This window comes from Heteronotia binoei, chromosome 21 (genome assembly GCF_032191835.1).
Source record: "Heteronotia binoei isolate CCM8104 ecotype False Entrance Well chromosome 21, APGP_CSIRO_Hbin_v1, whole genome shotgun sequence".
NCBI classification, from domain to species: Eukaryota; Metazoa; Chordata; class Lepidosauria; order Squamata; family Gekkonidae; genus Heteronotia; species Heteronotia binoei.
Genome location: NC_083243.1, coordinates 100,742,435 through 100,886,613, shown reverse-complemented (window position 1 = coordinate 100,886,613; position 144,179 = coordinate 100,742,435). Strand labels below are relative to the sequence as shown.

Below are 144,179 nucleotides of genomic sequence, written 5' to 3'. Positions count from 1 at the left end.
TGGGAGGCCTGCATAGCCTCCCAGATTTTCATTGTAGCCACCCACCTGCCAGGAGAACTCAATGTACAAGCGGACTCTCTGAGCAGGGGGGTGGTTTCCCATCACGAATGGGAGGTGAACTGGAGATACCTCGAACCCCTGTTCTGGGCTTGGGGTCATCCCAGGATAGATGTATTTGCCTCGGTGACTGATTGGAAATGCAAACAATTCTGCTCCAGAGGAGAGACGAACCCAAGGTTCCTAGGGGATGGTCTTCTACTCCAGTTTCTCTACCTGTTTCCACCCTTGCCTCTTCTCACCAGAGTGCTTCACAAATTGTTCCAGGAGCATCCTAATTGCTCCGTGGTGGCCGAGGCAGAACTGGTTTCCTATCCTCCTAGCCATGGCAGGAGGGTATCACCACAAGTTTCTGTTGGAACCGAATCTCCTTTTGGCTCAGGAGGCTGCTTGTTTCAGTTTCAGTTTATTTCAATTTATATCCCGCCCTTCCCGCCGAAGCGGCTCACAACATATAAAATCTAACATAAAATTTAGCTTTAAAATACTTCAATTTACAACAATGGCATTAAAAATTCATCAATTTAGACAATTTAAAACAGTGAAAAAATAAAACATATAGAACAAGCAATCTGCCAAAATGATACACTACAACCTTCCATAAAGTTTCCAATGTCAGTTGGTTATAGGCCAGCCAGAAGAGGGCTGTCTTGCAGGCCCTGCGGAACTGCCCAAGGTCCCGCAGGGCCCTCAACTCTTCCGGCAGCTGGTTCCACCAGCAAGGCGCCATTACCGAAAAGGCCTGTCCCTGGTAGATTTCAGACGGGCCTCCTTTGGCCCAGGAATTACAAGCAGGTTTTGAGAACCCGATCTCAGTACTCTCTGGGGAACATGTGGGGAGAGACGGTCCCTAAGGTGGGCAGCACCTTGTACCGAACTCGGTAATAACCAGCACCTTGTACCGAACTCGGTATATTATTGGCAGCCAGTGCAGTTTCACCACGACATCCCTCATCACAAACTGACAGCTTGGAGGGTCAGCTTCCAGAATTCTCTGACAGAGTGAGACATGTGATGTTGAACAGTAGAAAGCTGTCAACTTGCCACTCCTATGGGGGAAAATGGTCTAAATTCCTGACTTTTCTGGGGGACAGGAGAGTCAGTGCCTGTAAGGCTAATCTTGAAATTGTGTTTGAGTTCTTATAATAATAATAAAATTTTATTTGTATCCCGCCCTCCCCGCCTAGGCAGGCTCAGGGCGGCTAACAGCATTTCATAAACTTTAAATTTAACAAATATAAAACTTTAAGTTTAACATCATTTAAAAACCAGTCAATATAATTAAAAATTTATAGCTTAATCTGACAGTGACGATGGCATTTTCGACGCTAGTTCTGTCAGTTTACACAGTTTACACAATGACATAGGTCCTTAAATAGGACCGTGTTGGCGGATCCTTAATTAACAACCTTATTCAGCAGTCCGTATATGCTAGCTTGAAGAGGGTGGTCTTGCAGGCCCTGCGGAACTGATCAAGGTTCCGCAGGGCCCGCACCTCCTCAGGGAGCTGATTCCATAGGGCAGGGGCCACGATTGAAAAGGCCCGTGCTCGGGTGTTCTGAAGTTTGATCTCTTTCGGCCCAGGGATAGTCATTATATTTTTCCCAGCTGACCTCAGTGCTCTCTGGGGTTCATATGGGGAAAGACGGTCCCTCAGGTAGGCCGGTCCTTGGCCATATAAGGCTTTAAAGGTAATGACCAACACTTTGTACTGGACCCGGTATGTAATCTGCAGCCAGTGCAGTCCACGTAGCCCCGGCTGTATATGCTCCCACCTCGGGAGTCCCAACAACAGCCTGGCCACCGCGTTCTGCACTAGCTGCAGCCTCCGTGTCCGGCACAAAGGTAGCCCCAAGTAGAGGGCATTACAGTAGTCTAATCTTGAGGTGACCGTTGCGTGGATCACTGTTGCGAGGTCCCGACGTTCTAGGAAAGGGGCCAACTGCCTTGCCCGCCTCAGATGGAAGAATGCTGACTTGGTAGTGGCTGCTATCTGGGCCTCCATCGATAATGAAGGCTCCAATAAAACACCCAGGCTCTTTACCTGGCGCGCTGCTTTCAATGGCGCGCCATCGAAGGCCGGGAGAGCTATTTCCCTTCCCAGGGCGCTGCGACCCACACAAAGGACCTCTGTCTTCGATGGGTTCAGCTTCAGCCCACTCAGCCTAAGCCACGTCGCAACAGCCTGTAAAGCCCGGTCGAGATTCCCTGGGGCGGAGTCAGGCCGGCCGTCCATTAGTAGATAGAGCTGGGTGTCATCTGCATATTGATGGCAACCCAGCCCAAACCTCCGGGCAATCTGGGCAAGGGGGCGCATATAGATGTTAAACAACATCGGGGAGAGAACTGCTCCCTGAGGCACCCCACAATCCAGTGTGCGCCTCTGGGACCGCTCACCCCCAATAGCCACCCTTTGTCCCCGGCCTAAGAGGAAGGAGGAAAGCCATTGCAAGGCCGACCCCCCAACCCCAATGTTGGCGAGGCGGCGCGTCAGTAGCTGATTGTTGACTGTATCAAATGCCGCTGACAGGTCTAACAACATCAGCACCGCAACACCGCCTTGATCCAGTTGCCGCTGGAGGTCATCCACCAAGAAGTACTTTTCTCCCTTTCTCACAATACAAGAACTCGTGGGCATTTGATGAAATTGCTGAGCAGACAGGTTAAAACGGATAAAAGGAAGTACTTCTTCACCCAAAGGGTGATTAACATGTGGAATTCACTGCCACAGGAGGTGGTGGCGGCCACAAGTATAGCCACCTTCAAGAAGGGTTTAGATAAAAATATGGAGCACAGGTCCATCAGTGGCTATTAGCCACAGTGTATGTGTGTATATAAAATTTTTTGCCACTGTGTGACACAGAGTGTTGGACTTGATGGGCCGTTGGCCTGATCCAACATGGCTTCTCTTATGTTCTTATGTTAAGGCGACCAGCACCGTCTCCGTACCAAGGCCCGGCCGGAAACCAGACTGGCACGGGTCCAGCACGGAAGCGTCATCCAGAAACCTCTGTAGCTGTAACACCACTGCCCTCTCAATAATTTTACCTAGAAACGGTAAATTAGACACCGGACGGTAATTCGCCAATTCGGCCGGGTCTGCTGTACATTTTTTCAAGAGAGGGCGGACCAAAGCCTCTTTCAGAGGTGTTGGAAAATGCCCCTCTAAGAGGGATCTATTTATGATGTCCCATAAAGGACATCTGAGCTCCCTCTGGCAAGATTTAATCAGCCAAGAGGGGCAGGGGTCCAGATCACATGTTGTTGGGCGAGCAGCAGAGAGGATTCTATCGACTTCCTCCAGCATGAGTGGGTCGAAGTGGTCCAGCACTAAACCCGAAGACAGGCACGGAGCCTCAATTTCACTCACTGTATCCAATGTGGTAGGCAGGTCTTGGCGGAGCAACGAGATTTTATCTGCAAAATGTTTCGCAAATGCCTCACAGCCAATCTCTAATTCTCTAACATTTGGTTTGCCTTGTGGCAGTGTTATAAGGTCTCCAATTATTCTAAACAGTTGTGCTGGGTGCAAATTTGCAGATGCAATCTTGGTTGCAAAGTAATCTTTCTTTGCAGCCTTGACTACCATCTCATAAGACTTCAAAAACGTTCTATAGGATGTTCTCGTCGCTTCGTCCCGAGTATGCCTCCACTGCCTCTCTAGTCGTCTGAGCCCTTGTTTCAGCTGGCGCACCAAGGTGTACCATGGAGCCAGCCTCACACGAGGGCGCAGAGGGCGCCGAGGTGCAATTTCGTCGATAGCCCTGGATAGCTGGCCTTGCCAGATTTCCACCAGGTCATCGAGGGAGTTGCCAGTGGGCCAGGGATCCCTCAGGGCCGTTTGGAACCGTTCCGAGTCCATCGGGCCCCGAGGGCGAGCCAAAATAGGCTCTCCGCCCATACAGGGTTGGGGCGGCGTCCCCACACGGGCCTTAAGGGCTAGGTGATCCGACCATGGAACCGCTTCTACGGCAATATCGTTCACCAAAATCCCAGACACAAAGATCAGGTCTAATGTGTGCCCGGCCTGATGCGTGGGAGTCGTGACAAATTGAGAGAGTCCCAGTGTCGCCATGGAAGACACTAGGTCCATCGCCTGAGTGGAGGCCGTGTCGTCAGCATGGACGTTAAAGTCACCCAGGACCATAAGCCCCGGGTACTCCAACGCCCAGCCCGCCACTGCCTCCAATAGTGATGGTAAGGCGTTAGCTGGTGCGTTAGGCGGACGGTACACCAGCCAAACTGCCAACCCCTCTCCAACATCCCATGCCAGACCAGCGCATTCGATACCATCAATCTTTGGGTCCGGGAGAGCCCGAAAGGAGTAACCCTCCCATATGAGTAGTGCTACCCCTCCCCCCCGCCCGCTAATCCGTGATTGGTGAAAGACCGAGTACCCCGGGGGGGACATCTGGGAGAGAGCTACTGTCTCCCCGTCCCTCACCCAGGTCTCAGTCACGCAAGCCAGGTCCACGTCCTGCCGTAGCAGAAACTCCCTAAGGGTCATGGTCTTATTATTTATGGACCTGGCGTTGCATAACACCAATGACAGAGGCAAGCATTTCCTCTTGGCCCCACTACCTGCCACCGTTGGGATGGGAAGTAGACTGGAAGAGTCTTACTGACTCTTGTTGATTCCTTGATTCGAGTGTATCTGGCTGCAATCTCGGCTCATCACGATCCTGTAGATGGTGCATCGGTTTTCACGCACCAGCATACAAAACGTTTTTTGAAGGGTCTTATACAGCTCCACTTGCCTTCTAAGGTTCCTCCTCCTGCTTGGGATCTGCCGTTAGTCCTAGAATGGCTCTTGAGGCAGCCTTTTGAATCCTTGGCTACCTGCCCATTGCATCTTTTTGCCTGGAAGACTGCCTTCTTAGTGGCTGTCACTATGGCCAGGAGGGCAGGTGAGTTAGTGGCTCTGTGGTGTGATGCTCCATACATCTCATTTCAGGACGATGGAGTATCCTCGGCCCTGGACATCTTGTTCCTCCCTAAAGTGGTGTCTAGTTTCCACCTCAATTTGGAAGTGTTTTTGCCTACATTTTACCCTTCTCCTTCTTCTGTGAAAGAGAGGTGTCTGCATGCCCTGGACCTTAAGAAGGCATTGTTGTTTTTTGTGCATCGCACCAAGCCGTTTCAAAAGGATCCCAATCTATTTGTCTCCTATGTGGCCTCTTGGTTGGGTTTCAAGATCTCTGCACAGAGGCTTTCTAAGTGGATCACGGAAGCCATTAAACTCTGCTACCTGTTGGCTAAGTGTCCCTTGCCAGGGCCGCTCCGTGTGCATTCCACTAGGGCTATGGTTATGTCCATAGCGTTTCTGAAGGGTGCTTCCTTGGTGGACATCTGTTCGGCTGCAACCTGGGCATCTCCTCATGTCTTCATGAGACATTATGACTTGGATGTCCAGAGGCGTCACAAAGCACAGTTGGGTACCCTGGTCCTTCAAGCCGCTACTTCTGCATAACCGCCAGCTCCCTCCTCCAGGTAAGCCTAGCTTGCTAATCTCCCATGAGTGTGAAGCACAGAGACCATGAAGAAGATAAACAGGTTTCCTACCTGTAACTGATGATCTTTGAGTGGTCATCTGTGCATTCACACTACCTGCCCTCCTTCCCCTCTGCTGCCGGTCATGGTATCCTAGATAGGTGGCGGTGGGAAGGAACTGGCGGGATGTTCGCGCTCACTGGGTGAGCATGCGCATTGGGGCTGTCATGCATGCCCACTGGGGTCGGGCGGCGAAAAATCCTGGACTTTCGTATTACCGATCGGGGATCGGCGCTGGAGCTTCATCCCATGAGTGTGAATGCACAGATGACCACTCGAAGATCATCAGTTACAGGTAGGAAACCTGTTTTTCCTATCAGGCCCCTGAGCAACTGGCTGTCATCTGCTTCCTTCTCCCTCTCTCTTGCTTACTTCTGCATAACAGCTTGCTTTGTAAGGCTTGCTCAATTGCACAGGAGCTACAGAGCAAAACCTCTATTTTCTCCATAGTCTGAGGCTCCTCCCTTGGGGAGGAGAGGAGGAGGAATAGCTTGCTTTACCAGGCTCTCTCAATCGCACAACAGAGCTACTGAGTCAAGCCTCTCTTCCTTCTATTGGCTGAGGCTCCTCCTCCTCCTGGACCCCTGAGGAAGGAAAGAAAGAGCCAGTTCTTTGCCCAGTTCCCTGGATCACAAGAGAGAGATACAAAGAAAGCACCTTTAAGACCAATGAGTGCTAATGTTTTAAATATGTTTTAAGTTTTTTAAAATAAAATCTTGAATTGTGTTTGTCTGTTTCCTTTATAAATTTTATATCTCTGCTACCTAATCTTAAATAGGTATACACATGGCCTGACCTGACATGACCTGGCCTGACATCGCCCAGCCCGACAAGGTCTCATTTATGTCAGATCCGGCCCTTATAACAAATAAGTTTGACACCTCTGTTTGGAGCAGATGCCTATTCTATGCCTGTTAGTCTTAAAATGCGAAATACAGGAAGTGCCATTTCATCATTACCATCATGTTTAAATATTCCAAACTCTCTTTGGATTTAGGAGTGTGTAGCCTGTTCCCATTTTTTATATGTATATCTCATAACAGATTAGAATATGAGAGCTGGCATGGTGTAGAGTTGGACTGGAACCAGAGACAACTAAGTTTGAATGTATGCTCTACCACAGATATTCAGTGTTTTGCCATGACTCTCTCTCAGCCTGAACTACATGAAAAGCCTATTATTGGTTGGAGGAGGGGGGAACAATGTGACAAGCTGCTTTGGATTCTCATTAGAGAGAAAAGGGGGAAATATAAGTAAAAATAAATGGGCCTAGTACAAAAACATTAGCAGGATATTAATGATGATCAAATTTAGATATTGACATAATGACATAATGAAATTTCTTACTCAGCCAACAGCCTTCTTGATTGGTGAGCCAGAAACTGAGAAGAAACCTGAGATGGAGTGACACCCAGTGGATTTATGGTAGATTACAACTTGTAGTTTTATTTAAACATTTTACCAATTTTTGTCTCCTTAGACATGAACCTAATGAATATTAAAAACAACACAGGTTAAAGCATGCCTTTTGTAAAAACAGCAGTGATTTCTTTTAAAAGAAAATGTTATTACAAAGCATAAAAACTGACCTTAAGCATAAAGACAATCATCATTTCCATTTAATTATATTTGAAGAAGTGTGTGCACACACAAAAGCTCATACTTTGAACAAAACTTTGTTGGTCTTAAAGGTGCCACTGGACTCTAACTTTATTCTATTGTTTCAGACCAACATGATTACCCAGCTGGATCCAGCAATCATCATCAGCTTGACTGGCTCTAGAAACCTAGTTCGCTCCACTTTCAAAAAGTTAAAAGGGATGTTCAACATTGGAACGTCTTTGAGTCACTCTCCAAATAGGGAGCCACTATCAAAACACTAGATTTGCATATTTTTATTTTCAAACTTTCACATCAAGTTGAATACCCTTGAAAATTTCCAGATTTTATTTTTCAATTAAAAGGGATCAGAGGAAAAATACTGCTTCTGATAATATTCCTAGATGACAGGACCACAACCTTGTCTATTATTGCCCGTGGAATCTGGTGTCCTAGACCCCAAACATCTCTGGGCCTAATACAAATGTATGACATTAGCCCCTACCCATCACAGCCCCCATCTTTATGTAGGTCTTCTGAGAGAAGGGCCTAGGAGACAAAATTCTAGGGGCTCTATTGCACAAGTGATGCCAGACACTGAACACACAAAGCTGCCTTCTACTGTTTCAAACCATCAGTCTGTATTGTCTGTTCTGATGGGCAGCTACTTTCCAAAGTTTCAAGCTGAGGTGTTCACATCACCCACCAACTGATCCTATGAACTGGAGACTTCAGTGATTGAACCAGGGACCCTCTGCATGCAGAGTAGGTGCTCTGCTGAGCCATAAACTTTGCATCTTGTAAACACTTTGAGTTGTTGGGAGTCTCCTGAGAGGTGTAGGTGTCAGGGACTTTCTCCCTGCCTTTGCACCCCTGGGGTGCAAAAGCAGAGAGATCTCTCCCCCCCACACCTCTTGGAGTCTCCCAAGAGACACGGGCAGTGGGGGCTTTCTCCCTGCCTTTGCACTCCTGGGGTGCAAAAGTAGGGAGAGGATCTTCCCTCCGCCTCTCAGGAGTTTCCTGAGAGGCAGGGGCTTTCTCCTTGCCTTGCACCCCCCAGGATGCAAAAGCAGGGAGAGGATCTCCCCCCCCCCCCCACCTCTCAGGAGTTTCCTGAGAGGCACAGAGGCAGGGACTTTCTCCCTGCCTTTGCACCCAAAAGCAGGGACAAGATCTCTCCCCTCTGTGCCTCTCAGAGTCTCCCACCCTTCATTCTATCTTATAAGCCCACAGAATAGAATGGAGGGATCGTGCCACCTCTGCAGTGTGACACCAGAGAAGGGGTTTAAAGTTTAAATTCCTTTCTCTATCATCATGCTGCAGAGGTGGCACGAGTCCTCCATTCTACCCTATGAGCCTATAGGATAGAATGGAGGGATTGGGCTGCAGCTGCTGCGTGACTCTAGAGAAGGGGATTTAAACTTTAAATCCCTTCTCTGGTGTGGCGCTGTAGAGGGGTGCACAAAGTTAGTTTTGCCTAGGGAGCAAAATGCTCCAGGGCTAGCCCTGCCTGGACCATTTGATTTTTTAACTTAAAGTACTTCTCACAGTTTTAGGGAGGATAAAATAGAAGACGGGGGAAGGCTAAAATATAAATGTGAGGAATGGGATGGGAAAATATGCCTGTTGAGCCAGCATGATGTACTAGTTAAAAGTGGACTTTGATCTTGAGAACTGGGTTTGATTCCCCACTCTTCCACATGACACCTGGTGGGTGACCTTGGGTCAGTTACTCTTTCTCTCAGAACTCCCTCAGCCCCACCTATCTCACAAGGAAACTGTTGTGGAAAGAAGAGGTAATTGTAAGTCACTTTGAAGCTCTTTAAGGAAGAGAAAAGCAGGGTATAAAGACCTGCTGTTTCTCTTCCTCTTCTGTTTTCAGATTATGCTCAGCTTCGGTCTGAGAAGTGTGTAGCAGCACCCAGAGGAAATCTTTATCTGGGGGCCTCATGGGGGGGGGGGGTAGAATCTCTGAAATGAATGAATTGGGCCCTTGTAGGGCTATGAAGTTACAGTCTGAGCCACCCCACTGTGTCTCTAGATTTCAGGAACATGTACCCATCCCTACCAGCACCACATCCTCTGCCTGCCTAAACCTAACAGTTACTTTCTTGTTGCTCTGGCTGATAGCCAGACAGATTGGAACTGATATTGAAAACTTCATGCCCTACCAAAACGCTGGGCTTATTATGCTGGTACCAAAGTATTTCCCCAGTTCTGATTAACAAATTGAAAATGGATTTAATTGGCTTTCTATCCCAACTTCTTCCAAGACATCTATAGCCTTTTATGTGCCCACCTCCTTTTATGTTCCCAACAACCTGAGAAATAGCAACTAGCCCAAGGTCACCCATTGAGCTTCATGGCTGGGAGGAGATCTGAACATAGATCTGTCCAGCTATTGCACTATTGCAATTACTTTCATCCTGGATTTTCCTGTCTCAACAACAAAATCCACACAGTGAACAGCTCATGTGTGTAAGACTGTGAAACCCTCAATATGGATTGTGCTTTCTCTTTTAGTACAATATGGATTACTTGATTGAAGGAACATTGTAATGAACAGTTTATCCTAACTGTTCAGCAATATACTCAGTTATGTTAATAAGTCTGCAAGTTTAGATTGGACCAGTAGAGGGCAGATATTTACTTACTGGAAGGAATGCGGAAACCTACAGTCAGCTTTGTGCCTGGGTTGAAGAGGGTGTAGCATATAAAGGTAATAATAAACATGTTGTGGCTGCTTTAACCATGGTTCCACTTCATTGGGGCTGCACTAGTTTTGCTGGTATGGTATTCAGAAGTGGTGGAGTGGCTAAGAGAGCAAGCTGTGGCCCAGGAAGTGGCCTAACCAACCTTTTGTTCTTTAAGGCAGGGCTCCCATCTACAAGGCTTGCCAGCTCCAGGTTGCAAACTACCTGGAGATTTGGAGGTGGAGCCTGAAGAGGGCAGAGTTTGGGAAATGGAGGGGCTTCAATGGGATATAATGCCACATAGTCCATCTTCTGAAGCTGCCAGAATGGATGTCTGTTTCCTGAAGATCAGATGTAATAGCAGGAGATCCTGGAGGTTGGCAACTCTTACACATGCAGTATAGGGGTGTATTTCTGCATGGATTATTGAAGAAATGGCATGGATCCATCTTAGAGCTTCTGCACAGGAAAGAGAGGGGTGATTTTCACCAATTTACCTCTCCCACAACAGCCCCCCACAATTCTGGCATATTGGGAACTCCTAGGAATAGCTTGGGGGCAACTGGAGATTTCCCATGGAGTGTGAAATCAGTAAGAATCACCCCCTTGTGCCCACTGAAATTCCAGGTAGGATCTAAGTTAGTATATGTGAAGCAATTTGAGTGTTTGAAATGTTCTCTGTATGAACTCATACCCCAGAAGGTGGATACTACATTTTGATTTATTTAGTTGAAATATTTACAGTCTGCTTTTCTATCATATGCTTAATAATACAGAAAATGTAAAATCACAGAAGTCAATAAAAGCAATATAAACTAGGGGATGTAATCAGCCAGCAAGCAAGAGTGCTTAGTGAGAAATCCTCCTGGACTGATAAATAAGAAAGCTTTTATGAAAAGGACCCAGCCCTTAACTCCAGTGGGAAGTCATAGGTAACTGCTGCAAAGATCCTGCTTCCACCAGCAAAAAGTCATGTTGCTTCTTAACTGAAGCAGAGTCTGCTTTGCTAGATAGAGACTGCTGGAGGATTAGTATAAGGAAAGACAGCCTCTTAAAATATGGGGGTGCATTTCAAGAGTTTTAAAGGCTATAATCTGAGTTAGGCACAGAAGCAGGCTAGCAGCCAGGCCAGGTGATTAAATGACAGCTGCACATGCTCCCATCTCATGAGTCCTTATGTGGAACAGAAGAGGCTGCAGCAATTTGCATTAACTGAAGTTTCTGAGTTGACTTCACAACACTCACACCTGGAAGTCTTAGAAGTATGGTGTGGTCTTTGCAAGAAGTTGAGGTCTCCGAGAGGGAACATATCCTTCACAACAAATGCAATTTACAGAAGGCTGCTGAAGAGAAACCTGCTTATCACAAAACAAGGCAAGGTCTAGGAATGCATCAAGGCAGCAAACCTTTGTCAATGAGGTAGTTACCCATATCTCCCTGATTATTGGCACTATAAACACATCTCATACCAGCTTCATTTCTGATTTGGCTGGATCCAGTTTCAGCTACACATCTTTCAGTATGACCAGAGCTGCTGAATTTTGTTAAGAAACACCTCCCCCCCCCATACAAACACACACGGCAATTCCTGGGCTGTTTCCACAGCGAGATGATTCCCCTTTTGTCTTCTGTTGCTGCTCCTAATGCAGAGGCATTTACAGTGGCAACCGCATCCATACAGAGATTTTCCCTGCACTTTTCTTGTCCCAGCTGAGCCCTTCAAAAGGATTATATCAAATCAGAGAAAAACATGGAAACAGGATGAATAAAGCTGAATTAACAAGATACTCAGCTGTTCAAGATATTTAATGTTTTCATGTTCCCCATATTTAAAAATAAACCCTACAATTAAGAAAGCTAGCACACCAGACAGCTGTTGTCCTATATGTTTATAATTTTTGCACATATAGAGTTTTTAAATGACCACATATTCAGACATACTGTATATATACACCAGCATATACACATTTGCTGTCTGGACTATAGCACTCTAGCAGAGTCATGGCATATGTAGACTGGCCCCTGGTCTCTGTCTGCAGAAAGCATACATTTGATCTAACTTCTGCAAAGGCCACTTTCATTTGGGTATGTGTGGGCTGATCATCTGCAGCCACCATCAGTTCCAATCTTTTGTCATCTGATTTTGCAATCACTCCAGCAAGAAAGCAAATTCTTATTTTTAAAATACTGTGAAAACATACACAATTATTATAGTCTTTATGGAAAGACAAATCTGTGTTTGGGGCAGCATGATCCATCAAACAGAAAAGTATTTTTTTTTCTCGCCACCTCTCTTGTGGGGATCCCCCCACCCCTGATGCGATGTAATGACTGAATAAGAGCACTTTAAAGACGCCATCAGGGTTTGTAATCTTTTTAATGTAACTGATTTTTTATATATGTATTTTTAATGTTGTACATCACCCAGAGCCTGGCATTAGCTGGAATAGGGCAATTCATCAAATGCAAACAACAACAACACAACAACAACAACAACATAATAATAATATATCTGAGTTACAACCTTAAGTGGTGTCAGTGATCTGAAGTTGTACCAACTGCTGAAGTATGGCTTCAGGCTATTCTATTGTTGGAGTTATGGTCTTATTTTAATCTGTATGTATTATGTTTATGAGATCTTAAATTCATTGTGTTTAAATTGATATGTTTTATTTATTGTTATTGTAATATTTTAATGTTGTAAGCTGCCCTGAGCCTGCTTTGCGGGATCGGGTGGGGTATAAATCACAAATTAAAATAATAATAATACTCATCATTTGATATCCTGTGCCCACTTATGGAGCTAGTACAAGAGCCAGCTGCTTCTATCTCATGGGGTTCCCTCCAGCAGACATGTAGCACCTTCCTATAACTTGAAAGAGTTTTATGCCTGTAATTAAATCCCCTGCTCCTCTTTTTCCCAATCAATCTTTTAAAATGTACAAGGAATAAGGCCCGTTGTGAATTAAAATACAATGGGCTCTAAAAAGAGGCTTTGGGCTAGTGTCACCCACCCTTGCTGTCAACCCACCTACCAACCCAAGTGAAATTCCCCCAATGCTTGATGTCTTCCCACTTCCAACCACCTCTTCCTCTTAACTATCCCCCGCACCCTTGGCATGCCACTACTTCTCCACTCATGACATTCACTCACCCCCCTCCCCTTGCTATCTTCTTATCCACCAACCCTCAGCCTTCACTCAACCCCCAACCCCATACTTGCTGTCTTCTTACCCACCCCGAACCCTTGGCATCCACTCATCCCCCCATCCTGCTGTCTTCCCACCCACCCTGCAGCTGAAACAGATGCTGGCCGCCCCCACCACCTCGTGTGTGTGTGTCCCCATGTCTGTGGTGGCTCAAAGCCCTGAATGAAGCCCAGAATGGAGATAAGGAAGAATAATTATGGGGGCCATGGAGAGCATGACAACAGTTACACAGATGCTGAAGCTCAGCATTCCTTTTGTTGCTGCCTTTTCCTGTCATATTCAGCCTTACAGTGTTAATCATCAGTGTGAGCTTGTGGTGTGATCTGGGTTTTTTTTTGGCCTGGCACAGTTGTCTTATGGCATGTCATAGAGCAGGGGTGGCCAACGGTAGCTCTCCAAATTTTTTTTGCCTACAACCCAGCATGGCCAATGGCTGGGGCTGATGGGAGTTGTAGGCAAAAAACATCTGGGGATCTACCCTTGGCCACCCCTGTCATATAGCAAACCCTGAGAGCTTTCAGGCTCCTGTGCAACTGGCTGTCATCTGCTTCCTTCTTCTTCTCTCTTGTTTCCTTCTGCTTCATAGCTTGCTTTGCCAGGCTTGCTCAATCGCACAGGAGTTACAGAGCAAAACCTCTGTTTTTTCCATTGTCTGAGGCTCCCCCCTTGGGGAGGAAGGGGGGGGGAGGAGAGCTTGCTTTGCCAGGCTCTCTCAATCGCACAACAGAGCTACTGAACCAAGCCTCTCTTCCTTCTGTTTGCTGAGGCTCTTCTCCCTCCTGGTCCCCTGGGGAAGGAAGGAAAGAGCCAGAGCTTCCTTTGCCCAGTTCCCTGGATCACAAGGGAGAGATACAAAGAAAGCACCTTTAAGATCAATGAGCACTAATGTTTTAAGCCTGTTTTATTTTAAGGATTTTTTTTAAAAAAACCTTTAATTGTGTTTGTCTGTGTCCTTTATAAAGTTTATATCTCTGCTACCTGGCATTACCTTTTATGACACACATGGCCTGGCCCAACAAGGTCTCATTTATGTTAAGCCTTCATGGCCTTCATGAGTTTGACACCCCTGTCATAGAGTATACACCTCAAGGTGGCTGTTTTCTGTAGGGGAACTGATCTGACTTCAGCTTTCCATCTCCTCCCCACTTCCTGCAGCCTTTACCTGGGAAAAGTGTAGTCATTCTCCACAGTGGGGACCAAAGCAGGAGGGAAGTTACCTCAGTAGGGTATAATGTCCACCCTGCAAAGCAGCCATTTTCTGCAGGGGAGCTGATCTCTGCCATCTGAAGAGCAGTTGTAATTCTGAGTGATCTCCAGCTCTCACCTAGAGACTGGCAACAATTCCCAGGAGGAAATGGCTGGTTTGGAGGGTTGGCTTTATGGCATTGCACCTTTCTGAGGTCCCACCCCTCCACAAACTCCACTCTTCCACTTCTCAAATCTACAGGAATTTCCTAAGCTGGAGGTGGCAACCCAAACTCCTTCTCAGCCAGCCAGCAGCCTACCCTTATCTGCCCCTCTGACTCCATTTTCCATCTCCTCCCCCTCCCTGCAGCCTCTACCTAGGAAAAGTACAGTCTTTCCCTGCAGTGAGAACCAAAGCAGTTCACATCATTCTCCTCTGCCCCTTTTAATCTGCACAACAACCCTGTGAGGTAGGTTAGGCTGAAAGTCTGTTACTGGTCCAAAATCACCCAGTCAGATTCCACAGCAAGAACCTGGATCTGGCAGACCCTGCTCTGAAGTGTCCTATGCCACACTAGGGGGGCTGCTGCTGAACAGTAGCAAGCAGCCAGGCCTAGGTAGCCAACCTCTACGTGGAGCCTGAAGATCTCCTGGGATCACAACTGACAATAGATCTCTCTCCCCCTGCGGAAAATAACTGCTTTGAAGGGTGAACTCTAGGGCATTATATTCAGCTGAGGCCTCTCCCTTTACAGACAGAACCAAGCTTGGCTGCCTAGAAACAGCCACTGCCTAGCAGCTTCCCCAGTGGCCCAATTCTCATCTGTCCTGGGGTGAGGCTGAGGGGAGGAAGGCGGGTGTGAGTGACAGAAAAGAAGTGACTGCCATGCTGAGGAAATGCTGCCAGAGGGGCCAGGCCTTGCCGCCTAGTTGCATTACTACTCCGCCCCCCCCCCCCCAGTCTCTTCACTGTCTCACAGCCATTGCTGCCTACTTTCTCTTCCAAATGCCACAGTAAGTGGGTAGGTGTCAGCCAGTAGGAGAGAGGAGTGGATTCAACCAATGGAATGCAACAGAACTTGGTGGCAGTTGATGGTCCAATGGCTGATGGAGTGCACGCTACAGCCAATGGGAGAGCTGGAAAGTGCCAATTCACTTGGGTATATGTGTTTGTGTGTGTGTGATAATTTGGCACCAGCAGTGTCTTCCATTATTACAAAACCTGGAACATGCTTTCTTCCTCCAGTCATGAGTTATGCTGTATCAACACTCCCCATCCACCCTGATTCAACAGTTCTTTAATGGCCTTTAAGTCCTGTTCTGTTCTGAAAAGGAAGTTGGATTCAGTGCTCATGATGCCATTCTGAGCAGAGTGACACCCTTCTAAATCCACTGAAATCAATGTAATAGTGCCATCTTAAGCATGTATAATCAGAATCCTACTGAAGTCTAGTCACTGGGACTTACTTCCAGGAAAGTATTCTTGTTGGAATTGCACTGATAATACACTAACTCTTGTCAAATTCCAGGAACTCCCAAATGTTAAATGGAACCAGAACTGGAGCACCATTTTTTAAAATTTGATTTTTATCTCACCCTTCCTGCAAGCAGGCTCAGGGTGGGTTCCATCACAAAGTACTACATTAAAATCACATTTACAGATTAAAATGCATCTAAAAAGTTCAGAACAGCTAATCAATGCCTCAACAGATACAACTAGGCTTGCCAGTCCCCAGGTCCCAGCAGGAGATCCCCTGGTTTTGCACACTCCTCCTTACTCCAACAGCGATGATTTGCCTTTAAACCTCAGCAGGCTTAAAAGAACCTTACAAACTGCTTGTGTTTTGGACTGTGTGTGTGCCTTTAAATCTCAACAGGAAGAAAGCTGCATGAGTGGGATGAGCAAGCAGAGCCACATGGCTCTTCCTGGTGAGTGTGTGAACCATGTGAGAAAGGAAGAAAAGCCAGTGCAGTCCCTCTGTTTGTTTTGCACTGAATTTCAGAAGTTGTGTGCAATGTTCCTCTAAGCTGCAGATGTCACAGGCTGGGGCCAGGCCAGGCCAGGCGAAGTCCAGGGGCAGTCCAAGGTCTGTAGCTGGGTAGCAAGGAGGGTCCAAAGCGCCAAAACCAAATCACAGTCCAGGTATTGTAGGTCAGAGGTTCAGAAGCCGAAGTCAGGGGGTCCAGAAGTCAATGCCAGAGTCAGGGGGTCCAGAAGCCAAAGTCAGAAGCCAAAGTGGATGCTAGAACGTCAGGTAAGTGACTAGTTGCTTCCACAAAGCCTTCTCTCAAAGCCCATAGCTATATAGCCCTCTGCTGTCTGTTGCCCATTTGGGCTAATTGCTGACTCAGAGGGCAGCCAGGATCCTGCTGAGACTCAAGCACCCTCACTCCTAGAAGGGCCAGAATCCTTTCAAAACTCAGGGCTCAGGGAGCGTCTTGCTCGTGAGCGTGCCGCCCTCCTCCGATCCCTGAGGTCCTGACGAAGGCAGTCACGCACACGAGCCACCTGAGAGGGCGAGGCAGGGGGGCTTGGATCTTCTCCAGCAGGAGGTAGGGGCATTGGTGCAGGTGGCAGGGGCACAGTTTCTTCTGCAGGCTCGGCTTCTTCTGCAGGGCCCCCAGCACCCATGACAGCAGAGTCTTATGAACAAAAATTCTACTTTGTGAGTTATTGGTATTAAAATTGTGAGGTACTGCATAAGTCATATTGCTCTGGGGCCATTTTTCCTGAACAAAAATGTGTGAGCTGGAAGCTAAAAATCTGTGAGCTAGCTCATGGTAACACAGCTTAGAGGGAACATTGGTTGTGTGTATAGTAAAATGGAGTTAACTAGAACCTGATTGTGGAATGGAGGAAAACTGCACCCCCTAGACTGCTCTCCTTTCATTTTCCTGTTAGTCTGAAGAAGTTGGTTGAAATACTGCAGATGGTTACATTCAGCAATTCCCATGAGTAAATTGCCCCAGTGAGATCACAAAGTGTGCACTTGCAAACTGTTTGTTTTGGCTGCTTTGTGTGTGTGTGTGTGTTCACTTTCATTTAGTGGAAGTGCAGCTGCTGGGGGATGAGGAAATGAAGACTATTCAAGGGAACTGCACTGATGTATATTTTAGGGAATGGGAAAATCTCCCGCCCCCACCTCCAAAGTCCCCAGATATTTTCCGAGATGGCCCTGGCAACCCTAGATACAATCAGTTGGGACCCAGATGGTCATTTGGGTCTGAGGTCACTGGAGGGGAGACCTGAAAGAAAGGAAATGGCCACTTCCTCAGCTAAAGGCCTGGCAGAAAAGCTCCATTTTACAGGCTCTGATCTCTAATGGAAACTCATTCTACCAGGCAGGGACTAGGGCTGAAAAAGTCCTGGCCCTAGTCAAGGTAAGTCAGATGCCCCTGGGGCTGGGAACCATCATGAGATGTTGGTTAACAGACTGTAAAGTTCTGTGGGCCTTGTATGGGGAGATATGGTCCTGAAGATATGCTGGCCCCATATAGGGCTTTAAAGATAAGTATTAGCACCTTGAATAGGATCCGATACTCAATATGGAGCATCCAGTACTCAATATGGAATCCAGGTCTTCCAAATTTTGTTGTATTTATATTTAATCTTGACATTGATTATTCCTTGGCTTCCTCACCTGCTTACACTTTCTCATACAACTTCTGCTCTTCTCCATTATCACCCATTTCACTTCTTGGTTGATCTCATTTTCACTGCGCTTGTCACTCTTTGACATCTTTAACTTTATTTCCTCTCCCCACCCATATCTCTTATCTAACAGAACATCGCATGCGCCATCCATTCAGTATCTCTAAACTAAGCAGAAATTTTTACACTATTGTTGTTTGTTGTTCAGTTGCACAGTCAAGTCCAACTCTTTGCATCTCCATGGACAAAGTCATGCCAGGTCCTCCTGTCTTCCACCATCCTCCAAAGTCTGCTTAAATTCGTGTTTGTTACATCATTAACACTGTTCAGCCATCTCATCTTTTGCCGTCCCCTTCTTCTTTTGCCTTCCCAGCATCAGGATCTTCTCCAGTGAGTGCTCCCTTCTCATTTGGTGGCCAAAGTATTGGAGCTTCAGCTTCAGCATCTGATCTTCCAGTGAACAGTCTGGGTTGATTTCCCTTAGAACTGACTGATTTGATCTTCTTGCAGTCCAAGGAACTCTCAAGAGTCTTCTCCAGCACCACAGCTCAAAAGCATCTATTCTTCTGCGCTCGGCCTTCCTTTTGGTCCAGCTCTCACAGCCATACATTACTGCTATATATTACTACACTATAGTACATTACAAATCTCCTTTCTGAGTTCTGTTCTCTTTCTTTTCATATAACTACACTACTGCTCCACTTATTTCCTTTTATAACTTTATTCTCCAAATGTTCCTTCTTTCCGCTCTTCTTTTGATCACTGGCTAAGATCTTGCAAGCTTCAATAAGGTTTACAAAAGGCATTGTGAATGTCATACTTCCTATACTGCCTGGAGCTGGGAACACCAATGGATGTAATGCAAGATGTGTATAAAATCATTAGTAGTGGTTTGATAAGCCAAAGAAAACAACCAAATCCCTGTTTGCAGCCCTACCAAGTTATTTTGAGACATTAACTCATTGCAGTATGATTTTGATAGCTAGTGATAATTTATCATTTCACACTATGCAAGAAACAAAACGCTTAGCAGGTTCTGTGCATTTGACAGCTGTGAGGGGCACGGAGGTTGCAACTAGAAGAGGAAATGGGGAAGTTGCCTTTCTTTTACAAGACTGCATTCACAATTCTTGTGATCCAAAGTCTTACAGTTTATTTTTCCTGCAACATACTCTATAAATTCACATCATTCTGCTACTATATTGCAAGGAATCACAGTTAAACTCTTCATCTCAATCTGTAAGTGTTCAGTGCCCAAATATACTTCCTGCTCTGGTTTATACATTTCTTGGAATGTACCACATATACTCTCTGCTTCACTTGCAAAAGCTACATCAAGACTCTAAAATTCACAGGACTCGTTTAATATTTAAGAATGCGAAGTCTAAAAACTTGATGAATATGTGTGTGTGTTTTATTTTCCTTCTGGTTTAAAAACTTTTCTTGCAGCCATAAATCTTTAATCTATTGAAGCACAGCTTCATCATTTCAGGTACAAGAATATATTAATTTGTCATAATTCCATAGTTCTTCCTGGCACATTCTTTGATAAATATTTAGCTATGGGCTCACACTCATTTCAAACTATATTCACTTCATCTCTGCAAACATGTATCTAAATTTAATCATGTTCTGCACACCAGCACATTAACTTTCAGTCATGCATAACTAGTTATCTGAGAAATCAGAGATGCATACAGCCTGTGCCGCTTTAATTTGCATCACCAGAGTTCTAGTTCCTAAAGTCACTAAGAAATCCAAGCAGTGGCTGGAACTGTATGAGCACAAAGCAACTGCTCTTCAAGTTGCAATACAGTGCCAATCACTTCCAAATGTGCAAGAAGGGCAATTTTTGCTGATTTCTCCTCCCACAACTGACATCTGGTTCCCTCCTCATGCTGCACCCAAGGCTCCCCATAAAAGTAGTATTTGGGGGGCATGTTGGGCTGCAGCAGGGATGGGAAGATGAACTCATGTTCTGCTGATGGAAGTCCTTCTATCAACAGACATTTCGGGCAGCATCCAAACCAGTGTGAATAACCAATAAAGTGTCACAAAGGTAACAGCACAGAATGCTTACACTTCACTTGTGTAAAATCATCTGGCTTCCCAAGTTTTGTTAGGACCCAGCTGGAGATCACAGAGAGGTAAATCCATATGATTTTTGCCACTCCTTTATGAACATCTGTCTTCACTGCTTCAGCATGTCCTGCCTTAAGATATCTGCATTAATTCACAGCATACAATTCTAAGGGAGCTGTATTTTCAACCAGCTTCTTTTATTTATTTAAAACATTTTAAAGCTGCCTTTCCACCCAACTTCCAAGAGAGCAGGAGCCTCTAATACATATAATGTGACTTCCTTTGCTTCTGTGGAAGTATTAGTATCACAATGGATAGAAAATCTGTTCTTGCACATCCAATGTGGACTCCATGTGTGTGTTTGTGCTTAATGCAAATGATGTGGAAATCAGATATGAGAAAACACTGCAAGACATAAATACTTTCTGCAAATATTTGAGTTGCAAGCTCCAGCATGGAATAAATCCTACAACTCTATACATACCAAGCGACCACACACACACCAAAGCCAAGGATATTTATTTATAAGTAAAAAGTTTCCATCCCCTGAAGCTTGTTTAATATTAGAAACACAATTATTAGAAATCTTGACACAACCCATACTATCAGATGAGGTTCAGTTTTCACAAATGGCAGATGAGGAAGCAAACCTGTTTCCACATCACTTTCGACCACAAGAGGAGCCTGAATGGTCTGCCCTGTGAACAACCTCATTAATCTAGAAAAGGAGGTGACAAGAAGGGTGTTATCTTTGCCTTCTAACAGGGCATGCAGGATTTTTTTTCAGTGGTGAAACAATCAAGTATATGAGCTACCACACATTCTTAAGTTGTACAATCCAAAAACAGTTTTATCTCTTCTGTGGTTCAGGTTCAGATTAGTCTGTGATTGTTTACTGAAAAAGAAAAAAACATATTTTGTCTTTGGGTTAAAACAGGCAAGGCACTGAGAGGATTTGTTACTGGATCCTCCCAGCATTTTGAAAATGCCACTAAAAGTCACATGGATGGCTGATTCATTTGGGGGCCGTGCAGGGAGATGGGGTGTGTGTAACTCTCCCTATCATCTACCTATCTCCCTATCATTGTTATTAGCCCTTAAAAATGGACTGTCCATTTTCTGTCCTTGCAGAGCTGATAAAAATGCAATGTGTGTGTTCATGTTCAGTTTTGATTGACAGAACTGCATTAAGAGCAAGAAAATTATATACTCTCTTCTCCACACCTCCCTTCAGGGCCCCAATTTGAATTAAGCTCTTGCAAACCTTCTTCAAGCTTTTTTTTTTTTAAGTAGGAGGATCTGCTCATAGCTTTCCTACCATCTTCTCCAGTTGAACCCTTACTAGCACCTTAAATAGAAACTTTATTTTAAGAGCATGATTTTTCTCATATTATCCCCTTCATCATCAGCCATTTATGCTCTTAAAATCACCAAATGCCGGTGTGAACTGAAGAACAGCAAGCACAGAAGGGCAGCTATATACATGAGTGAGATAAGCATGTGAAGACAAGTGACTGCCCTTTTCATGTCTCATGAGGTCCTCAAACAGAATCCAGATGAGTTTGTGTAAACCAATGTTGTGCACTCTTGACTGGATATCTCAGATAGATAGACAGACAGACAGACAGACATAGGTAGATATATATAGATAGGAACATGCACTGTTGGATGTTGTAGATGACACTGCTAGTTCCAGAATAATGTAGTCTCTGTAAACTGAAAGGCAAAATTGACACTGGTTCATTGAAGGATTTTGTGCCTTCAACTTAAGGTTCTGTTTTCATCTGGTTGCCAGTGATTGTAATTAAAGTTGCTGTATGAATATTTAGTAATTGTATTAAAATGTTAGATTAAACTTTTAATGGTTCCAGAACTGCTCTGCAACAACTACATCATCTCAGTCCTGTCTAACTTCTGCATTCAGAGGCAGTATAAATTTAAATGTCAGACACTAGGGAAACAGCAAGAGAAGACAGCCTTTGTGTCCTGCTTGTAATATCCCCTGAAGTACCTGGCTACCAACTGTTGGGAACAGAATTCTGGACTGGATATGCCATTCCTCCAAGCAAGATTCTTTCTATCTTCATAATCCAACAGGCAATAGTTTAGCAGGCTCTCAGATACCAATCTCTCCTACTGGCACCTGGGAGGCTTTAAAAGGATATGCCAACAGCATCTTCACACATGCAAAACAGATGCTCTGCTACTGTGCCAGGATCCCATCTCTCAGGGGTCTACCAGGACATAAAAGGGTAAAGCACCCCCATCACACAAAACTTCAATCATCTTTAATTAATTAGTAGCATCATACAGATGACTGCACAGTCTATGTTCGACTTGCTGCATAAATATCTTGGTAAAGGTGACAGTTGCCAGCTATATTTCTGTCTGAACTCTTTTTTTCTTTTCATTGCTGCTGACAGGCAGAATTCCATCAAGAGAAGCCTTTCTGACACACAGATGGAGTGATGAGAAAAGCTGTTTAAAGTATCAGAGCCTTGCCAGAAAAGAAATTATTGGAATCCCAATAGGCACTTAAAGCAACATACCCAGCCAGGTAAGACTTTGGCCCTGACACATTATACCAGGTTTTTTTTTAATTTAGTTTTGCTCTGGGCACTTATATCTGGTGAAGAATCTATGCCATTTGGAAAATTGCAGAATTTCCAAACAATGGGTTAGTCAATCAATCAAAAATGATATATATTTTTTTGTAAAAGCTTCTCTTCTGATGCGATTCTATTAATCAAATGTAGCCAGACTCAGAAAGGATCCAGTTCTGCAGACAGAGCTCCAGCACCATACTGCTAATATGCAACTATATATGTGAAACGGGAGATTTATCTAGAGCACTTTCATTCAGTCTTTCTTTCAGGGAGTGGAGAGCTGCATAGAAGGTTCTGACTTTCCCATTTCATCCTCACAACAACCCTGAGAGGTAGGTTAGGTTGAAAGAGGATGTTCGGCTCAAGAGCACCCAGGAAACTCTATTTTCCCTCCCAAATGTATAGAGCGTCCAGGAAAACCACAGTTTTTTTCCCGAAAACTCCTAGAGCAGCAGGCACGCGCCGGCACGATGACGTCACTTCTATGTGATGTTATCGTGCCAACGATGTCGGGGGAGGTTCCCTCAGCCGGCCCAATGTGGTGTGGTGGGTTGGGAACCTCCCAGGTGGATGAACCCCCACCCAGACCTGGGGCTTACCAGTCCTACTCCCCCCCCCCCAATTGACAAGCACCCCTACCCCCCCATGACAAGCACCCTTCGCACTCACCTTCACTGTCATAACACACAGGAATTTGAAACAAGCAGAGGAGTGGCTTTTTACGCATCATAATACCTAAACCATATTTTGTAGTACTGGGAGCAATCCTGAGAACTTGTTTCAAAAGCCACTGCTCTGCTTGCTTCAAGGGCCAGTCCTCTGCTTCCCTTGCTTGTGTGGTGTGGCAAGGGTGCCTGGGGTTGCTTTGGGGATCCCCTGTTGGAATTCTGGGGGATGTCTGCCTTTCGGTCATTCAGAACATGCCTTTGGAAAATTGGGGGAACTGTGAGCATGGGGGGGGGGATGTTTGCCTTGCTTCCAGTGTCTGGCTGGGAAGGCTGTGCCCAGGTGAAGCTTTCCAGTGAGTTTGGTGTCACTGGCTTGTTCCTGAACCATTCAATAGACTCCTGGAACTGCAGCTGCCTGTTCCAGAGTGAGCACTGAGGACACCTTTTTATAACTGGTACCCCAAAAATTTAATCTGCCTGAAATTTGGAGAGATTGTAGAGAAGGTGGCAGGGTGAGGTTCCCTGCATGATAGGTGTGTGTAGTTTACAGGGGGTCCATTCTATATACTTTTGTACCCATGCCTGCAATTTCCCCCAAAAGCACTTTCCTGGGGCATCTTGTTTGTGGGAATTGTTAACTCAAATCTGTGCATAACTCAGAGGACATGTAGAGGAGAGCCAGCTGGAGACCTTTGACAAGTTTAAGGCCTCTAGCTTGCACAGGAGCCATTTTATGCACTTTTGAACCTCCTGAGCCTGACTGTCATTTCCCCAGAAAGCACTTTCCTTGGGGGTGCTTTGGTTGGGAGGCTGTGACTCAGACCCCCTAAGTCCAATCCTCACCAAACTTGGAGGGCAGGTAGAGGAGAGTCAGCCAAAGATCTCCTGTGAGGCTGGTGTCTCTAGCATTCCAGGGGAGCATTCTAATGCATCATGAACCTCTCAAATGTAACCAGTTCATCCAGTCCTTAAAAGTTCATGGTGGTCTGTGGCTTGCGAACAGGGCATGCCATGAACCACACTGAACTATGTTTTCCCGGTTCCTGCCCATATCTACTCACTCAGAATTCAAGGAAGTTTCTATGATGGATAAGTATCCTGAGTCTAAAGTGGTCAAAGCTTTGAAGATTAAAACCAGTGTTTTGAATTAACCACACACAAAAAGACAACCAATGAAGATGACAAAGTATTAGCATGAGATGAGCCACATAACTAGCTTTAGTAAAACAGCCTGGATGTGGCATTCTGGACCAGCTGTTATTTCTGAGCATTCTTCAAAGGCATGAAGGCCAAATTACAGTAGTCCAATCTGTGTGTAATTAAGGCATAAATTACTATGTTTATGTCATTCTTCTCCATGAAATGGTGGCAGCTGATGAACCAAGCAAAGCTTGTAAAATGGTCTCCTGGTCAGCTCTGCCACTTGTACATCCAGATGTAGTCTGAGGAGCATACCCAAGCGGCAAGCTCAAGTCTTCAGGAAGACAGAAACACCATCTTTCACCTGACACCTTCTCAATCAACTGTACTTGCACCCTCTGTTTATTTCTGTTGTGTTTTTGTTTGTTTACCCTAACCCAATCAATCACTGACACAAGATACTGATTTAACACTTCATTGCTTCCAAAGGATTAGATGGAAAGCAGTGATAGCATACTGATGAATCTGTACCTAAATCTTAGGGTAATCTTAGCCACTGGCAATGGCATATGGAACAAGACACCATCTAAACCAGAGGTTTCCAAACTTATTTGGCATAACGCCCCCTTTTCAGAAAAAAAATTACTCAGCACCCCCCTGGAAATCTACCTTCAAGAAGTAGACTTAAAGATGCTATGACATATTTGCACACAAGGTAAACAAAGATGTTGTAAAGAAGACACTTTGAAGCTTTAAATTCTAAAATTATTTTATAAAATCAACCATAGTAATCTTTGCATACACAGAGAATTTCTGAATTTTTTAAATAATTATAATCCCACCTTCCCTGCAAGTGGGCTCAGGGCAGGTAACAGCAGTTGAAATATAGTATACAATGCATCACTTCCATCATACAGAACAATGCAATAAAACCAATGAAGATAAAATATGCATGTACCAGTAAACAGGAAAAGCAACAGGCAGTCTGAGTTCAATTCGTTCTGGCTTGCAAAACGTTGTGGTCAGTTAAGTCCTTCTTCTCAGTCTTGCTCATCCACTTCTCTTTCAAATAAATTCAGTTCCAACAAACTGGGAGCCCTGCAGTCTCCAACTTGAAAAAATATACACACAGAAAATTGAGATAACAAAGGATAATATTAAAATAAAAATAGGGTATAATGGAGAATTGATCCATGGGTATCTGGGGCTCTGGGAGGGCTGTTTTTTGAGGTAGATGCACCAAATATTCAGCATAGCATCCAGTGCCACTACTCAAAACACCAAGTTTCAAAAGAGTCAGACCAGGGGGTCCATTTCTATGAGACCCCAAAGAAGGAGCCCCTATCCATTGTTTCAAATGGAAAGAAGCCATTTAAACAATGTGCAGTCACTTTAAATGTGATTGTCAGAACTCCCTTCAGAGTTCGATTGTGCTTGTCACAACCTTGCTCCTGGCTCCACCCCAAGGTATCCTGGCTCTACCCCCAAAATCTCCAGATATTTCTTGAGTCAGACTTGGGAACCCTACCCCCACATGAATAGTTGGGAAAAGACCACATTTGCAATTTCTTTAATTTTGAAATCATTACTTACTATCATCAGTGCAGAGATTAGAGTAGTATCTGAAGCAGCAGTTGTTTATCTCAGTTTATCTCAGTCAGCTTCATGAGAAGTAAGGTCAGAGTGTGGGAAACATGAAGTAATGAATGAAGCAGGCAGCTAGCGGTAGGCTCCTGGCTTCAGGCAATTCAGGAAACACTTAACTGCTTCTGGAATGACATGAAAGAATAAGGAGACTTTGAAGAGGCTTTACTATTATGGAGAGAGGGGGGGCTTCTTTGATGTAATACCAGTTGGACATTGCTTAGTTTTTTAATGACTGTGTCACAGCTACAGGATTGGGTTGGGAAGGCAGACTAGACTGCCATGGTGCCTCATCCACAAGTCACAGAAGCCTCCTGTCAAGAAATTGAGTGTTTCATCAACCATGTGTGCAAGTGTTTGTCTGCACCATTACCTGGAAAATGACAATACCCAAGTTCTAGGTGTTTGTGTGGGTTGTTATCAGCTTAAGTAAGCCTAGAGACCATGTTCTTAATGGTAAACACTTATAAAATAGTAAACACCTGTGAACTGTCAATTCCAACTGACAGGAGGCCATCTAGTTTGACAAGTATTTGACAGGATGGGCCCAGCTAAATTGGTTGTTTTATACCAATAATTGGTTGCACAATTCTAGCACTTTGACAGCCAGTCAAGGATATAAGTGGATTAGTAAAATATCAAAACTCAAGAAGAACAGCAGAAGATCAGTGCTGGCGCTAGGGGTTCCGCCGCCCTAGGAATGCCCCTCCCCGTACACTCCTAAGGGGGAGATATTTTTCACACTCCAGCGATGACATCATTGCACTAGCCAGCAGGCAAGCTGAGAGCCCCAGCGGCACACACAAATGCTGCTGACCGCCACTTTTCTTACAGGGCAAACGTTGTCTGTGCTTCTCAGAGGCTTCAAAGGAAGCCTCCAAAGAGTACCCCATTTTACTGCTGCCCACTGCTTTTGGGTTGAAAGCGGCTGGGGAGGCAGCACCTTCCCATTGCATTCATCAGTTTTGACTAGTGCAATGGGAAGGTGCTGCCACCCAGCCACTTCCAACCTGAAAGCAGCAGGCAGCAGAAAAATGGGGCTCTCTTTGGAGGCTTCCTTGGAAGCCTCCGACAAGCACAGGCTGTCACGGGCTGAGGCTGGGTCAGGCAAAGTCCAGGGGCAGTCCAAGGTCTGTAGCTGGTGAGCAAAGAGGGTCCAAGGCGCCAAAACCGAATCACAGTCCAGGTATCGCAGGTCAGAGGTTCAGAAGCCGAAGTCAGGGGGTCCAGAAGTCAAAGCCAAAGTCAGGGAGTCCAGAAGCCAAAGTCAAAAGCCGAAGTGGATGCTAGAATGTCAGGTAAGTGACTAGTTGCTTCCACAAAGCCTCCTCCCAAAGCCCACAGCTATATAGCCCTCTGCTGGCTGTTGCCCATTTGGGCTAATTGCTGGCTCAGAGAGCAGCCAAGATCCTGCTGAGACTCAAGCATCCTCACTCCAGAAGGGCCAGAATCCTTTCAAAACTCAGGGCTCAGGGAGCGTCTTGCTCGTGAGCGTGCCGCCCTCCTCCGATCCCTGAGGTCCTGACGAAGGCGGTCACGCACACGAGCCACCCGAGAGGGCGAGGCAGGGGGGCTTGGATCTTCTCCAGCAGGAGGCAAGGGCACTGGTGCAGGTGGCAGGGGCACAGTTTCTTCTGCAGGCTCAGCTTCTTCTGCAGGGTCCCCAGCACCCATGACACTATCCCCCCCCGCCAGGGCCCCCCTCCGTCGAGGGGCCTGGGAGGTCGGGATGGTTGTTGTGGAACTGTTGCACCAAGTCCAGGGCATGAAGATTGTCCACGGGCTCCCAAGACCAGTCTTCCGGGCCATATCCCTCCCAGTCCACAAGGTACTGGAGGCCTCCATGATGGTACCGGGAGTCCAGGATCTGGCGCACCTCATATTCTTCTTCATCATCCACCAGCAACGGTGGTGGCGGCAGTGGAGAAGGAGGCCGAGCTGGGTTGGGGGGTGCAGCCGGAACAAGGAGGGAGCGATGAAACACAGGGTGAATGCGGAGGTGGGGTGGCAACTGCAGCCTGAAGGCGACGGGGTTTATTTGTTCCATGACAGGGTAGGGTCCAATGAACCGCGCATCCAGCTTGTGAGACCGACCAGGCCGGCGCAGGTAGCGAGTTGAGAGCCACACATGATCCCCCGGCTACACTGGAGGGCCTTCTTGCCTCTTCCGGTCCGCAGCCCGTTTATATGCCTCCTTGGCCTGCTGTAGCTGCTCTCAGAGCAAGTCTTGGCTGGCGCAAAGGTGTTGCAGGTAGGCATCGACAGCGGGGACATTCGTGGGTGGCAGGTTTGCCGGGAAGAACCGAGGGTGGTACCCGTAGGTTGCAGCAAACGGGGTCATCTGGGTGGATGAATGGACCGCGTTGTTGTATGCAAACTCTGCTAGGGACAACAGAGTGGTCCAGTCATCCTGCTGGTAACAGGTGTAACAGCGGAGATATTGCTCTAGCGTGGCATTGGTGCGCTCTGTCTGATCATCTGTCTGTGGGTGGTAGGCTGAGGACAGGTGCACTCGAGTACCCAGGCTGAAATGGAGGGCTTGCCAGAACCAAGAGTAGAACTGGGGGCCCCGATCTGAGATCAGGTGGGCTGGGAGTCCGTGCAGATGAAAGATGTGTTGTAGGTAGAGCTGGACCGTCTCCTGAGCTGTGGGAAGTTTCAGGCACGGAATGAAGTGGGCTATCTTGGTAAATAGGTCGACGACCACCAAGATACAAGTCTGACCCTTGGGTCGCGGAAGTTCTGTGATGAAGTCCATCAAGATGGTATCCCAGGGTCCTGAGGATGTGGGCAAGGGCTGTAGCAACCCTGAAGGTTTGGCTGGGATGTCTTTGGCCCGTCGGCAGATGTCACAGGAGTTGACATAACGGACAACATCGGAGCGAACTCGTGGCCACCAGAATTCCCTTGTCAGCAAGTGGGTGGTCTTATGCTGTCCAAAGTGCCCGGCGGGTAACGAGTCGTGGGTCAGGCGTAGCACTTCTGCCCGCAAGGGTTCAGGCGGCACATAGAGGTGTTCGCGGTGTAGCAAGAGGCCACCTCGAGTCGTGAACTCGCCTGTTGAGTCATCTTGGAGTGCCTGGAGGTGTTGCTGGACCCAGGGATCATTGGCCTGGCTAGCCCGAATGTCCTCCACGAGTGCTGGTGAAGTGGAGGTGGCTGCAAACACTGAGGGCGGCAGGATGGGAGCAGCGGGCGTGGTCTCAGTTGAAGCAGGGGCGTATTCCGGTTTCCGGGAAAGTGCGTCTGCTTTCCGGTTCTGGGTATGGGGGATGTAGGAGACCTGGAAGTCGAAGCGGGAGAAGAATAGGGACCACCAGATCTGGTGCTGGTTGAGACGGCGGGTGGTCTGGAGGTGCTCCAAGTTCCGGTGGTCGGTGAGCACTTGAACAGGGTGGCGAGCCCCTTCGAGGTAATGTCTCCAAACCTCAAAAGCCGCCTTGATCGCGAGCAACTCCCTCTCCCAGATGGTATAGTTTCTCTCTGCAGCAGTGAGCTGGCGCGAGTAATAGGCACAGGGCTGGAGTGGCTGGGACGGCTCCTCGCGCTGGGACAGCACTGCTACCAGGGCCACGTTGGAGGCATCAGCTTCCACCGTAAAGGAAAGCTGGGGGTCGGGGTATCTCAGGAGTCTTCAGGGTGGAGAAGGCGTTATCAGCCTCTGGGGACCAGCGGAAGGGTTCTTTGGGGCGGAGTAGTTGAGTCATGGGTGTGGTCAGGGATGCATAGGCCGGGATGAATTGCCGATAGTAGTTGGCAAAACCAAGGAACCGCTGCAGGTCTTTGCGATTCTGAGAAGCCTGCCAGGTCAGGACCGCTTCCACTTTTTTCGGGTCCATGAGGATTCCCTGCGGTGACACAATGTGACCAAGGAACTCGATGGAGCGCAGGTCAAAGTCGCACTTCTCCAGCTTGGCGTAGAGGCCATGGGCTCGTAGGCGCTGCAGGACCTGGCGGACGTGCTCGGCGTGCTGGGCAGGATTGCGGGAGTAAATTAGGATATCATCCAGGTATATGATCGCAAAGCGGTCAAGCAGGTCCCAGAATATGTCATTCATGAACCTCTGGAAGACAGCGGGGGCGTTGGTCAATCCGAAGGGCATCACCAGGTGCTCGTACTGCCCGTATCGGGTCCCAAACGCGGTCTTCCATTCGTCTCCGGGCCGTATGCGCACCAAACTGTACGCTCCACGGAGGTCCAGCTTGGTGTAGATTTGGGCCCCCTTTAAGCGATCCAAGAGTTCAGGGATCAGTGGTAGAGGGTACCGGTCGCGGATGGTGATCTTGTTCAGGGCCCGGTAGTCATTGCACAGCCGGAGCTCCACACTTTTCTTCTTCACGAAGAGGACTGGAGCAGACAGGGGAGAGGTTGAGGGTCGGATGAATCCGCGTTTCAGGTTCTTGTCCAGGAAGTCTCGCAGAGCTGCCAACTCAGGCTCCGACATTGGGTACAGATGCCCCACCGGGAGTGGTGCCCCAGGTACCAAATCAATGGCACAGTCCTAGGGCCGGTGAGGGGGAAGCTGATCAGCTCCTGTCTCTTCAAAGACATTGGCGAAATCCGCATACTTCTGAGGGAGCTGAGGACCACCACTTGGGATGCCGGCTGCTAGAGTGGTGGGAGGAGTCAGATGGGGGCATGGGTCTCGGAAGCGTAGTTCCTGCTGGGCCCAGTCCACGATGGGGTTGTGCAGCTTCAGCCAGGAAAGGCCTAGAATCAGCGGGAAGCGAGGCATGCGGGCGACATCAAACTGCAGCTGTTCTTGGTGCTGCTGGACGTGGAAGGTGATGGGACAGGTCTCCTGGGTGATGGGGCCAGAATGGAGGAGGCGCCCGTCAATAGCCTCCACCAGCGTCGGAATCTCTTTTGTCTGCACTGGGATCTGGTGCTGCTTTACAAAGGCAGCATCTACAAAACAGTGGGCCGCTCCCGAGTCCAGCATGGCATACATGAACAGCCAGCGTCCATCGGGCAGACGGAGTTTGACTGGTAGCAGGAATGGGCCCTGGGTATCAGCCTGCTGTTCGGAGGACCCAGCTAGTCACCCCAGGCTGCAGGGTCCACATACGCCTGGGGCTGACCTTTTGGCGGCGGTGGCAACGAAGGTCTGGGTATCCGACGCTTAGCAGGGCAGCCAGAGGCATAGTGGCCTGCCGTGCCGCAGTAGAAGCACAGATTCTGCATGCGGCGTCTGGCCTTTTCTTCTGGAGTCAGGCGAGGTCGAGCAGCTCCAAGCTGCATAGGCTCACCCTCGTCTCTGGTACTAGCTGGGGATGGGAGAGAAGCCAAGTGGCACGGCGCAGGGAGCTGGCGCCCTCTGGTCTTGGCTTGGCGGCGACTTTCCAGGCGGCCATCGATGCGGAGGCAGTGGGTGGCTGCTCCACCCTGGCCAGTTCATCCAGGACTTCCCCTGCCAACCCCTCGGTAAACTGGTCCATCTGGGCAGCCTCATTCCACGCCAAGTCTTGGGCCAGGAGCTTGAATTCGGTGGCATACTGAGCCACCAAGGATTTGCCTTGTTTCAGCGCCCTGATTTTCCGGTTGGCTGTGGCTGCTTGGACTGAGTTTGAGAAGGCAGCAGACAGGTGGGCCTCAAACCCCTGGTAATCAGTCAGTAGGAGAGAGGACGCAACCAGCAAGGGTGTGGCCCATTTGGCCGCCTGCCCCTTTAACAGACTAATGATGAAACGCACCTTTGTTTTGTCATTGGGGAAGTCCCGTGCTCTTAATTCAAAGTACAGCCAACACTGCGCTAGGAAAGCAGGAAATTCTTCCACAGCACCCCCAAATCTGTCAGGTGGGGGAACTGGGCACTTGGCTGGAGCACTGGCCGCAGGTTGTTGCTGCAAGTGCACTACTGCCTGTGTCAGCTGCTGTACCTGGGCTTGGAGCACAGCCAGTAGTCCTGCGGTCCCACTTTCTTCAGCATCCATCTTGTGGAATGGGTGTTTGTGTTGGTGGAAGCAATCTGTCACGGGATGAGGCCGGGTCAGGCAAAGTCCAGGGGCAGTCCAAGGTCTGTAGCTGGTGAGCAAAGAGGGTCTAAGGCGCCAAAACCGAATCACAGTCCAGGTATCACAGGTCAGAGGTTCAGAAGCCGAAGTCAGGGGGTCCAGAAGTCAAAGCCAAGGTCAGGGAGTCCAGAAGCCAACGTCAAAAGCCGAAGTGGATGCTAGAACGTCAGGTAAGTGACTAGTTGCTTCCACAAAGCCTCCTCCCAAAGCCCACAGCTATATAGCCCTCTGCTGGCTGTTGTCCATTTGGGCTAATTGCTGGCTCAGAGGGCAGCCAGGATCCTGCTGAGACTCAAGCATCCTCACTCCAGAAGGGCCAGAATCCTTTCAAAACTCAGGGCTCAGGGAGCGTCTTGCTCGTGAGCGTGCCGCCCTCCTCCGATCCCTGAAGTCCTGATGAAGGCGGTCACACGCACGAGCCACCCGAGAGGGCGAGGCAGGGGGGCTTGGATCTTCTCCAGCAGGAGGCAGGGGCACTGGTGCAGGTGGCAGGGGCACAGTTTCTTCTGCAGCGTCCCCAGCACCCATGACACAGGCAACATTTGCCCAGTGAAGAAAAGTGGTGGTGCACCAGCACCATCTGGGGCTCTCAGCTTGCCTGCTGGCTGGTGAGATCATGCCATATGGGAAGGGGGCATAAGGGGGTGCCCAGAAGTGACCCTGGCAGGGTGGGCCCTAGGTGGTCACCTACCCTGCCTACTCCCATGTGTGCTGCCCCTGCAGAAGACACTCTTGTGTCTGGGGCATTGCAGTTGGCTAAAATCAACAGAAGCAACTACCTGGTAAACCAGAGGAATGTAAGAAGCTTGATGCTCTGCAGAAAACCTTGTGAGGAGAAAGCTGCTAGTTAGAACTCTTCAGAGAAGTTGTGCAATTGCCTCAGTGCTTCCACTGTCCTAACTTGAACTGTATTGCTGAGAGAGAAACGGTAAGCAACCTTGAGAGCCTGCTAGCTGTAGCAAGTATTGGCTAGGATAGCTAGTAAGGTTTTTTGTTTCTGTGTTTCTTGTTTGTCTGTACACCTCTATTTTTTATTCTGTCTTGTAAATAAACTGCATCCTTCTTATATTTTAAGTGGAAGGAGTTCTGGTTCTCTAAATAGCAGACAAAAGAGAACCCTGTATTTTTGTTAATGGGAATTTTTCTCTAAATTAGAAATTCTGGATACCTTCCAGAAACGTAATGTTTTGACACCTCCCACCCTCTTCTCTTTATGCTTCCACTGCCCCCTTTTTATTCACCCCCCCCCCAATTGCATCCAAGGCTACTGCCGCCCCCCCCGGATCATTCCAGCACCCCCCAGGGGACAATATCGCCCACTTTGGGAAACACTGCTCTAAACCAAAGTCACAAGGTATAGCACCGCCCTAGTATCACCAGTAGAAACCCATTTGCTAGCATGTATAAGAGCCATAGCATGTATAAGAGCATGTATAAGGCCCATCCCAGCATTACTCAAGAAACATACTTTGGCAGATAGTATAAAAATGCAGAAAAATCCAGGAGAACCAACAGGGACATATTTTTCGATCCAGATCCCAGCTCAGGCTGATTACGAAGGTGACCATGCCAGTCTCAGCTTTATAACTGGGCCAGAAGTAGGTTTGCCAGGACTGTTTTGGAAAATACCTGGAGTCTTAGGGAATGGATCTGGGAGAGGGTGGGATTTGAGGAGGGAAGGTCCTCAGCATGGTATAATGCCATTGAGTTCACTCTTCAAAGCAGCCATTTTCTCCAGGGGAGCTGATCTCTGCCAGCTGGAGATCAGTTGTAAAGGCAGGAGATCTCCAGGCCCCACCTGGAGGCTGGCAACCCTTCCCTTCCCTTTTCAGTATGACTTGAAAAGGCTATAGACAATGAGTTTCATACAAAACCCTTGGAGCTCAGTCACCACCAAAAACTCCAGCACCTTGTCCATGAATGGAATACTGAAGAATTGATAAACAATGTTCAAACTGGCTAGATCCAAGATACGCTTCTTTAAAAATGCCGCCCCCCCCCCCCAGCCTCTTCTGTCACCACTACGAATGCTCCTTCCTTCACGGAGGCATATAACACGTCAACATCTAAGGTTGCCAGATCCCTCTTCCTCACCAATGGGGGACTTTGGGAAGTGATCTGCCTTCCCTTCTTTGTGAGCCCCACCTCAGCGAAGCATGAAGATAAGGGGAGAAAGGACAATCGGGGAGGAAAGCCTACCTCTCTAATCAGCCTTCGCTTCCCTGCAAGCTCTGCCTCAGTGCAGCATGCAGGGAGGGCTAAATGGGAGGTGCTGAGGGTGACGCTTCCCCTACTGACCAGATAGCTGGAGGTGGGTTGGAGCCTCCAAAAGCAGAGGAAACCCACTGGAACCTGGGGGTTGGCAACCCTATCAACATCTCCCAAATCAGACTTCCGGGGGTTTGAGAATGGCGAGCTGAACTGCTTCTCTGTAGGGGAGCAGACTGGAACTTCTGTTTGGGATAGAAAAAGGCAATCCAATGCCTACTACCTACTTTTCTCGGTCAGAGATTAGTCCAAGAAATGCTCAGAAAATTCTGAGGAGATTTACTTTGGCTTAAAGGGAGCCCTAGGGGGGGGGGCTCCTTTGAGGCTTTGAAGGGTCTCCGGAGATGAGTTGCATTCCAGCGTCTACAGAAGTTTACAGAGTCATTTAATTGACTTAAGCTCATCAAGATCCAAACCTTTGATTCTACTGAACATCTAAATTTATGCAAGACCGGAGCTGTTTTGGATAACTACAGCAAAAGGTACAGATCGTTATCTTTCATTCTGGGATTAATAAGAACTGTAAAAATTAAAATTTAAAAGGTGGAAGATTGAATATAGAAGCTATTGATAAAGAAGGGGAGAAGGGGCAAAACTGCGACTGTAAAATACTAAAAGACAGTGTCAAAAAGAGAAAAGAAAATAATTGTTTTGAATTTATATCTGAGCTTAGGAGGCTCCAGGGACAGCAATTTTGGGCTTATTGAAAAAAGCAAAAATTATTCTTTAAAACCCGATAGTTGGATTTTAATTTGGTGAGGTCAACTTTTTCAGCATTTTTACATGTCAGACCATAAGCTACTACGTACTGGGGCTTCTTCACTGGAGAAGATGCAGGAGCAACTGGATGCAATGGAAGCAAGGATGATGAAAGGGATGAAAGAGCTAATAACTGCCTCCAAAAAGGAAATTAGAAAGGACATTGAAGATTTGAAAAAAGGTATAGAGGATCTCAGAAATGAAACTGCGGTAACATCTAGAAAAGTGCAAGAAGTGGAGGGAAGAGTGAAAGCACATGATTCCACCTTGAAAAAAATACAAGAAAAAGTGGTAATACACAACTACAAACTGATGGAAACTCAGATACGTCTGAGAGGAGTACCTGAAGACGAACAAACTGACTTAAAGGAATATATAATAAAAATTATTGCGGAATTCCTGGAGGAAGATCTAGAAGGTACTAGGAATATGTATGACAAAGTGTACATAGTTAACTCATTCTATGCCAAAAAGAATAATCTACCAAGAGATGTGGTTATAAAATTTATGACAAAAGAAATGGTGGGAAAGATCATAAATAAAAATTTTGGGAAAACACTGACAGTTGAAGGCAGCAGAGTAAGAATCATGAAGGAGCTGCCAAGACAAGTGTTAACTGACAGAAGGACATACAAGAAACTGACAGAAAAATTATGAGACAATGAAATAAGGTATAGGTGGATACTACCAGAAGATGTGAGTTTTGAACTTCAAGGGAAAAGGGTCACAATCACAAATACACAAGAACTGTGTAGGTTTTATGAAGAACATAAAGAATTTGAACCATGATGGATTACAAATTATTATCTTGGAATGTAAATGGACTAAATTCACCACAAAAAAAGGCAATGTTTCATTGGATTAAAAAGCAAAATTGTAATATAATTTGTTTGCAAGAAGTACACATTAAACAAAAGGATTATAATTTTTTATGGAATAAACAATTGGGGCTTGAATTTTTTTCACTGGCTGAGCAGAAGAAAAGAGGAGTGATTTTCTATATCAAACAAGAATTGGACCCAAAATTGATTTTTAAGGACAATGATGGGAGATATGTAGCGGTGGAAATAATAATAAATGGGGGAAAAACATTGCTATTGGGACTGTATGCACCAAATGGAGCAAAAGATATATTTTTAAAGACATTATACAACAATTGGATAATGTGACATATGAACAAATTATGATAATGGGGGACTTCAATGGAACAATTAAGAATGCATTGGATAGATCTGGGGAAAAAATAATAAAGAAGGGAAATTGCCAAAGCCCTTTTTTGAATTAGTTAAACAAGAAAATCTGGAAGATGTATGGAGGAAATTCAACCCTGAAGTGTGGGACTATACCTTTTTTTCAGCAAGACATAATACCTTTTCAAGAATTGACATGTTATGGGGTACAAAAGACTTAGGTCTTATTACAAAGAAAATAGAGCTCTTACCTAAAGTAGGAGCAGATCATAATCCATTATTGTGGTCAACTAAGTCGACCAAAACGGTGCGAAGATGGAGGCTAAATGAAGATTTACTACAAAATAAAGAAATAGTGGCATCTCTAGAGAAAGAAACTAAAGCTTTCTTCCAAATAAATGATAAGGAGGATATTGAATTTCAAACGGTTTGGGATATATATATAAAGCAGTAACGAGAGGGATATTGATTACACTGAATAATAAAGATAAAAGAATAAAGGAAAAACAATTGTTGGACATTCAGAATGAAATAAAGAAAAAAGATGGGGAGCTGAGGAAGAGACCTAGGAAGAAGAAAATTATGAGGGAAATTACAATACTTCAAACACAAATGAGACATTTGTTAAATAAAGAATTGGAATGGAATCTGAAAAGATTGCAGCAGAAATCTTTTGAAGGAGCAAATAAACCTGGAAAATATTTGGCTTGGCAAATGAAAAAAAAGAGAGAAAACAAAATTATTAACAAAATAGTAGTTGGTGGTAAAGAGATTGTGGATCAAGAAGGAATCAAAAGAGAATTTTTTAAATATTATGCCAAATTGTTTAAAGGCTTTAAGATAAACAAAGAGAAGATGGAAATATATTTGCAAAAAATTAAAATAGCTCCCTTAACAGAAAATATGGAAAAAGTTTTGAATGAACCAATTGAAAAAATAGAAATTGAAGTGGCAATTAATGCAATGAAAATGGGAAAAGCACCTGGTCCAGATGGATATACAGCAAAAAAATTTAAAACCCTTAAAGAGGAGTTAACACCAAAGCTTCAAAAACTGATGAATATTATAAGACTGCAGGGGAAAATATCAAATACATGGAAGGAAGCAGTAATTTTGCTGATTCCAAAAGAGGATAGAGATGTCATGAATGTAAAAAATTACAGACCAATCTCATTGTTAAATAATGACTATAAAATATATACAAGAATCTTAGCAGAATGATTTAAACAATATTTGATGAACTTTATTAAGGAGGAACAAGCAGGATTTCTTCCCAATAGACAAATTAGGGACAATTTAAGGGCTGTTGTAAATATTGTAGAATATTATGAAAGACATCCAGAAAAAAAAAGTTGCTTTATTTTTTGTGGACGCAAAGAAAGCTTTTGATAATTTAAACTGGGAGTTTATGTTTGAAGTGATGGAAAAAACGGAATTGGGGGAAAGCTTTATAAGAATGGTGAAAGCAATATATACTGAACAGTATGCAAAACTTTGCATAAATGCGGATCTTACAGAAGATATGAAAATGTGTAAGGGAACAGGGCAAGGTTGCCCTCTTTCTCCATTGTTGTTTATAATGACTCTTGAAGTTTTGTTGATGCAAATTCAAGAAGATAAAGAAATAGAAGCTTTGAAACGAAAAGGCTTTACTTATAGATACATAGCATTTGCAGATGATGTAATGTTTATAAATGAAAATCCTATACGCCATTATTACTAGGTAAGATACAAGAATATGGAGAAATGGCAGGATTTTACATCAATAAAGAAAAGTCAAAATTTTTATGCAAAAATATGCAAGGGAGTCAACAAAAAGAATTGCAGGAGCTGACGGGATGTGAAGTTACCTCTAAAGTAGTATATCTGGGTGTGGAGATTACAATGAAAAATATTGATTTATATAAAAACAACTATGAAAAGCTATGGCATAAAATGAATGAAGATATGGTAAAATGGAATAAACTTAACTTGTCATTGCATGGAAGAATAGCTGCAATAAAAATGAATATCTTACCAAGAATCATGTATTTGTTCCAAACTATTCCGATAGTAAAAAACAGTAAACAATTCAATAAATGGCAAAGAAAATTTTCAGAGTTTGTATGAGCAGGGAAGAAACCAAGAATTAAAATGAAAATTTTAACAGATGCAAAAGAAAGAGGAGGATTTCAACTACCAGATTTAAAGTTATATCACGAAGCAGTATGTCTAGTATGGATAAAAGAGTGGGTGATGTTGTTGAATAGAAAACTTTTAGTATTGGAAGGTCATGGAAATAAATTTGGTTGGCACGCTTATATGTACTATGGGAAGAAAAAGATGGATGTTTTTTTTTTTCTCATCACTATATAAGAAGTAATTTGTTGAATACGTGGACGAAATACAGAAAATATGGAGATGAAAGGAAACCATTGTGGATAGTGCCAGCAGAAGTAATTAAAATATCGGCAGAGACGGGTGAAGCAAGATGGTTGTCATATAATCAATTATTAAAAATACAAGGTGGCAAGATAGAGTTGAAAACAGCTGAAGAATTGAATAATAAGTATGACTGGTTCCAAATGCAACAAATACAGAGCTTGGTGGAAAATGATATAAAAAATGATGGAATAAGGAAAGTGCAAACTGAACTAGAAAATGTTCTGCTTGGAGATAATGAAAAGTTGATTTCAAAACTGAAATGGTCTACTGAAGATGAAGTAGTAAAATCTCAAATGATAAAATGGGCAATTACTGTTAATAAAGAAATACAGATGGAAACATGGGAATACTTGTGGAAGAACTCTTATGAAAATTTTGACATGTTATAATATCAAAGAAAACTGTTATAAAATGATGTACAGGTGGTATATGACTCGTAAAAATTTAGCAAAAATGAACAATAAGATGCCAGATAGATGTTGGAAATGTAAAAAGCATGAAGGTTCTTTCTACCATATGTGGTGGACCTGTGAAAGAGCGAAACAGTTTTAGCAAATGATTCAACAAAAAATCTCTAGAATCTTGGGATATGAACTTAAGAGAACTCCAGAGACTTTCCTATTGGGATTACAAATGGAGAAATTTCCAAAAGAAGACAGAACTTGCTTGCTTTCAGCTGCTAGGACATTATATGCGCCGTTATGAAAGCAAGATAAAATACCAGAAAAATGGGATTGGATTGTAAAAGTTATGTCATGGAGTGAAATGGATAAACTGACAAGTATCTTGAAAGACTATGATTTAGAGGGATTTAAAAGGGATTGGGATAAATTCAGAAGATATATAGAAAAAGAATGGAAAGTAAAAGGACATTGGGAGATCTTTGAGAATACCACTTAGGTTTTTAGGAGAAGAAAGAAGATGAACTATAATAACTGGGTGGGACTTTATAAAGTATAAGAAATGTGTTTGTTTATTTCTCTGCAAAATTTTATATATATATATATATATATATATATATATATATATATATATATATATATATATATATATATATATATATTTCCTTTTTTATTATTATTAAGATTCTTTTAAAGTTAAAGATACCTTTTGATATCAGAATTTTAGGTAATTGGCACCGGTGGAAGTCAGGATTTGGGGGGAGGGGAGGAGGGGAAAGTGTAATGTATGGGGAAGGTAATAAGTGTTTATTAATATTTTATTAATATTGGATATAATTACCATATATTACCAAATAAAATTGTTTAACCGATAACATCTCCCAAATAAAATCTCCCGTAATATCTGTTAGAAAGAATACTACTTCTGGGCCTCAATTCTCCAGGGATTTTGTTTGTACCCTTAGATTTCACACATTTAAAAGTGTCCAACAAAGCTGGACAACAGAAAGTTCAGAAAAAGCCAAGATCCAGTCTGGAGATAGGGCATCAGATGCACGTGGCTTTATTTGCAACATATTTAGTAAGCTGGTCACAGCAAGTGACTGATAGTTTCTTTGACTCCCTATTCTGACCCTGGTGTAATAGGCTCACTGTGACACAGTTCTGCTGAACAACTTGGTCTGTATGGAATGGTGGTACAGAAGTAAACTTCTTTTTGTTGTCATCTCTGTGATAGGTATCTTCCACATGGGTCATCTGCCCCAAGTTCAGTACTTTTGGGAAGTGACCTTTTCCCCATTCTTCACAGCGCAGTGGTGTATTTGTGTACCCCTGGGGGCTTCCCCAGTGTATCTCCCATCTTTTTCAAACCTACTTTACTCTGATATTTTGAGATCACAGTAAAACCCGGATGGCTGCTGTGTGGATGGGAAAATTTGGATTTTGGGGCCCACCACAGCTATTTCCCTTGACCCTATCCATGTGGCAGCCATTTCCTCTTCCTATCACTGGGAGCTTTTTTTTAAAAAAAAACACTAGCATATTGTTGTATTGATATACTGTTGTACTAATAGGCATAGCAGTTTTTCTGAATTCCTAGCTTTCTTTAAAAAAAAAAAGGCTTTAGTCCCTTTTTGCGTGTAGATATAAGGAGAAAGGGCAAGGGAAAAATCAAGAAATTATTTTAAAAATGAAATCTGGGAATTCAGAAGTGGCTACATTTATCCTTTCAGTAGTAGAGTGAAGTAACAATATTCTAGTGTCATTTTTTTAAAAAAAATAGCAAAAGCCCTGGTGGCTCAGAGGAGGGAGGGGGGCTACTTCCAGGAGATTGGGGCAGGAAAACTGTTGGGAAATCTGCCATGCAGAAGGCTCACTGCTGTTCTTTATCTGCAATTGGACAGCAAGATCCTGTCCCTGTATGGAAGATACCATATAGTAAGCTCTACAATTAACTGATTTGTTGGTTCAGGTTGTTGCTCAATGGTGCTTTGTGACCATTTCATTGTCCCATGTCATCAGGGTGCACCTAAATCTCCCCCCGCCAAGCCACTAGGAAACAACTGGCTCCATTAAGCGCTAAGATCCTCCATCCCCATGGAGTTTCAGAGTTCTATGAGCATAACCTCACACCTCCACCTGACCATTCTAACAGCATAAATCTCTGTACAAATCAGAAATTCCATAATTTAGCCTAGAGTCTGGTGTGAGGAAAAGCGCCCTACTTTTCATACATATGGACATCATGATCACCAGTATGGTTGCCAGGGTGCCTGGAGTTTTGACTCTCACACATCTGCTCTAAGAAGTGGACTTTGCTTACAGCTTCTAAGGCTTATGTGGCAGCTTTGCATTCTACATCTCTGAAGGGTGTTAGCCAGAACTACAGACATGCTCCAGCTGCTCCTTGTGTGCCCAGTCTTGGCCACTGCAGTGGAAGAAGCCAGGCCACCATGTTTCCAGCCTGCCTCCATGAACCTAAGGCTAACAACAGCAGAATCCATCTTGCTTTCCTGATCTAAGCATACCCTGCCAGGCTGGACTTCATTCCTTCTTAGTGGGAAAGTCACACGTACACACCCTGAGCCTGCAAGCAACCCATTTACCTCATGAATGGATTAATAGCCCAACTGTTAGTCCTGATTGTTTAGCAGAACCTTAAACAATGTTTCCAGCCCATAAGATGATGGGATAAGAAGAACATCTCCTGTCATTGTCAACTCTTTTGTCTACACCGGGGATACCTAGGCCAGTATTTGATTCCCTATTGTCACCTTCCCAGATAATCCCATTTAAACTTAAGTACCCAGCCATTCCCATTCTTACTCCAGTCTAATACCTTGGAGCCGCCCCAGGCAGCATTGCAGCTTGGAAATTTCCAGGTTCACCGGACTAAGGTGAAGTTCATTGGTCAAAACTAGCATCCAATTAGGTGTCAGCAAAGAACTCACCATTGGCTCTGCTAATGTCCAGCCTCCTTGGTCATCACAGAGCCTTCCCCCTGCTCCTCCCCAAGACCTCCCAGCCCCTGAAGGGTCTAAGGGAGTCTATTTAACCTCTGACCCAACTCCACTCATGTGTGCATCTAACAGTATCCCAGTTCCGCTGTCTAGATCCATCCCCAATTCTGGCCACAGTTTTGGGTCCATTTCCCCTGTCCTCTTATGTCGCCATTGGAAACCTTCCTGGAAGACTACGATGGTAAATATCGCCCTGTCTGTTTACCCATATATGTTCCCCTATCAATCTATCTCTATTTCCTTAGACCTGTGTGAATGTGTGATTGTTTTGTATTTTTATCTTGTGTGAAAGAACTATTATTCTAAATAAATTACAATTGGTTTTTATTAAATTAGAGTCCTTTTATTGAGCATTTACTATCTGGATGGTTGAGCCTGGTATACATTTGGTAAAAAGATTCCTATTAAGCCGGGTGTCCACCTAACTAATTCCCCAACCTCGTTTTGAGGGCATTTCGGCTTACACTGGCCATTCAAGTACGATGGGACTACTCTGAAATGAGAGATTCAAGGATGGATACCTTAATATTAAGCATCTTTGAAATGAGAGGTCACCAAAAAAAGCACATGATTTTTTTAAAGGATATGGAATATAAGTATTACTGCCAAATAGGGAGGAAAGATGGAAAATAAAGACTGGTGTTTGAATTTGGCAAAAACATACAGCTTCACTTTTTGTCTCATCCAAACAACTGGTTTTGCTCAACTGTTTCCTCTCTTTTTTATGAGCCATACAGGAGACACACCATTAGTATTTCTGTTATAATTATTAATATAAGTAAGCATCTAATAAGAGCATAACTTATATCAGTGGGAGAGTTTAAGAATATGCACTACTGTCTTCCATTGAAATAAATGATGTAAAATGTTAATGGCATCTGGTTTGTGCTCTGCCTGGCTGTAATTTGCAGTACTCCAGAGCAGAATAGACAGAATGCACTCATAAATCCAGCTATTCATTTCAAGGGGAATTTCTCCCAAGCAAGATGCTTAGCACCATTGTCTTGCAATATGATGCTTTGCATATTTACTCAAAAGGAAGTCTTACTGATTTGAATAGAACTTACTATAGCTGTGCACAGAATTAGGGTATATGGGTGAATTTGCTAGTTCTTTCAAGAGGAAAAACAGACAAAGAATGAAGTCAAACTACTAATATGGAAGAGGCATAAAGAGAATCATAGAATCCTTTCTATCTTGTATTAAATTTCTAGCTGGCCCTCCACTGCATAGCAAGGCTCAGGGTGGGTTACAACAATACAAACAACACAAGACAATAAAGCAATAGAAAAAGGAAAAACGTACAGGCTAATAACCATAAAACAGCAGCCATAAAGCAGTGTAAGAAATAGCAGCTTAAACACATACAACAGTTGAAAATAGGTATGACAACCTACAAAACTTTCAACAGCAAATGATAGTAGTGGATAAAATACTCAAAACTCCCTGAGCAATGAAAAGAAGCTTAATGCCTAGAAGCTTGCAAGTCTGGTGGCACATAAGCTTCTGTGGGGAAGGAATTCTCCAGTCAGTGCTTCTACATAAAAGGCTCTGTTTCTGGTGCTTGCCCACCTTGCTTCTGTACAGAACAGAGAACATTTTAATAGGTGGGTAGGTTTGCACAGGAAAATATGAGTTTTAGAAGTAAGAACCAAAAGTATGAACTGCGTAGCAGCCATTGCTAATGCAAGAACTAGAACATAAGAAGATTGCTACTGGATCAGACCAATAGTCCACCTAGTCCAGCATCCTGTCTCTCACAGTGGCTGACCAGTTCCTTTGGACAGCCAACAGCAAGGCATAAAAGCTTCCCTGATGTTGCCTCCTGACTCTGGAATTCAGAGGATTAGTGCTTCTGAATGTGGAGGTTCCCCTCAGTCACCATGGCTAGTAACCATTGACAAATTTATCCTCCATGAATCTAATCCCCTTTTAAAGCTGTTTATTCCTGTGACCATCACTACATCATTTGCCAGTGAATTTCACATTTTACTTACACTGTCCTGAACTTACTGCCCATCAGCTTCATTGTATGCTGTTGAGTTCTCGTATTTTGAAGAGGGAGAAATTTTTCTCTTTGTTAATTGTCTGCACCTCATACATAATTGTATGAAGCACCTCCCTCCTTAGTTATCACTCCCTCTTGGGTATTCTGCCCCCCCAGAGAGAAACTGAAAAGTCCCAGACTCTTCAGTCTTTCATCACCAAGAACGTGCTCCAACCCCCTAATCATCTGGGTTTCCCTCCTCTGTACGTTTTCTAGTTCTGCAATGTCTTTTTAAAAATATGGTTACTAGAACTAAACACAGTATTCCAAATGAGGCCGCATCATTGATCTATTGGAGTATTACAATATTAGCCATTTTATTCTCAATCCCTTTCCTAATAATCCATAACATAGAGTTTTCCTTTTTCAGCAGCAGAACACTGGGTCGACACTTTCATTGAGCTATCCGCTATGACCCCAAGATCTTTTCCCCTCTCAGTCTCAGCAAGTTCAAATCCCATTAACCTATACTTGAAGGTGGGACTTTTTGTCCCAGTGTACATCATCTCATGCTTACCAATAGGCACAGAATCAAACCGAAGCCAAAGTTTGGTCTGAACTTTGGCCAGTTCAAGAACCCCTGACCAAGGTATGGGAAGGAGTCTTCCCCAAACACTCACCAAGCTTCTGCTGCCAAATTCTTATTAAAGGGGTGTCCACAGTGCTTTTTTTTTTGTTAAGAAAGCTCTGCAGAAGCTCATTTGCACATTAGGCCACACCAGCTGGCCTGGGAGCACATGGTTACCACATGGCTGGTTAGGACAGCTGGAGCCCTGGCCTGCCAGCCCAGGTGGAGCTCTGCTCCTGTGGGCTCTGGCAGAAAAAAAAACCCTTAGTGTCCACATAATGTGTGTGTGCTGGGGGGGAGGGATTGCTGGGAATTTTTTGTAGCCAGACAATGACACAGGACATATTGGACATGACATCAAGAGTTCTGTGAAGGGATTTCCCACCATTTTTTAAAGTAGAGCAACAGGGGCTGTGATCACACACACTAAAGAATGCACTTTCAATCCACTTTCCAACTGGATTTTACTTAAGTGAACTGGCAAAATCCAGATGTAAAGTGCATTGAAAGTAGATTGAAAGTGCATTCTTTAGTGCAGGGATGTCAAACATGCAGTTCGGGGGCCTAATCAGGCCCCCAGAGGGCTCCTATCAGGCCCCTGAGTCTTGTCTGCTTCCTTCTCTCTCTCTCTTGCTTCCTTCTGCACAACAGCTTGCTTTGCAAGGCTTGCTCAATTGCACAGGATCTACAAAACAAAACCTCTATTTTCTCCATTGGTTGAGGCTCCTCCCTTGGGGAGGAATAGCTTGCTTTGCCAGGCTCTCTGGATTACACAGCAGAGCTACTGAGCCAAGCCTCTTCCTTCTATTGACTGAGGCTCTCCCCACTCCCCCCCCCAAATCCCTGGGGAAGGAAAGAGCCAGAGCTTCCTTTGCCCAGTTCCCTGGATCCCATGGGAGAAAGACTAAGAAAGCACCTTTAAATCCAATGAATGGTAACGTTCTAAGCATGTTTTAAAAATATATATTTGTGTTTGTGTTCTTTATAAAATTTATATCTCTGCTACCTAATCTTAAATGGGTACACACATGGCCCAGCCTGACATGGTTTGGCCCAATCAGACATGGCCCGGCCCAACAAGGTCTCATTTGTGTCAGATCCGGCCCTCATAACAAATGAGTTTGACACCCCTACTTTAGTATGTGTGATCCCAGCCAGGGAGAGGCAACGAGGATCGGGCTACCCCAACAGAAGGCGAAAACTACAGGCGTCCTACGAGCATATTCTCAGGTCCATTTTACTAATGGAAGCCGGAATGTTCAGTTGCGGCAGTTGAGTACATATCAAGGGCTAAATCAGACCACATTCGATATTTTGCCAAACCTCAGTTCATGCTGAAATGAAATTCTATCCCTGACCTGCACACATTCCTTACATTGGTTGGTGTACACTCTGTACAAATCGTACGTGTACAGGCAGGCGAGCAAGAATTCTGGAAACGCATAGTTCTTAAACACTGCATGAGAATAAGCTCCGTGTTAAGCATCTGGGGCGGTGCTGGCCGCCGTCATTCCTCCCCCCCCCCCTTAGATTTCAGTTGTGCGAAGAGGTCCACCCTGCTGACAACGTGGTGTCTCTGATGGCTGTCCCACGTTGCCAAACGCGTTCATCTCAGTTTGCAAACTTCAGCGGTTTAGGAGCGGGCTGCAAGGCTGCAGTCCGCCGCACATGTACCTTTGACGCTGATAATTACTTCGAAAAGATGCACAGACAGGAGGATTCAAGTTTGCGCCTAAAAATGTGCCCCGTGAAGAAGCCGTACGGTCTGTTACTAAAAAAAAACAGCACCAGAGACTGAAGAGGGCAATAACATCGAAAGCCTGGGAGAGCTCAGCAAGTCAAACGAGGGCTGTCTCCCCTGGCATCTGCGTCCAGGCTGAGTGGCGCTCTCTGCTTTTACGGGCAAGCAAGGGTTAAACCTGCACCGCGTCTCTGGGCTGCCCCAGGGGGTTGGCCGTTGCTGCTGCTGGCTCCTCCCGGTCAGAACTCAAAGCAGCTGGAGCCGAGAAGCAGAGCCAAGCTGAGGCGAAGCCACATCGACTGCCTTTTGCACGGCACGCAAGGGGAACTAGTCTACCATAGCGGTGGTTCTTTGTCGCGCGTCTGTAGCAGGTAATCCGGGGTCGTTTCCTGTAGTATCGACGGCGATTGCTGCCTGTCCCACTCCGAGCTGGGGTTGGGTTGCGGGAGTCTGTGAATTGTGCCTGAGGGCGGCTTTCCTAGCAAGAAGAGAGGGAAGGAGGTGATCGAGTCGGAATAAAGAACCGGTTTCACTGAAGAGGTTGGCCGCTCTTGCTCCCCCCCCCCCGCCTCCCTTTGGCGGGCTGCAGGAAGACGGCTTTCCTTTCCCGTCTTTTCTCTTCAGTAAAGGTTTAGGGGCTCGCTGATAGGTGTCGAGAGAATCTCTTTGCTTTGGAATGCTTTGTGCTTCCCGGTAGTCCACCTCAGCCTGGGCGCCTGTATTGAACCGTGTGCGTGTTCTTCCCTCCCTGGACTGGCTGGCCGATGTCCTTCCTTTTATCAGGGGTTTCCCATGTGGCGTATTCTGAGCCCTGTTGCTAAGAGTACTTTGTGTGATTTGAAATGGCTTGTGCCTCCCTGAAGTTGTAAGTGAGGGAGAGACGGACGAGGCCATATCCCCCATTTTGGAGAGCAATGCTAAAATGAAAGTTACTCACCTTCCACCCACTGAATCTTCCTCTTGCTCTGTCCAGTCCTTCTTTGAGATCCCCCCCTCCCAAATCTGGCATTGCTGCTGGAAAATGGTCTGTGGTGCATCTCAGAGAAGGAAGTATTGTGTGTGGTGGTGGGGAAGCTTTGTAACCAGATCTGCTGCCTGTTTTGGTCAGAGTCTCTTGGAGCCTGTAGATAGATCCAAGCGAAAGCTTACGTTCTAAATAAAAATTGGTCGGTCTTAAAGAAGCGACTTGACTCCTGCTTTGTTTTTGGCTCCTGTAACAGCTGATAGACCTGACTCAGTAGTTAAAGCTTATCCAGCCAGCCTAGTGGTGCAATGCTGAGAAATGCTTCCCTGGAGAGTGAAAGGGACTTTCCTGTACAGGTTGTTCTCCTACAAGGAGTGGGTGGAGCTCTGTGCATTTGGCAACTCGAAACAAACTTCTGACTTTCTACACAACCAGGTTGTTTCCTTTTAACCGCACCTGTATGCTTAAATCTTGACTGTGGTAGCTGCAGTAGACTTTGCTGTTATAAAAACACCTATTGCTTTAAATCATGAGAAATGTAGCATTTTAGCCAGAGGAATTGCCAACATGTGGACTGGGCTGTTGCATTCAAATGCTGAAGTGAAGGCCTCCTCAAAGCTAAAGGGAAATGCATCAATCTCTACATGAGAGGATGAGTGTACTAATAGTCAGGAGGGAAGGGTATTGCTGCATCTGTGCAACTGCTAGGCAGTAGGATGAAGTTGTGGCTGCAGACTATGGGAGCTAGTGCACTAGAGGGAAGGAGAACTCTGTTCATAAGGAGGAAGCAGAATGAGAACAGGCTTCCTAAAAAACTTTTTTCCCTGGTGGGAGATGGAGTTCCCCTCCATTAATCATTTTCTGGATAGTTGTAGCAAGCTGTGTTAGAGGGACCTTTTCTCAGAGCTGTGGAAACAAAAACTGCATTTTTTTCTCAGCACCTGCCAACTTGTTCTAGTTAAAGGAAACTTACAGACTGTTTGGATCCAAGGTAGGTTTAACTGCTGCTGTGTAGTTGATGCAGAAATTGCTTTAATCTGTTCAACAGTTTCTTGAGAGTTGCAATGCCAGTGATTCCTTGTGGTACTCTTTTAAAAAATTCAAATTGTTTGCGTGCCATTTTTGCTTTAGTGCAAGTGCATGTGTAGCCATGAGAGACAGCCACATACACAAGGAGAAACCTGAGACTTCTGAGGCTGTAATGGAAAAGGAGGGTCATGAATAGAGGAGGTAAAGTCTGTTGTGGGTTCAGAAGGCTTTCTTGTGCTGGAATGTAACAGCTGCAGTCAGTGGGCACTGCCAAGTCTGTAGCATGGAGCTGTGTTGTAGGTATGTAAACTCTCTCATATCATAGTTTATTGTGGGGAATGAAGATGCAAAAGGCCAACCAAATGTGTTGCTCTCATAGTGCCTTGATCACTGAGTGAAGGAAGCTCAGAGGCAGTACTGTAGCTTAATCTTTACAGACTGTGCAGTAATTTAAACATGTCATCTGCCGGTCTGAGTTACTGACTGAACATTGGTAACAGGATTTTCCTTACAGTTCTTTGCATGTTGTATTTGAGGAAAGGAATAAATTTATTCTATCCCCCTGCCTTTGCGCCCTGTCCAGAACTCTTAGAGAAATTCTCTTTTGAGATGCTTGACAAAGGAATTTTCATTCATGGTTCCAATCTGGATGAGAAGAAAGGTCTTTTATTAAAGCAAACTGGTGTTTTAATGTTCAGTTTTCTTTAAAAGTTTGACTGTTCTTGTGGCACCTGCTGGGGGGGGGGGATGTAGCATAATGGGGGCAGGGTGGTGCCACAATCAATAGATGAACAAAAATCAATAGAGTGTAGGCTTGGGGGAAAATAACAGTGGTAAAGGAGAAAAGGCCAGGTAAGGAGAAGGGACAGCAGACTTTATATTTTATTCAATGTTATCTTGCCCTCCCCGCAAGCAGGCTCTGGGCAGGTTCCATCATAAAAATCCACAGTATTAAAATCTTATTATTTTAGATGTATTTGAACATTAATCAGAACATTAACAAATTTGCAGGCTGTTGTTTCCTCCGGTTTATCCAGATAGGGTGATGCTGATGACCATATCAGCATGCACTGGGCATAAATATCTTGCATTTAAATGCTGGGTCGGACATGCAGGATTTAGTTGCTGATAAGAGAACTAACCTGACATACATTACTGAGACCTGGCTGGGGAAGGGAGGAGTTAACCTCTTCCAGCTGTGCCCGTCAGGGTACTTACTCCAGGGAAGCAGGGAGGATTCTATCCCCTTGGCTTAATGCCCTATCCAGGACTCTGCTAGCATGTATCTTGTGTTGGGAGTATAAAACAGGAATGGGATTCTGTTGCCATACCACCCACTGTACTGCTCAGCTTGCTCCTTGCATAAGATGGTGGAATTGGTCTCAGAGACTCCTAGGCTGGTTGTTTTGAGGGACTTCAATGTCCCTGCTGAGGCTACCCTGTTGGGAGCAGCTCAGGATTTCATGGTCACCATGGGCCTGCCTCAGCCCCAAGACACTATACAGAACACACTCTTGATCTGGTGTACTTCTCTGAACAGGACAAAGGTGATTTGAAGGTGAATGGATTAAAGAGACCTTTGTCGTGGAAAGATCACTACTTGCTGGGGTAGCAAATTTGCACAGTGGTGGGGGAGTGAGTTAACACGATCTGTCCCTGTAGTTTGATGGATCTGGCTGGTTTTAATATGGTGTTAGGGGGATTTCCTGCAGAATCTCCCTGGGGAGCATCTTCACCTATTGGTGGAAGATATTTTTTTATTTTGTCTGGTGTACCCCCAGTAACTATTGATCCTCCTCTGTTGTTATGCTGTTATATGTATGTATGTTTTTGTGTTTATATATTTCTATTGAATGTTTAGTTTTATATACTTTGTTTTAAGTGCAGTTTTAAGTGTTTGGATGTTTGCATCCTTGGGGACCTGATTTGGGTTGAAAGGTAGCATAGGAATGTTTTAAATAAGAGAAGCCATGTTGGATCAGGCCAATGTTAAGCAAATTGCCATAAAATTGGATTTTGAGGAATTTAAAGTGGATCTGCCTTTTAACGAGATCAAAAACCTGCTTATACAGAAGGTATCTGCTTTGGAAGTTACCCAATAACGAGACAATATAATATAATAATAAAAGCGGTTTATTATGAAATAAAGGGTATAAAGTCACACAACACACATACAGTCCTAATAAAAATAGGGTAGAAATAGACAGGTAAACACAAGGATTGACAAACAGGGTAATAATTACCTATCATAGTCGAGGAAGGCTCCAATGGCGACAAAAAAGGAGATGGGGGGATGGACCCTCAACTGATCAGGTATCGGGGGCATATCTAACAGCGGAGTATGTAGTACTGTCAGATGCACATGTGTGGGGAGTTGGGTCAGAGGTTATAAGGACTACCTTGAGCCCTTAGGGGGTAGGAGGTGCAGGGGCAGATGATAAGTGGTCAGCTGGTACATGACCTCAGAAAAAGGGGAGGCTCCGAAGTGACCATAGGGGCTGGACTTGTGCAGTGGGCAGTGGCCAGTCTCTTTAGAGCACCTGATTGGATGCCCATATCCAGCCAATGAGCGGACCTGGCTACGGTTACCTGATTGGGTTTCCAGGTAACAATGGGCAGGGAGAAGGCTGGAGGGTGACAATTGAAGGGATCAAAACAAATTATCCGAACTTATCTAAAAGTGACAATAGAGGGCCAAATTGGTACTTAAGGTGACACCCGATTTATACAAAGAACTCTGGCTCAAGATGAAGCTGTTCTTCCTCTTCTTTACTTCTCTGCTGGCACCATCTTTTGTCTTGGGTTCCATTGGACAAAAGCTTAGGCAGTCTGGCAGGATCCACGCCTAAGATAAGCTTGATTGCCGTATGCAAAAGTAACAGCTGTTGAGTATGTCAGCCTCTCGCTTCGCTGTCATGGAGTCTGGCACGGCAGGAAGATGGTCATTGATGATGTTAGCCTACCAACATGGCTTTCGTGGTAAAGGCTGGAAACCGCTTGCCTGGACCATTCCTGGTGGCGCAACTTCTTCCACTGCAACGGCCGAGATGGTGCACGCACAGAGCGGCTGGAAACCCATCTGTACTTCTGGCTAGCACGCTTCCAGAGATATAGAGTGCTGTTGTAATGCTGAGGCTCTTAGTACTCACATAAGTCTCTTATAAAATGGTAGATAAAACCCACGTCTCATAGCAGATGTGTGTGAGTTGAATCTCCAGGCACCATAGCAACCAAACGGGTGATTACGATGTCCATATATAACTGAAATTAGGGGTCTCTCGCTCACACCAATCGCCCATCCAGTCCAACACTCTGTGTCACACAGTGGCCACAAAACACAAGTGCCATCAAGAGGTCCACCAGTGGGGCTAGAAGCCCTTCTACTGTGCCCCCCCCCCAAGCACAAGAATACAGAGCATCACTGCCCCAGACTGATAGTTCCAACAATAAGCTGTGGCTAATAGCCACTGATGGACCTCTGCTCCATATGCTTATCCATTCCCCTCTTGAAGCTGTCTATGCTTGTAGCCGCCACCACCTCCTGTGGCAGTGAATGCCACATGTTAATCACCCTTTGGTTGAAGAAGTACTTGCTTTTTATCAGTTCTAACCCAACTGCTCAGCAATTTCATTGAATGTCCATGAGTTCTTGTATTGGAGGATGTCAAACATTTTCTTACCTTGCTAAATTGTATTCTTTGTCTTGCTAAAATGCATTATTTGACCTGCTGGCATCTTTAACAAGGCATCCTTGTAACATCCTGTCCTCTGTAGTGTTATGGTATGGATTATGTTTAATATGCTGGAATTTCTGGGCATGGATGATTCTCTGGGTCTTTATAAGCCTGTCATTCTGCATCTTCTATTTCACAGAATCATAGAGTTGGAAGGTACCTCCAGGGTCATCTTGTCCAACCCCCTGCACAGTGCAGAAAATTCACAAATACCTTCCCCTTACACCTCCAGGATCCCTGATTAAACTGGCCTGGAGAAAAAAATGCTTTCTGATCTAAAGTGGCAATCAACTTTCCCCTGGGCATGTAAGAAAGAGCCACAAGAACTATGCATTGATGCAACCCTTCCTACTCTCCTTCTCATGATCTGCCTAATTCACAGAATCAGCATTGCTGTCAGATGGTCATCTAGCCTCTGTTTAAAAACCTCCAAGGAGGTAGAGCCCATTACCTCCCAAGGAAGCCTGTTCCGCTGAGGAATTGCTCTAACTGTCAGGAAGTTCTTCCTAATGTTTAGCTGGAAACTCTTTTTGTTTAATTTCAGAAGTTTCTGGTCCAACCTTCTGGGGCAACAGAAAACAATTCTGCACCATCCTCTATATGACAGCACTTCAAGTACTTGAAGTGATCATATCACCTCTCAGTCATTTCCTCTCCGGGCTAAACATAACCCGCTCCTTCAGCTTTTCATTATAGGACTTGGTCTCCAGACCCCTCACCATCTTCATTGCACTCCTCTGGACATGTTCCAGCTTGTCTGTATCCTTCTTAAAATGTGGTGCCCAAAACTGAACACTATAGGTGAGGTCTAACCAGAGCAGAGTAAACCAGAGCACTTGATCTGGAGACTACTTCTGTAGATACAGCCCAAAACTGAATTTGCCTTTTTAGCCACCACATCACACTGTTGACTTATATTCAGTGTACAGTCCACTAAGACCCTTAGATCCTTTTCACATGTACTACTGCCAAGACAAGTTTCCCTTATCCTATAATTATGCACCAGATTTTTCCTACCTAAATGCAGAACTTTACATTTATCTCTGTTAAAATTCATTTTATTTATTTTACTATTTACTTACTATTTATTTCACTAAATCTCTTCTTACTACTTAGGTGGTTTATACACTCCCAGTACTTGAACTTTTGAGTTGCTGTCAGCTGCCTGGCCCTTGTGCATGCCAAATTGTTAAATGTCTTCTTCAGTTAATCTTTCAGTCCTGTGTTTCACCTGTGAATTTATTAAACCTCTTCCTTTTTGTGTGCCTAACTTGACATTTTGTACTTAGGCAACTTGTAAGTGAGCTATTTCTTACAGGTGTGGTGTTTCTTTAGATAGATGTAGAATCACTCTGTGTCTGCTTTGTTGCTGCTGTAGTATCTGATGCCTATTGGCATCAGGCATCTGAAGCACACAAAGCTGAAGTGAAATGGAAACTTTGGAAGTTAGTGGCTGTCAGTGCAGTTTTGTAGACTTACCCTGAGCATTGGCCAGTGCTGGATAAGTCAGAGGAAAGTAGTTGGAGGAATTGGATCCTATGTTGCCTGTCTGCCTTTGCAACAGCAGTTATGTTGGCAGAACGACACCTCTGCTGGGGAAGGAGGGGATTGTGGTTTTTCCCTTCCCACTGCATTTGGCTGACATGTTGTTTCTGAGGGTTCTTGACTGCCAAGAACAGAGCTAAGTAGGCTATCAGTAAGAATAGGGAGGTGAGGAAGCCCTACTTTGTGGGCTTTATACCACTGGCTGTAGTTAGGATCCAGCTCACATTATTTCCTGACACTTTGACTCCTGAATGTCCACCTTACAAATCAACAACTTATTAGGGCAGATTTCAGGTTTTCAGATCAAGAGCAATGTTCAGTGAACATCTTCTAGAGATACTTGATACTACTGAGCACTTGTCATCCTGATATGACAGTCTTCAGGATCCTGCCAGATATGATGTGTCTCAGCAGTGAGACAGTGTGATTGCTGATGGATTTAAAGGACTCCGATATTGTGCCATTGGTGTCCCAGAGCCCTGAAAAGCATCTGGAGCAACCACTGGCCTGAACTGGAAGTGGTTTGGTTTCATAGCACGCAGGCATCTGATAGCTGCATTAGAGGCAATCAGAAGCTAGGAGAAGAACCAAACAGAGCTCCTTGCTGCTGGGAGGGGATAGGAACAGGCAAGTTCCTGTCCCTGCTTGCAAAATGGGGTGTATAGCAATGGTGTGAGACCCACAAGTCCTGATGTCTGAGTTGGGGAAGGTTTGGAAGACAAAGAGATGTAATGCAATAGCATCTGCCCCAATGTTATTTAATAAAATAAAGGGCACAAACAGCTAATGATGAGGTGAGCATGTACTCTATGTCAGAGTTGGGGCCTGGTACCTTGGAATTCAGAGCTGATACTGGGCCATTTGAAGCCATCTGACAGCAAAAGAAATGGCTGGGTATTGTAGATGTCATGCTCCCTATACAATGCTCCCTGTGTACAGTGGTAAATATTTACACTGATAAAGATCCTAATAAATATTCAAAATAAAATTAATCTACAGGCACCTGTATTAAAGACATACAAGTGGGAACCCACAAGGACTTGTGGGAGGCATCTAATTTCTCCAACTGTTTCTTCTTCCCCTTTCCAGAAAGCCCCCAGAGTCTCTCCCCTTTTGCAGCTTCCTCCTCTCCTTCTAGGGATGCCAGCCTCCAAGTGGTGGCTGGAGATCTCCTGGAATCATGACAGATCTCCCAACTACAGTGATCAGTTTCCCTTAGGGTTGCCAGAGCAAGGCTGGAAAATCTTTGGATATTTGGTGTGGAGCCTTGGAAGGGCAAGATTTGGGAAGGGAAGCAACCTCAGAGGAGTATAATGCCATAAAGTACACCCTCCAACGTAGCAATTTTTTCCAGAGGAAATGATCTCTGTCATCTGGAAAGCAGTTGTACTTTCAGGTGATCTGCATCTTCACCCTGGAAGTTGGCAGCATTAGTTTCTCTGTAGGAAATGGCTGCTTTGGAGGGTGGATTCTATGGCATTATACCCCTCTGAGGTTGCTCCCTTCCTCAAATCTCATCTTCCTCAGGCTACCCCCTCCCCCATTTTTAGGCATTTCCTAACCTCTTTTCCTTTTGGCAATCCCCATCTCCTCTCTCTGCCTCATTCACCAACCTATTTTTACCTGCTTCCCATCTTCAGCTATATTTATTTATTCTATTTACTTACTTTATTCCCCTCCTTTCTCCACCATGGGGACCAAAGCAACTTACATTATTATCCTCTCCTCCATTTTATTTGCTCAATAACCCTGTGAGGTAAGTTAGGCTGAAAGTATGTGACTGAACCAAAATTGCCCAGTCAGCTTCCACAGCAAGAAGAGGATCTGAATCTGTGTCTTGCAGATCCTAACCTGAAGCTCTAACTGCTATACCACACTGGCTTTCATAGAGCGGCTGCTGTTGAACATAGCAAGTCATGCAAATCTAGTGGCATCAAATCAACAGAGGTTACTGCCAAGCGCTAGGGTTACTAGGCTTCAGGTGGGACCTGGAGATTCCCCATAATTACAACTGAATTCCAGGCATCTGCCCCCCTTCCCCCAGAAAAAAGGGCTGCTTTGGATGATGGACTGTGTGGCATTATACCATGCTAAGGCTTCTGCTCTCCCCAAGCCCTGCACTCCTCAGACTTCATCACAAAATCTCCAGGAATCTCTCAACCCGGAGATGGCAACTCTAGCCGTGTCCGGCCACAATGTATTCTTCCCCAAAGGCTAAAATAGGGCTGGAAAGGACCTTCCTCGTCATGCTGCCTTTTACTGACAGAACCAAGCTTGGAATGCTGTGGTTGCCTAGCAACAGCCAAAGGGGGAATCAATTGTTTAAAACTACAGTCACCAGATTTAAGTATTCAAAGATGTCCTGACTTTACTGTTAGAATATTAGGTAACTTAATATCTATTAATCAACAAAATGAGTAACAAATTACAATTGTCCATCTAAATGCACATTCAAAATTTGCACTAGTGGACTTGGTGAATTCTGTTTCAGCAGAATATAGGAAATCTAATAGGGCAGTTGGGCTTGAATGCTGTAGTATTTAAAAAAATCCCAAAAACTCCAAAGCAGCTTCATTTTAATTTTTTAGTGGAAAGCAAAAGAGTGAGAAATAACACCGCAGTGCTTGCATTAATATTAAATGCAGCCTCCAGCTGAACTAGTATTCAAAAGCCAGGCCTGTCTTCTTAAGAGCTACCTCACTGGCATTTTCTTTAATAATGCCTCTCCCTGTATTCAAAGAGGGGGAGGGGAACCCACATTTTTTTCTAGGGTGCTCTGTAGCATTGGCTAGAAAACTAGCTATTCTGGCAACTTCTGTTACTTCAGTAAATAGCAGTGATACACATGCTATCAGGTTTCTCTGATATGTACTGAGTGGTGGAGGGAGAAAACAAGCTGTTTAATCTCAGTAGTTCCCTAAAGTGCCGCACGAAAAAAAATCATGCCAATCAAAATACAGGTGTTTAATGTGCATTGCATTTTCTAGCAAATATCTCTCCTAAAAATGCATATTAGGGTTGCCAATCTCCAGGTGGGTGCAGAGGATCCCCTGGTTTGGAGTCCCCTCCCCCCACTTCAGGGTCATCAGAAAGTGGCGGGGGGGGGGCGGACATCTGCCGGCACTCCATTATTCCCTATGGAGACCGATTCCCATAGGGTATAATGGAGAATTGATCCATGGGTATCTGGAGGGGTTGTTTTTTTTTGAGATGGAGGCACCAAATTTGCAGTATAGCATCTGATGCCTCTCCTCAAGAGATCCTCCAAGTTTCAAAAAGATAGGACTGGGGGTCCAAGTCTATGAGCCCCAAAATAAGGTGCCCCTATCCTTCATTATTTCTAATGGAGGGAAGGTGTGCGGTCCCTTTAAATGTGAGGGCCTGAACTCCCTTTGGAGTTCAGTTATGCTTTTCACAACCTTACTCCTGGCTCCACCCCCAAAGTCTCCAGATATTTCTTGAATTGGACTTGGCAACCCTATGTTACCTCAAGTTCATTTCCCACAGTATGAAACTTCATGTATGAATAACTTTGAACACACATGAATTACCTTTTTGTGTTTTGGAAATAATCCCAGTTATTTTGAGCCTGCATAATGAACCTGTAAACAATTATCTGAAGGTTCCAGTGAATGCAGTGGGACTCATAGCTCAATCCTCTGCAGGCTCATTTAGAAGTAAGTCTGAGTACTTAGTGTCCTGTTTATAGAGCAGCTGCCTTTTGCTTTGTAGATAGATCCCAGTAGCCAGCTGTGTAGATCTGAAGCAATAGAACAAAGCAGTAGACAAGTGCACCTTTAAGACCAACTAAGTTTTACTTCTGGGGTTGGATCGTGGAGAATTGAGCTGCTTCTCAAAAGAGGAGTGGACCGGAGCCTCTGTTCTGGGTAGAGAAGGCAACCCCAACACCTGCTGCCTACTTTTCTCATTGAGGGAAAAGGCCAAGACATGCTTAGGAGAATTCTGAGGGGATTTACTTTGGCTGACGGGGAGTCCCAGTAGGGTTCCTTTTAGGCTTTGAAGAGTTTCTGGCGAAGAATCGCATTCCAGTGTCTACAGAGGATCTCCTTGCTCATTAAATTGACTTAAATTCATCATGGTTCAAGCTTTCTTTGGACTATTTTAATATCTAAATATCTATCTTTGGAAAGAACGGTGTAAAAGAAGGATATATTGGGCTGCAAGGTAAGAGGATTCTTATCTATCATTCCAGGACTAAAATCAATCTTACTTGGGATAAAGGTTCAGATTTGGACTTAACTACAATATTCTAAAGTTGTAAAGAAGAGAAGGGGGTAATTTCAGGACTTTTGGAATTTAAGAAGCAAAGTTAAGAGATGAAAAACAATTATTGTTTGGAATACTTGTGGTTTCTGCAAAAAAACCATCGTCACTGAGTTGCTGATCTGGAAAACGTCACAGGAGTGGCGTCAGAAAAGTATCGCGAGATCTCTCAACCATCGAGAACGTGATTTCGTGGCAAGAAAAGAAGGAAGGAGCCATTGGAAGAAGGGAATTTCTAAACCTCCTGGCCTTCTCTAGGATTTTAAAATCATAGAAAAATTGCGGTGGCCATTAAAGGAAGGTCAAAAAAATTGACATATATAATAAGAATCATTGCTGAGTTCCTGGAGATGGACCCTGATGAATCTAACTATCTTTATGACTATATATATAGAGTCAACTCATTGTTTGCCAAGAAAAATAAATTACCAAGAGATGTGGTAATAAGATTTATGTCAAGAGATATGGTGGGAAAGATCTTAAGTAAACAATTTGAAAAAAACATGAATGAAAGCAGAGTTAGAATCATGAAAGAGCTGCCAAGAAAGGTTATAAATGACAGAAGACTGTATAAAAAACCGACAAGTTGCGGGAAAACGAAGTGAGATACAGATGGATATTGCCAGAAGGTCTAAGTTTCGAATATGGAGGAAATAGGATTACAATTACAAATGTACAAGAAATGAGGAGGTTTTTTGAAGAAAATAGGGGTTTTGGGGATACAGAATAAAAAGAAGACTTACTATGGATTACAAATTAATATCTTGGAACATAAACAGGCTAAATTCACTGCAAAAAAGAAAGGCTAAATTTCATTGGATCAAGAAACAAAAATGTAGTATAATTTGTTTACAAAAAGTACATATTAAACAAGTGGATTATATGTTTTTATGGAACAAACAACTGGGCAAAGAATTTTTTTCATTGGCTAAACAAGAATTAGATCCAAAATTGATCTTTAAGGATGATGATGGAAGATATTTAGCTGTGGAAGTGATGTTAACTGACAACAAGACGTTATTGGGGCTATATGCCCCAAACGGGGCAAAAGACTCTTTTTTTTTTTAAAGATATTGGGCAACAATTAGACCAAGTGACTTATGAACAAATAATGGTAGATCAGGAAAAAGAAATAATGAGGGGAAATTACCAAAGTCATTTTTTGATTTAGTGAAACAAGAAAATTTGAAAGATACGTGAAGGAAATTTAACCTCAAGGTGCATGATTATACTTTCTTTTCAGCTAGGCATAACTCTTAAGAATTGATATGCTATGGACTACAAAAGATCTTGGACTTATGACGAAAAATGTAGAGATTCTTCCTAAAGTTGGGACTGACCACAATCCATTGATGTGGTCGGCAAAAAGTGTGAAAAAGACTAGGAGCTGGAGAATAAATGAAGATTTGCTACAGAAAACAGAGATAGCGGCATCTCTAGAAAAAGAAACTAAAGCTTTCTTTCAGATAAATAGAAAGGAGGACATTCAATTCCAAACTGTGTGGGATGCGTACAAAGCAGTAATGAGAGGTATTTTAATTACAATGAACAACAAAGATAAAAGAGCCAAAGAGAAACAAATGCTGGACATTCAAAAAGAGATGGTGAAAAAAGAAAAAACTTTTTAAAAGACCAGGAAAAAAGAAGATAATAAGGGAGATTACAATATTGCAGAATCAACTGAGACATTTGTTAAACAAAGAGGTAGAATGGAATCTTAAGAGACTGCAACAGAAATCCTTTGAAGGAGCAAACAAGCCTGGAAAATACTTGGCTTGGCAAATGAAAAAAAGGGAAAATAAATTTATTAATAAAATTCTATTAAGAGGCAAAGAAATTGTTGACCAAGAAGGAATTAAAAGGGAATTTTATAAATATTATGCTAAGTTATTTCAAGGTCAAAAGGTGAAAAAAAGAAAGATAGATGCATATTTACAGAAAATTCAAGTAAAACCCTTAACAGAAAATATGGAAGAAGTCTTAAATGAACAAATTCGAAAAATTGAAGATGAAGCTGCAATAAATTCAATGAAAATGGGAAAGGCACTGGGTCCAGACGGTTTTACAGCAAAATTTTACAAAGTCCTCGTAGAGACGTTAGTACCAAAACTTCAGAAGTTGATGAATATTATAAGGATTGATGAGAAAATACCAAATACATGGAAGGAAGCAGTAATTTCGTTGATACTGAAAGAAGATAGAGACACTAGAAATGTTAAAAACTATAGACCGATTTCTTTACTTAACAATGACTATAAAATATATGCTAGGATACTAGCAGAAAGACTCAAACAGCATTTGAATAATTTCATCAAAGAGAAGCAAGCAGGATTTCTTCCCAGGAGACAAATCAGAGATTATATTAGAACTGTTATAGATATTGTTGAATATTATGAGAAACACCCTGAAAAAGTGGCATTATTCTTTGCAGATGCAGAGAAGGCTTTTGATAATGTGAATTGGGACTTTATGTTACAGTGATAGAGAAATTGGGATTAGGAGAAGATTTTATAAGAATGGTTAAGGCAATATATACTGAACAACAAGCAAGGCTCTGTATAAATGCAGATTTGACAGAAAAAATGGTAGTTAGTAAAGGAACAAGACAAGGTTGCCCACTATCTCCATTGATATTTATAATGACTTTAGAGATTTTGCTTATGCGAATACAAGAAGATAAGGAAATAGAGGAACTGAAATTAAAAGGTTTTTCCTACAAGTACAGAGCATTCGCTGATGATGTAATGTTTATCAATGAAAATCCCATATATGTAACACCATTGCTGCTTCGTAAGATACAAGAATTTGGAGAATTGGCTGGTTTCTATGTAAATAAAGAAAAATCAAAAATTTTGTGTAAAAATATGACAAAGAGCCAACAGGAAGAATTACAAAGGGTAACAGAATGTGAAGTGGCGGCGAAAGTAAAATATCTAGGCGTGGAAATTACCATGAAAAATATAGACTTGTATAAAAATAATTATTAGAAGCTTTGGCGTAAAATTGGTAAAGATTTAATCAAATGGAATAAATTGAACCTGTCTATGCTGGGCAGAATTGCTGTAATCAAGATGAACGTTCTACCAAGAATGATGTTCCTATTTCAAACAATTCCAGGTGTGAAGGACAATAAACAATTTAGTAAATGGCAAAGGAAGATCTCAGAATTTGTATGGGCCAGGAAAAAAACAATAATTAAAATGAAAATTTTAACTGATGCAAAAGAAAGGGGAGGTTTTCAATTGCCGAATTTAAAATTGTACCATGATGCAGTATGTTTGGTGTGGATTAAAGAATGGATAACATTGTTAAAAAAGAAACTATTGGTTCTAGAAGGTCATGGAAATGTTTTTGGTTGGCATACTTATATGTATTATGGGAAAAACAAGATGGATGGTTTTTTTCACATCACTATATAAGAAGAAACTTGTTAAATACCTGGTCAAGCTATAAAAAATATGGAGATGAGAGAAAGCCATTATAGATTGTGCCAACTGAAGTAATAAAGTTATCATTAGATACTGAAGATGAGATGCGGTTAACATTTAAACAGTTATTAAAAATAAACGGAGAAGTGGAATTAAAATCGGCTGAAGAACTACAGTATAAATACAATTGGTTTCGATTGCAACAAATTAAAAGTTTGGTAGAACAGGATATCAAAAATGAAGGTTAAGATTAGAACAAACAGAATTGGAAAGAATGCTGTTGGGGGACAATGAAAAGTTGATTTCAAGAACTTACAAATTATTATTGAAATGGTCTATGGAAGATGAAGTAGTGAAATCTCAAATGATAAAATGGGCAATTCATTTTAACAAAGAAATAAACATGGAATTATGGGATTATCTATGGAAGAACTCTATGAGAATATCGACATGTTACAATATTAAAGAAAATTGCTTTAAAATGCTAAATAGATGGTATATGACACCTAAGAAATTGGCAAAAATGAATAACCAGGTGTCAGATAGATGTTGGAAATGTAAAAAAGAAGAAGAAGAAGAAGAAGATATTGGATTTATATCCCGCCCTCCACTCCGAAGAGTCTCAGAGCGGCTCACAATCTCCTTTACCTTCCTCCCCCACAACAGTCACCCTGTGAGGTGGGTGGGGCTGGAGAGGGCTCTCACAGCAGCTGCCCTTTCAAGGACAACCTCTGCCAGAGCTATAGCTGACCCAAGGCCATTCCAGCAGGTGCAAGTGGAGGAGTGGGGAATCAAACCCGGTTCTCCCAGATAAGAGTCTGCACACTTAACCACTACACCAAACCGGCTCATGTAGGTTCTTTCTACCATATGTGGTGGACTTGTGAAAAGGCAAGACAATTTTGGCAAATGATTCAGAAAGAAATGTCAATAATTTTAGGTTATGACTTTAAGAGGTCTTCAGATATTTTTTTTGTTGGGATTACAAATGGAAAATTTTCCGAAACATGACAGAATGATTGTGTGGTACCTGCTTTCAGCTGCAAGGACATTATATGCGCAGTTATGGAAGCAAAATAAAATACCAGAAAAATGGGACTGGATTTTGAAAGTTTTATCTTGGAGTAAAATGGGCAAACTCACAAGAATCTTAAAAGGTTATGATTTGGAGAAATTTAAAAGTGAATGGAAGAAATTTCAAAAATATGTGGGAAAATACTGGAAGGTAAAGGGACATTTAGTGATTTTTGACAGCAGTTGAAATCCTGTGGACTAACGGACTAAAAATACAAAGGAATAATTTTCTTTGGGTTTTTTCTTTTTACTGTATGATTTGTATTTTTTTCTTTTTATTTTATCTTTTTTGATAAGGGTTAAAAGATAAGAGTAAGGATGGACTATAATGAATTTATAGGGTTCAGTTTTTTCTTAGTTTCTATTTTTTTATGTTGGTTATAAGGTTTTCAATATGAAGATTCTAGGATTAGAACTACCTTGCGTTTTTTTAGTAAATTTAGTAAACACCGGCGGGGGTCTTAAAAGGATGGGAGGAGAGGAGGGAAGGGAAAAAATGTAATGTATTGGTGTTAATATTACATTAATTTTTAAGAGTATTATAACAATATATTGCAAAATAAAAATTGTTTTATCACAAAAAACACCAACTAAGTTTTATTCAGAATACGAAAGCTTACATTCTGACTAAAACTTAGTTGGTCTTAAAGGTGCACTTGTCTACTGCTTTGTTCTATGCCTTTTGCTTTGGCTCTGATCTAGTGTTGAAAGGACTGCTGCTTGTGATCTTTGTCTTTCCTACACATAGTCCAGGGACTTGTCGCCTTCATTACAGTCTTTATCACTGGGTGAGTTCACACACTCTGAATAACATGCTTTTCAGCTAGATTTTTACTGTGTAAATATAGCAAAATCCAGTTGCAAACAGTCGCCATGTGAAGCCACCCACTGTTTCTTGCTCCCCTGCTTCCATCCATCTGGGTCTCCATCTTGTCTTTCTTCCTGGTATTTTTGGGGTGTGTGCATATTTTGCTTGTTGTTTCAGAAAGTACAAAGCATATCTATGGCGAATCCCTGGAGGCCAGCACCACCTTAAGGCAGGGCAGAGCGAGCTGGAAACTGTAGGCTATTTAATAGATTTAGGTGCCTGGAGGTGAGACTTCCTGCATTGAGGAAGACAGGATAGCAGGCCATCAGGGGAGTGAGCCACCCTCCACCTTGAGCCAGCTGGGGCCCACCCACGATCTTCAGGAAAAGGCTGGGACTTGCTTGGGCAAGAGGAGGCTGCAACCTTCACAGGGAAGCTGTTGCAGCACTGTATTGGGAGAACACAAAATAAAACGGTGAACAGCACCTGGGGTATGAGTGTTTTGTTGACCCTGTGACAAGTTGCCACTCAATGTTTTTCAAAATGTTATATTAATGCTGGAATATGAATGCCTGAATAGGCAGAGCTCAGTCTGACTAAATATATAGGGCAACTTCATATACATGTTTAAACTTGATGACATTGCTGTGACAGGGCTAGCCTGTTTGTAGTAGGTAGGGATTGATGACTGGGGACCCTCACAGTTCTGAGCATGCTTCAGAATTAAGATACACATTGGCTTCATGTGGTCTTTACCTAGGGGTACACCTGTACTCCCTTGTAACCAATTCAGGACTAAACTGCGAGGTAGTTTGTTTCAGAAAGTACAAAGCATATCTATGGCGAATCCCTGGAGGCCAACACCACCTGTAAGGCAAGGCAGAGCGAGCTGGAAACTGTAGGCTGTTTAATAGATTTAGGTGCCTGGAGGTGAGACTTCCTGCATTGAGGAAGACAGGATAGCATTGAGTAAGACAGGATCACAGAGGTCTGAGAGGAACAGAGCAGAGCAGCTCTGATAGCTGAGACAGCTGGAGAAGTTGCTGAGAATTTCTGAGTTTTGAAGGACTTCATTCTGAGGTTTGTGGGGCTGCCTAAAATTCTGAGTTGTGATAGCTGGGGAACTGCTCTTTGTTTGGTTGAGTGGGCTAAAGGTGAAAGAGCTTGAGAGTGATTGCTGCTGATTGCTTAGGAGTGCCTCTGCTCCACTCTCTTTGCATTTTAAGCTACGCCTTGCCAGAGAGCTAAAGGGCTCTTGGCCTGTGGCTCTTCACCTAGGGGCTCCCTAAGGACCAGGAACTGAGATCCCTGATTTCCTTGTTCTCCCAATAAGGTAAGTTGACCCTCCAGAAGGGGAGCCACTTAAACAGCATTTAAAGAGGACTGTATATATACATACACACACACACACACACACACACACACACACACACACATCAGGGGGGTGGGGGCTTTCCAGTGTTTTGCACTGAGTGTCACATGTATGACTATCTGCCCACAGGACAGAAGTCTTGGGTGTGTGCTCAATGCAAGGAGCTCCTGGTCCTCAGGGAACGAGTTCATACCCTTGAGGCTGAGGTGACTGCCCTGGAGAAGCAGAGAAGGTCATTTAGGCACTTGGGGAAGACTCTCAGGGGCGTATTAGATGAGCCTCGCTCTGAACGTAGCAGCCCCGTTGCTGCCAGAGAGCGTGAGGGTCAAGAGGGAACAGGGCACCGTGCTGAGGATAAGGGGAATGCGCCCTCAGAAGGGACCTCTTCTTCGGTTGGTGAGCGGGAATCCTTTTGCACCAGGGAACCATCCCTGGGCAGGGGGAGAGGGGGGGTTTTGGTAGTTGGTGATTCGATCCTTAGGCAAGTAGACAGCTGGGTGGCGAAACCGCGTACTGACCGTATGGTGACTTGCCTACCTGGTGCGAAGGTAGCGGACATTACGCGTGTAGTAGATAGGCTGATAGACAGTGCTGCGGAGGAGCCTGTGGTCGTGGTGCATGTTGGCACCAACAGTGTGGGGAAATGCAGTCGTGAGGTCCTGGAGGAAAAATTTAGGCTGCTAGGTGGGAGACTTAAGGCCAGGACCTCCAAGGTGGCCTTCTCAGAAGTACTGCCTGTTCCACGTGCAGGGCAGGAGAGACAGGCACAAATTAGAAGTCTCAATGTGTGGATGAGACGATGGTGTAAGGAGGAAGGGTTTAAGTTTGTTAGGCACTGGGATGCTTTCTGGAACAAGCGGGAGCTGTATAAAAGAGACGGTCTCCACTTGTCCCCAGATGGAACCAGGCTGCTGGTGCTTAAAATCAAAAAGGTGGCAGAGCAGTTTTTAAACTAAATATTGGGGGAAAGCCAACAGGAGATGAAATGTCTCTGGTTCGGGAGGACTCGTCTCAAAGAGATGAAGGGTTGGCTGCTATTTTTCTACCGTGTAATGGATCAGAGTTGTCCACTGTGATGGTGACAAACAGCATGGACTGTCTGCCAGAGTCTCGAGGCGGCAGAAGGAAGGTGGCGGGCCTAGCTTGCCTGGGAAATTATACATGTTTGTATGCAAATGCTAGAAGTGTTCGAAGTAAAATTGGTGAACTGAAATGTTTAGTGTTGGGAGAAAACATAGACATTGTGGGAATTTCAGAAACTTGGTGGAATGAGGAGAATCAGTGGGACACGGTGATTCCTGGATATAAGTTATATCGGAAGGATAGGGAGGGAAGGGTTGGAGGTGGGGTGGCTCTGTATGTCAGAGAGGATATACGGTTCAGTAAGACTGAGGTCAGAGAATTAGTTTCCCTTTTAGAAAGGCTTTGGGTTGAAATAGAGGGCCCAAAAGGAAATTTAACTATGGGAGTTTGTTATCTCCCACCAAATCAAAAGAGAGGGGACGATTATAATATGATGGAAGGCTTAAAGATAGTGGCTAAACGTAAAAACTGTGTCGTAATAGGTGATTTTAACTACCCGCAGATTGATTGGGTCAATATGTGTTCTGGTCGAGAGAAAGAGATTGAATTTCTTGATGCTCTCAGTGACTGTGCTATGGAGCAGATGGTCTCAGAACCTACCAGGGGTGGGGCGATCCTGGATTTGGTCCTAAGTAATGCCCAAGACTTGGTGAGAGATGTAAAAGTGATTGCGCCACTTGGGAGCAGTGACCATACTGTTATTGATTTCATCGTTTGTATAAATAGGGAGTTGCCGAAAAAGACCGCCACAACCACGTTTAACTTTAAAAGGGGTAAATTCACTGAGATGAGGAGGCATGTGAGGAGGAAACTGAAAGGAAAGGTAAATACGGTCAAAACCCTTGAGGAAGCCTGGAGACTATTTAAAACTATAATCCCAGAAGCTCAGATAAAATACATACCACAAGTTAGGAAAGGCACAAACAGGCATAAGAAAAGGCCTGCGTGGTTAACAAACAAAGTAATGGAAGCTGTAAAAGGTAAGAAGGACTCCTTTAAGCGGTGGAAAACCAGTCCAAGTGAGATTAGTAAAAGGGAACACAGGCTGTGGCAAATCAAATGCAAGACTGTGATCAGGCAGGCAAAAAGGGACTATGAGGAGCATATTGCAAAAAACATAAAGACCAACAATAAAAATTTCTTCAAATATATTAGAAGTAGGAAACCAGCCAGGGAGGCAGTGGGGCCATTGTATGACCATGGGGTAAAAGGATTACTAAAGGAGGATAGGGAAATGGCTGAGAAGCTGAATGAATTTTTTGCCTCCGTCTTCACTGTGGAGGATGAGAACTTTTTGCCCGCCCCAGAACCACTAATTTTGGAATGGGTGTTGAAAGACCTGAGTCAGATTGAGGTGACAAAAGAGGAGGTCCTACAACTGATGGACGAATTAAAAGCTAATAAGTCACCGGGTCCGGTTGGCATACATCAGAGAGTTCTGAAAGAACTCAAAGTTGAACTTGTGGATCTTCTAACAAAAATCTATACTCTTTCATTGAAATCTGCCTCCGTTCCTGAGGACTGGAAGGTAGCAAATGTCACCCCCATCTTTAAAAAGGGTTCCAGAGGAGATCCGGGAAATTACAGGCCAGTCAGTCTGACTTCAATACCGGGAAAGTTGGTAGAAAGCATTATCAAGGACAGAATGAGTAGCCACATTGATGAACACGGTTTATTGAGGAAGACTCAGCATGGGTTCTGTAAGGGAAAATCTTGCCTCACTAACCTGTTACATTTCTTTGAGGAGGTGAACAAACATGTGGACAAAGGAGACCCGATAGATGTTATTTACGTTGACTTCCAGAAAGCTTTTGATAAAGTTCCTCATCAAAGGCTTCTTAGAAAGCTTGAGAGTCATGGAGTAAAAGGAAAGGTCCTCTTGTGGATCAAAAACTGGCTGAGTAATAGGAAGCAGAGAGTGAGTATAAATGGGCAGTCTTCGCAGTGGAGGACGGTAAGCAGTGGGGTGCCTCAGGGCTCGGTACTGGGTCCCATGCTCTTTAACTTGTTCATAAATGATTTAGAGTTGGGAGTGAGCAGTGAAGTGGCCAAGTTTGCGGATGACACTAAATTGTTCAGGGTGGTGAGAACCAGAGGGGATTGTGATCTGTTGAGGCTGGGTGAGTGGGCGTCAACGTGGCAGATGTGGTTCAATGTGGCCAAGTGCAAAGTAATGCACATGGGGGCCAAGAATCCCAGCTACAAATACAAGTTGATGGGGTGTGAACTGGCAGAGACTGACCAAGAGAGAGATCTTGGGGTCATGGTAGATAACTCACTGATAATGTCAAGACAGTGTGCGTTTGCAATAAAAAAGGCCAACGCCATGCTGGGAATTATTAGGAAGGGAATTGAAAACAAATCAGCCAGTATCATAATGCCCCTGTATAAATCGATGGTGCGGTCTCATTTGGAGTACTGTCTGCAGTTCTGGTTGCCACACCTCAAAAAGGATATTATAGCATTGGAGAAAGTCCAGAAAAGGGCAACTAGAATGATTGAAGGGCTGGAACACTTTCCCTATGAAGAAAGGCTGAAATGCTTGGGACTCTTTAGCTTGGAGAAACGTCGACTGCGGGGTGACATGATAGAGGTTTACAAGATAATGCATGGGATGGAGAAAGTAGAGAAAGAAGTACTTTTCACCCTTTCTCACAATACAAGAACTCATGGGCCTTAGATGAAATTGCTGAGCAGACAGGTTAAAATGGATAAAAGGAAGTACTTCTTCACCCAAAGGGTGATTAACATGTGGAATTCACTGCCACAGGAGGCGGTGGCAGCCACAAGCATAGCCACCTTCAAGAGGGGTTTAGATAAAAATATGGAGCAGAGATCCATCAGTGGCTATTAGCCACTGTGTGTGTGTGTATATATATAATCACAGAGTGTTGGACTGAATGGGCCATTGGCCTGATCTAACATGGCTTCTCTTATGTTCTTATGGTAGAGGTTATTCCTAGTTAATTTACAACATTGCTGCTGAGGAATATATGAAGAATGCTGTAGATATAAAATTATTTATTTCTTCAGTTATATTCCATCTTTCTCCTCAGTTGGGACCCAGAGTGGCTGATGTCATTCTCCTCTCCTGTGAGGTAGGTTACACTGAGTGCTTGTGAGTGGCCCAAGTTCACCCAGCAAGATTCCATGGCAGAGGGGGGATTCAGACCTGGGTCTTCTGCATCCTAATCTGACACTCAAATCACTACATTGTACTGGCTCACACAGTTAGATGATTGACCAGTTGTTATATGTGTGTGTGGGTGTGTATATATATATACCGTATATGTATAATATACACACACACAGAGGCCTCGGATTCAGTGGGAGCTCACAGGAGCACAGCTCCTGAACCTTTCTGAGAGTTCCACCTCCTTGTCCATTGTGTGTGTGTGTGTATATTGATCAGTTGTTATATATGTGTGTGTGTGTGTGTGTGTGTGTGTGTGTGTGTATATATATATATATATATATATATATATATATACACACATACAAATCAATCTAATCTATTCAGCAGGTTAGTGATATTTGGTTCTTCCTAAAACAGAGGCCAACTGCTTGAGCTTTAATTCAGCAACCAACAGTAAGATGATCCTTTACAAATAGACTGAAAACTGATAATGGGAGAGCTGTGGGTATGTTCATTCTCTTCTAGGTGCCATTTCCTCAGTGGAGTGGGAGTGAAGTCCCTCCTGTCTCCTCCTGTACATGATTGTTGTTGGGGTTTTTTTAAATATTCCTGTGATTGGTATCATGAGATGTGGTGAATGCACAAACATAGCAGTTGTCTCTGAGGACATGAGGTACAGCTTAATCAGATGTTTAATTATGATAGCTTTGTTTTGCCGATAGAAAAAAAAATGTCTACACTGTATGCAATATTCAGTAGTGTAGTTGCCAGAGGGTTTTTTTGCCTCTCCCGTTCCTGTATATCAAGTCCAACTTTCATTGTATAGAAGATTTTTCATGGGAATGAAGCAAGTTGTTTCTTGGCCTTTTTAGGGTCAGAACTCAAGCTGACTTTGGCTGCTCCTCTGACTATTGTGTGTTGAACTCTCTGAAGACTAGCCAAAACCGTACCTAATAAAATCCATAAACATTTCCTGTGTTTGCAGTTCTCATGAGTTGCTGATTTAAGTGGTAGAATGTTGGCTTGAAGGGGATGCCTCCTTTTTACTAGTTCAGTTGTGGTTTGTGAAGGAAACTTGCTCAGTACCAGAGATTCCTAAAAAGATCGATGCACACACTGCATCCTTCAGATCCTCCTTAAAATACACATCTTCAATTTAATTGGTAAGTTTTACCCATTAGTTCTTCTACTATCCTAAAACCAAGTGTATAATTATATGGAATACTGTGCATATACATATTATTTCCTGCAATTCCTTTTATTGCTATTATTCTGCATACCTTATGGTGGTGATGGATTCTTGTGTTTATACTATATCAGTAGTTCATAGCAGGGGTTTTTTTTTTTAAGAAAAAGCCCAGCAGGAACTCATTTGCATATTAGGCCAGACCCCTTGATGGCACTATTGTTTTGCACATGGCTTTTTGTAGAAAAAGTCCAGCAGGAACTTATTTGCATATTGAGCCACACCCTCTGATGGCACCATTGTTTCAAACAGAGCTGGAACTCATTTTGCATATTAGGGCACACACCCTGACACCAAGCCAGCTAAAACTGCATTCCTGCTCAAAAAAAGCCCTGGTTCATAGTGTGAATGTTCAGACCATGCAGAAAGGAGGGTTCCATATGACAATAATTAAAAGAAGCATGTGTGAAAGAGACAGTTGGCTGCACAAAACCTTCCTCTTTCCCTGCAGGGAATTGTGCTTGAACATTTTAGCCTCCACTAATTATCTAATAACTCCCAGATCTTTGGCTGGCTTGTGAATATTTTCCAAATTAGGGCTGAAGAAGCAAGAATATAGATGCTTTGCATGTAGAGTCTCTGTACTAATGCTGGAGTTTATAGCCAGCTACATTAAGGTTTGTTAGCTTTGAAAGAACTGGCTCAACAGAACTGAGAGATCATTCTCTGTCAAAGAAGGGTTGTGGGACAGGATTGCTTGCCACCTGTTGGATTTTTGTTGTTGTTCAGTCACACAGTCGAGTCCGACTCTTTGCGACCCCATGGGCCAAGCCACACCAGTCCCTCCTGTCTTCCACCATCCTCTGAAGTCTGCTCAGATTTGTGTTAGTTACATCAGTAACGCTGTCCAGCCGTGCCATCTTTTGCAGTCTCCTTCTTTCACCTTCTGTCTTTCCCAGGGGCTTCTCCAGTGAGTGCTCCCTTCTCATTTGGGGGCCAAAGTATTTCAGCTTTAGCTTCAGCATCTGACCTTCCAGGGAACAGTCTGGGTTGATTTCCCTTAGGACTGACTGTTTGATCTTCTTGCAGTCCAAGGGACTCTCAAGATTCTTCTCCAGCACCACAGCTTGAAAGCATCTGTTCTTCTGTGCTCGGCCTTCCTTATGGTCCAACTCTCGCAGCCATACATTATTACTGGAAATACCATCGCTTTGGCTATATGGACTTTTGTTGGCAGGCTGATGTCTCTACTTTTTATTATACTGCCTAGGTTTGCCATAGCTGTCCTCACAAGGAGCAAACATCTTTTAATTTCATGGCTACAGTCACCATCTGCAGTGATCTAGGATCCCAGAAATGTGAAGTCTGTCACGACTTCCATGTCTTCTCCTTCTATTTGCCAAGGTGTGATGGGGTCGGATGCCATGATCTTAGTTTTTTTGATGTAGAGTTTCAAGCCTACTTTTGTGCTCTCCTCTTTCACCCTCAACAAGAGGTTCTTTAGGTCCTCTTCACTTTCTACAAATAGAGTGGTATCATCTGCATATCTGAGGTTGCTGATTTTTTTCCCTGCAATCTTAATTCTGGCTTGTGCTTCATCCAGGCCGGCATTCCATATGATGTACTCTGCATATAAATTAAATAGAGTTGTTGAACTCCTTTTCCTATTCTAAACCAATCACTTGTTTCATATCCTGTTCTGACAGTTGCTTCTTGACCCTTATATAGGTTTCTCAGGAGACATGTGAGGTGGTCTGGTACTCCCATCTCTTTAAGGACTTTCAACAGTTTGTTTTGATCCACATAATCAAAGGCTTTAGTGTAGTCAATGAAGCAGAAATAGATGTTTTTGTGATACTCTTGTGCTTTCTCCATAATCCAGCGAATGTTTGCAATTTGATCTCTAGTTCCTCTACCTCTCCATAACCCAGCTTGAAATCTGGTAGTTCCTGATCTACATAATGCTGAAGCCTAACTTGTAGGATCTTTAACATGATCTTGCTGGCATGTGAAATCAGTGCAATGGTGCGATAGTTTGAACATTCCTTGGCATTACCCTTCTTTGGGATTGCAATATAAACTGATCTTTTCCACTCCTGTGGCCACTGTTGTGTTTTTCAAATTTGCTGACATAATGTGTGCATCGCTTTAACAGCAGCATCTTTTAGGATTTGGAATAGCTCAATTGGGATACCATCATCTCCACTCGCTTGGTTGTTAGTAATGCTTTCTAAGGCCCATTTGACTTCATACTCCAGGATGTCTGGCTCAAGATCAGCGATATCACCGTTATGGTTGTCAAGGACATTGAAATTGTTCTTGTATAATTCTTCTTTGTATTCTTGCCACCTCTTCCTAATCTTTTCTGCTTCTGTTAGGTCCCTACCATTTTTGTCCTTTATCATAGCCACCTTTGCATGAAACATTCCCTTGACTTCTCCAGTTTTCTTGAAGAGATCCTTTGTCCTTCCCATTCTATTATTTTCCTCTATTGCTTTGCATTGTTCCTTCAGGAAGGCCTCCTTATCTCTCCTTGCTGTTCTCTGGAAATCTGCATTCAGTTGGGTGAATTTTTCCTTTTCACCTTTGCCTTTCGCTTTCCTTCTTTCCTCAGCTATTTGTAAAGCCTCATCAGACAGTCACTTTGCTTTCTTGCATTTCTTTTTCTTTGGGATGGTACTGATTGCTGCCTTCTGTACAATGTCATGAACCTCCATCCATAGTTCTTCAGGCACTCTATCAACTCTAGTTTCTTAAATCTATTCTTCACCTCCACTGTATATTCATAAGGGATGTGATCAAGGTCAAACCTGAATGGCCTAATGGCTTCCCCAGTTTTCTTCAGTTTAAGCCTGAATATTGCAATCAGTAGCTCATGATCTGAGCCGCAGTCAACTCCAGGTCTTGTTTTTGCTGACTTTTAAGGAGCTTCTCCATCTTTGAGTGCAGAGTATATAATCAATCTGATTTCTGTGTTGCCCATCAGGTGATGTCCATGTGTAGAGTCACCTTTTAGGTTGTTGGAAGAGAGTGTTTGCTATGACCAGCTGGTTCTCTTGACAAAACTCTGTTAGCTTTTGCCCGGCTTCATTTTGTTCTCCAAGGCCAAACTTCTCAGTTGTTCCAGTCACCTTTTGCCTTCCTACAGGTGTAGCAAACAGGAGCTGTGCTTGGATGGGATGTTGGCTGTGTAACAATAGGACAAAGCAAGAGCAGAAGAGAAGAGCTTTCCTAAGCTGCAAGTGCAGTTCTTTTTCTCTCTTTTCCTGCCCCCTTTTGTCCTAGCTCTTATCTTCAAAAATTGGGCACCTCAAGCAGGAAGACTGAGCCTTTCATTTTTAGAATCAATTTATTGTTTTTAAAAATAAAAGCTATCAGTTCACACAAAATTAGATACTAGCATTCTATTATATCTTTGATGGGTTTTTAAAATGCCTTTGATTCTGATTTTGGGATTGCACAATCATGGAAGTTTCCACAAAACATGGAAAAACTTAATTTGCACTGATGCAAGTTGCTGCCTCAGATAAACCAATGTGAATTTAATTCCCCTGCATTTATTTAGATAACATACTTGGATTACAATCCAAAACACACATACTTTTGTTTCTTCATTTTATATACAAAGTCTGTATCTCACCTTTTTGTCTTTACAAGGGCCACTAGGGCAGCTAGCAATTGAAACGTATATGATAATATTAGTTTAAAAATATTAAAATCAACCCCCCCCAAAAAAATATTTCTTTAAAATAATTTAAACTGTTAAAAATATACCAAACATAAACTGCTAAAAATATACCAAACATAAACTGCTAAAAACATACCAAACATAAAACCGATTACTATGAAATTGGTTAAGGAGAGATCACTGAGGAAATCCCAAATGGAACAGAAAAATCTTCATCTGCTAGCAGAAGACCACAGCCAAAGGGTACAGGCTAATCTCCCTGGGGAGAATGTTCCAAAGTTTTGATGCCATGATTAACAAGGCCCTCATCCAGGTTGCCATCTACCTAATCTCAGATGGTGGGACACTTGAAGCAGGGCCCCCCCCCCCCCAATTTACCATAGTGGTTGGGTAGGTTCATAAGAGAGTAAACAGTCCTTTGGGTATGTTGGTCCTAAACCATATAGGGTTTTTATACTACTGTTGGCATATGGCCTATGAGCTTTTAAACCAAATAAACTTGTTGCATTGCATAAATATAGGGTTTTGAAGGTCAAGACCAGCACTTTGAATTGTGCCTGGAAACAAAATGGGAGCCAGTTTTTAGATAGGCCAAGACTGGAGTGATATGGTCACTATGACCCACTCAACATCCTGGTTGCAGCATTTTGTACCTTGTCAAGGGCAGCCCCACATAGAATACATTGCAGTAATCTAATCTAGGTATAACTAGGGTGTACACTGCAGTGGCCAGATCTTTTTTGCCCAGGAAAGGCCACAGCTGGCTAACCAGCCAAAACTGGCAAAAGGCACTCTTGGTCATCGCTCCCACCTGCTTATCCAGTGGTAGGAGTGACTACACGAGCACCCCAGAAAACAGACCTCTTCCTTCAATGGACGTGCAGCCCCACCCAGAACAGGTAACTTGTTAAAAATCCCAGGTGAGACCTTCTGCTCACCAATAGCATTTCAATTTTGTTGGGATTAAGCATCAGTTTATTAGCTTGCATCCTTTCTACAACTGCCTCCAGGCACTGCTTCAGGGTTTCTGCAGTTTCCCTGAAGTAAACTGAAAGGTCAAGATAGAGCTAAGTGTTGATGACAACACAGCCCAACTCTGTGTGGTGTTACCCAGAGGTTCTGTGAAGACATTAAAGAGCATAGGGAACAAGATGGAACCAGGGAGGGACGGTGGCTCAGTGGTAGAGCATCTGCCTCGGAAGCAAAGGTCCCAGGTTCAATCCCTGGCATCTCCAAAAAAGGGTCCAGGCAAATAGGTGTGAAAAACCTCAGCTTGAGACCCTGGAGAGTCGCTGCCAATCTGAGAAAACAATACTGACTTTGATGGACCAAAGGTCTGATTCAGTATAAGGCAGCTTCATATGTTCATGTGAGACCTTACAGGCCATGTAGGACTGGAACCGCCATAGAATAGTGCCTCCAATCCCAGCCAAGATACGTGGTCTGGAAGGAAACCATGATATTTGGTAGGACTTCTGAGATAACATGCTTGGAACTGCACTCTGTATGTGTGTGTGTAAAGATTGCTACTCTGTGCAGCTGAATAAATAGGAATTTGACAACTCTGTTGATGAGATGAATGGCTAGTTAAAAATGGGGGCTGTATGCAAAGGAACCCAAATATTGTTGAGAGGAATTATGTGTGTGGTCTGAAGACAGTTTTGGAATTCATTGCAATTCTCTTAAGAGAAAGATGAAGTATTTGTGGACAGGCACACTACAGTAGATGCTCAGCAAACTGCAGTGAATAAATGAATAAAACATGTTGTGCAGCTGGGATTTAGAATTGTAATGAGGTGGCTTCACCTTTCAAGTCTGCATGAATTGACTGCTGCTGCTGAAAGAGGGTCCTCTGTGTGCATCCAGATGAGAGGTAGCTTCTTGAGCTGCAGATTATTGCCTTTAGAGTTTACCAGTGGATGATGGTGCATAAAATAACTTGATGGTATTTGCCTCCCCTCAAGTGGTACGCAGAAGCTTATTTCACAAGACATGTTTGTTTATGCTGTGCACATTGACTTGACTCTTTCTGGGACATTTTAAGGAGGGTCTATTGGTTACCAGAATTAGTGCTGTGCAAGCTGGCTGTTAAAGCTGCTCAAGAAACAGCATTTGAGCAAAGCAGAGCTGTAGGTTGGATAGCCTCTGTTCTTGCATTTCTGATTCTGCCTCCCTCCCCACTTCTTTTCCCTATATCCAGGCCTCAGATTCAGTGGGAGCTCACGGGAGCACAGCTCCTGAACTTTTCTGAGAGTTCCACCCCCTCCTTCTGAGAATTTAAGTTATATCGGAAGGATAGGGAGGGAAGGGTTGGAGGTGGGGTGGCTCTGTATGTCAGAGAGGATATACGGTCCAGTAAGACTGAGGTCAGAGAATTAGATTCCCTTTTAGAAATGCTTTGGGTTGAAATAGAGGGCCCAAAAGGAAATTTAACTATGGGAGTTTGTTATCGCCCACCAAATCAAAAGAGAGAGGACGATTATAATATGATGGAGGGATTAAAGATAGCGGCTAAACGTAAAAACTGTGTCGTAATAGGTGATTTTAACTACCCGCAGATTGATTGGGTCAATATGTGTTCTAGTCGAGAGAAAGAGATTGAGTTTCTTGATGCTCTCAATGACTGTGCTATGGAGCAGATGGTCTCAGAACCTACCAGGGGTGGGGTGATCCTGGATCTGGTCCTAAGTAATGCCCAAGACTTGGTGAGAGACGTAAAAGTGATTGCGCCGCTTGGGAACAGTGACCATAATGTTATTGATTTCACCATTTGTATAAATAGGGAGTTGCCCAAAAAGACCGCCACAACCACATTTAACTTTAAAAGGGGTAAATTCTCTGAGATGAGGAGGCATGTGAGGAGGAAACTGAAAGGAAAGGTAAATACGGTCAAAACCCTTGGGGAAGCTTGGAGACTATTTAAAACTATAATCCTAGAAGCTCAGATAAAATACATACCACAAGTTAGGAAAGGCACAAACAGGTATAAGAAGAGGCCAGCATGGTTAACAAACAAAGTAATGGAAGCTGTAAAAGGTAAGAAGGACTCCTTTAAGCGGTGGAAAACCAGTCCAAGTGAGATTAGTAAAAGGGAACACAGGCAGTGGCAAATCAAATGCAAGACTGTGATCAGGCAGGCAAAAAGGGACTATGAGGAGCATATTGCAAAAAACATAAAGACCAACAATAAAAATTTCTTCAAATATATTAGAAGTAGGAAACCAGCCAGGGAAGCAGTGGGGCCCTTGGATGACCATGGGGTAAAAGGATTACTGAAGGAGGATGGGGAAATGGCTGAGAAGCTGAATGCATTTTTTGCCTCCGTCTTCACCGTGGAAGATGAGAAGTGTTTCCCCGCCCCAGAACCACTAATATTGGAAGGGGTGTTGAAAGACCTGAGTCAGATTGAGGTGACAAAAGAGGAGGTCCTACAACTGATAGACAAATTAAAAACTAATAAGTCACCGGGTCCGGATGGCATACATCCGAGAGTTCTGAAAGAACTCAAAGTTGAACTTGTGGATCTTCTAACAAAAATCTGTAATCTTTCATTGAAATCTGCCTCCGTTCCTGAGGACTGGAAGGTAGCAGATGTCACCCCCATCTTTAAAAAGGGTTCCAGAGGAGATCCGGGAAATTACAGGCCAGTCAGTCTGACTTCAATACCGGGAAAGTTGGTAGAAACCATTATCAAGGACAGAATGAGTAGGCACATTGATGAACACGGGTTATTGAGGAAGACTCAGCATGGGTTCTGCAAGGGAAGATCTTGCCTCACTAACCTGTTACATTTCTTTGAGGGGGTGAACAAACATGTGGACAAAGGAGACCCGATAGATGTTGTTTACCTTGACTTCCAGAAAGCTTTTGATAAAGTTCCTCATCAAAGGCTCCTTAGAAAGCTTGAGAGTCATGGAGTAAAAGGACAGGTCCTCTTGTGGATCAAAAACTGGCTGAGTAATAGGAAGCAGAGAGTGAGTATAAATGGGCAGTCTTCGCAGTGGAGGACGGTAAGCAGTGGGGTGCCGCAGGGCTCGGTACTGGGTCCCATCCTCTTTAACTTGTTCATAAATGATTTAGAGTTGGGAGTGAGCAGTGAAGTGGCCAAATTTGCGGATGACACTAAATTGTTCAGGGTGGTGAGAACCAGAGAGGATTGTGAGGAACTCCAAAGGGATCTGTTGAGGCTGGGTGAGTGGGCGTCAATGTGGCAGATGCGGTTCAATGTGGCCAAGTGCAAAGTAATGCACATTGGGGCCAAGAATCCCAGCTACAAATACAAGTTGATGGGGTGTGAACTGGTAGAGACAGACCAAGAGAGAGATCTTGGGGTCATGGTAGATAATTCACTGAAAATGTCAAGACAGTGTGCGTTTGCAATAAAAAAGGCCAACGCCATGCTGGGAATTATTAGGAAGGGAATTGAAAACAAATCAGCCAGTATCATAATGCCTCTGTATAAATCGATGGTGCGGTCTCATTTGGAGTACTGTGTGCAGTTCTGGTCGCCGCACCTCAAAAAGGATATTATAGCATTGGAGAAAGTTCAGAAAAGGGCAACTAAAATGATTAAAGGGCTGGAACACCTTCCCTATGAAGAAAGGTTGAAACGCTTAGGGCTCTTTAGCTTGGAGAAACGTCGACTGAGGGGTGACATGATAGAAGTTTACAAGATAATGCATGGGATGGAGAAAGTAGAGAAAGAAGTACTTTTCTCCCTTTCTCACAATACAAGAACTCGTGGGCATTCGATGAAATTGCTGAGCAGACAGGTTAAAACGGATAAAAGGAAGTACTTCTTCACCCAAAGGGTGATTAACATGTGGAATTCACTGCCACAGGAGGTGGTGGCGTCCACAAGCATAGCCACCTTCAAGAAGGGGTTAGATAAAAATATGGAGCAGAGGTCCATCAGTGGCTATTAGCCACAGTGTGTGTGTGTGTGTGTGTGTGTGTATATATATATATATATTTGGCCGCTGTGTGACACAGAATGTTGGACTGGATGGGCCATTGGCCTGATCTAACATGGCTTCTCTTATGCTCTTATGTTCTTATGTTCTTAATTCCACCTCCTTGTCCATTGAATAGTATGTGCAGCTGCATAACAATCCCTGGATGAGCTCCATTTTTCTACAAAGTGACCCTCTTGTGATCTGCCAATGCATACTGAGGGGGCAGAGGGAAGTACTAGTCATATTTATGGTTTTAAAGACAAAGAACTGTACATAGCACACATTTTACCTTGTTGCATTGGTGGGGTAGTGATTTGCACCTCCCCTTGCCTCATGAAAGGAAGGGGCTTCTAGGCTCTAGTCCTCATTCTCTTCCTGGATAGAGGCACTTTACCAAACCTGTTTCCCAGATTTTCCCACAATCATTCCTCCACCACGTCTCAACCTTCAGTGAAATAGTGTGGTTTTGGCTTTCCTCTTACTTGTGTTCTGCCCCATAACTGATTGGTGGGGAGTTTTTTTGGGGGGAAGAGGACAGATGAGCAACCATTTGGTGTCAACTGCAAGTATACTGTCTTGCACAGAAATAGGGCTCAGTCCTTGAACTGTGGTATACCTGTCCGTTACTAGGCTGGGTGAAAGAAGCACTATTGCTTGCTGCATTGATTTTTTTTTTGTAGGTCATTCTTCCCAGACTGAGTTCTAGGAGTCTCAAAAACCAGTCCCAATATACTTACTCGCTAAAACAAGTGGTAGTTCCTGAGTACTTCAAAAGCTATAGTAGCTGGTCTGTTCTTTCCTACTACATCTGTGTGAACATACAGGAGATTTAGTTTCACTGGTGTTACCTAGGACTGTAGATGGAGCCTCTCCCTTTATACATAAACACCTTGCGCTCTGGTTAGACTACTGAAACAAAATATGCTCCTAAGTAGATATGTAAATAACTTGGAAGTAAATGCACATAAGCAGGTGAAAGATGTCCTCTGGACTGCTAGACTTCCTATCTTTCATCTAATCATCTATGGAAATGGACTCTTGTACTTCAAAAACTACCTCCCTGATTGTTATGATGTGTAACTCTTTAACCTGCTACTTTACTAAGGGAGTTGGGTGTGAGTGAAGTGATGGACCCAGCCTGTAAAACTTCCTGCTGTTCCTGTAGAGTAAAAATCCTCTGAAGATGCCTTGTTAATGTTATACTGTGCCTTGCCAGATTCGTTGCAGGTAGAAGTGTCCTTACTCAGGGTGTTGGGTCTCTTTTATATATGCATGGCTGCCTCTTCCCTTTTGTAGGAGTGGTGGTGGTTAACATATGTCCACAGAACATTGGGTGCTATTAATGGCTTACCATACAAAAGTCTACCTCTCATTTGTGGTCAAAAATGATTGGCTGTGCTTGACATCTAAACTGGAAAACTTGGGCACTAAGCTCACTATCGAATTAGTTAGATCAATAGTTTCCCATACCAGAGTATTCTTTATGGTAGCTCCTACCTGGTGAAATAGCTTGATGAGATCAGGAAACCTCCCATGTTTTATCATTCTGCAAGATGTGTAAAATGGAAGACATTTTTTAAAAGAACAGAGTGGTAGTAAAACTGAAGTGGTTAGTGAAATTGAATTGCTAAGGAAAGTTCTTTTTATGAAAAGAAACAGGACTACAGTTATGTCTAAGAAAAAATAAGAATACTTCATCAATCTCTTGTTTGGAATGCAGTTTTGTTGAATGAGAAATACATAAACAGTAGTTCAGGAGTGTTAAACTCATTTATTATGAGGGCCAGATTTGACATTAATGAGACCTTTTTGGGCCAGGCCATGTTTGTCATAAAATGTAATGCCAGGTAGCACAGATATAAACTTTATAAAGGGCACAGACAAGAAGAAAGATTTTTTAACTTAAAATAAAACATGCTTAAAACATTAGGACGTTTGCAATATTATTTAACAGTCTCTGATAACTAACACCTCTTGCTCTGAATTATTGCATCAAAACTGGAGACAATGTCTGAGTTGTAGTGATCTTGAGTATGCTGTTCAAATGTTGTTCAGGTGTGCATCTGTAAGTTGCAACCCTATTTTTGATTTATTGACATAAATCTCATGGTCAAAGCTTTGATCCTAAGACCCAGATGAAAACATGAAATGGCTGGGGATTGTGAGCTTTTGTACATAAGTTGCTTCATGTGCTGGTCAAGAACATGTAAAGGCATCATGGCACAGAGTGAGGGCTATATGTTTATCTATAAAACTAGTATTTCCTAGAAAAATAACTGCAGTTCCTATGAGGCAGTGTAGGAACAGAGAGACAACCATGTATAGTGGTAAGTACCACAGCTGACTATCTGGGAAGTCTAGGTTCAAAATCACCAAAGGAAAATGTGAAAGAAAAATCAAAGGAAATGTGCTGGGTAAACTTGGTCTGGACACACACTCTAATCTTAGTTTATTGTTATTCCTCTTCTAAACAGTTTGCATGCTTTCCTATTGAGAGAGACTGGATCATGACAGCATGCATAAAGGGGGAGGCAAACTCAATTGCACCCATAACAAGCCCAATAAAACACACCCTTGCACACCCTTGTCTCTCTGTAGTAAGGGAAAAACTCATACATTACTAAAATGTCGCTGGTTGTCTTAAAGCTGTTTTTTTTAATCTCTCCAGTGGGATCCAGGGAACTGGGCAAAGGAAGCTCTCTCTCTTTCTCTCCTTCCCCAGAAGATGATGAGGGGGAAGAGTCTCAGCCACTAGAAGGAAGAGAGGCTTGGCTCAGTAGCTCTGTAGTGTGATTGTTTAAGCCTGGCTGCCTCCTCACTGGGGAGAAAGAAAAAATAGTGACCAAAAGAAGCAAGCAATGGAAAAGGAAACAGATGGTGGCTACTTGCTGGTGGGCCTGATTGGAACCCTTTGGGGGCTGGATCAGGTCTATGGGCCATACGTTTGGCACCACTTCAAGTAGTTTGTATTGTGCTGGTCTTTATTACATTGTTTTCTAATTCTGCAATTTGCTTTATTTTCTAACAAGAAAGACAGATTATAAATGAATTAAATAGTAAATGCATCTGGTATTGAAAAATTATTCCTCCCACCTGCCTAACCAAGTGGTGGCAAGGTCAAGAGGCTGATGAAGGCTTTCTTGGTGTTGGTGAAACTGTAACTATGTGGAAAGGAGGAAAGCCTTGTTAGACTGAAGAAAGATGTGGGCAACTGAAAATGAAAACAGAAGTGTATGGAGGCCTACATGCATTTTACAAAGCATGTATCTGTGAGACAGGTTTTAAAAATACACTTTACATGTGCTTAAAGCTGCATTTCTGTATCTCAGATGTGCACCCTAATAATAGGAAAGTGTGATGAAATCTGTCTTTAAAACCTATCAGATGGGGTTTGTGAGAACTGGCTATTCTTTCTGCTTCATTCACTCAAATTGTTTTTTTTTTTTTTCATTTTCCTGCTGCGTAAAAGTAGTCTGCTTCAGTGCAGCAAATGAGAGGGCAAAGACCCCTTAATTGTACACCTGGAAGTACAATTTAATCTTTGGCAAGTAGCCTCTATTCCCTTACAGACAAAAAAAAATATATAGCTTTCATTAAAAAAAATTGGAAGGGATTTATTTATCTGTAAAGTTGCAGCACCTTGACTGGGATGGCTCAGGTTAGCCCAACCTCACAAAATGTAAGAAGCTAAATAGGGCTGGCCTTGGTGTTAAGCCAAATGCCCTCAAAACGAGGTTGGGGAATTAGTTAGGTGGACACCTGGCTTAATAGGAATCTTTTTACCAAATGTATACCAGGCTCAACCATCCAGAGAGTAAATGCTCAATAAAAGGACTCTAATTTAATAAAACCAATTGTAATTTATTGTGAAAAATAGTTCTTTCATACAAGATAAAAACAAAACAATCACACGTTCACACAGGTCTAAGGAAATACAGATAGATTGATAGGGGAACATATATGGGTAGACAGACAGGGCGATAATTACCTCTCGCAGACTTCAATGAAAGCTCCGATGGCGACAATTGAGGGAATGGGGGAGGACCCGAAACTGATCAGGAATCGGGGATGGATCTATACAGCGGGGAGTGGGTTGCTGAATAGAAGCACACATGAGTGGAGTTGGGTCAGAGGTTAAATAGGCTCTCTTAGACCCTTAGGGGCTGGGAGGTCTTGGGGAGGAGCAGGGGGAGGCTCTGTGATGACCATGAAGGCTGGACGTTAGCAGAGCCAATGGTGAGTCCCTTGCTGACACCTAATTGGATGCCAGTTTTGACCAATGAACTTCACCTTAGTCCGGTGAACCTGGAAATTTCCAAGTTGCAACATGGCCTGAGGCGGCTCCAAGGAGTTAGACTGGGGTAAGAATGGGAATGGCTGGATACTTAAGGTTAAATGGGATTATCTGGGAAGGTGACAATAGGGAATCAGATATTGGCCTAGGTATCCCCGGTGTAGACAAAAGAGTTGACAATGACAGGAGATGTTCTTCTTCTTATCCCATCATCTTATGGGCAGGAAACATTGTTTAAGGTTCTGCTAAACAATCAGGACTAATAGTTGGGCTATTAATCCATTCATGAGGCAAATGGGTTGCTTGCAGGCCAAGGGTGACACAGGGTGAGTACGTGCTCTTCCCACTAAGAAGGAATGGAGTCCAGCCTGGCAGGGTATGCTTGGATCAGGAAAGCAAGATGGATTCTGGTGGTGGTAAGCCTTTGGTTCATGGAGACAGGCTGGAAACATGGTGGCCTGGCTTCTTCCACTGCAGCGGCCAAGACTGGGCACACAAGGAGCAGAGTTCTGGCTAACACGCATCCAGAGGTGTAGAATGCAAAGCTGCCACATAAGCCTTAGAAACCGTGGGCAAAGTCCACTTCTTAGAGAAGATGTGTGAGAGTCAAATCTCCAGGCACCCTGGCAACCATACTGGTGATCACGATGTCCATATGTATGAAAAGTAGGGGGCTTTTCCTCACATTGGGTAGCATTTGTCTGGGAGACTACCAAGGAATATCAGGGTTACTATGCAGAGAAAGGCAATGGCAAATCACCTCTGTTAATCTCTTCCCTTAAAAACTCTACAAGGTTGCCATAAATCAACTGTGACTTGATGACACTTTAAACCAATATGGTTGGCAATCTCCAGTTGGCGGTGGGGAGGGAAATGTCTGCTGGGCACTCCATTATACCCTATGGAGATTGATTTCCATAGATTATAATGGAGAATTGATCTGTAGCTATCTGGGGCTGGGGGGCTGTTTTTTGAGGTTGAGGCCCCAAATTTCCAGCATAGCATCTGGTGCCTCTCCTCAACCCCACCCCCCTTAGTTTCAAAAAGATTGGACCAGGAGGTCCAGTTCTATGACCCCCCAAAGAAGGTATCCCTATCATTCATATGATATGGAGGAAATGGAGGAAAGAGATTTAAAATGTGTGCAGTCCCTTTAATTGTGATTGCCAGAACTTCCTTGAGAGTTCAATCATACTTGTTGCATCCTTGATCCTGGCTCCATCCCAAAGTCCCCAGATATTTCTTTAGTCAGACCTGACAATCCTAGCAAACTTGCTTAATGTAAAAGCTACATAGATTATCAGATGTTTGAGAACTGCGAGACATGAACAAATATTACATGAACGTCTTTATTTAAATTCTTAATACTTTCTTTGCACAGAAAGATAAAATACATATGCATGCACTTTACAAGCATTCTAGAATGGTCATGTAATGTGGGGAAAACACTTCCCCTAAGACTAGCTGGGAATAACAGTTCCCATAAGACCAGCACAGGGAAAGGTGAGGGAATTATTTTTTGGCATCAATGGGAGAAGAAGACACATGTGTACCATATAAATCGTTGACCACTGTTTGCATCATTATGCATCTCGCTTTGCCTTGACACTAAGGTTAGTAAATACAGATCCTACAAGAGCTATAAAATTAAGGGGGAACCCTGCCCATCCTCTTTAATTCGGCCTCGCCTTCCAGTGGCTACCTCAGCTCTTGCACTCTGTTTCTGCGCTCTAGATCTCCAGGCAACCTCTGTGATAAAGGAGAAGCTTTGGTGGGCCAAAGCAGCTTGTCGACATACTTTTATCCCTCTATTGCCCAGTCAGTTTTGAAATTCACCACCTGCCACTGCTGGAGTTCATAAGTTGACAGAAATGAGAAACAAGTACCTTGGTTATTGCAGTGACTAACCCAAGGCTCTTGACACATCTTCCTCCTCCTCCTCTTAGGGGTAGCCCCCCACAAGTCTAATGAAGGAATCCAGGGGTTGTTTTGTAAAAAAATAGGTGGTGAAGCTCATCCAGGAATTGTTATGCAACTGCATATTCAGTGGACAAGGTAGGGAGGAGGAGGGGGAACCCTCAGAAAGGTTCAGGAGCTGTGCTCCTGTGAGCTCCTACTGAATCCGAGGCCTGAAGGAATCTGCTTGTAGGTATAGAAGGTTTTAAAAAAACAGCAGCACAGATGAAATAAAAGCTGTGAAGCTTGTAAAAAGGCATCCAATTAGTTTATTGAAAATTGCTAGGGGGTATGGGGTTCCCCCTGATGCCTTTACTTGCACAATTCAAAAACTACTGTCATTTCCCCTAACTGGAGCACTGAACTGAGTGATTTATTTTCATGCAATATCAATAAGAGAGGCTGTGGCTCAGTGGAAAAACATCTGTTTTGCATGCAGGGGTTTTTAGTTTCAGTCTTTGTCAGCAGCAGGTGATTTGAAAGATCTTAGCCTAAGAGTGATTTTTTGCCAGTCAGAATCAACAATCTTGACTTTAATAGACCAGTAGGTAACCCAGGAGAAGGCAAATCCATGGGTCAAGTTCCAGATACTAATTTTGGACAGAAACTCTATTTTATTCTTTTGAGAAGAACAGCAATTTGAGAGCTCTATAATTTCTTGGAATTCTCTTCTTCCGTGGCTCACACATATGAGGTTGAGCTTGCATAGTTCAAGAACATGTTACCAGATGCATTAGCTAACATAACCAAGTCTTTACATAGGCTGACTTCCACCTGAGATCATATGGTCCTGGCTTATTCCAGACAGAGTTTGTAATTATCATGTTCTCCATTTTTGGGAACTTGGAACATGGAAGACAGGACAACTTTGCAACTGGAAAAGACTACCCGCCCCGTTTGTCTTCTTTTCTGGTTAACACATTTCCAGTCTATCAGCTGCTGAAATAGAATACCCCATATGAAAATTTGGAAATCTTAGAACCCCTTTCTTTTGAAACCAATCCAGCTTTCTCTGCTTTTTCTTCAGCTGCCAAATTCCAATGCAACTTATCCCGTATGTATATTCCACACACACCCTTTGCCTTGTCTGAGCGCCTTCTACACAGACTCTTATGGTCAAAGTGATGAAAAAGCTTTCTCATGGATGTTTGATCACAATGCAGAGAATATCAGGGAGTGTGGAATGATTCTAATTGTAAGTGGCAGGGCTCAGTATGAGGCTTGGCAGGTCTGTAAATGACTAATAGTATCATGTTGCTTCAGTCAACACTATTGGGCTCACCCGCCTACCTGTAATGTGCACAGTTCTGCATATGATGCCAGGTACAGTGAACATGACACTCTTTCTTATGATAGGATAGGACAAGTATTATTTCCTATCAAAATACTATATGGCTACTTGGGCCATTGGTATATTAACCTACTCATCCATATAGCCTGTTAGTTTATGTTTATGTTTAATTCGATTTATACCCCGGCTTCCCCGCCGAGGCGGGCTAGTGGCTAATTGGGTTTAGATGCCAGAGATTGGGAGGAGCATGTGTTATACCCCAGTGCTGTAGTCTAGGTGTAGCACCAACAGTACCTTTGCAGGACTAAATTTTCATTATGCACTATCTGTCATGACTGGTGCAATTCACTATATTGTTCCACTTTTTGTTCTTGATGTGAGGCCAAAGCTACCAAACAGATTAATCAATAAGAGATTGACAGGTTTTCCTAAATCATACTGGAAATCAAGGGGTGTGTTTTATTTTGGTATTTGTCTTTGTGCTCAGTCCAATTTACTGCATCCAACCTCTCCCCTAACCTCAGATCTATTTCTAAGTGGTAGTAGCTAAGTCAGTAGGCATGGAAAGTAGTCCTAAGGAGCCAAACATCTTTCTTTTTTGTATGTTGAGCTATAGTATATTAGGAAGCTCCATGGTGGACTGTCAGTTTAAGCATTTGGCATATGCACATGTTCTACTTCTGTGGAAGAAAACGCCATCTATGGATAACCTGTATAAAACTGGCCCCAGTATATGAGTTTCTATAGAAGATGGCTCATTTTAACAAGAGGTCAGGAATCTTGGGAAATGGGTCTGCAAAAGAGGATAGGTGAACATGGGAGGGTAGAACGAATTACTTGGTGAGATCCAAAATCTGTAGCAATGGAAAAATTCTGCCCACTATCATTTGATTCTTGTTCAGAAAGCCTTTTGTGTAGTAAGTTTTCTGCAGATTGCATTTTTCTCTTGTATTTAATTATATATATCAGGTGAATTCCAGTTTGGGGGAAGCCCATTCCCCACATGTGTAAATACTTAGGCACAGTCTGCTTATATCTTTGTCATTCAGTGGACTTACTGCTGCAGGAGACAGATGTCGTAATGCTTGTCTTAAGTTTTGGCCTGCCAGTGTAATGGCTTGGCTGTTTCAGTAGTAGGACACCAGAGTTTTATATAGATACTTAACCACATCTGGTAACCAACAAGGATGGCATTTAATAGCAGTTCTAAACTTTACAATGGGATTTATGTTTTTCTGAGACACTCTGGAGCCTTCAGAATGGAAAACTAACTGAAGGAATTCAGTTGATGATGTTGAATGTAACTTTAAAAATGCAATTGATTGTCAAGGCAGCAAATTAGCAGGAAAAATCCTTCCTTGATGCGCCTAACAGGATTTTTTATGGATGGAATAAAATGTTCCCCCACCTCTGTGGGATGTTGCCAGCTGTGGTGAGTGTGGGACAACTGCATTTCTCTAGGGTATTATGGCCTGCATGACTCTCACTTCACTTCCTGATTGGCTCAGTGCTGGCCCTGCCACTAGGCAAACTAGGTGATTGTCTTGGGGGGGGGGGGCTGGCCTTCTGCGGCACCCCATGTGACTCAGTGATGTTATCAGTGTGGGGGGGCATCAGAAGTTAGCCTTTCTTAGGGTTCCAGACAGTCTAGGGCTGGCCCTGGATTGGCTAGTGTGCTTGCCTTTAAGAACAACAGGCAAAATTACCACAGTCAATTTCACTGTCTCCTATGTTCAACTTTGACTAGAGAATAGACATTTTAATAATAGATATTCTCAAGGACTATCTCTTCTAAACCATTGTATTCTGTATTACTGGATGACCACACATTTCCTGGATTCTGTTCAGGGGCCAATATTATTTGCACTCTCAGTTAAACGCAGCAGAGCTTTCATTGCTTAGGTGTAAACTTTCAGATGGAGCACATGTGCCAGAGTTATGAAATGGATAAGTTTGATGGAGGAAAGAATGGTCTTTCTCTTAGGAGGTAGACTGACAGTGATCCCTTACTTTTCTAGAATTTTATTGCATTGCTGTTTCATGCTAACAGGCAGGCCTGTCTCTCTTCCCTCTGAAACTTCAAGATATTGAATAAAACTTAACCACACCTTGATTAAGGAACTGAGGGTCAGACAGAACTATGTTTACATTGGCCTTGACTTTGCCCATCCCTCTGTTAGGTATTGTATCTTAAGACAGTTTATTTCAGAATATTTCCAGAAGGGAATGTGTGGGTCAAGTAATCAGGGCTGTTTGTGAACATGTGTGGAAAAAGGGCTGTAACAATTTCTGTGGGTGTATCCAGATTCCAGTCCTAGGTGGGAACTAAAAAACCCTAGCCTATATTTCTGTCAGTTTATATGTTTAACTTTTTCTTCATAAGGAGCAGGGTCTGCCAAGTAAGAAGGGATCTCTGTCTCATGTGCACCTGAGACTTCTTCTCTACTGGTGATTGATTTGAGGTATGTTTAATGGCAGATGTCACAACTATCAGCAGTAGTCTCATAGCAGCAAATTTAGAGGCTGGGTATTGTACAATTTAGAGCCCCATGGTGCAGAGTGGTAAAGCTGCAGTACTGCAATCCAAGCTCTCTGCTCACAACCTGAGTTAGATCCCGGCGGAAGCTGGGTTCAGGTAGCCAGCTCAAGGTTGACTCAGCCTTCCATCCTTCCGAGGCTGGTAAAATAAGTACCCAGCTTGCTGGGGGGAAAGTGTAGATGACTGGGGAATGGCAAACCACCCTGTGAAAAGTCTGCCATGAAAATGTTGTGATGCGACGTCACTCCAGAGTCGGAAACGACTGGTGCTTGCACAGGGGACTGCCTTTTTTATTGTACAATTTAAGATGCTGAATTCCATAATACTGTGGCTACAATATATGTATGTGCATATAAAGAGACATGGGTTCAGGCCTTGAGGCCTGGGTTGCTCAGGAGAATGGTGAACAATAATATTTATTTAATTCTTTTTAAAAAAGATTTCATTCAGCCTTGAAATTCACATTGGATAAGCTCCAGTATTTCAGCCTATTTTTCCTCATTGGAATGGTTGGAGCCAAAGTGCCACCATGAGCACACTGGAAGAAAAGTTTAGCTACAAAACAGTCTGGGTCCAGGGTAGCCTAATGACTGCCTTCCCAGGCATTCTGGGTCTTGTGTACTGTCTTAGGACTGATATAATTTATTTGTTCCGATGTCTTGATTTGTCATGCTTTCCATTTTAATATTATTTAAAACATATTATTTAAAACATTTCTATGCTGCTTTTTCACCCATTTCAGGGTACTCAAGGTTGTGAACATTAAACATTTAAATATTGCACTATATCACCTTTAACTATACTTGTAAGTTGCTCTGTCATAAGATGTTATAATACAACATACCGTATTTTTCACTTCATAAGACGCACTTCCCCCCCAAAAAAAAGTGGGGGGGAAGTGTGTGTGTCTTATGGAGCGAGTGGCAGCAGCAGGAGGAGGAGGAAGGGGGGGCGCCTTCGCTTTCCGCGCCCGGAGCCGCAGCCTGCAAATGCCTGTTGCTTGGCTCTGACACCCCCAGCAGAGGCGTCTCGAAGACTGCAACGCCCCCCGCAGCAGCATCCCCAACGGCTGTGCTGCAAAGCGTCGAGTGCCTCCTGGAGCACCTGCCCCCGCCCGGGCTTCTTGGCGCTGGGAGGCGCGGGCAGCGGATCGCCCCTCCCCCTCCCGAGGAAGGAGCCCGTGCGGAAGATCAGGCTGATCCGCCGGCACAACCACGACATGGAGGACCCGAAGCATCACCACCACCACCACCCCCGTGGCAGCTTCCCGTAGGGCTCATCGCTGCGGGGCAAAAGCAACCAGAAGAACAAGGTGCCACCGCCTCCTGCCCTGCAAGGCACACCGACTAGTGGCTGTGGCAGCAAGGAGAGCTGCAGCAACAGCCGCGGCAGCAGCCCCGCCGCATGCCACAAGCCCTGCCAGGTGCTGGAGCCAGCCCGGAAGTCGCCGCCGCCTCCCCCTGCCGCCGCCGGGGCCAAGGGCTCAGGCTGGGAGCAGCCGTCGGGGCTGCTGCCACAGCTGCTGCTGCAGCTCTCCTTGCCTAGTTTTTAGAGGAGGAAAACAGGAAAAACTAGGTGCGTCTTATGGTCAGGTGCGTCGTATGGAACGAAAAATACGGGTAGGTTTATTTCCTAACCCCCTACCCTTCTATCCTGTACACAAAGTTTTACTGGTAGGGGATGGCTCACCTTCCCTTCATGGAACCATCTTCTAAAGTGTTAATTTTCAAGAGTTGTCTTGTTCAAAAAGTATGATGTCCGGTCATATTAGCAACTCCTGCCCAAGAAAGTCTAATATGAAATGCTCCAGTTCTGCTAAAGTTTCTTCTTTATTTTGTCCTCCTAAAATATATATATATCAGGGGTGGCCAACAGTAGCTCTCCAGATGTTTTTTGCCTACAATTCCCATCATCCCCAGCCATTGGCCATGCTGGCTGGGGCTGATGGGAGTTGTAAGCAAAAAACATCTGGAGAGCTACCGTTGGCCACCCCTGATCACTTGAACTTCATTGCCTTGTTTTGATTGGACATATGGATTATCTTTCAAGGTGAGAAACCTTCCTATTCTTAGAACACCCAAATAAGTATATTTGTGGTCTGAAACTCCTGGTAGACTCTGACATAGCCTTATTTTCTGATGTGTCCGATGAGTGTATAGTGCTATTTTCTTGTGCTTTGTGGTATACCAGCTATTTTTTCCAGTTGAATGAATATCTGTACTTGTAGCATTAGTCTGCTGCTGCCTTGATCAGAGTTTAAACCTTTTGGATACATGCTCATCTTCTGACATGGCTCTTACTGTGTTGCCTATAATAAAGTAGATTTGTCTCTCATCTCTATTGGAACAACCTCTATATAATTGTTTCAGTTATCTAGCCTTTGTGTTGTAACTTGAGTTCTATGTGCAGTTTTCAGAGTAGTTTCCTTTGGGACTATCTCAAATACTTGTTGATTAAATGTGCAGGCTATAGCATTTGTTTAAATAAATGAAAGGAGAAAGATATTAATCATAATCCATGAAAGCAACAGCTAACAAACTTGAATTGCAAATGCATAACCCAGGCAGAGACTCCTAATATCACTAGATGTGATAGGAGAAGCTCTGTTTTCTTAATGAGATGCTGTTTTGGATTACCCCTCTTTTAGGGCCTATTCCACTTCCATTTGGAAGCTTGCATACCTCAGTGGGTGATTGAGAAGCTGATAGGGATCCATGATCAGACCCTTATTTAATCACATTGACTTGATCAGTGAATGTTCTTCTTAAAGTGCTGCCAACATTACTTCAGATTGTCAGAATACTATGATTCAGTTGTAATGGATATATCTCTGGTGTCAAGTAAAAAGAGGTGGCACAAACTTAGAATTAGTATTGCTGTTGTGTAAAGATTTTAACCCATCTGTCTCACTGAGTGTCCAGCTACTACCTGAAGGATATTGAACAGTTCATTGTCCACAGTCAAGCACAAGGTTATGATGGCATTTATTCTGATTCCTCAGACAGGAACTCTCTTACCTGGAGAAACTACAACAGGCTTTCTTGGTGGTTACAATACCTGCCTAAATAACAGAACAAACTGGGTACCAACCAGACTTTGTCAGAAACAGCCTCTTATATAACAGGCTTAAAGGAGATAACCAGTTGTTTGCAACTCAGCTTGCAACTCAAACTAATTCAGCATAGCAGCAACCTGGATCATATACTGAATAATGCTTTTTTCACAGGCCTTTCTTTGCTTGCACAATCCCTAACAAAGAATAATTTCTCACCTACAACTACAGACCACCTAACAAATACAAACTTAAGAACTGGACCTGCAACAAACTTAGATGCCAACTTTGTCCTCATACTCACCCCATCAACACTATCACAGGGCCTGGTAATATCAACAGTACTACCTTGGGTTCATCCTCTAACATCATATTATGGAATAAGGGTCTGTGGCAAAGTGACAGAGCATGTGCTTGGCATGCAAAACTCTGTTATGCTAAGAACCGTTGTAATTCTGGGTGATCTCCAGCCTCCACCAGGAGGAGCCAACCCTAGTTCCCTTGCAGCAAATGGCTGCTTTGAAGGGTGTTGTGGCTTTGTATTCCTCTGAGGTCTCTCCCCTTCTCAAACCTCATCCTTCCCAGGCTCCACCCCCCAAATCTCCAGGAGTTTTCAAACCTGGAGTTGGCAACCCTATTTTCTTCCTATCCAACAGCCAACTAATCTTTATCTGCCCCTCTGTCTTAAGCTTTCCGCTCCCCACCCCCCAGCAGCTTCTACCTAGGAAAACTATGACCTGGTTGTGTGGCAGAGGCTACTTGGCCAGACTCCATTATATGGTAGGAAAACTACAGGAATTTGGGGAGGGAGGCACCTCACTTTCTCCTTTACCAACCTCTCCACATTATTTCCTCCCCACACTATTTCTTCTTTCCCTTCTCCTGGCAACCCCAGTATCCTCTTTCCTTTTCCTGCATCATTCTTTCCTTGTCATCCATTCACCTGCCTGCCATCTTCAGCTATATTTATTCTTTTTTTACTTAATTTATATCCATTGTTTGTTCACAATGAAGCCCAAAGCAGCTGATATTATTCTCCTCTCCTCCTTTTTATCTGCACAAAAACCCTGTGAGGTAGGTTAGAAATGCTCCACAATACCTAAGTATATGACTGGCCCAAAAGCACCTAGTGAGCTTCTACAACAAGAGGAGGATTCAAACTTGGTCTCCCAGACCCTGCTCTGAATCTCTAATTGCTCACCACGCTGGCTTTCATAGGGTGGCAGCTGTTGAACAATACCAAGCAGCCAGACTTAGTTGAGTTATGATGTTTGGGTGGTATCAAGTCAAACAGAGGTTGTTTCCAGGCTTAGGGTTGCCAGCCTCGACCAGATGGGAGCTGAGGATCTCCCAGAATCACAACTGAACTCCTTCCAATATCACCTCTGCCTATTTGTAGCTTTCAGTATAAATGTACCTCAGAATAATTCTATATAGCAGATTTATATTTCAGGCATCTGATTAAGTGAGTTCTGACTGGAGAGCCAGTTTGGTGTAGTGGTCAAGTGTGTGGACTCTTATCTGAGAGAACTGGGTTTGATTCCCCACTCCTCCACTTGCATCTGCTGGAATGGCCTTGGGTCAGCCATAGCTCTGGCAGAGGTTGTCCTTGAAAGGGCAGCTTCTGCCTGAGCTCTCTCAGCCCCACCCACCTCACAGGGTGTCTGTTGTGGGGGGAGAAGATATAGGAGATTGTAACCTGTTTTGAGTCTCTGATTCAGAGAGAAGGGTGGGGTATAAATCTGCAATTCTTCTTCAAAACCTTATGGTCAAATACATTTTATTAGTCTTTAAGGTACCACATGATTCCTTCCTTAAAGACTCTGGTTGTGTGATAAAATGATGTTTGGGGCTAAGGTCATCAGGTAAGCACCAAAAATAAAGGGTGCTGTGCAATCAGACACATAGAGGGATTTAGTAGCAACAGCACTGGGTGTCATGTCAATCTTTGCTTTTTCCTTCCAGTATGACTTTGCCAGGGGCAACCCTGTTCAGAAACTGGAAATCAAGGATTGTATTGTATTCCCTCTTCTATTGAATTTCCCTCCTGTATGCTTGGGTGCTAGAATGGATGTGTAAGGTATAAATAGGGTATGAACATATGTTTATAAATAAGTTTTCTTTCTCTTCCTGAATTGATTGTGGAGGAAATGCTCCACAATACCTAGCAGTTGTCCAGAGAGTGACTTCACAGCTAGATTACACTATGCTTTGTGTTGACAGATAATGAAATTACTCTGGCAGGACACATTTCATTACAAAACTGGTATGCTTGAATTGTTTGTGAATTCAGTGACCTTAGGTTATTAAAGCTGACCGTACACACCCAGTTTTGTAGTACGCACCTTATTAACCTGATCAGTAGCCAAAGTCTTCAGGGATCACTGCCTTTTGGGAATGTGCTGTTAGTAAACAAAAGAGTCATTAATTTTGCCCCTGCTCATTAGTTTACAGCAGGTATATGAGGATGTACTGTCCTTGTATAACAGAGCACCATATCTGACCCTCCTGTGTAGGTTTGGCATTCTCTCTTCCATAGCTTTTAAGTACCCTTGAGTTGAAGGTAAAATTGATCTAGCTAAGGAACTTAATATGCAGCATTAATGAATGTTGCTTATTGAACCAACTCATCCTCTTGCTGTTTATCTCTGGCTAGTTTTCACTCCCTTAGGATGAACAGAGTGAGCAAAGAGATTGTGGCTCGCCACCTCATTGAGTAAGAACTTTATGATCTTTATTGATTAGATTTATCTTAAGTGTTTCAGTGGCTAGGACTCATTCTCCTTCTTGTTTAAATTCCATGGATCTTGCTGCATCAAAATGGAATGGTCACTTATCTCCCATAGTAATAGACTGAGAGGCAGGGAGTTCTCAAGGAACTGGGAGTTGTGTTAACTGAGAGCCAGTTTGGTGTAGTCCTTGAAAGGGCAGCTTCTGTGAGGGCCCTCTCAGCCCCACCCATCTCACAGGGTGTCTATTGTGGGGGGAGAAGATATAGGAGATTGTAAGCCGCTCTGAGTCTCTGATTCAGAGAGAAGGGCGGGGTATAAATCTGCAGTCGTCGTCTTCTTCTACCCAGGGTGGACTACAAGTTGGGATATACATGTCCTTTTGTGATTCATCTAGATGTGCAAAAACACCATTTGGCAGAGAATTTTATTACCTTTTTATGGCTATCCAGACCAAATGGCCTAGCCATACTGTTTTAGGTGACCATGTGACCAGTTAGTTTGCCAGACTGCTTGTATTTCAGCTCACAATACCTGATCCCCTTGTCTGATGAAATGTGCTTAAGAGAGCGCACGAAAGCTTACGTTCTGAATAAAAATTGGTTGGTCTTAAAGATGCACTTGATTCCTGCTTTGTTCTACTGCTTCAGACCAACACAGCTGCTCACTTGGATCTATTTAAATAGAAAAAAACATTCAAATTATAAAGTGTCAAAAGCCTCAATCAAGTGGAAACTTAGCTACAGTATAGGGGAGAAGTTCCTACTTTGCAACTTGTCTATGTTTAACTATTACAGGAATGCATACCTGGCATGGTGATGGTGTAAAATGCTGTCAAGTTACAGCTGACTTATGGCCAACGCCATAGAATTTTAAAGGCAAGAGATTTAGAGGTGGTATGTCATTGCCTGCCTCCATGACATGACCCTGGTATTCCTTGGAGGTTTTCCATTCAAATACTAGCCAGGGATGACCAGGCATAGACAAGAAAAAAATCACCCAGGCCTTATGGTAGTATACTTTAAAAGAACTTGGAAATGCCTGCAGTGATTCTTTTGCATTCTTTGTTTCTGGATTTTATCATTTAATTTGGAAGATTTTTTTTCTCAGTGCAGGCTATTTTCTTGGGTATATTAATATTGGAAAGTTTTCTTTAAAATGAATACTTTGCATCAGATCCTTTCTATCTTTTCCCTTTAAATGTGAATATGCAGATTTAATTTGAGATTGCATCCCCTCCCTGAGATGCTTACACAATTGAGTTTCAGTGAGGAAAGCAGACTATAAACAAATAAAATAATCGTCCTGTTGGAAATCTGTAGGAAAACTTGGTTTCCCCACAAAGGAAAAGATTGGCATGCAGAACAAGTGCTTGAAGCACCAACGATTCCTGATTTATCACAAAATTGTCTGGGAAGCTGGTCTCAAATATCAAACTATAACTCTGGAACTGAAGGAGAAAAACAAATCTAATGAAACAATTTTAGTCTAATTTGGATGTCAACTCTGAGGATGTCTCATGCCTCCAGTATCAGAAGAAAGCATGTTTTCTGACTACTGGGATGAATTTCATTTGTATTGCCTTCCTATTAACCTAAAAAAATATATGATTCATGTAACATGCTACAGCTTTTATCATATGAATAGATGTACTATTATAAAAATGGTGCTACTTAAATGCTTGAAATAGATCAACTTGTTCAGATGAGCAGGCATACAGTTCAGGGACAGAACAGTGTAGATGGGTGCATGTTTGGTTAGTGTATAATGATTTCACATGCCATGAGATGTGCACTGCATTGATCCATCATGATCTGTGTTCTGTCCCTTTACTGCTACACAGGTGCTTCTCTTAAGTTTTACAAGAAGAATTGCCAGTGGGTATAGCTGAATATTTCAAGCAGCCACCCATGTTGCCTTAGAGGATGAACAATTTAAATACATTTTATAATGAAAAAACAGAGCCAATATATACTAGTAGGAAGAAAATATACAAGTAGGTTTTCAGGATGAAAATGAGATATTCGTATTATGGAATCAAGTAGAATTTTACCTTCTTCAGAAAAATAAGTGATACCTAACAAATGTATATATTTCTGAAAACTGCTGCTGATTGGAGAAAGTACTACTCAATTGGAATGATGCTCCAATTCCATACTGACCTCAGTATTAACCTATATATCTAACTGGATTAAAAGTGGGTTTTGTACAGTAACAGCTTACTTTATTGCATCAGTGAATACAGATCTGCTGGACATGATTTTTAAAGGATAGCTGTTCATTGTATAATTTCCTGTTTCTTTACCACAAGAAGGCCATTGAGGATGAAGTGGTGGTCACTCAACAAAGTTAATGAGAATTGATAATTTCCTTTCTTTGCTACAAGCATCAACACTTCATTGCAGAAAGGGAGAGTCAGTCACAAAGGGTAATGAGACATGATCATTCCTCTTGCTCTCTTTTAAATCTGTCATTTCCTACTCCCTTTTTTCTGGAAGTGGCTCCTTTAACCTTGATATGATAATGCACATGAACTGTACCATCTTTAAAAAAAATAACTCTCATTCTTCAAGGTGGTGCCTCAGCTGAGATGCAGCAGATTTTTTGGTGACACAATAATACAGACTAAACCAGGGCTTTTTTTGTAGAAAAAGCCCAGTGGGAACTTATTTGCATATTAGCCCATGCCCCCTGTTGCCAAGCCAGCTGGAACTGAGTTCCTGCTCAAAAAAAGCCCCGGGGTAAACCATTACAAAGCTCTGGCCTCTTCAGATGCACGTCCAAATGTAACATTATTGAGCCTTTTCAGATCTCTGAAAGTTTCATGTATCAGTAGTCACAGTACGCCTAAGTTTGGGTTTTACTGCCAAGTGGTCTTAAATCCATCTTAAAACAAACAAACAAACAGGTAGCCTTTATGATTGGAGTCTGCTCCAGGTTTGTGAACGGACAATGCTGGCATCTCTGGTAACCAGTTACATAACTGGTAAATGTCTGTTCCATGCAATTCACCATAGAAAAGCTTATGTACTACTAGGAACAGTTTGATTGAATGCACAAGATGAATCAAACTTTATTTGATCTTTAGTATCTTTAGTCTTGGCTGGCAGGGCTCTGAAAGAATTCTACCCAATATCTTGGAAAACAGTCCTGATGGCTGTATCAGAATTGAGAGTACTGTGTGCTAGCAAGATACTGTACTTCCTTTGCATGATAGGATGAAGATATGTGTAGGGTTGCCAGCTCTGGGGTGAAAAATACCTGGAGATTTGCGTGGGGTGGGGCCTGGGGAGGGCAGGGTTTGGGGAGGGGGGGAATCTCAGCAGAGTATAATGCTATAGAATCTACCCTCCAAATTAACCATTTTGTCCAGGGGAACTGATCTTGGTCATCTGGAGATCAATTGTATTAGCAAGAGATCTCCAGGTGTTACTTGGAGGTTGGCAACCCTAGCATATGTGGGTGCAGTGGTCTACATTTCCTTAATCTTCTTTCTCACAAGAAAAGCAGCCTTTCGTCTACTGTAATCTATTGAAGTGCTAGCATTTGTGGGGGGAAGATGGCCAAGGACTCCTCAGACTTCCTGAAAAGTGATCACATAGTGTAGAAGATGCCTATTCTTAGAATCATAGAGTTGGAAGGGACCTCCAGGGTCATCTAGTCCAACCCTTTGTACAATGCAAGAAACTCACAAATACCTCCCCCTAAATTCACAGGATCTTCATTGCTGTCAGATGGCCATCTAGCCTCTGTTTAAAAACCTCCAAGGAAGGAGAGTTCACCACCTCCTGAGGAAGCCTGTTCCACCGAGGAACCACTGAGGAAGTCAGGAAGTTCTTCCTAATGTTGAGCAGGAAACTCTTTTGATTTAATTTCAACCCATTGGTTCTGGTCCTACCTTCTGGGGCTCCAGAAAACAATTCCACACCATCCTCTATGACAGTTCTTCAAGTACTTGAAGATGGTGATCATATCACCTCTTAGCCGCCTCCTCTCCAGGCTAAATATGCCCAGCTCCTTCAACCTTTCTTCATAGGAATTGGTCTCCAGACCCCTCAGCATCTTCATCACCCTCCTCTAGACCCATTCCAGATTGTCTACATCCTTCTTAAAATGTGGTGCCCAAAACAGAACACAATACTCCAGGTGAAGTCTTGCCAGAATAAGGGATACCATTACTTCACGTGATCTGGACACTATACTTCTGTTGATACAGTCCAAATTTGCATTTGCCTCTTTAGCCACCACATCACACTGTTGACTCATGTTCAGCGTATGATCTACTAATACCCCTAGATCCTTTTTTGCACATAGTACTGCTAAGACCATGCATTGGATTTTTCCTACCAAAATGCAGAACTTTACATTTATCCCTGTTAAAATTCATTTTATTGATTTTAGCCCAGTTTTCTAGAACGTCAGGGTCATCCTGTATCCTTTGCCTGTCTTCTACTGTATTTGCAACCCCTCCCAATTTAGTATCATCGACAAATTTAATAGGCATTCCCTTTATTCCTTCATCCAAATCATCGATAAAGATGTTGAACAAAACAGGTCCCAGGACAAATCCTTGAGGCACTCCACTTGTCACTCCTCTCCAAGAGGATGAGGAACCATTCACAAGCACTCTTTGGGTGCAATCTGTCAACCAGTTACAGATCCACCTAACGGTAACAGAATCCAAACCACATTTTACCAACTTGTCAACAAGGAAAGTATGTGAAACCTTATCAAAAGCCTTACTGAAATGAAGATAAATGATGTCTACAACATTCCCCTGATCCAGCAAGGTAGTCACTTTCTCAAAAAGAGAGAGATCAGGTTAGTTTGACATGACTTGTTCTTGAGAAACCCATGCTGGCTCTTAGTAATCACAGCCATCCTTTCTAAATGTTCCAGGACTGACTGACTGTTTGATGATTTGTTCTAAAACTTTTCCAGGTATAGACATCAAGCTGACGGGTCGGTAGTTACCCGGATCCTCTTTCTTCCCCTTCCTGAAGATGGGGACAACATTCGCCCGCATACAATCTTTTTTTTGTAGCTGTTTTTTTCATGTGACCAACCATTTCCCTGTTTTGTTCAGGTTTTATAAAAAGAGAAGATGGGATCTGGATGCCTGAAAGTTACGAAGTACTTCCTTTTCCTCTTCAACCTACTTTTCTTTGTAAGTATTTGGGGAATGGAGTCTGTGGCTTGTATAATTTAAGCTTGAGCAGAATTCTAGTAGGTGAATAAATTGGGGAATCATAGTATTGTTAGGAAGATGTAGCAAATTCTGGAGGGAAGACCCAGAGGAAGCTGCTTGGATACCTTAAAGATCTCAAAGCTTCAATGCAGTAGACTTCTAATAGGGGAAGATGGATGAAGACCCAATTGTGGTAACATTTCTTAATCAGTTAAGGCAGGGGTGTCAAACATGCAGCCCAGGGGCCAAGTCAAGCCCCCGAGCAACTGGCTGTCATCTGCTTCCTTTTCCCTCTCTCTTGCTTCCTTCTGCATAACACCTTACCTTTATAAGGCTTACTCAATCACTCAGGAGCTGCAGAGCAAAACGTGTTTTTTTCCATTGGCTGAGGCTCCTCCCTTGGGGGGGAGGTTGAGTTTGCTTTGTCAGGCTCTTTCAATTTCACAGCAGAGCTACTGAGCCAAGCCTTTCTTCTATTGGCTGAGGCTCCTTCCCCTCCTGGTTCCCTGGGGAAGGAAGGAAAGAGCCAGAGCTTCCTTTGCCCAGGTCTCCCATGGGAGAGATACAAGAAAGCACATTTAAGACCAACAAATGCTAGTGCTTTATGCATGTTTTAAGTTTTTAAAAAAATCTTTGTGTTTGTCTGTGTCCTTTATAAAGTTTATATCTCTGCTACCTAATTTTAAATCTACCTAATCTTAAAACATACATGGCCCAGCCTGACATGGCCCGGCCCAACAATGTCTCATTTATGTCAGATTCATCCTCATAACAAATGGGTTTGACACCCCTGAGTTAAGGAATAATTTGTTACTCAGTCTGGGATTGATCAGGACATTCCCGGTCATGCTCCAGAGAGTAGGGTGGGGGCAGACTTAGGGTACTAGACAGTTTTGGAAAAGCATTTTCTTGTTGGACTTTGGTGAGGACATGCAGTCTATGGCTGCCTAAACACATTTGTATTCTGTAAAGTTTTTAAAAATTGCTATATTATGTTATACCTAAAAATGATATGACTTATTGCTGATAAGTAAAAACAAAATTGCCTAGGCTTTCTGCAGTGCAATCCTAAACAGAAATAAACCTTTTAAATTAAATGGATGTAAGAAGGATACAATTCTGTTTAGGATTGCACTGCTAGTCTTCCACAGCAACTCGCAACATTAAAGCCTATCCAGAGCAAAAATATGCAAACAGCTACAGAAGACTCTTTGTCAGGCCAAGGAATGCTTATAAGCAAGACTCGTGATTTATGACACTCCTGGAGCAGCTCTGGGCTTCATTAGTCAGTCTGAGAGGTTTTTTTGTGTGTGGTGTTCTTTATGACTAATAGTTGTGTACAGTATAGCATGTGCTAAAAGCAAAAAGGAGACTGAGAATGTACAGTATGAAATGTGTTTTTAATGCAGATGTGTTGCTATCTGCAAAATGCAAATCTGTGTCAAGATGTGCAGCAGATCCGCTTTTAGAAAAACAGGGCAAAGAACAAGCTGGAGAGCAGCTGTCTTCGCAAAGTTACTGTATATCAGAGCTGTTTTTGTTTGTTGCTGCCCTGCTGCAGAGTCAGTAGAGGGCTCTCTTTGTAATAATCACAATAAGCCTATTGGCTGCTTGAATGTAGTTTAGTTGGTAAAATCAAGGCCTATGTCCTCTTACGTTTAGGGGGAAACCAATAGTCTTTTTAAATATATATATATATATATATATATATATATATATATAGGTCACTGTTGGAGACAGTGGAATCATAGTTATTGCAGTGTGTAGAACTGAATGACTGACTGGTAAGTCATGTGGTTTACTTGGAAAATTCTGTCAGAAGTATTGAACTGCCACTCAGGAGGGCTTCCCATTTCTGTGTGCTTTCGTAAGTTTCCTATTCAGCTGCTTCTGCTAGAGTGTCTAATGTCCACCTTGTGCAATAATAAACCTTAATGGCCTCTTTAGGAAATAATAAGAGCAACTTTCTCCCGTAGTACCACATCTGAATAACCTGAAGCTATGTGTGATATATTAGGACCCAGGGCTTTTTTTTTGTAGCAGGAACACCTTTGCATATTAGACCACACACCCATGATGTAGCCAGTCCTCCAAGAGCTAACAGGGTTCTTAATGCAGGGTCGTCTACTGTAAGCTCTTAGAGGACCGGCTACACAGGACCAGATCTACGTGTTTTTTGAGGTGGGGGCAAAATTAAAAAATGATGCCCCCTTATGGGCCATTCTGTCTTATGGTCCCAAAGAATACAATGGACTCCACACCCAATTTGGCACCCCCCCCTCCGTTGGCGCCCGGGGCAAGCACTCCCCCTCTCCCCCCCCTAGATCCAGCCCTGCGGCTACATCAGGGGTGTGTGGCCTAATATGCAAAGGAGTTCCTGCTACAAAAAAAGTCCTGTTAGCATCACTTCTCAACTCTGATGTTCAGTTCTCTAGTAATTATATTATATTATTCTGAAACCGTTGTTTTCAAATGATGTGGGCTGGTTGGAAGCTGTTGCTAGATTTCTTGCATACATTTTAAATGATCTTAGTATTTATTCTTTTATTTATTTTCTGTTTTTGTTTTGTCCAAAATTCCACCAACCTATGATTGAAGAGATTGAAAATGAAACAAAGAATTCAGGAAATAATAACCTGCCAAGGTTTCTAAAACTGAAACATCAAAACAGTCATTCTAGAGACTCACTTCTCAGCTGACTCTTTTATTTATAATTATATACTGAAGACACATGATTGTTTGGAAGGGGGAACATGTCATCTTCTGTGCCATCTGTTCTGATTACAGTGAGAGTCGTGCCTCATCTCTTGTTCTAACCTGTAGTATCTTTCTTAACTGAAGTCTTATTTGACTTAAATAAATCTTTCATTGGCAATGGACTCACCAAACAAGTGGAGGACTTCACTTATACCTACTCAACTCTGGGGGGGTTTAATGAAAAAGCCCTCCATTTTTTTTAGGGGGGCTCTTCCATTCATTGTGCTTCCTCTGGTGGTGTGAATGGACTGTACTGGGCAAAATGTCTTGCTGTGGCACACTTGCAGATAAATAGCTTCACTTTTTGAAGGGACCTTGCTTCACAGAGTTCAATAAACCTTTTTTCTAAAGTGAAGTTTTTGGGGAAGGGGAAGCTGAGCATTGCCTTGAGCCTTGTGCCTTGGAATAATTGCTTATGTAATAAGTGGTAAAATGCTGACTTACAATTAATCTGAATATATAAAGGGCAAAAAGCATGTTAAACTTGGGCACAACAAGAGAAACAAGCAAAAGACTGTAATTTCTAATGTATGCTGCAGTGCCTTAGCTGCAAACTGCAGCTCTTCTAGCTCTGATATTTGTTTTCAAATGCTCTGCATCACTAAATAAGAGATTCTGTTTTATGAAGTTGTATATTAATGGTTTCCTTATCCTTCACTACTGTTCCGTAATATAACATGTAATACTGTAAGAGCACATGCAGAAAAGCTGGGCTATATGGTGCATCTTGGACATATCTGGAGCTGGTTTTCAATTTCCTTTCAACACTGTGTCTCCCCCCCCCCCCCTTTTGTTCGCTTTGCTTCCATGTCTGAATAATCAGCATTCCAATTAATGCTGCCAGGGACCAAAGGTCATGAATGGCTTTAGCATATAATGGAAAAATCTTAAAGAAGCATTGCAACAAGGGTACTAGATAGGAATAAGGCATCAAATCCTTGTTAGAGATGTAGTTCCCATCTATCCCCTCCTTTAGCCTAAAGAGGGAACTAGGCAGCTTAACTGACAACTATGGTAATGGTATGGAACCGTGTCTCAATGGTACAGCAGCTGTTTTGCATGTAGTTCCAGATTCAATCCATGGCATCTCCAGTTTTAAAGATCAATTAGTAGATGATGTGAAAGACTTCTACATGAGACCTGGAGAGCTACTGCCAATCTAAGTAGACACAAGATCAGTGTCTTTGAAGGACATGAAAAGTGCCTAGAGCAGGGGTCCTCAAACTTTTTAAATAGGGGGCCAGTTCACTGTCCCTCAGACTGTTGGAGGGCCGGACTGCCGTTACTGTACAAGGCCGCGGGCTGTCAGTTCTCCGTCTTCTGCATCTCTCTCCCTTCCCCACACCACACACCCCGGCCTGGGAACTCACCTCACCTCGGTATCACCTCACACTCTGTCTCCACCGCCTCAGCCCAGTGCCGGAAGTGTGCGTTGCTAACACGAGTTTAGGTCGAACGTCACTTCCGGTCTGATTTTGCTATAACCCGGCGGGCCGCATAAACGTCCTCAGCGGGCCGCAGTTTGAGGACCCCTGGCCTAGAGCAAGAAGAATATGCTCCATAGCAGAAGGCTACCTCCTGTCTCCACAACAGATGAAGTGTGTGTGTGTGTGTGGGGGGGGAAGTATAGAATCTAAGACTACCTCCTGCCTCCACAGCAGATGAAATGTGTGTGTGTGTGGGGGGGTAAAGTATACAATCCAAGCCATAATCTGACCATGGGTCCCAGTTCATAGTTTAATTCTGGCATGTTATGCACAGTCTTGGGTCAAACATACCTGCCTTAGTTTCACAATCATACCAAATTCACCAATGATGTACTACAACAGTACCTCAGGTGTTACATGAACTATTGGGTATTGCTTCTTCCACTAGCTGAGTTTGTGCATGGTAATTTAATCAACTCAGCATAATCTGTTCTACTCATCAATCCAGCAGAACCTGCTGTTTACCAGCCATGGACTTCACTCCTGTTTTCGCCCTCAGTCATAGCCTCCCCTCCTGTCGTAGCTGCAACATGTAGTTTTTATTCTCCTCTTCCATATGTATCCCTGAACACTAATGCTAGAACCTTAAGGGAGAGGTGGTACTAGGGAAAGTTAGAATTTGTATGGCATACTCACTTCTGTTTTATGCTTTACTATGTCTTGTCATATAGGTACTGGACTGGTATAAATACAGCACACTTGCCTGCGGCATAAAATGTGAAGTGGTAAAGGGGGTGGGTTGTATATCAGGTGAATTGATCTGACTCTGTCTTCTGTGAAAGAGTCACCATAGAGACCATGAGCTTGCATTCTCATCAAAGAAAAAGAGGATCCAAAGGAAACTTGATCTGAGTGTGGTGATGAAAGAAATAATGTACCTTACAATAGCCTGTGGGAAATGCTTTGCCCCGTATTAAGTGGTGGCACACTTAATCTTCTCATTGCCACAGTACTTTAAGAAATTGGTGGGGATTTTTCAGTGTTTGTCTGCTTCTAGTCCTTGCATACACCCCCTCCCCTCTTTTTAGCCAGCCAAGCCAAGCATGCTGTTTTGGAGTCCTGTTGGGATTCCTCTGAGCTGACAGGAGGTGGATCCAAGCTGTTTGGCTGAATAAGCTCAGATCCAAACAGAAAAGTATTTTCCCACATTTTGTACAGAGAAGTGGAAAGTCTCTTGAGGGAGATGCTTTGCTGAAGAGAGAAGCAAACAGTGTAGGGGAAGACTGGGGGAGGGGAGAATGCTGGAATTCTCTTTGAAGAAATTTATGATGATAAAAGACTTTGCTGGACTTCTCCTGGCTAGGCCACAGGTGACAGAAAGCAGCTGGTTTCTAGGGCCTTTTCTCCTTTCTCTCCCTTGAGTTTCTTCTGCACTGACTACCTCTTGCCCCAAGAGAAAAAAACCAGGTTTATTTTAAGCTTAATGGCATCTAATACAGTGGGAACACAGATCAACACACTACAATGACAGGCTCATCAAGTCATTCTACTTAGCATAAAACATAGCAATTTTATAAGAAGTTGTTTGTGGGAAGGTATCTTACCTCATGTTAAGTTGTTCTTGTGAAATGTTTCTTCGTACTCCTAAAAATGCCTTTTTGGACATGGGTACTATGGTGGAATAAAGTCAGATGTAAGACATGGTAGTCCATGTAAACTATTTACATGAGAAGCACATGCTACATGGTGGCTGTAAGGCGTAAATCACCTCTAAGGTACTCAGATAAGGCTTCCTGATGAGATGTTAGTATCTTTTGATCTTTTTTTCTTCCCTATGATACTTCAGTTGGTAAGCTTGTCTTAGAAGGTCTATTAAACTCTAATCCTAGAATTTCTAATTCCAGTGCCTAGAGCAAGAAAATCCTACTGAACTATATAGTCTTGCTGTTCTTCTGTTGTCTTGCTGCTGTTCTGCTGTTAATTTAACAGAGGCCACACCTTGTCTACAGTCCCCTGTGAGGCAGATGAGCGATGTTGACTGCTTTTTTAGATTACACTGCTTTTCAAGTTTGTCTGGATTTCTATACTTCTGAAGAAAGTTTTGTAGGTCAGCCTTGGGCCAATTAAATTCTGCATTACTGCTGACAACATAATTTATGTCTTGAGGATCAGACCAAGTACCTACTGCTTCACATAATCCAGCATGCAGAATGTTGGTATTCAGCTTTTTTTCAAAAGACAAGAAGTTTTTACACTTCTGATTTGCTATCTTTCTGCTGAGCAAGTTGGCATGCTGTACATGTTTCTTTCAAAATCTCCTGCAATGTACTTGGTGCTTAATTTCTAAACAATTGCATAGCTCAGTGGTGAGTATAAAACACTATGCATGTACCCCAAGGCATCCTTTGCATTTTCTGTGTTCTGTCACTGAGAAGAGATATGAATGTTCTTTCTCATGCAAGACAAGTCATCACAACTGTTCTGTATTTCATTGGAAAAGGTCATATTTTAAAAGCCATTTGGATCCCCCCCTTTTTAAAAAAAATCCATAATAAACTGTCTTTCTAGAGACATACTTCGAGACAGCTTGTAAGGTTAAAACAATATAGCAATAAAATCATAAAAATTAAGTATAGACATCAATATTAAAACAAGCAAAGAGACCACTATGGATGCAAACAGTTTTCAGACTGGAAGCAGTCCATAACAAATGTGAAACCTTTCAATTAAAAGCCTGGGCAAAGAAAAGTCTTTGGCTTGGTGACCTAAAACAGTGAAATGGGTACCATATGATTCACAAGAAAGAAGGAAGTTCTCCACCCCTGGAAAAAAAAAAAACAATCTGGTTGTCACCTGATTCACCTCTGCAGATGAGGGCATACTGCAACATGAGCAGAAGATCATAACTGGCAGATGATGCACTCCTCCCATGGTCCTAAATGGTTTGGGATGGGATATTTGTAAGAAAGAACTAGCCCTTTCAACAAACGGGCTTCCAATGCAGATCTTTCTACATAGAAAAAATGTAGGCCCTGCATCAAGTAGCCTGACTACGATATTTTGGACCAATTGATGTTTCTGGTCACCTTTCAAAAACAGCCCCATGAGTAATCCATACTTCAGTCACATTCAAGTGCAAGACATTTGGCCAGTTTGGACTTGTTGAGGAACGACTGAACCTGGCAAATGGTGTAGTTTGACACAATAGGAGACCTGAGCTTTTAACCGTTGGGCAGGATCCATCAGTGACCCCAGTCTACAAAACTGTTTTTCAGGAAGAATGTAGCCCCCTCTAGGATTGACTTCTCTGTCTTCAAGAGGCTATGTCATTGACCAACAGGACCTCAGTCCCATCTCAACTGAGCTTCAGTTTATTGGCAGTCATCCATCTCATTACCTTCTCTAGACATTTCATGCAGTGCCCTAGGCAATGCTTTGCCCTACCACCCTCCTCTGTGGCACCCATCCAACTGCCTGCACCCGGGAGGGGAGAGGGCCCAATTTGGTGCCCCCTAGCCCAGCACCCTAGGCAAATGCCTAATTTTCATAGTGGCAAGGCTGCCACTGCGGCCCCCTGAGTTGGGAGAAATGAAGCTGTGTGTTGCCAGTAAATTGGTGATACAAAAAGTGGATACTCAGTATGGATAAGGAAAAAGAGTAGAAACTGAGTAGCCCAAATACATGTAATCTTAAAGACACAGTACCTCACCAATGCAAAATATCCTAAATTTCCACAATGACAATACATGAAAAGTCTTTAATAAAGATATTCAATGCCCATCATTCCTTGACTTGAATCCAGGGTCCATCAATGCAACAAGAAATATATCTTCAATAGATAAGTCTACAATACTGGTTTCGGTCACACCTTTTTCAATTGTAGACTGTTACAGCAACAAATGCATCATGGCGTCCCTATCATAAAACAAGGACTCAGTGATAGTTAAAAACATAGCGCCATACTTTAACAATCATAAAATAGTTACATAGGTTTAACACTCACCAATAGCAATAATTATTTGTAAATGGGGACACCAGTCCAAAAATTTAATCATCTCACTGATACCGTCCCTTAACTCTGGCTAGGTATTGACCTGATTCAAATACTACTTGCTTTACTGCTTATGTTAATTACTTACAGCTGTTACAATTCATTTTTAAGAAATATCACAAATACTTACAAATCATTCAAGAGCATACAATTCATTGATATCCAATACAGGTTTGATATTCACATAAGAATTTCATAGAAACACTGACCAATCAAAACTCTGATTTAAACCCGTTGGTGCCATAGTTTTTAGCGTGTAAATCCAGTGGCATTCACGTTTTAGAAGATGTTTTTGTATAGCCATTCTCACAAGAGGATTTGGATCAAATTTTTCAAGTACAACAAAAGAAAAGTCAGTTGGGGCATGGCCCATATCCAGAAAATGTTGGCAGAGGGGAGCATCAATTTTTTCATTTTTAAACGTGATTTATGCTCACAAATTCTGGTTCTCACAGCTCTAATGGAAGATCCGACATATAGCTTGAAACAAACACATTTTATTAGGTATATTATTTTTTTACTACCACAAGATGTCCAGCTTGTTAATTTCTTTTTGAAGTGGGGAAGAATGATCTCGTCAGTGCTCCAGGCTAGTTCATGGAACGGTGCCCACAGGGAAAATGCCTATAAGTCCAGCTTCATTTCTCCTATTAGTTTCATTTGTCCTGGCATCCGCCCTGATTAACATATTTCTAATATTCGTGGTTCTCCGCAATCCAATAAATGGTAATTGCTCACACCTGGGAATATTTTGTACCAAGTGCCGGTTCCTTGTTATTATTTTCTTTATGGCATCTGTTCTGTTATTATTTTCTTTATGGCATCTGTCTCCTTTATCAGCATGTTTTGCCCTATCTAATGCTTTTTGAATAATCTGCTTCAGGTACCCCCTTTCTTGAAATTGTCTTGACATAATGCCTGTCTGTTCCTTAAAATGCTCCTGGAAGGTTGAGTTTCGTCAGACGCGCAAAAAAATTGCCCATATGGCAAATTATTGCGGAGATGGTGAAGGTGGTGAGAATCAAACCTAAGATATGAATTCCTATCTGTTGTCTTAGTGTATGGTCTCACCGCCAACCTGTCATTACCAGTACAAAAAATAACAGTATCAAGATAATTAAGACCATCTCTCCTAGCTGTTCCAGTGAACTTAATTGATAAATGAATAGTATTCAACCAATCAAAAAATTCTTGTACATTAGTTGGATTACAGTACACAAGGAAAATACCATCTATGAAGTGAAAATATAGAAATATGTTATTATAGAAGGGATTAGTAGTTGGATTGCAAATATATTGTTCCTCTAGACTGGCCATAAAAATATTGGTCAGGCTAGGCGCTATCACGCTTCCCATCGAAATACCCTATATCTGGAGAAAAAAATCTTCCTTGAACCTAAAATAACTTTTTCCCAAAATTAGATCCAACTGCCTGCACCCTTTCGCCCCCTACCCCGCAGCCAGTAGGCAAAGTTGGCAGGGAGGTCATCCAGCTGACATGCAGCCTCCACAGTGCTCTCTGAGCACCGCAGAGAGGTTGTGCGCCAGTTGGCTGGGCACCCTCCCTGTGCTCCTGAGGCTTTGCCCACGGCGGGGGGGGGAGGGCTGAAGGGTGTAGGCGATGGTGCAGGTGCCGCAGAGGAGGGCAGCAGGTGGCATAGCAGGCATTTGCCTATGGCACCAGGCCAGTAGGGGGGAGGGCCCAATATGGTGCCCCCCAGCCCAGCACCCTAGGCAAATGCCTAATTTGCATAGTGGCAAGGCTGCTACTGGGGCCACCTGAGTTGGGAGAAATGAAGCTGTGTGTTGCCAGTAAATTGGTGGCACCTCAAATCCCTGGGTGATCTTTCCCATTTTTATGTAGATGCTAAATGGCACAGGAACAAAGTGGGTCCTTTTAGGACTCCACAGTAAAAATGCCACAGAGACAAGCAGCAGCCTCCCCGCCCCCTAGCACTTGGAACTGACTGGCCAAGTAAGAGTAGAACCACTGAAGCACATTACTGTTCCTGCTCCCAGTTCAGCTAGACCTGGAGTGTCAGAACCACCCCACCCAGAGCTTTAATCAGGCCTGCAGGGCTCCTGTCTCCCCCCTCCCCTTCCTGTCCTCACCTTTTGAAGCTCCAAGGCTGCCAAAGTTTCCTGCACTTTCTGCCTTGTCATTGCTGGCTGCAGCAGGAAGCAAAGCTGCAAGGAAAATGTGGAATGGATTTTCCATTAAGGCCCCTGTGCCAGATAGTTGGGCCCAGAGATCTTAATGGAAAATCCATTCCATGTTTTCCTTGTAACTTTGTGCTGCAGTATGTTTCAATGGAGTGGAGATCTGTTTCACTTTCTGCATTCGTATAGCTAGTTGAATCTCATTCTTTATGGAGTTGTGTCCTTGCAAATAAAAAGTTGATGCTTTGAACCAGTTAACTCTGCTGTATGGACCTGACTTAGTGAGTACTCTAAACTGGAATCCACAGCCGAAGGGAGATATTACACCATAGAGCCATTGCCAATCTGAGTAGACCCTTGGGGGGGGGGCGGAGCTTGCAATGCCATTTCATTGTTTTCCCAGGCTCAGAGCATTTTATATATTTAGTTTCTGCTGTGACCCTTGTGCCTTTTCTTGATATTTTATTTTTTAAAAATTGCATTGCCAAATTCCACTATTCCTTCACCTTCAATGTTTTCTCAGGCTCAGAGCGTTTTATATTTTTATTTTCTGCTGTGATCCTTGTGCTTTTTCTTGATGTTTTATTTTTAAAATTGTATTGCCAAATCCCACTATTTCCCCCTTTCCATTTGAACAAAATATTGCAAGAGTTTAAAGCATGTTTGTATTTTAAGTTTAAAAAATATCTTTAATTGTGCCCTTTATAAAGTTTATATCTCCACTACCTCACATTACATTTTATGACACACATGGACCGGCCCTGCAAAGTCCCATTTGTGTCAGATCTGGCCCTCCTAACAAATGAGTTTGACACCTTTGAGCTAGACTTTCTAAAATGTTCCTGTGGTCAATTACCGGTATGTCGAAAGCTGCCAAGAAGTTCAGAAGAATCAGTAAGAACTTGCTTTTGTCTCACCCCTGGCAAAATAGTTAGAATAACTAAGACTTGTGTCTGTCCAAAATCCAGGCTTGAGTCATTATTAAAATGGGTCTAAAGAATCCATATTTGCCAAAACCACCTGAATCTGTGTAGCCACCATAGTGTTGCCAGGTCTCTTGCTTCCTCTCTCACACATGTGGCTCTGCCCCCTGCAGCTTCTGTCTCAGAGATTTAAAGGCACACATACACCTTCCAAAACAAAAAGTTTAGGTTGCAAGCTTCTAACCCTGCCTGAGATCTAAAGACACTGGTGGCAGGGAGGAGCTACAAAACCTGGGGATCCCCTGCCTGGACCTGAGGACTGGCAATTTAGGAAGTATCTCATTATTGTTTTATGAGTCTGCATCCTCCCAACCAAATATTCAGGAATTCTAAAAATAGTTCTGACACATGTCCATGTTTGGTGCTGCATCACTGTCTTGTGCCTTGGAAGGAAATACAAGCAATGTTTAGAAGTATTTAGCTATCTTTTGCTTTTACTTGCCCCCCTCAAGAGAAGGCCAATGTAATTGTTAGTTACAATAGGAATATCGATCTTTGGTCCTGACAGTTTTTCATGGAACTTGTGGTAGACTGCATCATGGTGCCACATATATCACTGGCCGTTTTCTCACTGACCTTATTCCGGAGCGACGTCCCTCTTCACCGCGCAGCATCTGCGCGGATTTCCCACCAACTGCTGCGCACAACCAGGAAGAGCCGCGGCTTTTGCGTCGCAGATGTAAACTGGTTTTTAGTGGTTTACATCTGCGACGCAAAAGCCGCGGAACTTCCTGGTTGTGCGCAGCAGTTGGTGGGAAATCCGTGCAGACTCTACGCGGTGAAGAGGGACGTCGCTCCGGAGTAAGGTCAGTGGGAAAACGGCCACTGTTTTGGTTCTGTAGAGGTTTTTTTCGGGGGGGGGGGGGGGGTGGGATTCACATACAAGCACAAACGTCTTTACTTTTTCTGATTATGGGTCTAAAATTGTCAAATATGAGTCAGTATTAGGTTGCTTGTCAATTTATTGTGTTTCTGCTGAATTTGCCATATATCAATTCAGATCTTTAAACTTGAGTATCCTTCTTCCATCCTTCCTTTTTCATTAACTGCATCAGATGCTTTGGTGCAATTTCACTAGTTAAGTTAGCAGTATTGGAAAAGGGGGAAAGCATGGACTGACTGAAATCATTTCTTGACCCAGTGCTAAATCTGCCAACAGAAGTATTTCTAAAAATAAGTATTTTGTGTAAATTACGTACTTATTTCTTTTCTTTCTGGGCAGGGATGTGGCTCAGTGGTAAAGCATCTGCTTGGCCTATAGAAGGTTCCATGCTCAATCCCTGGCAGATTAAAAGGATTAGGTAGCAGGTGATGTGAAAGCTGAACCCCTGGAGAGCAGCTCCTGGTCAGAGGAGGTAATACTGACCTTGATGGACCAATAGTCTGATTCATTATAAGGCAGCTTCATGTGCTCTCTCCTTAAAGTAGTTACACAGGAATGTAGAATATCCTCTATTACAGTAGTGTTGAATGCAGAGGGGTTAGCTGTCTTTCTTGGCAACAAATAGCCCATCAAGAATGCAGCTCAGCAGTTCTGGCTTTTGTCAGCAACATTGCAACTTAGCTGATGCCTCAGGCTCACTTCTCAAATGTCAACAGCAGTATGGTCAAGTTTGGCTCATATCCAGTTTTTCAGAGAGACTGAACTGAAGAAGTCTTCCCCCAGAATTCTGCTGTCTTGGGAACTGCAATGATGGAGAGTTCTAAGCTGTCCAGACTTCCTGTCAGCTGCTTCTTTAGCATGTCTGCCTTGGACTTCCCCTGGATGACTGTGATTTTCTGGCACCCACTAGGATGTTTCTTTTGCCATCCTGACTTCCAAGAAATGTTTTATGGGACTGCATGACATATAGAGTACAACTGATCACCCTAGTTAGAGCTTTGTTGTTCTTTTAGCCTTCTAGTGAGTCCTGTATATGAAATCCCATATTTCTGGCTCTGCTCCTAAATAGGAGATAAGAGAGGGAAACTGTTGGACAAAGCTCCTGAATAGGGCAGTTTCCTTCTTGTATTAGAGGGGGAAACTCTAGCTGTAGAAATTGGCAGAGAAGAAAGGCTTGGTTTTCTCAAGGCACTTAGAGAATGATGCAAGGATCCTATCCCCATCCTGAAGTAGTGCACAAGATTTCTGCCTTGGTGAGAACTATGCCCTACCGGTCTTCTGAAGCATCCTTTTAAGAATTGTCATAACTTCCAACTTTAAATGGCCAACTCATAGCTACTTGTCAAAAACTATCAGGTTTAAAGCCCATCCTGTTCCTGCTTGCTTGGAAGTAAGTATACCTGATTTCATCGGGGCTTACCTGGAAAGTAAAGAAATGTAGAATTGCAGCTGTATGCTGCACTCCCTTCCCACATTGTTTGGCTCATGATAACTGAGCGCCCTACAGAAACGAAGAGACTTTAGCTGCCGTGTTAAGTATACTTGGTGTCTTTGATCTAGAAAACTCTTGCATATTGCTGTTATAGGTGCTTCATCCTTGCAAGACCTTTTCAAACTGAATCCTTGAAAAAACTGTAATGTTTATTTATGTACCAGGATTACATTAATGGACTTTCTAAGGAACTGTGTGTATGTATGTATATATATGTATGTATGTGTGTGTGTGTGTGTATAAATTTTGGCCACTGTGTGACACAGAGTGTTGGACTAGATGGGCCATTGGCCTGATCCAACATGGCTTCTCTTATGTTCTTAACTGAGCCATTGCTCATAGTTGTGTGTCTGCTGTTGTCTAGTGGGCTCAGTTCTTTATGTTACTTACTGGAGACATTGTTGGGGAAACTTTGGTGATGATTGGACTGGTCAGCATGAAAAGAAAGTGGTAGCTCATGCATCAAGCAGTTTGGAGGGAAAAATAAGAGGCAGCTGGAATCTATATAAGCTATCATAACTAGTTTGAGTCTTTATGTATGAAGGCAGTAAACTTCTTTATACCAAATGCTGAAGATGGTGCCACTTTCATACCCTGCCTGTGAGCTTCCAAAGGTATTTCTGACCCCTCTTAGAAAACGCTCTTTAGTAGAAACTTTTCTTTTATTTGATCTATCATGAAAATTGAACAAAACTGGATTTTAACATCTGCAGTGTGTCTACTTGTTTGTCCTTAGGCATGTCCTCCCACAGCCAATTAAGGTGTTCATTGGGACTGATTTCTCACTACCACTGCTCCTCCCTTAGGCTTCTGTTTTCCCTGGTGCAAGCGATCAATTTCCCACCAGTTGCTCCATGGGCACATTTTTATGCATGGCTCCCTCCAGTTCCCCTCGTTGCTTCGTAATGCTGTCTTTTAAGGATTAAGAAACCACAAGGAGAATTGGAGGGAGCTGCACTTCAAAATGCACCCGCAGAGCAACTGGTGGGAAATTGATCACGTGCACCAGGGGAAAACAGAAGCCTGGTGGTGGAGCAATGCTAGTGAGAAATTGGTATGTGTGTCTCTGCCTGGCTCTGGGCATGTGTAGAAATATCTTGGGCAAAAGAGTAAAAATGAGATGAGCCTCTGACCTGTTATATTTTCTCTTTATCACCATCTTGTCTTTTGTTTTCCAGATCTTGGGTGCTGTGATTCTGGGCTTTGGAATATGGATTATGGTCGACAAAAACAGCTTCATTTATGTTTTGCGTAAGACAGTATTTTGGTGTTTTAAGCTTTTTCCTGTATAGCGTCTTGTATATGCCCAGTAAGATAGAGCACTATTCTGCTAAATAAATTGCAGTGGGGATCCTTTCTGAAGCAGCAGCCTATCTGTAGATCGCAGTCCTAAACAGAGCTAGCTTCCTCCTAGATCTAGAAGAACCTTCTGTAGCTAATCAGCTTTTTTCTTGGTAGACTATTCCAGGTCAGACTCAGAACAATAGCCTTGAGAAAATCTATGCTGTGGGCTGTGGTTCTGCTCTTTGGTTCTCTTCTATAAAAAAGTCTGTGAAATGTGAAGTTACCAAGTGAATATATTTGTTAAACCAGCATGTGGTTTTTGTTTTTACTGCTGCAAGGGAGGAAAGGCAAGAAAGAGCTGTTTTGAGACGTATTAGTCCAGACAATTTCTCCTTTTCATATTGCAGCCATTTTTTTAAGACTACAGAAATGAATGAGAGTTTGATTTGTGACCTAGTTTCCCCCTGTGGTCTGGAACCAAAACTCATAACAAAATGGGTTGAACAGCTGAAAAGAGTTCTCCAATTCATTCATCATGGAGGCACTGATCCTGCGGGCTTTTTATGCTGCCAACAAGGGCTTGGAACCTTCCTGTGTGTCAACTCCATTTAGCTCTGATTTTTGGCTTGGGAATTAGCTGCGCATGCAAGAAAAGTTCTTGCTTCCTTCCCTTCTTGAGATTTGCAGATGAAGCTCTTTCCTCTCCTTTTTCCTTCTCCCTTTTGCTCTGGTAACCTTAACTGAGTCTGGGAAGGAACTTTACACAGCAGGGCATTCCAGTGTGTTGCCAGAGAGGCCTGCCCCCATCTTTTCTTGTGCTTCTCTGGCATCTTTCCCAGAGTAAGAAAAAAGATGGAGCAAGAGGGAATAGAAACAGTGGAGGCCTCTTGCCAACAAGGTCTGCGGAATTTTCTTGAATAGCAAAGACATGCTGCAAACTGTGGGCTGCGTCCAGGCTGTTTTTCTGCTATGATCTCTGAAGGGCTTTGGCTGTACACTTGGAAAGGAGGGCAGTGCGGGTTTTGTTGAATGTAATTTAGTCTCTGCTGAGATTAAATTTCCAGTGGGCCCTTGAGCTCTAGGAGGACCTGCATAAAATTCTCCTGAAGATGCATCTATTGTTGACTTCATGGCTATCTTCTAAACGTTCAGCCTGGCTAGGCAAGCTTTAGAATAAAGCTCCTTGAAGGAGTATTCATTGTTTATAATTTCCAGCAACAGTTTTCCTGGAGATCATAGCTGAAGTTGAAAAGGCTTTCTGTGATATTCATCAGGTCAGTCTTTTCAGCTTTGAGAGCTATCACTCTTAAAGCATGTTATGACGAGTGAACACTTTGCAGTTGAAAGAGAAGCTACCTTCTGTATGAATGTATAAGTGGGATTGGGGTGCTGCAGTCCCACAGAAAATGTGCAAGATAGCTTCTTTTCTTTTTGGGAAAAAAGGCCTTTATAGCTTTTGTGGCTGTAACAAGATGTTTGAAAAGTTGGGTGACACCAGAATATCTCATACCTCTTTTCAGTGGCTGTCAATCAGAGCTTCAATATCCTCCAGAAGCTAGAAAGTAGGAGAAACTGTTGTCAGCCTGCAAATTTGTCAATAGTAGAGAGGAGAATAGTAGAGTGACGCTTTTTTCCATCTTCCCCCAGACATCAGTCATGGTCACCGCAGTCCCTATGCTTAGTCAGGAAGTAGATGGGGGGGGGGGGGGCTAGTGATATGTGCATTTCATTTTATGATAGTCAGCAATGCATAATATATCCAAGTAGGCCACCCCCTACTCCATATGCACATTCACAACCCTTGCGCTAAGGGGACAGTGTCTCTTTTGTAATGTTAAGGATCTGTAGGTTTTTTTGGAGAGGGGAGGGAATGAGGATTGTGAGTTGTGGGCCTGAGCGTGTGCATTCTTCAGAGCCAATTTTCTTCATGTAGGGTCCTTTGATGTGTCAAGTGCAGCTTAAAAGATTCCATTGGGAGGTGGGGTCATATTCTGGGAAGACAGATAACAATAATTTTCCTTCACATCTCTTCTGTTCCCCTCCCTGCCATGCTCTGGCTCAGGGAAGCTGTCCCTGCTTTCCTCAGTTCCATCTCCTGGCTCTTCTTCCTCCCATTCCTTTTCCTCAGCTCCCTGTCTGCCTTCTTATTTTCCTGGTCTATGGAGCTATCAATCAAGAGGAAGCAGCCACACTCCAGCAGCTCAAGACACTACTGCTGCTTGAAAGCAATGGCTCTGCAGCAATGGCAGGTCCCAGCAGTCTCATGTTGGCTGAGTGAGCCACTCATTTTAATTCTCCTCCTTCCTACCTTTTCTTATTGAAGTGTTTTTGAAAGATTTGGGTCTATGATTAATTTTGTGTTAGTGTGTTGAATATTATGATTTCTTAATAGCTACGGTTCCCCTGTTGTGGTATATAGGAAACTCCTCTTGACTTGTCTCTAGATGCATATTTGTGACCTTAATGTTCTCTTTACACATGGGGGAAGTAACACTGCAAATATTCTAATTTGTCATAATTAATGCAGGTGGTAATGTAGCTTCTCTTTGTGTTTTTTTCGTTAAAGTGCAAAGTGGACAAATTAGTCTTGCATTCCTGTTAAATGTGTAAACTATCTTGTTCTAAAAATTATTTCTTTTCTGGCTCCCACAGAAATTTCATCATCCTCATTAAAGACTGGGGCATACATTCTCATTGGAGTTGGGTCTGTCACCATGATGATGGGATTCCTGGGCTGCCTTGGAGCAGTCAATGAGATTCGCTGTCTCTTGGGACTGGTAAGTGATGTAGACAAAAAGCCAAATGTTATCTAAGGTTCTTCCTAGCAGCAGTTGGTCTAGAGGCCAAGGACAACCAGTCTACCATGCAAACTCACCTGTTGACCAAGGTTCATCACAATCTCTTAGCCTAACCTAACTCACAAATTGGTGGGGTTTGAGTGGAGGAGGAAAGATGATGTGATAAGCTGCTTTAGGTGCTGATTAGGGACAAAAGTGGGATAGTATAACACTAAGGTCATGGGGTCTGGAAAATAACATTGAGTCCTTTCTGTTCCTATCCTCCAGTACTTCACCTGCCTGTTGCTGATCCTGATAGGTCAGATAACTGCTGGACTGCTCATCTACTTGCAACGAAGTGCAGTAAGTGACTCACATCTCTCTGCTGTGCCTTCCTCTATTTTTAACTGAACATGCACTTGTAAAAGTCTTGTGCTGTGATCACCTATCTTGCTGCCCTCTAGTTCTGGTGCTAAATTTGGATTCCCATTGCAAGTTAATGAAGTAAACGTTACATAGGCATTTTTAATGGTAATGCTGCCCTACCCCTTGTAGCTGCATGTTCTACCTATCTGAATCATGTCCAAATAAAGCCACTAGTTAATGATGTGCAAGGTAAATTAGTGGATGAAGTATAACCAAAGGAAGTTTGGTCATAATCATGCAAATGTGCAGCAGGGATTGGGCAATTCATAAATATAATAAATAATAAGAATAAGAATTCATGCTCATGAGGTTAAATTAAAGGGAAATGAACCTTGTAACTGTGTAAATTGTTTTGAAACGCAATCTTTCTTGTGTTTTATTTTCATCGCAATAGTCATACAAACTCTTTGTTTGTTTCTTGATTGGGACACTTTTTTCTACTTCTTTTTGTTTCCCCAGATACATCATACCATATATACAGAGCTTTGGAAGGTGGTAGATAAATTACTTTCACCATTCTTCCCTATCCTTTGTCTGCTTTTTGAATAATAATCTTTGGTCTCAGAAAACACTTTAAGGTCTTTAGGCTGGGGTGTATTGGATAGTCTAGCATGTGAACAATGAGTTCACAACATACTGACTACTGGATTCAAGTTGTAAGGCTCATCTACACCAGTCTGCTGCTCTGGAATATGGAAGAGTTTGTGTGGTACATGAAATGCCACCATTCCATCCTTGAATGAATTGTCTTATGGTGGGCAGGAGGCTGGAACATGCCTCATCTCTGGACTTTGTGGTCTGACCCAGCATTGGAAAGTTCTCTATTGTATCCAGGTGCTTGTATTTGCAAGGGGAAACTTTGGGGGGGGGGGTGAGAGAGAGAATATGCTGTCTCAGCCTAGAGAACATCTGCGAAGAGGCATTCTTACTGCCTCCACCAAGGATATGTAGATCATAATGATGCCAGGTGACATCATTTAACTTTAATCAAGATGAGTTGTGACTCACATAATAGCTTGGGTTATTTTATTATTGAGTTGTCGTCTTAAATATCCCCTCTCCAAAGACACATGTTTCAATGTGAGAGACTGCTTTGAAGGGAAGTACTTGGGAACTTTCTGCAGAGAGACTATTGCTATAAGGGCAGAGCTGCTACTTCCGGCTTTTGCCTGCTTTCTTACTGAGTTGAATTCGTTGATTGTCAGCAGGTAGGCTTGTTCAATAACCTGCTTTAAATATTTGTGGTACTTGGCAGGTTTCTCTTGATGACATTGTAGGCCTCATTGAGTGAAAGAGTTGGAAGATTCTAAGAAGTTACTTCCTGCTGGTGTCACACCACACTAAGTGATTAAGTTGCCCTCCATCGTGGAGGTGGTTGGAACTGGCATAGGACTGAAATCCTGTGAACATTTGGGCCCCATGATAGACATAGTCTTGTTTATGGACTATCAGTAGCATTCCAGCAGAGTAGTTTGTGTAAGCCCTAGAAGACCTTAGAAACAATATGCTCTAGACTTGTTTGTTTCATTTGTTTGTTTTTTCTCTGTATTGCTTAGTCAGTAGTTTTATTTCTAGTGCTTTTCCTATTCCATGTTCTTTTTCTGGATGTTTGCAACATGTGGAATAGCTCAGAAGTAGTTTTCATGAAAGACAAGGCTGGCAATCCCTGCTCTAGTTACAAATGCACATCACAGCCACAGTGGCAACTTGTGAGAAGCATTCTAACCATTTCACCTATTTGTGATACAAGATATATAAGAAACAGTTATCAAATTATTATTGAATTCACATTAGAAGTGTGCATGGAATTTTTAAATCCTATTTCTACATCCTTTTCATTAATTGTTAGCTTTATTATTTTTTGCCATTTATTTTTGTTTTATATTATATCAATGGGAGACCAAATTGGTCTTCTCTGGCTTGTAACTTTGGTGCTCTGTATCCAAATGACATGAAATTGAAGTCATCAGACCTGACAGATTTTAGAGGAATAGAACACAGGCATCTATATAGGACAAATTTTAAAAGGTGTAAATTGTATAGACTTTTCATTGATTTGAATGTGAAATCCATCTTTGAGGGGGTGAACAAACATGTGGACAAAGGCGACCCGATAGATGTTGTTTACCTTGACTTCCAGAAAGCTTTTGATAAAGTTCCTCATCAAAGGCTCCTTAGAAAACTTGAGAGTCATGGAGTAAAAGGACAGGTCCTCTTGTGGATCAAAAACTGGCTTAGTAGTAGGAAGCAGAGAGTCAGTATAAATGGGCAGTCTTCGCAGTGGAGGACGGTAAGCAGTGGGGTGCCGCAGGGCTCGGTACTGGGTCCCATGCTCTTTAACTTGTTCATAAATGATTTAGAGTTGGGAGTGAGCAGTGAAGTGGCCAAGTTTGCGGATGACACTAAATTGTTCAGGGTGGTGAGAACCAGAGAGGATTGTGAGGCACTCCAAAGGGATCTGTTGAGGCTGGGTGAGTGGGCGTCAACGTGGCAGATGCGGTTCAATGTGGCCAAGTGCAAAGTAATGCACATTGGGGCCAAGAATCCCAGCTACAAATACAAGTTGATGGGGTGTGAACTGGCAAAGACTGACCAAGAGAGAGATCTTGGGGTCGTGGTAGATAACTCACTGAAAATGTCAAGACAGTGTGCGTCTGCAATAAAAAAGGCCAATGCCATGCTGGGAATTATTAGGAAGGGAATTGGAAACAAATCAGCCAGTATCATAATGCCCCTGTATAAATCGATGGTGCAGTCTCATTTGGAGTACTGTGTGCAGTTCTAGTTGCCGCACCTCAAAAAGGATATTATAGCATTGGAGAAAGTCCAGAAAAGGGCAACGAGAATGATTAAAGGGCTGGAGCACTTTCCCTATGAAGAAAGGTTGAAATGCTTGGGACTCTTTAGCTTGGAGAAACGTCGACTGCGGGGTGACATGATAGAGGTTTACAAGATAATGCATGGGATGGAGAAAGTAGAGAAAGAAGTACTTTTCTCCCTTTCTCACAATACAAGAACTCGTGGGCATTCGATGAAATTGCTGAGCAGACAGGTTAAAACGGATAAAAGGAAGTACTTCTTCACCCAAAGGGTGATTAACATGTGGAATTCACTGCCACAGGAGGTGGTGGCGGCCACAAGTATAGCCACCTTCAAGAGGGGTTTAGATAAAAATATGGAGCACAGGTCCATCAGTGGCTATTAGCCACAGTGTATTTGTGTATATAAAATTTTTTGCCACTGTGTGACACAGAGTGTTGGACTTGATGGGCCGTTGGCCTGATCCAACATGGCTTCTCTTATGTTCTTATGTTCTTAGTCTTCTCTCTGCAGGGTTTGTTAGAAATGTTGCTTAAGAGGTGTTTTTGTTGGTCTTTAGACCCCTCTGCCCAAGGGAGTCTCAAAGAAACTTTCAATTGCCTTCCTTTCCTCTCCCCATGACAGCTACCTTGTGAGGTAGGTGGGGGCCGAGGGAGTTCAGAGAGAACTGTGACTGGGCCAAGGTCACCCAGCAGGCTTCATGTGGAGGAGTGGGGAATCAAACTCAGTTCTCCAGATTAGAGTTTGTCTTTCTTAACCACTAAAGAGCCCCGTGGCACAGAGTGTTAAAGCTGCAGTACTGCAGTCCTAAGCTCTGCTCATGACCTGAGTTTGATCTCCGGTGGAAGCTGGGTTTTCAGGTAGCCGGCTCGAGGTTGACTCAGTCTTCCATCCTTCCAAGGTTGGTAAAATTGAGTACCCAGCTTGCTGGGGGGAAAGTGGAGATGACTGGGGAAGGCAATGGCAAACCACTCCGTAAAAGTCTGCCGTGAAAACGTTGTGAAAGCAACATCACCCCAGAGTCGGAAACGACTGGTGCTTGCACAGGGGACCTTTCCTTTCCTTTTCCTCTTAACCACTATTTGTTGTTGTTCAGTGGCACAATTGAGTCCAACTCTTCACAACTGCATGGACCACATCATGCCAGGCCCTTCTATCTTTCACTGTCCTCCTAAGTTCGCTGAAATTCTTGTTTGTTGCACTGACAACACTGTCTAACCATCTCATCCTTTGCCATCCCTTTTTTCTTTTACCTTCAGTTTTTCCCAGCATCAAGGACTTCTCCAGTGAGTGCTCCCTTCTCATTTGGTGGCCAAAGTATTTGAACTTCAGCTTCAGTATATCACACATTTATTAGCTGCATATCAGAGAGCTTTCCAGTCAGCTACACTGCTATCTCTCCTCCCCCTCCCCCACTTTCTGTGCACTATACCAGCTATTCTGGCTAATCTGTCCACTGTGAAATGCCTCTGCTACACTATGTAAAGGAATTAAAGGACTTGGAGAAGTGAATGAAAAATTAAGCATGTAATGTTTTTCTGTAGTGTCGTCTTTTTTATTGTAAGAACAGAGTGTCTATATAGAGACTTCCTCTGCCTCAAAGCTTGATTTTCTGGGCTATACTTGCTTTTCATGCTCTGAAGTTTTTTCATTCCTCTCGTCTTCGCCACCTAATGGAGAGCCAGAAGCAGAGCTTCCACATTATTTCTTCTCCCTCTGATAAAGACGGAAGTCTGTGTTTGGTGTTGCTAGGGCAACTCTCCAGCAACAGAGGTTAGACGTGAGGCACCATCTCTCTCCCCCCTCCCCTTTGTGCATAGTGGAAAAGCATCTTTGAAAATATCACTGAGTTCTTCCTGGCAGGAAGACGTTGGCACACCAAACTCTTCTCCCACATGTCTCCTGATGAAAGTGGCCCTTCTCCCACATGTCTCCTGATGAAAGTGGCCCACTTCCAGTTGGAATTGGCCTGCTGGAAGCCAGTGGGATGAAAGGTGCCCCTCTGTCACTCTTAACTGGCCTGTCACAATATTCTATAGCCAAGTACCTGTTACTAAGCTGTTTTTCCCCTTGGTTTGAATACACTTGAAAATAGAACTGATTTATTTGTCGTATTAGGGCTGAAAATCGCAGGCTCTTTGTCTTAGGCCTTCTTTGGGCTCCTCTAAACTCTCCCCTTTCTTTTTTTTGCACTTGTTTTCTGATGTCACAGTTTCCAATTGTGTTGAATAACTTGAGAGACCATGAATTACTGGGTGCTGTACTGTTTCTGAAATCCCCATTTTATCACAACTCCAGGGAATGTAAAGACTCACATCTAGGCTCATCTTCACAGCTAAGTTGGCTTTTAAAGTAGGGCCCCTCCAAGCCAGGTCCAATTGTTAAATTATTCTACTTCAAAGAATTCAGGTTTTCACAGCTGGTAACATCATTAGGGTTTATAGAATCTTTCGGGATCAAGTGCCGTGTTCTACTGGAGAAAGTTTTCCTTCCAGACGTTTCGTTCTCAGCTGCGGAGAACATCATCAGTGGCGTTGCAGCCGGAGCAGGCGCTCAGACCTTCTTGGCTGCTGTGCACTCAATGCTGAAGTTGATTCTGCACCCCCCCCCCCACTGCAGTTCTGATCAGAATTGGGCCCCTATGGGGCTGTAGTTCCCACAGGGAACTTGTAGCTGCTGGCTGACTCCAAGTCCCTGTGATAGCGATGAGTTAAATATAACAGCTAGTTTGGCTCCTAAAGCCACAGTTTAATCTGAGCCTGGATTCTGTGGAGGGATGGATGGGGCAAACAATCATGACAAGACTGAGGTGCTGTAGGCTGTGGTTCAGTAACTTGGAGCAATTTGGAGAACAGATGTGAATGAAATTAGCAGAGATATTTTAGCATAATGCATTATGAATGAATGAAAAAGGCAAAATGAATTGAAACATACAGAGTATCGGAAGGTGTATCTTGACAGTATTTACCCACTGTATAGTACACTGGCAACAGACGGTCCCTGGAAGAAGAGCTTTAAACCTCAAAACGACATATGGGCTGGTTTTTATGAGCGTTGGACTTCAGCTAAGACTATCAATTGCTGTGGACATTGTTCACCAAAGAGTCAGTAGGAATAAGAGTGGTTTGTGGTGGATGGTGATTTTTTGTATGGTTTCTCATGATTTGTATGGACATATTATTTATATTGAATTTTGAATTTGATACTGAATACAGAGTGTTAACATATACTGGTCTAGTTGCTTTGTAATTTTTGCACGGAGAGGTTTTCTGTTGTGTTATAATAGTTCCTCTGTGGTCCCGATAGCCTGTCACAGTTTAATCTGAGCCTGGATTCTGTGGAAGGATGGATGGGGCAAACAATCATAACAAGACTGAGGTGCTGTATGCTGTGGTTCAGTGACTTGGTAAACCACCTCTAAATGTCTCTCACCTTGAAAACCACATGTGGTTTCCATAAGTCCAGTGCAATGTGACAGAAGTTTCCACCTCCATTTAGTTTGTGCTAGTTAAGTTATACTCTTCACCAGGGTTCTAGCAGGAGCTCCTTTGCATACTAGGCCACACACCCCTGATGTAGCCAATCCTCCAAGAGCTTACAGGGCTCTTAGTACAGAGCCTACCAGGGCCGGCATGTGGGGTTCTGCCGCCAGAGGCAGAACCTCAATGCGTGCCCACCCCCCTTCCACAGGGGAAAATTTTCACATGCACGCAAAGCATGCTCACACAGCATGATGATGTCACCCAGAGGTGACATCATCGCACCAGTTACTAAAGTGCTGTTGTTTCTGGGCACTGAGGGGTGGGGGAATCCTTCCGACCCCTCAGCACCCAGAGAATGCTGAAGCCTGAAAGCGCTGTTGTTTCTGGGAGCTGAGAGGCCGGGGGAGTTCCTCTGACCCCTCAGTGTACAGTTGGAGGCTCAGGGATGGTGTGAGCGGGGAGGGGGTGCCCGCTCTGTGCCCCTGTCGGGAGCTGGCGCCTAGGGCACCCTGAGACCTACAGTAAGCTCTTGGAAGACTGGCTACATCAGGGGTATGTGACCTAATATGCAAAGGAGCTCCTGCTAGCATTCCACCCCTGCTCTTCACAAAATAACAAAAGTATATTTTCAGTGCCTTTTTTTCAGCAGCACTTTGAACTACATTGATAGTATGATGTTCCTCTTTCTTATTATGACCTTGCATCTCTGTTCTATACAGTTGCTTTTGGGTTTAATATCTGTCTCTATCTGTCTCTATTTGCTGGTTTTTATATTTTCTCTTTCAAATAACTCTCCTGAATATTCCTGAAAGGCAGTTTCTAAAATAACTACTATCAAGCTGTGCATGGCTGTGTTCTTGTTCTTGTGCCATGCCTCCCTTTAGAGATTAGGTAGGAATATTTATGTGGTTTTGTTACCTCAGGTCTAATTTCTTTGCTCCACTTCCTGCAAATCCATATTAGTGCTACACTCCTTTAAGGCAACCCATTAGAAGACTTCCATATGAGGAAAGAACAAAAACCTAAGATACTGTATATATTTGTTGCTATGACCTTTTGTCCTAATTTCACTGAAAGCGGATCTAAAGCAATGTTCTAACTCCATTCAAAGTTGTGGAGATCTAAACCTCATTTTATGACATTGGAGTAGCTATTCCAGCTGATGCTGAAGAAATAAAGTTTGGTTTTGACAACAAACTTTGATTAATGCAAGCACTTCTATAAATGATTGAGACGGTTCAAAGATCTGCTTTTGCAAGGTGAAGTATTTACGTCATCTCTCTCCCCTGCCCCAGACTGGAAAGCAAAAGCTGTTATGGGACTGTCTTCTCTGCTATGTCCCTGGAAGAGCATTACGCTTTACTGGTCGAAATTTACCAGTGATCCCTGGCCCTAAAGAGGTCTGGCTGTCCTCAACAAAAGGCCAAGATTTTCTCAGTCCTGGCCCCAACCTGGTGGAACTCTCTGCCAGAGAACATCGGGGCCTTGTGTGATCTTTTACAGTTCCTCAGGGCCTGTAAGGCAGATGTTCCACCAGGCTTTTGATTGAGGACAGCACCTGTTGCTGAAGTGGCACCTCAATCCCCCCCCCCTTTGGTGAGGGGGTCCCCTAAGTGCAGAAATCTGAATTGGAATACATTAATAGGACCTTGAGGTCAATTATCTGTTTCAGCTTAAATTGTTTTTATTGTTTTTTAAATGTATGTAATTTTATTTATTGTTGTACGTAGCCTAGAGCCCAGCACCAGATAGAATGGGGTGATTTATCAAGCTGAAATAAATAAGTAATAATCATAATAAAACATCTAAAAAGTAGTTTTCTTTTCCATCATATGCTCTTGGTAGGGGCTTTAGATTTGTTCATTTTAATGGCACCATTAAAAAAAGTTCATATGCTCATAAGTTCAATGGTATTTGGGCAAACACTTTTCGGGATTTGCATTTCTTTTCTGCATGGGGTCATTATGGGGAAAACTGCAGTAGTAGTAACTGCTGGAGTGTGTAAGAGACAAGGGTGGGCACAGTCCTAAAAAAAGGTGGTTTGGTTTGAAGTTCTGGGCAGCCCATAAACTGAAACCTGAAATGAGCTGAGCAAGCCCCACATGAACTGAACCAGTCAGCAAGTTTGGTTCCCCCTTTCTCCCAGCCATGGTGAGCCACAGCCGGGAGAAACAGGGCAGGGATTGTCCTGGAAGAGACTTCTCTTTCCCCCTTTTTCCTGGCCATGGCTTGCTTTGGTTTTGTCCCCACCCCACTTTGAGGTGGCAGGAAGCAAAACCAAAGGATTAAATGGTTGTCCCACAACAGCCAAACTGACCTGCCCCAAAATTCTGGTAAATGTTTGATAATGTGCCTTTCCTGGACATTGGTTCCCAAGCTCTGAATGAAGTTCAGCTTGAATTTTGGCTTGTGAGTTGGTTTGTGCTGATCCCTAGTGAGGGACATGGTCATTGGGATGTTGGTGTTTCAAATTATTGGGGATGATTGTATCAATGGTAATGAGGCAACGAGGCTGCACTCACTTGGAAGCCATGCGTCCTATTTTGGAAGGCTTTCCTTATTTAGTACTTCATGTGTGGGAAAGTAGGGTTGCCAGCCTCCAGGTGGGGCCTGGAGATCTCCCACTTTTACAACTAATCTTCAGCTGGCAGAGATCAACTCCCATGGAGAAAATGGCTGCTTTGAAGGACTCTATGGCATTGTACCCTGCTGAGCCCCCTCCCCAAACCCCAACCTCTTCTGAATCCACCCACCTCCAGATATTTTCCATCACAGACCCTAGCGGGAAGAGACTGTGATACTACACTCTGCATGTTCTCAGCGGCACAGATCCAGAAATACAGTAATCGGATTCAGCTTCACCATTAAAAAATAGATTCTGGAGCCTAAGTAATGATGACTGTAGCCCAGATGAATCCTTGTTCCTTGGTTAGTCAAACATAAGAGCATTGCACAATTTGGGGTGGGGGCTTCAGTCACCATTTGTTGTCTTGAAAGCAGCAGCTTCATTGCCAGGTGCAAGTCTAGTACACAAAAGTAGCTTTCTCATACCCCACTATGCAGAACACACAGGAGAGAGAAAGGCCCACAGGCTCACTGCCACTTAGGACAAAAGTAGCCAAATCCAATTGCATTAGCTGCAAGAACCAGGTCAAATTGCTTTGCTTCTCATCAGTCCCTTCCCACTTGTAAGGATGGGGGCAAGAATGAACAGTTAAGTAATGGGATGAGGGTTAGACATCGACTGGGGTGGGGAAGAGGGGAAAGATAGGAAAGTTGCATGATTATTTTTCCTCATGCAAGTCCACTAGAAATGCATAAGCAGACAATGTATCCTATTTCCAAGCAGCTTTGCTCAAAGGCAGTCTGCACGTAGCTTCTACACTGCAGCATTTCTGGGTTTATGTGTCTGAGCTTCTCTGCCAAGCTTTATTGGAGCTGAACAAGGCTGCCATATGCTAGAATTTAGCAGCATGACAGACGGATCACAATTACATGTTTGCTGTGGAACTTGACCTAGTTGAAAGCCCACTGCCAGTGCTTCAAGTGCCAGCTTGAATCCCCTGCCTGACTTTCTAGTTGCTGGGTTCTTGCACTTGGCTGCTTGGAGCTTTTCTTGAGGCAAAGCAGGATGAGGAGGACACAGACTGGCTGTGTGACTGAAAGAGGTTATTAGGTCATCCTCTCTAAATGATCTGAGACATTTTCATGTGCTACACTGAGGAAGATCTGGTTATGGGCAGAAGCACAATGGTGCAAACTACAGTAACCCCTTCCCCTGAATATATGCTCACCCACACACTCTCTCAGGTAGATTTGCTAGTAGGAAAGTCCTTATATTTCACAGCCTCATTTGTGCAGTAATCTAGGAGTGAAAATACAGTTTTAGGATTGACCTAATGTTCCCCTCCATATCTGGTCCCAACTGGAATGTACCCTGATAGCCTTGAAACTCTCATGACAGAGGAGTGTCGCCACCAAGCAGAGGTCTTGCCTCATGTGGAAGATGGGCCTTTTTGACTTTGTTGGCTGAAGTAAGCACATTTTGGACTGCCCTTTGTCCAAAGAGAAATTCTCTAATAATTAATGTCAAGCATAGTCTTAAAGTATCTCATCATCTCTTCTCTCTCTTGAAAATACCAGTTAAAGTAAATGATGGCCAATTCTGTCCTCATGGTGAGCAAACATCCCAAGTACACAAGTATTCACAAGGTTGTTGTTATTCGGTCGCACAGATGAGTCCGACTCTTTGCGACCCCATGGACAAAGTCACGCCATGCCCTCCTTTCTTCCACCATCCTCCGAAGTCTGCTCAAATTAGTGTTTGTTACATCAGAAACGCTGTCCAGCCATCTAATCTTTTGCCGTCCCCTTCTTCTTTTGCCTTCTGTCTTTTCCAGCATTAGGATACTTGTATAAATAGTATAGAAGGGAGGGGGGAGTTGCATAAGAACACACACTTTCCTGCTTCAAGACAGATGATGAAGTCCTGAACTCCTCAAGCATATAGGGAAGGACATAGCAACAGGATAACTTTAAGGTTAAAGTGGCACCTAAAGCTATCTTACCAGCAAGTCTGGCCTGAGACACTGGAAACTTTGATGGCATTTAGTATGAGTATCCAAGCCATAGATGGGCCTCCTGGGATTCCTTCCCAAGGAGGGAACCATATATCCCTCTAGTGTGGTCCTGCATTCAAATAGTTTAGAGCAATGTGGGAGGAAACTGCAGGAAAGTAGTCACCTTTTAGCTGTGAGGTAAACATCAATTTAATGTTATATCAGGGCCTGACACTCTTAACTTGCATGTTTGATTGCTGCAACTTTTTGCATATAATTGAATAAATGCTCATTTATGTGTCTTTGTGTTTTGAAAGTTCAGGTATGTTCTTACGGATCAGATAGCATGGTACCTTGCACATGTTGCCAAAATTCAAGTGATTAAATGCTGTTTTGTAATATGACAGGTAAGCCTCATATCTGTGTTTAACCTTCTGATATTTCTTTGCCAGCTCAAAGCAGAAGTATCTGGAATTGTTCATAAACTCATCCAGGATTATAATCCCAATGATGAAAAAAACAGGACCATTGAGAATGCATGGGACTACGTCCAGTCACAGGTGAGTTATCATGCAAGAAAAGGGGGGTTCATGCTGTGAGGGAGCCCTGTTAGGAGAGGCTGTGTCACACCTCCAGAGATTTTGACAAATTCATGTGTAGAACTTCCTACTTGTAAGCACTGGGTTTTTTTTACAAATGATGCATCCTCGAAAGCCCCTCCAAACTAGGAGTTCAACAGTGTGCCCACATGGATGTGTCTGGCTAGTATGTGTTGTCCCAGAGTTATCAAGTTAGCAAGAAATCAGATGAAACTGCCTCAAATTCAGGGTTTTTTGATCAGGAACGCAGTTTCAGCTGGCTTGGCACCAGGGTGTGTGGCCTAATATGCAAATGAGTTCATGCTGGGAGTTTTCTACAAAAAAGCCCTACTCGTATTTATGTGTGTGTGTGTGTTGCTGAAGGCTGTAAACTTCTTGGCATGTGATTTCTTGACTCCTTGAAATATTGCTAGAACCACAGTGATCACAGTTCATTTTTTTATCTGCTGTTTTAAATCCCAAGTTTTAAAAATGTAAAATGCCAATTCTGTCCAATAAAAATCCTTCTGCTTGGTCAGCTTTCACATTTTTAGGATCTTGGAACACTTAACCTGTTTGATTTCAATGAAACATTTAAGGTAGCTTCTAAAATTCTGACCTTTGTTAAGTTTACTATTTTCCCCTTGACAACCTTTTAGCTCAGAGCAGGTCTGCACATCTTGAGAACAATCAAGCTGAACTAGATGTGTATTGGGCCAGGTATTGAATATCCCCTTTTTAGCAAGCAGCAGAAATGGGCTGTTTTTTAAAGTCTTGGTACATCGTGCTGACCTGGTTTAGGTTGTCCTAGAATACAGGTCGGGAAGCTAACAGTTACTGCATAGGATTGCACTGTAAAATTCTGAGTACTTGCAGCAAAACATTTGGTTACACAAAGGTCTCAGAGGGGGGCATCTTCTAACTCTAGAGCCACAATTATGAAGCAAGTATTTGAGCCCACATTATGTCATATAAACCAAGAGGATTAAGGGTCAAGCAACATGGGGAAGATGACAATATTGTGGGGGTGATGATACTTTTTTAAATCAAAAAAATATGAGTTAAACAAGTGACATACATTATTTTTAAGACACACAAAATGCCTTAATGCTATGATGTGCCTGTCATAGGATTTCAAAATGTAACCTTCTGACTTGGACCTAGAGAAGTGTTCTGTGAGCTCCCAGACAATGCATTTCAAGGGCATTTGGGGATGTAGCTGGAAGTGGGAAGTGAGAAAGTCATTCAACGGATAGAAGTATTTGAACTCATAGAAACACTGCGCTGGATACATGCTCGTTTTTTGAGATGATGAATTCATAAACACATAAATTCATGAGCCTGTTCACAGGAAGGTCGGGATGCAAATTTTTGTTGTTCAGGGATACAAATAGAAATAAATTACATTTGTGGGGAGCGCAGAACAAAACCCCACTAAAATAAATAGAGTTGTGGAAGGTGCCTAAGATAATTAAATACTAACTTGTGCATTTAGCAAATGGAAGTCCGCATGGAATTTGTGTAAGGCATCTCATTTTTCCCTCCTCCATTCCCTCTTTCCCTTCTGAAAACCCCTATAGCCTCTCCCCTTTTCATACATCCTTCTCTCCCTCTACAGTTGCCTACCTTCAAATAAAGCATGAAGTTCTCCTGGAATTACAACAGATCTCAACTATAGAAATCAATTGCTCCCTAGGATTGCCAGGTTTGGAAATTCCTGGAAAGCAGGAGGTGGATCCTTGGGAAAGCAAGGTCTGGGGATGGAAGCAACCTCAGCAGGGTGTAATACCATAGAGTACACCCTCCAAAGATGCCATTTTCTCCAGGGGAACTGATCTCTGTCATCTGGACAGCTTTTGTAATTCTGGGTGATCTCCTGCCCCCACCTGGAGGCTGGCAAGCCTAGTTCTCCTGGAGGAAATGGCTGCTTTGGAAAGTAGAGTCTGTGGCATTACACTCCTGAGGTGCCTCATCTCCTCTTCTTTCCTACCCTCCCCAGGATCCACCCTCCCAATCTCTAGGAATTTCCTAACCTACAGTGCTGAATTAAACCCTGTGGAGGCCCCTAGGCAGTTGAAATCTCAGGGGCCCCCTTGCAAATTATCTCAGAGTTGGAGTGCCCGCCCCTCCACCCATGGCCCCCTGCAGCCTGCAGGCACCTTCTCAGAAGCCCCTTTGACAAAGCTGCAGGGAAGAGGCAGAGAGAGGCAAACTTGGTGATGACACCAGCAGCAGCCGCACCAGGCAAGTTGGGCAAAGAGTATCTCAGTTACTGGCTGCATGTGCAGGCTGGGAGGGGCTGCAAGCAGGAGGAAAACTGGATGGGGGGGGGGAGCTGGCCTGGGGCCCCTAAAGGCATGGGGGCCCATAGGCCAGTGCCTACTTGGCCTAATTGTTAATCCAGCCATGCTAACCTAGAATTAACAACTGTCTTCTGCTCACCTCTCCCCTTTCCCTGCCTCATTTTCTCCTTTTCAGTGATTCACCAATTTACCTTTTATCTGCCTCTCCCCTTCAGCAGTACTTGTTATTTATTTACTTCATTCTCCACATTAGGGCCTAAAGCAGCTTACATTATTTCCCTCTCCTCCTTTTTATACACACTAAAACCCTGGGAGGAAGGTTAGGCTGAAAATATGTGACTTGCCCAAAATCACCTGGTAAGCTTCCACAGCAAAATGGGGATTTGAACCTGGGTCCCACAGACCCAACTCTGACGCTCTAACCGCTACACTACACTGGCTTTCAACAGGTGGCTGCTGTTGAACAGCAGAAAGCAGCAAGACCCAGTTGAGTCATGCAGATCAGGTGGTATCTAGTTACTTAGAGGTTGATTCTTGACCTAGGTTTGGAAGCCACCAGGTGGGACCTGACAATCTCCCATTACAACTGAACTTCAGACAACAGAGATCTGTCCTCATAGAGAAAATTTCTGCTTTGGAATTATATTTGCTTTGGCATTTTATCATTGAGCTGTGCTAACTTTTGAAACTGAGAGAAACTGGGGGGGGGGGGGGTGTAATTCAGAGACTGTGACTCTATATTTGGAAGCTCTTGATAAAGCCCTCTGGCTGCATGTGGCAGCCTTAAAACGCACTAATGAGAATAGCTGGCTAATGTGTTGGGAAACATAAAAGTATTTCAACATCCGATTGGGGAAACATCTAAACATTTCAACATTCCATCATCCTTCACAGCCTACGTGGGATTCTATCCCTATGGAGAGTTTTGAACTGTGGACTCATTGAATACTCATGCAAGTTAAGATACTTACCTGGGATGTTAACTCAGTATATTGACCATAAAGAAGAAATATCCTGGTGTCTTCTGTAGCTCTTTGGCAACACAAATTTAGTGATAAAAGTATAACATCTATAAAAATATAAATTTACAAAGTTATTGTTGTATAACACAGTTTTGTTTGTTATCTTGGCATTTTATCAGGCTGAGGCCTCTCAATTCCTGCCTAAACCCTGCCCTTCTCAGACTCCATCACAAAATCTCCAGGAATTTCCCAACCTTGAGATGACAGCCCTAAGCCTGGTCTCAATAAGTCCTCCCACAGCGTAGGCCTGGAAAGGGCCCTCCCCCTTCCCCTGCCTTTTTACTTACTGAAACCCAGCTGTGGAATACTGTAGTTGCCTAGCAACTGCTACTGAGGGAATCCTTTACTTGAAATGACAAGATCTCCTTTTTATCATTTTCACCTTTTTTTATTTCACATTTCTCTGCAAATCTGGGGCCCTTTTTCAGGTTTGTAGAAAGATCTGTCTTGCCCATCCAATCAACAGGTTTAAGTATCCAAAGATTTGTCCAATTTTGCTATTATGTTGGTAAACAAGCTATATAGGAAAGATGAAATCAGATCAAAGTAATGATTTATTGACCAGTTAGGCAAAGACATACTATTTGACCAGCTTTTTGAGTCAACAGAAAACTTTCTCTGGACCCAGGTCAGAGTTCTGATGAACAGCTAGTTGGTTCTTTTGAAAGATTAGTAGAACTCAGTCAGTGGTCAACCAAACTTGGAATTCTATAGAACTGAGTGATAAGAACAATTTCATATAGTAATTTATCTGTGTAAAGACACAGAAAAAAATGATAAATAGAATAGGAAAACCCATCACTATGTTTAGAAGTCTTTTACATGCACATTTTAAAGCAGGGGCATCAAATATGCGGCCCAAGGGCCAGATCAGCCCCCTGGGGTGCTCTTATCAGGCCCGCTAGCAACTCACTGTCACCTGTTTCCTTCTCTCTCTCTTGCTTCCTTCTGCGTCACAACTTTCTTTGCCAGGCTTGCTCAATTGCACAGGAGCTACAGAGCAAAGCCTCTTATTTTCTCCATTGACTGACCAGCACATGAAACAACATGTACAAAACTTCACAATATCCATCAATTTCATGTTTCCCCCCTTGGTCTTAGGCTCAAAGCATTGACCATGAGATTTCTGTAATGAATGTCAATAAATCAAAAGTAGGCTTGCAACTAACAGATACTCACCTGATCAACACCTGAACAGCATACTCAAGATTGCTATAGCACAGACATTGTCTCCAGATTTTGAAGCAATAGTTCAGAGCAATAGGTGTAAGTTACCAGAAACTGTTAAATAAGCAAAATATCGCAAAAATGCTAATCCTTTAACCATATTTTAAGGTGTTTTTTTTAAATATGTTTTAACTGTGTGTCCTTTTAAAAGTTTATATCTCCAATACCTGGCATTACATTTTAAAACGCACATGGCCTGGCCTGACAAGGTCTAATTAATGTCAGATCAGGCCCTCGTATCAAATTGGTTTGACACCTCTGTTTTAAAGCCTTGTTCTGTTTTGGAGTGATCTCCAAAAGAGTAAAAGATTCCAGTAAGTGAATAAGGCTAACAGTTGGCCCTTCTAATGAGACTGATAGCCTGTAATAAGAGAAAATAGATTAGGGGACAGCTGAACTTGCTGCAGTTTTTATCTCTGGTTAAATGATTCCCCACTCAGAATATCTGTGCTACAACAGATATCTTTCCATTTATTCAAATACAAAACTGGATATAATAGGACAGAGAAAGGAGCAAAAGTTCTTTGGACTTAAAGAGTCCAACTGCTTGGATATGTGGTTGTCTTTGTTTTTCCTCTGAAATTCTGACTGAGCTCAGCTCATCATTCTGGAGCACAGTTTCTGTAAAATAAGCATTGAAGTCTCATTTTGATGTAACTGCCTAAATTAGGTATTCCCTTTGACAGGAATTAATTGTTGCACACACAAACTGTTCACGGGTTGCATTAAAGGAGAGCAAGCACATGAGCTCCATCATTTGGTGACTTGTGGTAGCTGTTAGAATATAAAGTTAGATTCAGGTGTAGCCATGTTGGTCTAAAGCGACAGAACAAAGTTTGAGTCCAGTAGCACCTTTAAGATCAACAAAGTTTAATTCTGGGTATAAGCTTTTGTGTGCATGCACACTTCCTCAGGTTATTGAATATAAAGTGTTCTTGAGTATCAGGGAAGTAGATGATTATTGCTACTACCCAGAAGTTTAAACTACTAGTGTTTTTCTTTTTAAAATCCGCACCAGGTATGCTTGCTCTCTCTGTGAAAAGTGTGTGGATTGTTCTGAACTTTCATATGAAGCCAGCATCATATGGAGCCAAAATTATAACAGCAACTGCATGGTGTAGGACCAGACATTATGAAAAAAAAGAGTGAAATTCTTGATGTTCCATTTGTGTATGACAAATGGAATCCTAGGCTAGGCTAGGATTTCTTTGTGTGGGCTTTTTTTGTGTAGGAGGGGAGGCTATACTCTTGTTCCAACATGAGGTGCAGTTGATCCCAAAGCTGCTTCATGGCACTGGTGGAGTCACTGACAAGAACCTCATTCCATAATCAGTTGCTCCCTGCAGCTTCTGTTCATGTATGTAATGTAGACTCTGATAATTCATATTGGGAGTCTGTTATGTGCTTGAGAAAAAAACACCAGTATTTCATATGCCAAGCTTATTGTCCAGTTTCCATGCACTGACTTTGTCAAATCTTTGAATGGTCTGTCTGATGCATTTTATTTTTAAAATTTACATAGATAAAGAAGTGTTAGACAACAAGCAAACACATATGTTGCATTTACTATACAGAGCACAAATATAGGAGAGTTATTGTATCTGAATTATTTTTTTGTGTAATACTAATGTACAAAGAAAACAACAGCTATGAAAAGAGTCCTGGCTCTCACTACAGGCACTACTTTTATTTTGGGTTTTTAACTCCTCCTCAATGTATTTTTAGACTTACTTTTTTCTGCAAACCTGTGGCTTTTGTAGTTAGAAATAATTGTCTCCACTCCACAGATTCAGCCACATGGATGCTTTGATAATTATTTTGCTTTACATTTAGCTTTCTTGCTGTGGCTGGACTGGCCCCGAAAACTGGACACAGAACACAGTCCTTTTGGAGAAAAATCAGACTTCATATCCTTGCTCTTGCAAAAATAGCTCAAACGACCCTCTGTCTTATCAGGGCTTCTGTAATTTAGGCATTGCTTCTAACCCCAATGCAACATTTATTGACTGGCCAGTTAACAAGCAGGTATGTATGTTTCTTAGTTCATTGTTTTGTATGTATTCAGAGATCAAGCAAGACTTTTCTGGACTTCTTGTTTGTTTACACTGACATTATCTGTTCTTTTTGCACATTTTTATTTTAACTGGATATTCCCCAGGGTTCACAATATGGAAATTAATGAAATTTGCATGACACACTTACTCTTACTATAGATCTCACTGAATAGTAGCTAAATAGAACCTCTATACTTAGAAGCATGTGAGGAACCGGTCAGGGTCAGCTTGGAAGGGTGACAACTGAGAGTTTTTTCCCCAGTCACCTTCCCTAAGCCACATTCACAGAAATCCTGTCAGAAATATATAAAGACTAGGCACCAGACGTTTTAAAGTTCACAAAAGAATATTTATTGGTTGACAAAAGATACGGGAGAGGGATGACATAATATTAATTAGTTGTATTCATACTCCACACCAAATCTTTAATGGCATAGCAGTTACGAATAAAAATACACAGAATACAAAAATTTAAACATTGGAGATAAAATCAAAATGAAACTGAGATTACAGATGCATTCATACATGGTCAGATTTTAATTTAAGCATGTCAGCCAAAAATTTTGCCACAGCCTCGCTAACCTCCCCCATAGTATCGTTCAATAAGTAATAACAGGGTGGCAGAATAGACAAATCTAGGGAGAAAGAAAGATTGCAAAATAAATCTTTACCGAAATTATGATAAATGGAACAGTCAAGTAATATATGCTGAATTGAGTTGGGAATATTCGCTCCACAGGAACAGAGTCTGTTGCCTAAAGTGACTCGATGATATCTCCCTTGTAAAACTTTGGAGGGAAATGCATTTAGTCTAGCCAGTATAAATGCCCTGCGATGACTTGAAATTGTAAAGTCTGATAGATAATGGGGCATTTTGCCACAGAAAGCATAAAGACCTAAGGATGCTGGGGAGCAAATATAAGGGCATAGTTTCATTTCCTCCAACTCCAACAATCTCAGTTTAATACATCTGAAGATATATGACTCATCAGATGTAAAAAAATCATCAACCTCTATCCCCAGCTGGTTAAGTTTGGACATAAGAACTGCTGACCAGGATGAAATATATGGGCTTCTTTTCATGCAATCCAGAAGGCTGTTAGGATCTGTTCTAACGTGAATTTTGAGCCAGAATTTAAACACTACAATCCAGGCTTTTGTCTCCACCAAAGACTGACCCACTTCAGAGCAGAGAGCAAAGTAGGACACACATTTTGGCATACCAGTAATTTGTCTAAAGAATGAGGCTTGAATGCCCTCCACTTTCCTGGTAAATGCTGAGATCCATGTAGGGATACCATAGAGAATTTGGGCTAGCGTTTTAGCTTTGAACACTTTAATAGCTGCCGGAACTAATTGGTTGCCCCTAGCAAAGAAAAATTGTTTAATTTGAGCAACCAAACATTTAGCCAAGTTGACAGTATTGTTATGATGTGAAATCCAGCTTAACTTGTGGTTAAAAGTGATCCCCAAGTATTTAAATTTTTTTGTTTGCTCACTTGTTGAGTTGCCAATAAACCATCTCTGTGGGTGCCAGCAGTATGAAAAGACAACTACTTTAGATTTGGCATAATTGACAGAGAGTGAATTACAATTACAGTAATCATAGAAGGCATTCAAATACCTTTGCAGGCCCACACTTGGGCAAGAGAGGATGGTAGTATCATCGGCATAAAGTAATAAGGGAACTACTCGGCCTGCTAGTTTAGGCGGATGGCCATTAATAGGGTTCAAAAATTGTACCAGGTCAGTTAAAAATAAATTTAAAAGATGCGGAGCCAGCACGCAACCTTGTTTAACCCCCTTTAAAACTGGGATTTTGCTAGTCAGGTCACCGCTAGAAGAAAATTTCACTAGGCAAAAAGTATTAGAATAAAGTTTCCTCAAGAGAAACAGCAAATGAGGGTCCATTCCCAAGTAACCTAGCTTAATCCATAGTTGGGCTCTATCTATTGAATCAAATGCACCCTTCAAGTCGTTGAAGACAGCATATAATTTTTTTGTCCCGGTATGCATATATTTTTCAGCAAGGAAGGCCAGAGTGCAACAATGGTCCATAGCAGATTTGTTCAGGACCTATGATGTTGCTTAGGCGCATCCAGTCAGTTAATTGGGGTTCTAAATGTTTGGCATACAATTTGCCCACTATAGATAATAAACTAATGGGGTGGAAATTTTCTGGTAACTCCAACTCCCTCTTTTTGTAAATTGGGATAATTATAGAATCAAGCCAAGAGTCTGGGATGAAGCCATGCAGATCAGTGAAAGAGAACAATTTTGCAAGGGGCAAGAGCCACCAATCAGCAAACTCTGTGAATACCTCAGCAGGAAGGCCATTGGGGCCTGGTACTTTACCCACTTTTAAATCCCTTAATAAATCACTGATTTCTAGAGTTACTGGAGGCCAGACTGGCATATCAATAACTGTGGGGTTTACTAAGATAGGAGGGGATACACATGGAGCAGCAAAAATGTTAGAGAAGTAATCAACCCATGTTTGCGCAGAAATATTTGCGTCAGTAACAGAATTGTTTTTTAGATTACCGAAAATGATTCGCCAGAAAGCCTTAATATCATTAGATTTTATCGAGTGGTAAAGAAGAAGATTCCTCCTCCACTTCTCCTGGCCGCTTGCCCGAAGCCATTAGGAGGGTTCTGTTGGATGGCAATTGGCACTGTTCTGATAAAAAATATAAATAAAACAAATACCAGACAACTCAGGTCTTAAAACTTACAGATAAAAGCCACAACATCTGCTAAGAATATCTTAAAATGTCTTTAAAAGCCAAATTTGTCAGAACCAACACTGTAGCTGACTGCACTTCGCCATGTTGTCCCCCGTCTCCCAATTAGTTGTATTAAAAATAAATCAGTTGACAGGCAGGTGGTTGGCAAATAATCAAACATTAAACACTAAAGGTTTATAAGGCTGAGATAACATAAAAATAAATATAGCACTGACAGGCTTTAGAACTATACAATACCCTTGGACAGGCAGGCAGTGCCTACTGAGCACTAGGAATGCTTTGCAGTTCAGATTTAATAGCCCTCTGCTCTGGCTTCTCAAATCATAAAAATAATAAATTGACAGTCACTCTTTTTCACACACACTGAGAACTCCTGATTGGTGTCAGATTAATTCTCCCACACAGACATACACACTAGCTTCCAGGACTTACGCCTCTGAGAGCTAATACCAGCCCCTCATTCCTGTGTGTCTCAGCCCCAGCTAGATTCCTTGTCTGAATTCTTGGGATCCCCTTCTAGCCACCAGAATCCAGTCCTCCCTCCAGAGTGTTTGAGTGATCTCAGTTTATACAAGGAGTCTGCCTAGACATGCCGGCAGAACTCCCACAGAGAGTTTTCCTCACAGAAGGTGCCTGGTTTTGCCCCCTTCTGACTTCAAACTCTCAGACAGAAGCTCAGCCCAGCTCTGTCTCTACAAGGAACTCAGCTCCACTTGCTGTCTCAACTCCCTTCCAGTTGCTTTCACAACTGATCAGTTTCAGTTCTCTCTGAACTCCTCAGTTCTTAGACTGATCTCCACAGTTCCCAGTCTGAACTGAACTGTTCCAGTCCTAAAGCTCAACTCTCAGGCGTTTTATTTCCCTCCAAGCATCTCTCAATTCTCTACAGTTCCATTACTATACTGTGGCCCAGCCAATTGTTGCAAGGCTGGTTCCCCAGCTTCCAGGCTAACTTGCCTGAATCCGTCACATGTCCCACCCTTTAAGATCATTGTTCTTGGGTTTAGTTATCTGACTTTTCCCAGAACAATGGGTACATGCATTGCAACAAACCAAACCTTTTGCAGTTTCAAAACATACAAAAAACACTATATAAAACACATTGCCTTCAAAGCTTATAAAAACAGACTTACCAAACACAATATACAAAATCAGTTTTCAGGTTACTTTTGCATTCTGGATAATGCATCTGCAATTATGTTTTTTTTTTAAAGTTTTGCAAATTCCTTTTATCAATCACTTTTGTTTCTGTGTACCTTATACTTTATAAACAATATAAAACAGTTTAAGCCCATAGGACTGCTAGAAAAAACTAGTTGCATGAACCATTTTGTCTCTCTTAACATTTGCATTACTTAAACATGTTACATTAGAAGCTTTCTGGACCTCTTTGTCTGGTTCTTCCCAGGCCCTTCTAGATTTCAAAGACAAGTTGTCTGCTTTCTTGTAACTGTTCTTGAAGAATTACGTTCACGTTTTCTCCACTGGAACCTGGTGAGGATGGCTTGCGCCTGCCCTGCTGGTCTTTAGACAGGGCTGAGACCAAACCCACTTCACCAGGGATTGCAGCTGACTAAAGGAGGCATGTTTAACTCAGCCACAGTGTATATAATGAGTGAAGTGTTAGTAATGGAAGCATGCTTCAAGCCCAGGCTTACTAACACAGCAATTACATAACAGGCCTACTAACAGTGAACACAGCAAATTTATAACACAGCAAATACTTAACAGTTTAAATTCCAGTTCTTCCTCTGGAGATTCATAACCTTAAACACTTGTTAATTCTTCTTCAGGGGTGCATGGAAGGTGTGGAGAACTGGGTACAAGAGAACCTTGGCATCATTCTAGGAGTCTGCACAGGAGTTGCTGTTATTGAGGTAAGCACCTTTCCTCATATTCTAGAAGAGCAGAGTTCCTGCTTCATGTAGTCTAATGCAAAAGCAATGTATGGGGTGCTCATCACAATGCTTACCCTGGCCATACGGTCATCTCATATTGTACAAGCACTAGGTGGCTTGTGAAAATGGATTCCCCCTGTCCCCTGAAAAATAGCCTAGGTAGGTGTGTCCAAAGTTCATATTTTGAGATCTCCCCATCTTGTAGCTCTGAATTAGTTGTTGGTTGCTCAAAACAATTGTTGAAATTTTGTACATAATGAGTACAAATAACACTTTCCTGTCCCCCCTCCACCTTCAGCTGGAAACTGTAACTGAATAAAAGTAGTTTAATAAAGTAGTTAAGAACCTAGTCATACCTGATTTATTGTGGCTTAATTTTTTAAAACTGGGTGTTTTCATTAAAAGCAAATAAAGGGAAAATTGCAAATGAAGATATCAGAGAAGAAAACAGTAATCATGAATCAATTTCAATGAATGGGATTTGGACTCAGGTCCAAGTTTAACTTTTAGTGAGAGTATCTCTCCTTCCTTCCTTCCTTGGGACTCTCAAATATGAAAATGTTTATGTAGTACTGTCAGTATACAAGTGACTTTATAGAATAACAAGCTAACGACAGGACCAGATCTGAATCAGTTCTAACAACTGGGAACACAGAGTGGGGAGATGCAAATGAAATAAGAGATACATTTGGCAGATGCATTTTAATGGAATTGTGGTCATTTTTGGTACAGGTGAAAAGAAAGGCTTTACCAAAAGAATGGGTTTTAAGTAGAAACTTGATTTTAAAAAGACATGATCTTTGTATCATCTTCCTTCCCGCAATATATTTGTAGTTGGTTGCCCTTCTAATTTTTCTTTCTCTCTTGTAGCTGCTGGGAATGGTGCTTTCCATCTGCCTCTGCAAGAACATACATACTGAAGACTACACCAAAGTGCCCAAGTACTGAGACTGCTGGCCTTAGGAATTGCCCCAGAGCAAATGGACCATTTCTTTCCTTGTACCCAGACTGTCTTCATTACTTAGCATTCCGCCTGTGATATGCAACATTGCTGTGGATCTCTTAGGCTGCACTGCAGCTGTGAATTCTTTGAGGGATCTGGGCTTGGGTAGCCCCCCCTTCCTATCTCTTGACTGTTCTTCCATGAAGCAGGCTGCTTAAGTCTTCCTGTACTCATATGATGCCCTGCACCTTTACTGTCAGCACTGTGCTAGACAGTCCTTTATTTTTATCTATGTTTTGACCCATTGTGATTAGACTTAGAGTAGTCCTTCCTGCAGCCACTGACTACCAGTGCTGTACGTATGTAACTCTTGCATTCTTCAAATAGGAAGAATCTTCAGGATCTTGATAATTGGTGGTGGCATACAAGTGTGGCTTTTTTCAAACACACATGCTGTAGAAAAACACATCCTTTCTCTAATTGATCTGACACCTCTGCCCTTCTCTGCTTCGTCAAGCCTATTGAATTTTCTCTAGACTTTTATGTTGTATAGATTGCTGTGTCTTCCCCAGAATGGCACCTTTTATTTTATTGTTCAATCTTGGTTGGTGACAATCACCAGCTCCAAGTTGGTCCAGACACAAGCTTATTTTTTTTACCAAAGTCCCCCTCTGGATGAGGAGGTGATGCTTGAGGGGGAAGGGACTTGGTATGTCTTTTTCTCTGCCATCTTCTTTGTCTTACTGGATCATTTAACTTGGAGGCACTTTAGAGACTGTGCACACAGCATGGGTGAGTCTGCACAGGCTCAGTGGGATATGTTCTTGGGTTGCCAACTTTTATAGTGGTGATGATTAAGATATCTATTTTTCCAATATGAATCTTCCACAGTTCGTTCTTCTTCCTTTTTTGCCTTAGTGATGTAATTGGTATCTGGAATTCCTGGATTATCTGAACAACGGGTTAGTTGGGCAAGCAGGTGAGAGAAAGACCACTGCTCTGCTCATGACATACATCATACATATTAGATAGCTGTGACTCCTTCCCATTGGAGCCACGTGACTTTGGAGTTGCCAAGATTGCCATTTGAACCATGATGTGTGTGCAGGAGGAACTTGCTCTCTGGGTTTCTGTACTGGAGGAAGTGTCTACATCCCATAGTCATACAGTGGAATTCCTTAAAGTGAAATTTAGAAGTAGATGAAAGTCACAAGTACATGTGGTGATCACATTTTGAGCAACAGTGTTTATTTGGCCAGATGGCACAATGTTTCAATTTCGGACCAACCTAGTAAATCACAGAAAATGGACAAAAGCTGTTCATTTCCTTCTCTATACCAAGTCCTTAGCCTCTGTGAATACTTGGTTTACTGGGTCTGTACATTATTGCTGTTCTTTTTCTGAATTGAGGAGGAACACAAAGTACATCTGAAAATTTATTATCCAAAGAGGCTCTGTGGCATAGAAAATCTAATGGGACAAGTATCTAAATAAAGGACTTAAAATATAAAAATATAACCTTGAAGAAGGATTTTAATAGGCTTCAAGTAGCTGGTTTAAAGTTTCCACCTATGTAAAAGTATGTTGTGTATCCTACAAGACATGAAGGCAATGGATTTTTTTTATATATTATAGATGGTTGATGATGCACACATAAGGTAGATTAGATGGTCACAATTTTGCTTTGAATATCAGGCTAGAGTTCTGTGCAGTAAAAGACAAGAATAATCCAAGGAGAATGTTTTTTCATCCATAGTTGCAATACTTCTGTATAAAGGTTCTGGCTAGCAATGAGGCTTGTAAAGGGGTAAACAGCAAATCTAAATGCTGTAATTCCCAACATGATTTCTTGTGTTAATTTCTTTCAGTCTGGTTTTTCAATTTTTGAATTGGTTGTAAAGCTCAGTTTTTGTATTCACCTCTTTTGCTTCAACTGAAAAGCCGCTTCCTTGATAAGCAGTTTGTTCTATGATATTGTTCTCATGTTTTGATTTGGCTCTCTGCAGAAGAAAAGTGGAGCTCCTTCAATCCCCCCCACACACCTTTTTTGTTTGTTTGTTTTTTGTTTTTAGGAACCTCTTCCAGGTGGAAGAAATGCATGTACAGATTTAAACAAATAATGGGTGGGTATTTCAGTAATAAAAATATTTGCTACAAAAAAAATGTCAATGTGTGTAGATTTGGTATATCCTTGTGGTATTAACATAAATTTTGAGTGACCCTGGAGTATTTGAAGATGCTAAAAAGAACACAGATCTGTTAGGTAGTATTTGTGCAGATGGCTACTGCTGGAAATAGCAAAGTAGACAGACTTTTCCATTTGACAAATAGTTATGGATTGACACAAAGTGTGCATAGTGCTGCTAAGCATAGTTCCTGCAACTTGGTTTTATAGCAGTGCTGCATGCTTAACTATCCAAGTGACTAGGACAATACCAGCACTACTTTCATGA

General features: G+C 43.0%; 1 protein-coding gene and 1 non-coding gene across 2 annotated transcripts; both read left to right on the top strand.

Annotated features, from left to right (window-relative positions):
• The first annotated feature begins 46,695 nt into the window (after positions 1 to 46,695).
• On the top strand, positions 46,696 to 143,889 carry CD82 (CD82 molecule). Its single transcript, XM_060261328.1, has 9 exons — positions 46,696 to 46,889; positions 99,752 to 99,832; positions 114,785 to 114,857; positions 117,543 to 117,667; positions 117,956 to 118,030; positions 129,407 to 129,514; positions 135,918 to 136,109; positions 140,679 to 140,762; positions 141,654 to 143,889. The coding sequence occupies exons 2-9, from the start codon at positions 99,770 to 99,772 to the stop codon at positions 141,729 to 141,731; spliced, it is 798 nt and encodes a 265-aa protein (XP_060117311.1). The 5' UTR covers positions 46,696 to 46,889; positions 99,752 to 99,769; the 3' UTR covers positions 141,732 to 143,889.
• On the top strand, positions 75,019 to 75,084 carry TRNAP-CGG (transfer RNA proline (anticodon CGG)). Its single transcript has one exon. It is a non-coding gene; the product is annotated as a tRNA-Pro (tRNA).
• Positions 143,890 to 144,179: the final 290 nt, after the last annotated feature.

Bases quoted from the DNA above. Each gene is read 5' to 3' on its own strand.
- CD82 (XM_060261328.1), top strand. From the start codon at position 99,770: ATGGGATCTGGATGCCTGAAAGTTACGAAGTACTTCCTTTTCCTCTTC. The intron at 99,833-114,784 runs GTAAGTATTTGG...TTTGTTTTCCAG, and splicing joins TCTTCAACCTACTTTTCTTT to ATCTTGGGTGCTGTGATTCT. The intron at 140,763-141,653 runs GTAAGCACCTTT...TCTCTCTTGTAG, and splicing joins CAGGAGTTGCTGTTATTGAG to CTGCTGGGAATGGTGCTTTC.